This window comes from Notolepis coatsorum (genome assembly GCF_963971535.1).
Source record: "Notolepis coatsorum genome assembly, chromosome: 2".
In the NCBI taxonomy this organism is placed as follows: Eukaryota; Metazoa; Chordata; class Actinopteri; order Aulopiformes; family Paralepididae; genus Notolepis; species Notolepis coatsorum.
This window is the reverse complement of record NC_140166.1, coordinates 52731187-52873148: the sequence shown is the minus strand read 5'-3', so window position 1 is coordinate 52873148 and position 141962 is coordinate 52731187. Positions and strand designations below refer to the sequence as shown.

Here is a 141962-nt window from a genome sequence, read left to right as displayed (position 1 = left end):
GAACCTGCCCTGGGCCAGGACGGCAAAGCCTGCGTCAACAAAGGGGACCGTAGCGACGGGTTGGAGCGGCGACGCTGCCCAGTTCGAACAACACAGGACGGCTGTGTTTTCTACGGGGCCTTGAGACTGCACTCGTTGATCTACGCTCCGGGTAGGACAAGGTTTGGCCAGACCTTATACACGTCTTCTGGCTTTACCTTCTACATGTTTTGTAAATAACGATGTTTTCCAAAAACGTGTGTTGCTGCAATACATTTAGGATACGATGCAAGTTTTGTGTGAATTGTCTTGTCACTGGTAATTAGCTTCTCCGTGCAAATCGGGTTGTTGTTACAGATGTGAAAATGATCTGGTTGTTGTGTGAGAAACATCATGTGTGTTTATATGTACCGTGTACTCACAACTAAGGGGTAACTAACCTATGAAGCTATGCTTAGTGACAAATGAGTAAAGAATATTCTTTTCTCAGCCTGTGATGACAATGAACAGTGTGTTCACATATTAACAGGTTTTCCTGTTTTAACTGGCCGTATTAAGGGTAAAGTAGGAGGATTGTGTTTCCCCCCGGTTTCCTGGGGACTTCTTCATCCTTCTATCAGACATGTTGTTGCACTACATTGTGTCTTTGTGTGGTAGGGATGCGATGTAACCCTTAGCTTGATTGCTGAGGTTGTGCTAAGACTGCTGGAGAAACTTTATTTTCCTAAAAGAAAAGATTGTTTGGTCGCTTTCGTGTGTGCTTAGCAAGGCCTGTGGCCGATACTAATCGAGAATTATGTATTCTCATTATGAAAAACGGCGTTCCTCTGTAGAGTGTTTTTGCCATTTTTTGTAGGTGATGATGGGTTGTGTAACTGAGGGGTACAATTCCCTGACTGTATTGATAAGTATGGTATCATTAAACCACTACCGATTATGTACTTTAACTACTGGCCACACAGTACATGATATAGATATGATGAACACTTTCCCACCATGAAACCAAGTCCACACAAATGTATAAATCGAATATTTTATATAGCAAAGGGTATATACAACGTTCACTTAATGACATTTATGATTTGAATGCACTTGTAAGGCAAATTAGTATTCGTAGGCAAATCAACATTGAATGTCCAATCTCTGGTTACGCAGGAAGCAAATATACAACCTGGTTCTTTAGGGAACTATAGCGATGGTACTTAAATGATTATAGCTGGATATACTAAAAGGGGGTCCCGCTGGTTGTAAGTCAGTAGGGGGGGGGGGTTAGGAGAGCCGCTGGCGATATCCCATCTGGCCAACGATTTCTTGGGAGAATTCAGAGTGCTGAACACGGTGCCCACAGAACCTTGGTCCACAGATGAATACAGCTGGGCCCTCTTGTAGACGGTAGCTGCCGGTCCACAACGAAGAGACGTGAGGCGACCTCACTCGGGGTAGAGCGCCGTCTCACCTGGACTCGTCTCGGGGGGTAGTTCCAACACTCACCAGTGTTGGCTGTTATCCATGGCATAATCAAAGCACCCAAAGCAAGTAGATAATCCAAGCCGTGTAGGGCTCGCCGTCGTCCGGGTAAGGTAATCCAATGTGCAGGTCCACTCGTCCTGGCCCAGAACTCCTCGGATGAAAGCACCACACGTGGTCTGCCCAGCCTGGTTAAGACTCTAGATAACGCGAGGAAACGATGGGGGTACTACTCACTGTATAACTCTAACCGAACGATGCACCATACATAATAGACTATTATTAACTTAATAGAAATACGTCCCACTCGACGGTATAGTGCCAAACTATGACAATTCAACTATTAATCCACACGATGTCTCAATGCCATTCTGAGGCCAAGTTGACCATACTGCACCACACGTGTATCGTGGGTGAGGCTTAACGTCTTGCCACTAGGTTGGAGGGTAAAGAACTAAGGGCTAAGGGACTAAAAGAAAGTTCTACTTTACTTGCGCCATATATATATGCGCTGTGAACAAATAGTACCATTTGTATTTCGCCAGACGTATTCCTACGCGGAACCGGGCTAGTAACGACATGTTCGTCGGCACGATTGAACTTGAACCAAGGGGCTTGGCTGCTGGCGCCAGGTTCTTGTCCAATGAGAGAATGAAACTATTATGGGCTGTTAGTAGACTAAAGGGATATTCAGTGTATATGTACAAGGAATATACAAGGGATATCAAACGATATACAAATACTATTAAATATATATCCATAAATAAATATATATATTCGGTTTAATCTGATCCTTCACAACAGCCGCCCCCTAATTAGTCCCACCTAATTAGCTAAACAGAGACAGATTAACCGCACTGTCTACCACTCAAGGTCCGCTGTAAGGGTCAGTCAACTCACAAAGTCATGGGGTCATGGTCGTCATCGATAGTGTCTGGGAGTCTGGGCAGTTCTATTAGCCTCGCCACGGGTCGTGTGTAAGTTCGCCCTTGGACGAGCACCTCAGCTGCTCGGACCTTGCCATCGGCACCGGTGATCACTTTGCTTACGCGGCCAGCCGGCCACATAGCTCTGGGTAGTGACTGGTCGATAATCATGACGACTGTTCCTTCTGTCAAATTGTCTCTCTCTTTTACCCACTTCTGGCGGGTCTGTAGAGACGGTAGGTAGTGGAGTAGAAAGCTGTTCCAAAACTTGTCAGCTAGTACTTGACTGTACCTCCACATTCTTCGGCCGTTCGCTTCTTCAGGCCTGTACATTGTCTGGGGTAGCGCGGGGTCCAGCCGCCCCATCAAGAGTGTGTTGGGGGTGACTGGGTCGACATCTGCTACATCACTGGAGACGTAGCCGAGGGGCTTGGAGTTCAATACTCCCTCGATCTCCGTGAGGACTGTCATTAGGACTTCTTCCGCTACAGTCTGGGCCCCAAGCACGGCGTACAGGGCTGTCTTTATAGAACGTACTTCTCGTTCCCAGGTTCCACCGAAGTGGGGTGCGTTCGGGGGATTAAACTGGAAGTCAATCTGGGATGGAGCGAGGTGGGTCTTAAGTTCTGGGCCCATAGCTTGGAAGCTCTCTCTCAGCTCTCTTTCTCCGCCTTTGAAGTTTGTCCCGTGATCAGACAACAATGTAGACGGTTTTCCTTTCCGTGATGTGAATCTTCGGAAGGCCATAAGGAATGAGTCTGTGCTCATGGTCGGAAGGAGTTCGATATGTATCGCTCTGGTGGTCATGCATTTGAATACAATACCCCACCGCTTCTCGGTTCCTCTTCCTTTCTTTATATACAACGGGCCAAAACAGTCCATGCCTGTGGAGTGGAATGGCTTGTCGCCGAGTCGGAGGCGACAGGGAGGTAGGTCAGCCATCCGGGGTATGCTGGGCTGCGCGCGCCACTTTCGGCAGTCTAGACAGGTTCGCTGGAAGCGTCGCACTGCTTCTCTTCCTTGAAGTATCCAATAGCGACGTCTGATCTCCGCGAAGACTCTCTCTGCTCCTGCGTGGTGTACATCCTCGTCGTATTTCTTTATGATCAGCTCGGTGACCTTGTGTCGGCTGTTCAAGACTATCGGGTACTTAACGTCATCCGGTAGATCGGGGGCTCTCCGCAGACGACCACCCACTCTGATGAGATTATGGGCGTCGCTCTCGGGTGCCAGGTGGAGCAATCTGCTGTCTGATGGGACGGGCTTTCCTCCCTGTAGACAGTGTAGCTCGTCGGGGAACGAGTCTCTCTGGGCTCGTTGTAGTAGAAGAAGTTCTGCTTCTTCGTAGTCAGCTGCTGAAATGTCGGCAGTGGGCTGAATCTCTGGGTGGTGCCACAGGAATGTCTTTAGCTGCGCACTCTGTAGGGTAATGCAATCATCTATGTTGGGGTCTGTGGAGGCGACTGTGCTCAGTCCACAGAACATAGGTTTCTTGTTCTCAGCCTCCTCTTTACTCGCTTCCCGTGGGGTGGGCGTAGGCCACTCTTCTTCCGGGAGCTTGAGGAACTCTGGTCCGTCACTGTAGATGTTGCGACGGGTGAGGTCATCTAGGGACATTCCCCGGGTGATGACGTCAGCTGGGTTGTGTTTGGTGTCCACATACCGCCAGCTCGCTGTTTCTGTTAACTCTTGAATCTCGGTGACTCTGACTCCCACGAAGACTTTGTATCTGCATGAATCAGACTTGATCCATGTGAGTACTGTCGTGGAATCTGACCACAAGATTGTTCTGTGCACCGGAATGGTGAGTTCACGTTGGATTAACGTGGCTAGATGCGCTCCTGCTAGGGCTGCGCAGAGCTCTAGACGCGGGATAGATTGTTGCTTTCGTGGGGCTATTCTTGAGCGAGCCAGGATGAAAGCGGTGTGTATCTCTCCTCCCTTCTCTTGGGCACGCAAGTAGGCCACTGATCCATAGGCTACTTCGGAGGCGTCGCTGAAGACGTGTAGATCCATCTTGCATGTCTCTGGCCTCACTGTGGGTGGGAAGTAGCTGCGGCGTATATTGACGCCTGGGAGTGAGCGGAGTTCCGTCTCCCACTCTCTCCATGTGGAGGCAAGGGGTGCGGGTATTGGGTCTTCCCAGCCCTGGTCCTTGTCCCATAGTGCTCGTACAATCATCTTTGCCCTGGTGGTGTAAGGTAGAATACATCCCAACGGGTCATATTGTCTGGCGAGTGTTCTGTACACACTCCGTCTGGTGGTCGGTATCGCCGTCGACCTTCCCTGCTCCGTGGTCAGGGGTTTGTGTCTATAGTGGAGCGAGTCTGTTTTGAAGCGCCAGACTAATCCTAGTGTCATTTCTTGGGCTTCTCCTGGGATGGTCGCCATCCAGGTCTCGCTGCTGGCAGCCTTGTCCGCGGGGGAGAGGCTGCGCAATACGTGCGGGTCGCTGCTGGCCCACTGCCTGAGATCAAAGCCGCCTTTGATCAGGGAGGCGCGGAGCAGCGCACGGCGTCGCCAGTCAATCTTCTTTACGTGTCCCGCTGTGATTAGCTTCTCAATCTCAGCGCGGTACACACTCTCTTGAGCGGGGTCTTTGGCTAGGTGCCGCTCTGTGTTCAATAGATACCGCTCCGTAGCTTCTTTCGTGGCGTGAAAGGTGGGCATTCCCTCTCGCCTCAGGAGTGGAGTTGCGTATCTCATCACTCCGCCGACTGTGACTCTCTTTGTCCCTTGCTCGAGGAGGTTTATGGCGTAAATGTCTTCTTTAGAACGAATGTCTTTCTTTTCGTTCTTAAAGGGCATTGTCTCTAGTGTCCATAGCCTCTCGACATGCTGCAGGAGAGTGGTGTCTTCTTCTGTCGCTCTGGAGTGGAGGCAGCTAGTGGCTGCTGTTCGGTTGAGAGATTTAGCGAGGGGGCCTTGTAGTGTCCATCCTAGGCGGGTCTCGACTGCTGCAGGACAGCCTCGGGGTCCTGTATGGACCCGGTCTATCGGGACTATGAGGTCTGCATGGTCGGAGCCTATCAGCAGGGTCGGGGTGGCGCCGTCTATGAGCGGGATAGGTAGTTGACGCAGGTGCACATATTTATCCATCAGCTTGGCGATGGGGTAGGTGTACTGCGATAGTCCTATTTCTTGGCTGGTGAAAGCATTTGTAATCCTATACCGTCGCTCTGGCTGCCCGCTTGCTGCGATAGTGAAGGAGACATTCTCGCCTTTTATCGTCTTTAAATCTCTTCTTATTGTCCGAATCGTCATTTGGTTCTCGCTCCCCCGCAGTCCCAGCTGGGCCGCAGCGGACGCGAGTAGAAGGGTCTTCTCTGACCCGTCATCAAGGACGGCGTAAGTGTCCATGACTTTATCTTGGTAGCTCAATGTTACACGGACTACCTTTAAGAGCACTTGGGCGCCGCTGCTGCTGGCGGGGTCAATGTACATGACACTTGCCTTGGTGCTGCTCGATGGTGCAGGTGCAGGCTTTCTTCTGTTACTGTCGTGTAGGACATCTAGGTGGGCTCCGTCACACCGACTGCACCTCTTCTTTAGGCGGCACTCGGCTGCCATGTGACTGCGCGCACATCGGTAACAGCGCCTGTTGGACTTTATCCATTGACTCACTTCTTCTGCATTCATCTTTGTGAACAGGTCACATTGTGACAGCCAGTGTTCCTTCTCGCAGTACGGGCACACCATCTTCCACTTCTCTTTTCTCGAGGGGGTACTGTGGTTCTTACTGCTCGGTACTGATTCTGATTGGTGCATGACAGTCACCGATCTTCTTCCATCGTTTATTCTCCTGGGTCCCTCTCTGGAGCTTGGTGTGCTCCGCACGAACGTATCCAGTCGTAAGCTGCTGACTTCTCTCGCCAGGAAGTCGGCTAGATCGAGGAGGGATGGTTCGGGACCGTTAGGATCACGGTGGTCTCTCTGCCGCCTAAAGCGCTCTTGTCTGGCGGGTGGCAGCTTCTCTAAAATCCTCTCGACGTTAGAGTTGGCGTATAGCTCGTGCATACCCTTTTCTCGTTGCGCTCCCAGCATCCCTACCAGGGACTGCACTTTTATAGACAGGTTGTCTAATGAGCGATTGTCTGTTGCTGGGGGTAGGCGGTCAATATGCCTTATCTCTTGGATTACGTAATCCCATATACGTCCATATCTCTGGTCCAGCGCTGCTAGAGCCGCGGTGTATGGGGTCGTAGAGGTGGCATAGGCTAGCGCTATATTGTGCGCCCGAGGTACTTTCAGGTGCTTCAGTAATATTGCATACTTGTGGCGTTCATCAGCGACATCCACCATCATTGTCTCTAAGCACATCCGGAGCTCCGTGTACTGTGCTCGATTCTCATAGGTGAAGTCTGGAAACGTCGGTGTGGCAATGTATGACGCCGTGGATGGCTGATACATCGGCGAGCGTTGGGGGGGAGGCCTCCTAGGCGAGTCTCCTCCTGCGCCTCTCTGTGGGCTGGTACCGGCAGGGTACCATGGCCCGCTGGTCCAGGTGCTATTCCTCGGGGCTGGTCGTGCGTCGTGCTCACCCGTGAATAGAGTCGGGGGTCTGTAGCGCAGCGCCGCGGGGGTATAGCCTGGGCTGGACTGGACCTCCTGGTCCGGTGGAGTACTGTGCTGTCGTCGGGCTTGGTTCTCCTCCTCTCCCTCTTCTTCTTCCATCAGGTCCTCTAGATCCTGTAGTCGTTTATTTAGCTTCTCCGCAGTGTATGCCGCTCCTTCCTTGTAGCTGGGTCTCGCTTGGACCGGTCTGGGAAGGGGGTCTGCGGGGGGTATAGGCTTGGTCTGTTGGTCAAGTTCAGGGTCGCTTGCTCGGTTAGGAGACGCTGCCCGTGCAGAGTTCTCTCTCTGTAGGGTTGTCTTCCTCCCGGGGCTGGTCGGGGACTACTTCTTCGGTATTGGCGGGGGGTAAAGGCATGTCAGCTCCCTCCTGGTCCCCACCGTGAGCTTGGTCAGTTACATTAGAACCCACTAGGGCCTCTGTGGTCGGGGTAACCTGGTCGTTAAGGTCAGACATAATTTTACTTTCTACTTTTACCGCGTTTACCGTTTGTCGAAGGCTAGGTAGTTGACTGACAGCGTAATCCTCTAAGTACTGAGGTGTCTGTCGTCTGCCCCGCGGGCGTTCTACGTTAGGAGGACCGTTTCGTGGAGTGTTCATCATAGGCCATTTCAATATTAATAACACTATTAATATTACACTAGTTACCCTCCGGCTCGAAGGACCAATTGTAACTGAGGGGTACAATTCCCTGACTGTATTGATAAGTATGGTATCATTAAACCACTACCGATTATGTACTTTAACTACTGGCCACACAGTACATGATATAGATATGATGAACACTTTCCCACCATGAAACCAAGTCCACACAAATGTATAAATCGAATATTTTATATAGCAAAGGGTATATACAACGTTCACTTAATGACATTTATGATTTGAATGCACTTGTAAGGCAAATTAGTATTCGTAGGCAAATCAACATTGAATGTCCAATCTCTGGTTACGCAGGAAGCAAATATACAACCTGGTTCTTTAGGGAACTATAGCGATGGTACTTAAATGATTATAGCTGGATATACTAAAAGGGGGTCCCGCTGGTTGTAAGTCAGTAGGGGGGGGGGGTTAGGAGAGCCGCTGGCGATATCCCATCTGGCCAACGATTTCTTGGGAGAATTCAGAGTGCTGAACACGGTGCCCACAGAACCTTGGTCCACAGATGAATACAGCTGGGCCCTCTTGTAGACGGTAGCTGCCGGTCCACAACGAAGAGACGTGAGGCGACCTCACTCGGGGTAGAGCGCCGTCTCACCTGGACTCCTCTCGGGGGGTAGTTCCAACACTCACCAGTGTTGGCTGTTATCCATGGCATAATCAAAGCACCCAAAGCAAGTAGATAATCCAAGCCGTGTAGGGCTCGCCGTCGTCCGGGTAAGGTAATCCAATGTGCAGGTCCACTCGTCCTGGCCCAGAACTCCTCGGATGAAAGCACCACACGTGGTCTGCCCAGCCTGGTTAAGACTCTAGATAACGCGAGGAAACGATGGGGGTACTACTCAGGCATGCGTTGTTCATGGGACTGGGTAGCACGGTGTGTAACCTCACGCTCTATTTGCATATCAATAGCGCCGGTCGTCAGGTGTGTTAAATACGTTCTCAGACACATTCACACCTAACTTGTTGTGAAGACGTGTTACATTCCATTCGTAGAGGCGAATTAGGCACTGTCTTTAGTCTGTGCCCAAGCGAGGGGACATTAAATGCGCATTCGCGGGAGCGCGCGCACGCGCCGGGAGCGCACGTGCACGTGGTGCGTGTCACCCCAGATGATTTCAATAACGCACCACTGGTACTACTCACTGTATAACTCTAACCGAACGATGCACCATACATAATAGACTATTATTAACTTAATAGAAATACGTCCCACTCGACGGTATAGTGCCAAACTATGACAATTCAACTATTAATCCACACGATGTCTCAATGCCATTCTGAGGCCAAGTTGACCATACTGCACCACACGTGTATCGTGGGTGAGGCTTAACGTCTTGCCACTAGGTTGGAGGGTAAAGAACTAAGGGCTAAGGGACTAAAAGAAAGTTCTACTTTACTTGCGCCATATATATATGCGCTGTGAACAAATAGTACCATTCGTATTTCGCCAGACGTATTCCTACGCGGAACCGGGCTAGTAACGACATGTTCGTCGGCACGATTGAACTTGAACCAAGGGGCTTGGCTGCTGGTGCCAGGTTCTTGTCCAATGAGAGAATGAAACTATTATGGGCTGTTAGTAGACTAAAGGGATATTCAGTGTATATGTACAAGGAATATACAAGGGATATCAAACGATATACAAATACTATTAAATATATATCCATAAATAAATATATATATTCGGTTTAATCTGATCCTTCACAACAGGTTGTGTGTGTCATGTGACCTACAACTGGGTTGGACTGGCCACAGAAGCACATGTGTAAGTTTGGACCGGGGCTCTTAGAGAGCCCTCTCTATTCTGTGTTTTTTCCTTAGTAAAAATCAGATAGCAGGTTAGTTTCCTGGTCCCACGGCCTGGAATATTGGGCGTGTGCACCGCAGAAATTCCCCCGCCATAGAGTACGTCACCGTGCGCGTCTCTGTTGGTAGGACTTCCGTGTGCTGTTCAGGTCCATGTGATGGATCTGTTTTCGGGGGGTGGTCAGGGCTCCTCCTCACCAAGCGCCTATTCGGGCCTTCTGTGAGTTCGGACTCCTCCTTCCATGTGAGGGAGCCTCCTTCAGAGTACAGAGCCTCCTCCTCAGATTGTCAAGGTGAGTGGACCCTCTAGAAGGTGTCCTATTCTATTGTGTATGTATTCGATTCAATTCGATTATTGAGTGTGTATGGGTTCAGTGCCTCTTCCCCGGAGAGCCCTAAAACCAATTTTTTACATGGCTCAAGGTGCAATATATTCTTTTCAATCTGTACAGCTCGCGTGGGAAGTCTCTCTGGGGATTCCCGTCTCCTTCCTATGGGAGGGTGGTGGGATGTAAAAATGTGAATTTTTTTACCCCCGGCTGTGTAGACTGGGATACATACTGTTGGTGCTTCCTTCTTTTCTATTAAAAAAGAGTTGGAGTTAGGAAGTGTCACACCCCTCTTGTCGTTCCCCTGGGCGCCTTGGGGATTCAATGACAGGTCTAAATAGCCTGTTCATTGATGTGGGTGTGTCCCGACGCACGTATAGTGCTAGCTCGCTGTAAACAGGCGACTGACTGGCACGCCTTGGTTGCTTGAGGTTAAAACGGCGTTTTTATAAAGCAACTGGGATGGAGGTTTTTCCTCTTCCGACGACCACATCCCACGACCTGGGTTGGTTATCGACGGATTCTCGTTCATGTCTGGGGGATGATGACGGAATGGATCTGAACATATGTAGAGGGGTCTCACGCCCTGGGGGTGGGCCACCGGGCGCGGTTCGCCCGAACGTCTGGGTGGCGCCTTCTTTTCATGTTAAGATCAACACGCATATCTGCCCTTTCTCCTGGAGTAGGCATGTCGGCGTGGTTAGGGCACGGGACTGATTCTGGTCACGCTGGTCCGGATCAGTTGAACCCGTTGTCCGCCGGGGATGCAGATCTGCTGTTCTGGTACCCTGAGGGACTTGGGCTTTTTTCAGGGGGAAAAATGCCAGGTTGGTCCGGGTGTCACAGGGTTAAGCACTATGGAGACCCTGGTTGGGTACGTTTTTTACTCAGCACTGTCGTAATGGCTTACGGCCATGCCAACCTGTACACACTCGATCTCGTCAGATCTCGGCCGCTACACAGGTTGGTCCTGGTTACTACTTGGTTGGGAGACCGCCTGGGAATACCAAGTACGGTGTGCTTAGGGGCGGGTTCTCCATTCTTTTTCGCTCCTCTCTCACGCATGGCGAAGAGGGGCCTGTTGGGGTGGTCTTTGACCTCCTCTGGTGACCCTGTGCTTCCCGTATCGCCAGGCCCGGTCCGAAGTAATGTTTCGTCGACCCGTAGGCCTGGGTTAACCCTTTTTTGAAAACTGAAACACTTGTACTGCGGTATAGCCGGTGTATACCCGCAGGTGTGTTTGAGTTTTTTCTTGAGGGGTTATAGGAACAACCACCGCATTGGGTAACACCAAGGTGGTTGATTCCCTGGTGTGTTGGAGCAGTGTCAACTCCCGGGTTCACCGGTTGAGGGTGCCCCTGCACGTTCATGACGTCTGCCAATCGTGTCAGCCTTCTCTGCCTCAACCCCTCTGGGTGGGGGTTTTTAAATGGACGCTTGGTCATGCAACAACGCCAGCATACGCCCCTTCCGCCGGGGCGGCTGTGTTCAGCTGTCCCCTCTGGCGCCTGTCTCGTCCGCAGTCTCCAGGCTAGGGTTAACAGCCTGTTGCCTGGTTTTTCCCCGGTGCGCTGCCTGCTTCCGTTGGTTAACCTTTTGTGTGCTTACGGCCATGCTGACTGCCTGTTCTGCAGGGTCAGTGTGCCAGGCGGTGTACTATTGGGGGGACAGGGCCCGCTCGGCTGAGGGGCCTTTGTCCGAATACACTGGCGATGTGGGGGGCGGGGTCACTAAGTGCCCACCTGGTGGGGTCTTGATGCTGGCATCATGGACTTCTCCGGGCCCCCGTTCCAGGGGGTCCAGTCCCTTTGGTGGGTCTGGGTCTTCCTTCGCGCTCCGCTTCTACGGCCTTGCCACGGGGTTGGGTTTGCCCTTGACCCCGTGATTCTGGGGGCAGTAACGAGGTTGTTTCCTCCGTTCGTTCCCGGGTGGCATGCGGGTTGTGCGTGTGTGTAGTCGTGGGGTCAAGCCACGCTCTGCTCACCCTGTGCGTTGAGTTGCTTGAGTGCCTCTTCGCACGGTCGGGTCCGTCGCCCTCCTGTGAAGCCACCAATAGGGGGGGTGCCCTCCATTAGGGTGGGTCGGGGGGGCTCGGCCCTCCCTGATCTGATGGCTGTGGGGGGCCTCAGCGGGGTGTATTTGTCGAGCTTCTAGCTCCCGCTCAGCTCCTATTATGCAATGAGACGCAGAGCGGGAGCTAGTGTGATACAGAACGTTAGGTTATGACTATAACCAAGTTCTGTTAACACTAGTGGACGCTCTGCGTCTAGACGCCGCTGCGGCCCTTGATTTTTCATTGTGGTGAAATTTGTTGGGAAGGAGGTGAGTGTGTGGCACCACCCCTGCTTATATAGGTAAGCGGATGGGGGTGTGGCCAGATGAATGCTGGCATTTAAAGGTACATTTTGAAATTTATTCAGTGTACAGTATATATGCTGAAGCGAGATATATGCAATGAGACGCAGAGCGTCCACTAGTGTTAACAGAACTTGGTTATAGTCATAACCTAACGTTTTGTACATAGCAACCATTGTGTTGCACATGGCAACGGAACAATGGATGATGACTGGCTAATATGACGATGGAATTCCCAAGAGCCATTCTCTGTCTGGCTGTGGTTGGGTTCATGACAACCGGTATGCCCTCAACTCCGCCATGTCGGTTTTCTTGATGGCATAATTAACCTGACAAGTCGGTACATTAGGTTTCCTAACAGGTTAACTAACATCAAAAGACAATGTGCAGCAAAGACCGGTTTCCCAAAAGTAATCGGTGCAATTGTGGTGTATATTTCATATTGTGCCATATGATTTGATATAGCCAGGTAACACATTGATGTTTAATATATGTTCTAAATTAAACAAGATAAACCTGATTTAGTTTGTTACACGTTTCCTTATAATCATTAAAAATCTGCATGCATGGAAATACTGTAATTCCTGAAATGAAAGTGCGTTTTTATCCGTGCGTAATGACTTATTTAGCGCTGTTGGAGACATTATGCCTACTGTACTTTGATGAAGATGTGGGGTTGAGAACATAACACTTTTCTGCTTATTGTTTCAAGTTTCAAGTTTCAAGTTTCTTTAATAGTTGTCATACAGAAGTACAGAATACTTTCATACAAAATGCTTCTTACTGTTACGCTCCAGAGACTGTGCTAGACAAGATAGTATCAAATAACATAGTATAGCATGTAAATTAGAAGTAGAAAATGAGGTCCCAGTGTTCAGTATAGACATTATGTACAATGTTCGATGCAGAATAGACGTAACTGAGTTACCATATAATATACAATACTATGCAGTGTACTAATGTACAATACTATATAGTGCAAAGCAGAAATGGGATGAGGTACAATTTAGGTACAATTTACAGTAAGGTGTACGAGTTGTAGTGCAATCCTTCATCAATAAATATAAAGTGTGGGGAGTGGGTGCTACAGTGTGTTTGTTTAAAGTGAGTGTGTGCTATGTGCGTTTGATGGTTGTTGTTGTGTAGTGTTCATTGTTCGTTGAGCAGCCTGATGGCCTGGGGATAGAAGCTTCTTCTGAGTCTTTCTGTGCTCGCCTTGAGACTCCGGTATCGCTTGCCTGACCGCAGCAGTTCAAAGAGGCAGTTGTTCGGGTGACTGGAGTCTTTAATGATTCTCTTAGCCTTGCCCCTGCACCGCTTGTTGTAAATGTTCTGGAGGGTGGGGAGCCCCCCTCCAATTGTGCGTTCGGCTGAACGTGTCACTCTTTGTAGTCTGCTTCGGTCTTGTGCAGTGCTATTCCCAAACCAGGAGGTGATGTTGCCAGTCAGGATGCTCTCTATTGTACATGAGTAGAAGTTCTTAAGGATCTTCTGACTGACTTGGAACTTCCTTAGGCGCCTGAGGAAGTAGAGGCGTTGTCGTGCCTTCTTCACAACACTGTCAATGTGTGTGGTCCATGTCAAGTCCTCGGATATGTAGGCTCCGAGGTACTTAAAGCTGTTGACTCTCTCAACCGGTGCCCCGTCGATGCTGAGGGGGCTGTAGTCCTTGACCCCCGACCTCCTGAAGTCCACAATCATCTCCTTTGTTTTGCTGACGTTCAGGGAGAGGCTGTTTTCCTGGCACCATCCCGCCAGGACCTTGACCTCTTCCAGGTAGGCCCTCTCGTCGTTGGCAGAGATCAGGCCCACCACCACTGTGTCGTCAGCAAATTTGATGATTGTGTTGCTACTCCGCTGAGCCACACAGTCGTATTGATGATGTGTTGTAACAATTAAGGTGTCATCAGAAACCGTAAATAATTAATGCAATAATTTACGTATTGTATCAAAAGGTAACAAAAAACTAAAAATAAATGAACGTCGCAACTAGGATTTGAACCAACAATCATTGCAGTCGCGGGGAAGTATTGATTGATTGATTGAAAACTTTATTAACAGATTGCAGAATGGGTACAATACAGTACGGCTCAATACAAACAATTGTTAAGGAGATGCAGACCAGAAAAATACTTTCGTATTGTTTACATCAGGGTCCCCCATTTTTAATTCATCATGACTTTTATGACATACATGACATACAGATATACAGTACTGTTTCATGACATTTATGACATACAAGATATACAAATATAGTACAGTACTGAGAGATCGTAAAAAAAATATATATACATTCGAGGGGGAATAAACTGTACATTGGAGGGGGTGGGGGTGGGGGGGGGGGGTTGGGCATTTAAACTGGGCCAGTTTCGAATTGCAGCCACCCGTAGGTGCTCTTTTGAGGGCGGTTTTTAAGGAGGGTGGGATTCACATTATTTTACGGCTGTGGGTAGGGCGTTCCACCTTGTTGTGGCATAATTGCGAAATGTGTTTAGTCCCTTATTTGAGCCGAATCTGGGTTGAACATGATTTGTGGAACTCCCTCTGGTGTTGTGGTCGTGGTATTCACTGACCTTTGGAAAGTTTTTCATCATGTACATGGGTATCTTAGTGGTGTAGTGTATCTTGTAGACCAGGCCCATTGCAAGTTGCTGTACTCTGTCGTCTACTCTAAGCCATCCTAGGTTGTCAAAATGGGCAGGAGTGAGGTGGGTTTTAGGAGTAAGGTCAAGCAGTAGTCTGACCAGTTTGTTTTGTGATGTTTGTAGTCTTGTTTTTAGTGCCTTTGAGGTGTTTTGGTGCAAGCATAGTCGTAGTACCCTTGAATGAGTGCTCCTGTTAGAGTCTTCAAGGTAAGAATCTTGTTCGTTGGTTGACTTTTTTTTATTACATTGGATGCCATTTAGTCACAGGAAAGATTTGCCTCTAGGATGGAACCCAGGTAGGTAATTTCCTTGTGACAATATTGTCACCCACTGTAACAGTAAAGCCGTTGGCCTTGCTGACTTTATTTGATCCAAAGAGAATGTAGCCAGTCTAATACTATGATTATGGTTACATGATCCACTAAACGGTTATGGTTAAGATATAAAGTGGAAGGCGGTCAGGTGGCGTAGCGGAGATTGCGTTCGTCACCAACGCTGGAGACGCTGGATTTGCGTGTTCGGATCCAGCTCCCGGCGATGTCACCAGCTTGGCTGGCCGTTCACACTAATACAATTTGGCAGTATTAGGAGGTGGGGAAGCTGGCGGGTGGGAATCTGGCGTTGTGGACAGCGACGCCTACAGGTCAGGTCTCGGCGCTTGCTAAGCGGGGCAGGACTTGGTGGAGATAGCGTGCCCTCCCACGCGTTACACTTCACCAATGAGAGCCCTCGCTGCCAAGTGAAAAGACGTCACTGGCTGTCGGCGCATGTCTCGGGGGAAGCGTGCGATCGACTCGGGACGCCCTTGTACCGACTCGTAGGGGAACATGCATACAGCGCCAGGTAGGGGAGGGGGGGGAATTGGCACAACGACTAATATAATTGGGACGGGGAGAAAATCAGAGAAAAATCACAAAAAAATAAAAATAAAAAAAAGATATAAAGTGGATGATGACATTGATTCAGAAGTTTAGTGCCACTATGGTTTATTGTCAATTCTATTATTAGTAAGTTGATGCCGACAAGCCTTTAAAATGATATCCTATTTAATGCCGACAAGCCTTTAAAATGATATCCTATTTAATAAACGTAACATTTGGCGAAGGAATGTTTACTCGACTAACGTTACTGTTTTGTTTTCATTTGTTATTTTTGTTATCAAGAGTGAGATATCAAATGCAAAACAGGTGGATATGGGGCATTTCAACAGCCATTTATGGTTAATGTGGGAGTTAACAGATTGGGGCTCGAGGCGCATTCATGTGCAGCACAATTTCAAATAGAATGGGATTCATAAAGAGCATTTGCGTATTATGTACGCACGGTTTTATAAATCTGAATATTTCTTGGGGTACCCCACTTCGGTCTTTTGCGCGCTGGCGCAGTTTTATAAATGAGACCCAGAGCTTTGACCAGCAGCAGTGAGCTGTGGTGTTCCACAAGGAAGCATACTAGGACCGCTACTGTTCCTAATTTATGCAAATGACATCGCTGATGGCTCGCTGATAACAAACTATCATTACACATGGGCAAAACATGGGCAAAACAGAGTCCATTCTCTTCGGTTCAAATAACAAACTCAGCAAGACCGACGGCTTCTCAGTTACAGTGGGTGACAATATTGTCACAAGGAAAGATGAAATTACCTACCTGGGCTCCATCCTAGAGGCGAATCTTTCCTGTGACAAAATGGCATCCAATGTAATAAAAAAAGTCAACCAAGGAACTAGATTCTTGTACCGGATCTCCTCTCTGGTAAACAAGAACACCCTGAAGACTCTGGCAGGAGCACTCATACAAGGGTACTACGACTATGCTTGCACCTCATGGTACCAAAGTACCTCAAAGGCGCTAAAAACAAAATTACAAACATCTCAAAACAAACTGGTCAGACTACTGCTTGACCTTACTCCTAGAACCCACCTCACCCCTGCCCACTTTTGGACAGGCTCAGGGAGTGGGTGGGCATCTCTGGGAGCGCCCTAAACTGGTTTGCCTCTTATCTAAAGGAGAGAACGTTCTCGGTGGCTGTGGGTCCTTTTAAATCTGACCCCACCCCCCTCTCATGTGGGGTACCACAGGGATCGGTGCTAGGACCACTCCTTTTTGCCATCTACATGCTTCCCCTAGGCCTCCTCATCAATAAATTCACCGGCATTAAATACCACTGCTACGCAGACGACATACAACTACTCTGCTCTTTTAAACCCGACAACTTGGAGAAACTCAGCCTTCTCCAGGAGTGCCTGCTCGGCATTGAGAGCTGGATGGGGAGTAACTTCCTCCAGTTAAACGCAAAAAAAAGGTGCTGATCGTAGCAGCTGAAAAGACTGCAGCTAGAGTGGCCACTCACTTGGGGTCCCTTAAAGACAACATACGTCCCCACCTGAGAAACCTGGGTGTTGTCTTCGACCAGGCCATGAACCTAGACAAACATGTCAAAACACTCACACGCACCTGCTTCTTTCACCTCAGAAACATTGCAAAACTACGCACCATCATATCTCACTCTGAACTAGAACTGTCCGTGCATGCTTTTATTTCCTCTAGGCTTGACTACTGCAACTCACTTTTCACCTGTCTCACCAAATCATCCACAGATAAATTACAAATGGTCCAAAATGCTGCAGCCAGGCTACTCACAAGGTCAAAAAAATCATGCCACATCACTCCCATTCTGGTATCCCTGCACTGGCTCCCGGTACACTATAGAATTCACTTCAAAGTCCTCACTTTCACTTTCAGAGCACTTCACGGTCAGGCCCCCATCTACATCACTGAACTCATCCATCCCTACATCAACACCCGCTCACTCAGATCTGCCGATCAGCACCTCCTGGTGGTCCCCAGGTCCAGGCTTAAAACAAGGGGTGATCGAGCCTTCCAGGTGACAGCACCAAGGCTCTGGAATGCTCTCCCCCTGGACCTGCGAATTGCCCCCTCTGAGAACTCTTCTAAAAAACAATTAAAAACACATTTGTTCAGACAGGCTTTTGGTCATGCATAGGCACTTTTTTCTTGTCCTCACTGTTCTATAGTTTTTGTTTTAATTAGTGACTCATGATTTTATCCAAATTCTTTTATTCTACTTTTTCTATCTGGTTTCACTGTTTTTAACTGCTGTTTGTTGTTGTTGTCATTTATTTCTGATTTTGTTTTTATTGTGTTTTTATATTAAGCTGTAGTGTAAAGCACCCTGTGCATTCGTGCTGTGAAGGGTTCTATATAAATAAAGGTCATTCATTCACTTTGACAACCTAGGATGGCTTAGAGTAGACGACTGGCAACTTGCAATGGGCCTGGTCTACAAGATACACTACACGACCAAGGTACCCATGTACATGTCAAAATACTTCCCAAAGGTCAGTGAATACCACGATCACAACACCAGAGGGAGCTCCACAAATCATGTAAAACCCAGATTCGGCTCAAACAAGGGACTAAACACGTTTAGCAATTATGCCACATCAATGTGGAACGCCCTACCCAAAGCGGTAAAGGAATGTGAATCCCTACCCACATTCAAAAACACTCTCAAAGAACACCTGCAATTCGAAACTGGTCCCTACAAATGTCCTAACCCAGTTGTACAATAAAGACCAAGCATGGCTTTGTCAGTATTCCAATGTACAGTGCCCCCCCCCCCTACCCAACCCCCCCCCCACCTCCAATGTACAACCCCACCCCACCCCACCCCACCTACCCAACCTCCTCCAATGTACAGTTTCTATGTCAAATGTATGTCAGTATTCCAATGTACAGTGTGTGTCCCCCCTACCCAACCCCCCCCCCCCCCCCCACCTCCAATGTACAGCCCCACCCCACCTACCCAACCTCCTCCAATGTACAGTTTCTATGTCAAATGTATATACACTCTTTTTCTGGATTATTTTAGTATCACAAACAGTACTGTATTTGCAAATCTGGTATGTCATAAATGTATAGATGTAGCAGTACTGTCTATCTGTATGTCGTGTGTGTCGTATGATGAATTGAAAATGGGGGACCCTGATGGAAACAAGACGAAAGTCTTTCTCAGGTCTGCATCCTCTTAACAATTGTATGTATTGAGTTGTACTGTACTGTACCCATTCTGCAATCTGTTAATAAACTTTTCAATCAATCAATCACGTGACGCCGTTGTGTCACGTGAGACAAAAAAATGGACCGACCAATCAGAGGCCACGCTTCAGGACGCGCTCGAGGATACGGACTGGAATATGTTTCAAGGAAGCGCCAGTGACGTCAGCGAGTTCGCGGACAGCGTTGTATGCTTCATAACAACACTCGCTGACAGTATTGTCCCCACAAAGACGGTGCGGGTGTTCCCAAACCAGAAACTGTGGGTGGACAGTACTATCAGAGCAGCTCTGAACTCTCGTACCACTGCCTACAACCTGGGCAGAGAGTCAGGAAACATGGAGGAGTACAAGGCTACAGTCTATACTCTGCTGTAAAACTTGCAAAAAGGACATATGCTGATAAACTGGAGACACAAATGGCACAAAACGACACAAGAGGCTTATGGCAGGGACTGAGGACAATAACTGACTACAAAGTCAGCGCCCCCTCAATGGGGAGCGACGACGCCTCTCTCGCGGACAAACTCAACTCTTTCTACGCTCGGTTTGGTGTAGACAGTGGCGCCGCTAGCTCAACGGCTAGTGACGTCACTGGCGCGCAGGCAGTTGTGGAGGGGCGGGGGGGCGGGGACGCTCTCTCGTTAGTGTGAGAAGAGCATTTATGCAGGTGAACACCAGAAAAGCTGCTGGCCCAGATGGTATAACAGGACGCATACTTAAGTCCTGTGCCAACCAGCTAGCCCCTGTGTTCACCGCCATATTTAATCAATCCCTCGCGGAGTCAGTGGTCCCTGCCTGCTTCAAGATGTCTACCATCATCCCTGTACCAAAGAAACCCTCCCCAACATGTCTCAACGACTACAGACCGGTGGCACTCACCTCTGTGGCCATGAAATGTTTCGAGAGGCTGGTCAAGGATCACATTTGTGCCTCCCTCCCCAGTGATATGGACCCCATGCAATTTGCATACAGGCCAAACAGGTCCACTGACGATGCGGTCTCCCAGATACTGCACAGCACCCTCTCTCACCTTGACCGCCAGAAGGGGGGCTATGTGAGACTGTTGTTCATTGACTACAGCTCAGCGTTCAACACCATAGTCCCCACCAGACTGGTGGACAAGCTGATCGAGCTGGGTCTGAGCTCCGCTCTGAGCGCCTGGATACTGGACTTTGAGCGAAAGGCCCCAGGCGGTCAGGGTGGGGGGTCAGACCTCCAACACCATCACCCTGAGCATCGGGTCCCCCCAGGGCTGTGTTCTGAGCCCCCTGCCATACTCACTATACACACACGACTGTGTGGCCAAGTTCAGCTCCAACTCCATAGTGAAGTTTGCGGACGACACAGTGGTGGTGGGGCTGATCTCGGACAACGACAAGAAGGCCTACCGGGAGGAGGTTGAGGTACTGGAACGCTGGTGCCAGGACAACAGCCTGCTCCTGAACATTGGTAAAACCAAGGAGCTGATCGTGGATTATAGGAGAGGACAGCAGGAGACACACACACCACTGAGGATAAACTGGGCTACCGTGGACAGGGTGAGCAGCTTTAAGTACCTGGGGGTCCACATCTCAGAGGATCTGACATGGTCAACACACATAGACTCAGTCGTAAAAAAAGGCGAAGCAGCGCCTCTACCACCTGAGACAGTTAAGGAAGTTCAGAGTATCTGGGAAGATACTCCAGTCCTTCTACTCCGGAGCTGTAGAGAGCATCTTGACTGGAAACATTACTGCCTGGTATGGAAACAGCACGGCACAGGACAAGAAGGCCCTACAGAGAGTGGTGCGCTCAGCCGAGGTTCTATACAACAAGAGGTGCAAATCCAGAGCCTGCAGAATAATGAAAGACCCACACCACCCCAACAACAGCCTGTTCATGCTGCTGAGGTCAGGCAGACGCCTGCGAACCCCAGCTACTAGGACAGAGAGGCTTCGGCTCAGCTTCTTCCCCCAGGCCATCAGAGCCTTGAACACTGAACTCTCCACACTCAAGCACACATGAGCATACACACGATACACACACTGTACACACTCACACACTAGCAGCCACTTTAACATGAGCAAGCACACACTCATGCTGCACACGCCCACACTTATGGCCACTAAGGAAAGGTCACTTTAAAAATAGTATAGTATAACCTGAGACTGTATAAAATAGCAATGTACAGAAAGACACAGTGCCTCATCCGTAGCTAACAGTGTATGCACTACCACAGGACCTAGCATGTCCTCCATGCTCTGTAAATAACTTATGTACAAATACCGATATGCCCTACTATGTTACTGTTTATTGCACAATGTTGTTTTATTGGATTCTATTATATGTTGTTACTACTGTATTGCACATCGTTGCGGGCAAGACCACCCGCATTTATTTCATTGTATACTTGTATGCCGTGACAAATAAAACTCTTGACTTGACTTGACTGACTGCGGGCAAAAAACTCCTTTTTCTTTTCTTTTTTATATCTGTGCAGGCCAGGCCACCGGGAAAACTCCCGGTGCTCCCAATGGCCAGTCCGGGCCTGTGTACCACTGTATATAATAATAGTGTACGTACATTAGCTTAGCTTAGAATATTTACTCCATAGCTTCCATCATATAACATATATTCACATCCTGTTACACTGTATATTACTTTGCACTTTATTATAAAAATCGTTTTAGTAGAATAGAAAAGACATGAATGATGAATGATTATCTGGCTAAATAAAGGTAAAATAAATGTTAAAATCACAGTTTTTCATATCAATAGCTGACAGGAAATCTACAGTCTACCCCCAACAATAAGAGAATGTCCAACCCATAGTAATTTAAAAGTATATGGCTAGTCTCAAATCAGACCTGTACACATTGATGTAAACTATGTGAGGCTGTATGATGTTCCATGTTTATATTTTCCCAGATGTAAATGTATATTTTCGATGGATATTATCCCAGATGTTGTTTTTATATTTGCCATGTCTAACCTTTGTATCCACTAGGAGCAGCCTTTAACTCCTGGCAGGGGGGGGGGGAGACAGCCTCTGGAAACTAGCCATTAATTAACTAATTCATTAATTAATGAAATAAACTTGGGCCCAAGCTGTTCCCTAGCAAGGCAATTCCATTGGAAATGGAATTAAATACGGTTAAACCTTCTGTAGTGTGGTAGTGAAAGGGTTAAGCGTCTGTAGTGTGGTAGTGAAAGGGTTAAGCGTCTGTAGTGTGGTAGTGAAAGGGTTAACCGTCTGTAGTGAGGTAGTGAAAGGGTTGAATCCGGTTAAGTTCTTCCACAAGCCTCCTCTACATGATGCCGTTCAGGCTTGCTCCAGTGACAGGATCATATCAGATCGAAACCGGACCAGCAGGTTCAAGAACACTTTCTGCTACAGGCTGTGTGGCTACACCGAACACTAACTAACTTGAATTTAGTTAGTTACACAACAACACACCATTATAACCATGGTGATTACTGTACACATCATGCTGTATTTAGTCAACTACACTGTATAGTGTGCTGTATAGATGTTCTCACTGGAATGCTGTTGCGGTGGGGAATAGTTTGGACCAAAGTGTATTTCCCGTCAGCACATCACAACAGGAAATACACTTAATTTAGAATATTTATGTTATTCTATATTAATATTTATTCTTGAAAAGGACAATTGAGGTCACCCTCATTTTCAATGGCGTCGATACTTAGACATTTCAATGCATAAATGTTTTATAATATAATAACAATAAATAATAACAACTCTATCCCTTTATCCAATCTAATAATGAATAATCTACTCCACATGCACACACACATCCGCCTGGCCACACCCACATCCGCTCCTCTACATAAGCGGGGTCGTGGCCACACCATCAGCTCCTTCCCAAGTCTTTCACCACCGAAGGTGAAGACCACGGGGTCCTCAGTGAGTCAGAGCAGAGCGCTCGCTATATTCATATAACTAGGGTTATAGAATAACCTTACTGTTGAAGTGCCACAGTCAACGAGTGACACGTTGTATAATGACATCCTGTTCTCTCTGTCCCTTGTATGATGTAATATATCAAGCATTATAAAGGATTAAATATAGGAGTTCTACAGGAAATTCTTTGATAAACTGGCACCCATTTTAATTGACATGTATGCAGATTCATTTAGGTCACTTAAGTTAAGTTCAAGTTTCAAGTTTCAAGTTTCTTTAATAGTTGTCATACAGAAGTACAGAATACTTTTATACAAAATGCTTCTTACTGTTACGCTCCAGAGATTGTGCAAGACAAGATAAGTATGAAATAAAATAACATAGTATAGTATGTAAATTAGAAGTAAAAAAAATGAGGTCACAGTGTTCAGTATAGACATATGTACAATGTTCGATGCAGAATAGATGTAACTGAGTTACCATATAATATACAATACTATGCAGTGTACTAATATACAATACTATATAGTGCAAGGCAGAAATGGGATGAGGTGCAATTTAGGTACAATTTACAGTAGGTGTACGAGTTGTAGTGCAAATCCTTTATCAATAAATATAAAGTGTGTTTGTGTGATCTAAAGTGTGGAGAGTGGGTGCTGCAGTGTGTTGTTTGTTTAAGTGAGTGCGTGCGTGTGGGTGTGTGTGCTGTGTGCATTTGATGGTTGTTGCATAGTGTTTATTGTTCGTTTAGCAGCCTGATGGCCTGGGGATAGAAGCTTCTTCTGAGTCTTTCTGTGCTCGCCTTAAGACTCCGGTATCGCTTGCCTGACCGCAGCAGTTCAAAGAGGCAGTTGTTCGGGTGGCTCGAGTCCTTAATAATTCTCTTAGCCTTCCCCCTGCACCGCTTGTTGTAAATGTTCTGGAGGGTGGGAAGCCCCCCTCCAATTGTGCGTTCGGCTGAACGTGTCACTCTTTGTAGTCTGCTACGGTCTTGTGCAGTGCTATTCCCAAACCAGGAGGTGATGTTGCCAGTCAGGATGCTCTCTATTGTACATGAGTAGAAGTTCCTAAGGATCTTCTGACTGACTTGGAACTTCCTTAGGCGCCTGAGGAAGTAGAGGCGTTGTCGTGCCTTCTTCACAACACTGTCAATGTGTGTGATCCATGTCAAGTCCTCGGATATGTGGGCTCCGAGGTACTTGAAACTGTTCACTCTCTCAACCGGTGCCCCGTCGATGCTGAGGGGGCTGTAGTCCTTGACCCCCGACCTCCTGAAGTCCACAATCATCTCTTTTGTTTTGCTGACGTTCAGGGAGAGGCAGTTCTCCTGACACCACTGTGACAGATTTTCTACCTCTTCCAGGTAGGCCCTCTCATCGTTGGCAGAGATCAGGCCCACCACTACTGTGTCATCAGCAAATTTGATGATTGTGTTGTTGTTCCGCTGTGCTACGCAGTCATGTGTGTACAGGGAGTAGAGGAGGGGGCTCAGAACACAGCCCTGGGGGGCCCCTATGTTGAGCGTGATGGATGAGGAGGTGCAGTTGCCTGCTCTTACCACCTGGGGTCTGCCCGTCAGGAAGTCCAAGACCCACTGGCAGAGGTCATAGTTCAAGCCCAGGTCCCTGAGCTTGGCTATGAGTTTGGAGGGGACTATGGTATTGAATGCTGAGCTGTAGTTGATGAACAGCATTCTCACATAGTTCCCCTGCCTCTTGTCCAGGTGTGATGCTGCTGTGTGCAGCACATGGGCTATGGCGTCCTCCGTGGACCTGTTGGGGCGATATGCAAATTGCAGGGGGTCCAGGTTGATGGGGAGGGAGGAACAGATGTAGCCCTTCACTAGCTTCTCAAAGCACTTCATGGCTATGGAGGTGAGGGCTACAGGGCGGTAGTCGTTGAGGCAAGCGGGCGTAGATTTTTTGGGTACAGGGATGACAGTGGACTTCTTCAGACAGGTGGGGATGACAGCCTGTTCCAAGGACAGGTTGAAGATGTCAGTGAATACCGGGGCCAGTTGGTCGGCACAGACTTTTAGGACGCGGCCGGGGATGCCGTCCGGTCCTGCTGCCTTCCTGATATTCACTTTTTTAAAGATCCGTCTCACCTCATGCTCTGTTACCCTGAACACTGAGTCTCCATCAGCAGACCTCCCCCCCCCATTGCCGTGGTTTGTAGGCTGGTGTTGTTATTCACAGCCTCAAACCTCGCATAGGAGGAGTTGAGATCATTTGCTAAGGATATGTCACTGTTCAGCTTGAGGGAGGTGCCTTTGTAATCTGTCATTGTTCTGAGGCCCTGCCACATGTCTCTAGAGTCAGCCTGTTCAAACTGAAGTTCAACTTTATCCCTGTAACACCGTTTTGCCTCTATTACTGCTCTCCTGACGTTGTATCTTGCCGTCTTGTGTTCTTCCATGTTGCCTGTCACCAGGCCGGAGTTGTAGGCTGATGTGCGCACTTTCAGAGCCTCACGGATGGATTTATCTACCCAGGGCTTTTGATTTGGGTAGATTCTAATTGTGGTAGAGGGGATTGTTTCTTCTACCAGAGTACAGACAAAGTCAAGCACCGTTTCAGTGTATTCGTTAATATTGGCTGCGTTATCACGGAATACCCTCCAGTCTGTGCATTCAAGTGCAGCTTGGAGTGTCTCCTCTGACGTCACGGTCCAACGCTTAACCTCTCGCGAGACCACCGGCTTTCGCTTGAGACTTTGTTTATACTTTGGCAAAAGAAAAATGGCGGCGTGATCGGACTTACCGAATGGGCTAAGAGCCTGTGACTTGTACCCATTCTTAAATTGCGAGTATACATGGTCTAATATGTTCTCGCCTCTGGTGGGACAGGTCACATGCTGATAGAAATTCGGCAACACCTTTTTAAGACGCGCGCTGTTGAAATCGCCCAGAACCAGAATGGCAGCGTCAACGTTAGCTATCTGTTGTTTGTTTACCTCGTCGTGAAGTTTTGAAAGTGCGGTCCCAGTTTTCGAGTGTGGTGGGATGTACACTCCGATGAGGATGATGGACGTTAACTCTCTCGGAAGAAAGAAGGGTCGACATTTGATCGTGATGAACTCCAGGTCTGCGGAGCAGTGGTTAGACAATTCCTTTGCGTTGCCTATATCGCACCACTCCTTGTTTATCATGAAGGCAATGTCGCCTCCTTTCGTCTTTAGTGACTCTGTCGTCCGGTCCTTGCGGAGGACAAAGAAGTGGTCTGCCGGTTCTATTGCATGATTCGGGACATCTGGAGACAGCCAAGTTTCTGTGAAACAGAGGACATTACAGTCCCGAATGTCCCTCTGGAATTGGATCCGTGCTCTGATGTCGTCCAGTTTATTTCCTATCGATTGCACATTGGCCAACAATATGCTGGGCAATGTGGTTCTGTGTTGTTTGGACCTCAGTCTGTTCCGGACCCCGGCTCTCTTCCCTCGTCGTCGCGGCTTCTCCTGGCTTTGGCCACGGCCACAACAAAGGATCTCCGCTGGCCACTGTTGTTGTTCAGCAATCCGATCCAGAGAGCAATCCAATCGGTAAGTTTTCCTTAATCCAATGTCAATGATTGACTGACGGTCATACACATATAATGCACCAACAGTTGGTGCAAATAAAACTCTTAATACTATGAAAATTAACAAAAGAAAGCACAGTCTCGACGGAGCGATCAGAAAGGCAGCCGTTCGGTGCAGCGCCATAGTATCATTTTGCATTACCCCCATCCCTTACTCAAGCCTCGATTTCTCTGTTGCTAAAAAAAGATAAAGACCCCCTATCCTGTGGAAGTTATCGTCCTGTCAGTCAGTTGACGGTAGATTTAAAGCTTCTATCAAAGCTCTTAGCTATGCGCTTAGAACCTGTCCTTCCCACTATCATATCTCCAGACCAAACAGGTTTTATCCAGAACAGATATTAATTTTCCAATATTAGACGTCTCTTTAATGTTATATATAGTCCTTCCTCCACAACTAGCCCGGAGGCTGTCATCTCACTAGATGCGGCCAAAGCTTTTGACCGTGTGGAGTGGGGATATCTTTTCGACACATTGAAAAAGTTTGGACTGGGGGATAACTTTGTAGCTTGGGTGAAATTACTTTACACCTCTCCCACTGCCTCAGTAAGGACTAACAACACACGTTCAGCACAGTTCCATCTACACCGCTCCACGAGACAGGGTTGCAATTTGAGTCCACTCCTGTTCGATGTTGCCATTGAACCGTTGGCCATCGCACTTCGATCAGACCTTCGTATAAAAGGTATAATCAGAGGGGGTGTTGAACAGAGGACCTCCCTATATGCAGATGACCTGCTTCTATACGTGTCTGACATCTCCACATCTATTCCAGCTGCACTTGACATATTCACCCGATTTGGCCGTATTTCAGGGTATAAACTAAATTTAGACAAAAGTGAACTCCTTCCATTGAATGCAGAAGCTCGAAGTTATCCACTGCATAACTTCCCATTGAAAATTTCCCCCCATGGCTTCAAATATCTCGGTATCCAAATTAGGGATACATTTGGGGACCTATTCAAATTTAATTTTGGCTCTCTACTGACTCGATTTCAGGAAGATTTTGAACGTTGGTCATTATTACCTCTCTCTCTTGCTGCACGTATCAATTGCGTTAAGATGAACTCTCTCCCAAGGTTTTCTTAACTTGTCCAGTGCCTGCCTATCTTTCTTCCCCACTCATTCTTTCAAAAAATGTACAGCCTAGTGTCCAAATTTATTTGGAATAACAAAGTTCCCAGAATTAGTAAAGCTCTATTACAAAGGCGTAGATCTCTGGGTGGCATGGCTCTACCTAACTTCAGAGCCTACTATTGGGCAGCCAATCTCAGAATCATACAGCAATGGCTACAGTCAGACAAACCTCTGGTGTGCCCTATGTGGGTTGACATCGAAGCCTCATCTGTCAAACCTGCTTCACTAACCGGTCTTATACATGCCCCCATTAGTTCTCCATTGGCCCCCTACTTCAAAAATATAATCGTTAAAACTACATTCAGAATTTGGAATCAATTCAGACGCCACTTTGGGTTTAAAACTCTATCCCACTTGGCCCTGATAGCAGCTAACCCTCTATTTCACCCCTCATTGATGGATGGAGCATTCTCCTTATGGGCCTCACTCGGTATTAAAACACTAGGTGACCTGTATATAGATAATGTTTTTGCCTCCTTTCAGCAATTATCAGAGAAATATTCAATCCATAGCCGACATTTCTTTCGGTATCTACAGATTCGTAGCTATGTCTGTAGCATTAACCCTATATTTCCCAACCTTCCAGAGGTAACACCCATCGACTCCTTTTTAACTCCGATGTCTTCCATCAAGGGCATGATATCGACTATGTACAATCTCATTCTCTCCTTATGTCCCACCACAATACACAATATTAAAAGTAAATGGGAGGAGGATTTAGAGGAGGAGATCTCGGATGACATTTGGGTTGACATTCTACGTCTTGTTCATTCTTCTTCTATTTGTGCAAGACACGGGCTGATACAATGCAAAATTGTTCATCGAGTACACCTGACGAAAGTCAGATTAGCCAAAATGTATGAAGATATCGATCCTATATGTGATAGATGTCATTCGGCCCCAGCCACATATACTCACATGTTTTGGACATGCCCCTCCTTGCACAGGTATTGGACAAATATTTTTGAAACCATCTCGGGAAGTATTGAGACAAATCTTGAACCAAATGTATTGACAGCGCTTTTTGGATACTCCCCACCTATGTTATCACTTTCAAAGCACAAAGCACACGTTGTGGCATTTACCACTCTACTGGCCAGGCGGCTGATTCTGTTTAAATGGAAGTCCGCTGCTCCCCCCACTCACCTTCACTGGATTAGAGACATACTATACTTTATCAAACTTGAAAAGATAAGATGCACTCTGAGAGGTTCTTCATCTATGTTCAAGAAAATGTGGGGTTCATTCCTTGTACTTGTGGATGATGTACAGTTCCATACTATTCCAGAATAGCAATTTGTATGCTGCTTGTTGGTATTCATCTGTGTGAACGTTAATTCAACGTGAGTTATTTGATATACCGGATATACATTGGAGAAGCATATTTGGGTACCTAAACATGTGCTATATATTTGATATACTATGTATATACGTTTGAGACGACTGGCGTGCGACCAAGTCAGTGTTTGTTTGTATTATTATTTACTTTTGAACTCTGTTTTATTTTTTCTTGTGTTTTATTTTTTTATTTTATTTTCTTCTGTTTAATGTTGTTATCTGTTCTATGTGGACAATGACAATACAATAATGTATATATGCAGACATATACTTATAATTTCTATGTCCTCAAAAAAGTATAATAAACAAAAAAGTGAAATAAAAAATAAAAAAAAAGGATTAAATATAAAGTATGTATTATAAACTTGATAACAGGACGAGTAGGCCTCTGATATGACGGATGTCTTTTTGTATTCTTATATAACCTGTATAAATATATACACTATAAAACTATACTACAGTTAATGGAATATGCAGTCAGAATGGAAACAGAAACCTTTTGATAATGCAGGGGGCTGCTCAGAGTCCATTCTCTATTAGGGTGAGTCAGAATGAAAGGGGCCTCTGGGCTGTACAGGAAGGTGCAGGAATGTGACCTTGGGAGACAGCCCCGAGCAGAAGAGCACAGTAGCATATGGAGTTCTGGGGGCTTTCCCAGCACAGAGAGACAAAAGGAGGAGTTCATCCTTGCGGAATGTGTTATGTGGTGTACGTTGGTTGGCTAGTGGAATGACATCGCTGTGACATCACTGTTTTTGGACCAATAGTAACGAGGTCTTGATATGATATATAAATGACTGCTCCAGCTTCGGGAGCTCAGATTTTCAGATTTTCAAGCAGATTTTCACTTTTGACTTCAGACACCAGGGCCCTCATTCATCAACGTGGACTTTGACCTTGACCTACTTCCACACGTAAGCACGGAATTTAGAACTAGCGCACGCACAGGGAAGTCGGCATTCATCACACGTGCGTAAGCAGGCTCTACGCACACCTGTCATGATGAATCCCACCTTGGCCCTGCGCCGCAGCTCGTGCACGCTTTCACGTATTTGCATACCAAAACCGCCCCGACCAACCAAATATGGTCAGGCCCTCCCCTTCAAATACCATGAGGGAATCCCTGTGCGTGGAATGTTGGAGGATGGCAAAGCGAACGAAAAAGAGAAACTACACAGACACCGAGGTGGAGGTCCTCGTAACGGAGGTGGATAAATAAAAGGCGGATTTGTAAACGGTGATGTCAGATATCAACGGCTCCCTAAGACCATTGCTGCAATTCTGCCTGGACAGCTCAAAATACTAATAAAGACCGTTCGTTGACCACTGTTTGGCGTTGGTTGTGTTGTGTGTCATTATAACCGTGCTGTACAATATGAATGCCTTTATTAGTTGTGTTCGATTGGCTATATGATTTTTAGAGGCATCTATTTTGTTGTCGGCTAATAAAGACCGCGCTGGAATATGACTGCCTTTTCCCGTGTTGTTTGATTAATACCCACGGATTAAAGTTCTCCTCAATTCTATTCCAAATCGCGATGGATCTCCCGTCAATTTTCTACCTGCTGCATGATTTCTAGAGGCATACTACTACAATCTATTTTGATGTCAGTATTGGGTAGCCTATATAAACAATATAATACGAGAGCATATACAAGAACAATGAATCTCACTGCATGTATGATGTATCCTGCCTTTCAATACATGAACTTGAATTCCATCATATAGTCTGTCCACTATCTGCATGGTGTCATTGCAATGCGTTTTCTATTCTTTCTTGTACAGTAAAAAGGGGGAAGAACACTATATTCATATGACTTATTCTGCTTACAGCTTCGAAATTCCACTTGTTTCGTTTAACGTAAAGCCTTTTAAATATAATCAAAACGTTCCCGTGTTTCGGCGGTCTGTGCGCAAAATAATAACGAGTTGAGCTTTATGATTTATGATGAATTGAAAATGGGGGACCCTGATGTAAACGGGACGAAAGTTGGTCTGCATCCCCAATTAACAATTGTATGTACTGAGCTGTACTGTACTGTACCCATTCTGCAATCTGTTAATAAACTTTTCAATCAATCAATCAATCAAGCTACGCGGAGTAGCCTACACCCCGTATATTCCGATAACGCTATATAAACCATGAATGAATGAATGAATGAGAACTTTATTAACAGATTGCAGAATGGGTACAGTACAGTACAGCTCAATACATACAATTGTTAAGGGGATGCAGACCAGAGAAAGACTTTCGTCTTGTTTACATCAGGGTCCCCCATTTTCAATTCATCGTAACATATATGACATGCTGCATTCATTCTGAGAGAAATATCTATTATTCCAAATGCTATTTATAGGGTTTTGACCATAATTACACTACTGTTGCTATTTTACAATGAACTATAATGAACTACGGTTCATAGAACATCCAGTGTTATTATGCACAGAAGCTCATTTCCTTGTTGTAATAATATATTCTACCACTGGGCGCGAGGTACGCCAGGTCCGAAATGTGCGTAGATGTAAGCACGAAGTCAAGTTCAAGTTGAAGTTGATGAATCCCACTCTTTGCTTAGAAATGATCGTACGCACGGGTTACGCACAGATCTGTGCGTAGAACACGTTGATGCATGAGGGCCCAGGCGTATAGGCTATGCTATTTTAGAGAAGAGATGTTGTTTTGCTTTATAATTCTTTTAACTGAATTGGACATTTCCAATACAGTCTCTTTTGTAAACTTGCTTTTTTTCTAATTAAAATAACTTTGTTTAAATACTTCGTGGACTGCTTTCTGCCAGCAATGGGCCACGATGCTGGCCGCGCCCTGATTTCCTCTGAGGTGACTATGTCCTGAAATACAGATTGAATCAATTACTGGTTAATGCTTTTCAGCTAAAGTTATATATTATATATATATATACTATTGACGGTAGTAATGCTTAGTTTCACTGTTTGTTGTTTGCAAGCCACTGTGTTGGACGGGTCCCATTGGGTTTGTGGGGAACTAAGAATCTAGTCACTGCAGGACTGGACGATTGGTGGCCACAGACTGATGGACCTGTCAAACTGATAAGGGGTTATGGGGCTTGCAAATGATTGTTAGTACGCTAATGTTACATTATTAACAGTAGTAATACTTATTAAAAGAGTAGTAATACAATCAAGCTTTCAAATGAGCAGTATTACAGACCATTCCTCACAAATGAGGACGGTGATGGTGATGACGGTGATGTAAGATCATCAAGCTTTCAAATAAGCAGTATTACAGACCATTCCTCACAAATGAGGACGGTGATGGTGGTGACGGTGACGTAAGATCATCAGGCTTTCAGAGAAGCAGCATTACAGGCATTTCGTAAAATGATGATAATAATGATGGTAATGATGATAATAATATTATTGTTATTATAGGCAATAAGAGTTCTCCCAGACATACATTCGGTTTATTACAAACAGAGAAGAGGTTAACAACTCTTCTATGCTTACATTTCATATCAACTGGATATAACTAACTAGTGACTATGAAGTAAGCTTGATAGAAATAGTAATTGACCCGAGAACTTAGTGAGTTTAGCACCTCACTGGGGGATATCGGGCGGCCAAAGGGTTATATCTCAAGTAAGTGATTCTGATAGATAAGAGACATCCCATCGGCTTTCAACACTTACGTTATAGATCGTATAGCTTACGCTCTGCTCTTAGTGACAGGAGCTGAGCAGAGCGGAAGCTCGACAGATGTACCCGCTGAGGCCCCCCACAACCATCAGAACCGGGGAGGACCCGAGCCCCCTGGACCCCCCTAGAGGAGGACGGGAGGGAATCGGATCTGACTGTGTGAAGAGGGTTTAGCACCTCAAAACGCACAGGGTGAGCAGACCATGGGACTTACCTTCACTCAGAAGGACCCGCGACCACTCAGGCGCACATCCCACATGCCACCAGGGAACGGACGGGAAGCAAAACACTTCCGTCACAGCCCTCAACATCACGGGGTCGAAGGTCAAGAAACCCAACCCTGTGGCAAGGCCGTAGCAGCGGAGCGTGGAGGAGGTCCCAGCCCTAGGACAACCTGAGGGCCAGGACCCCCCGAAAAAAGGGGGCCTGGTGAGGCCAACGATGCTGTAGCATCGGGACCCCACCAGACGGTCACTGGTGACACCACCCCCCACATCACCAGCGTATCGGACAGGGCCCAAATCAAGAGCAGGCCCTTCCCCTCTCGGCACGCCGCTCTGAAGCACTCTACAAGAGGCTACTCCCCCACGACACTGTGGGGCCAGTCGGCGTGCCTGGGAGACAACCCCCAAGGAGGTTGATCCCTCAATTCAGGCAACAGGCCCCAAGAGTATAACTCAACCTGCGCCTGGAGCACTGCGGACTAGACAGGCACCTAAAGGGTCTACTGTGAGAACAGTATCCCGGCGGAAGGGGCGTTCGGTATGCTGTGCACCATGTCGTAACCTCCACAAACCCTCCAGCGGGGTCGAGGTTCAAGAGAAGGCTGACACAATTGGCAGACGTCACGAAAGGTGTGGGGGCACACTCTTGGGCAGACGGGGTCAAGCCCGGCCTCAACCCGAGAGTCGACTCTGCTACCAACACACCGGGGAACCAATCACCCCCCTATGTTTAGTTTAACAGGAGGCGATTGTTCCTTTAACCCACCAATAAAAACATAGAAACATAACTGCGTGTATACACAGGCTATACAGGCAGTACAAGTGTTTCAGTTTTCAAAGGGTTAACCCAGGCCAACAGGTCGACGAGAACGAGTTCGGACCTGGGCCCGGCGGACCGGAACCTACACAGGGATGCCTAGAGGGGTTAACAGAAAAACCTCCTCGACAGCCCCCTCCCATCCCCGCCCAGCAGGGGGAGGGAGGGGTGAAAACAAATGGAGAAGGACCAGGCCCCCTAACACAGCGCAAGGTACAACACAGTATGGACCAAGCATGTCACTGTGAAGGGCAACTCGTAGTGGCATACACATGACACAAACATCCATGACATCAATCCCCGCGACGCCCGGGCCGACCCGGCATTTCCCCCCCAGAAAAGCACAAAGTCCTTCGGGGTACCAGAACAGTAGATCTGCGCCCCGGTGGACAACGGGTTAACTGACCTGGTCCGGCGCGACCAGAACCAGTCCTGCGTCCTAGTCACGCCGCCATCCCCAGTCCTAAGAGGGGGGTAGGTACGCGCGTCGATCCAAAACATCACAGAGGGCGCCACCAAGATGCACTGCTCCTGGTGGCCCACCCCACGGGCGTGAGACCCCTCTGCCAATGTATTGATCTACCCCGTCATCTCCCCCCGGAGATGTACGTGAGCTGTCGAGTCTAACCTAGTACACTGGCGCTTGGTAGAGAAAAAAAAATCTCCTTCCCAGCCGCCCGCATAAAAAACAGCGTTTCTATGAATTGGGCAACCAAGGCATGCCAGCCCATAACGTGGTTTCATATCGAAAGCACCCAGGGCCAGCGCTATGTACACGTCGAGACCCAAAAAACACATCAATGGTGAATTCTAATTAGAAAACCAGACAACGTTCCCTCCATGCTGTCTGGGACGAGCAGCAGGAAGCCGGTCAATAAGACACAGATATGGGTCTCATACGACGCGTCTGAGGGTAAAAACCCTGTCAACATCACTCTTTACACAAGAGGGAAAGACAGAGAATCCCCCAGAGAGACCTCCACGTGAGTAACAATTGAAAAATATATATGCAATTATTGAGCCAAGTGACCAAAAGGCCCAATACACATTTCAATAGAGAGCAGAGCAGAAAACAAACAGTTCTCAATACATCGCATCACCCAACCTTGACAATGACAGTGGTCCGTAGTACGGAGCCTGAAAAAACTCACGGAAGTCTCATGGCCAATAGAAAACGCGCCCAGTGACGTATTCCATGGCCGGGGGAAATCCTGTGACCCTTGACTTACTTGACTTAAGCCATTGCACTCGCTGCGGAGCATAGGCCACTGACGATTTCTTTCCGTGTTGCGCGTTTTTGGCCTCCCGAACAATGTTGTGCCATCCCAGTCCAGCCTCTTTCATTTCCCCTTCCCAAGAACGGCGCCAGGTGTTTCGAGGCCTGCCGAGTTTCCTCTTTCCAGGTGGGTTCCATCGTAGGGCTTGCCGGGTGATGTTTGTGTCTTCCTTTCTCAGGGTATGGCCTATCCACATCCACTTTCTCTTCTTTATTTCTTCTGGCGGGGGTAGTTGTTTTGTGCGCTCCCACAGGTCCAGATTTGTAATGACATTTGGCCATCTCACTCTTAGAATGCGGCGGAGGCAGGAATTTATGAAGGACTGTACTTTCTGCTTCAGCCCTACAGTTGTCTTCCAAGTCTCCGAGCCATACAGGAGGACTGATTTAACATGAGAGTTAAAGATCCTCAGCTTTGTGTTTGTTTTTATTTCGCGAGACCTCCATACTCGACCAAGTAGGTTGTATGCCGTTCTTGCTTTTCCGATTAGCACTCCGATGTCTTCTTCTGTGCCACCCGCTGTATCTACTACGCTCCCAAGGTAGGTGAAGGAGTTAGTTTCTTCGATGGCCTCTCCCTCTAGTTCAATGTTTTGCTGGCACATTGTGTTGATCTTCATAATCTTCGTTTTACCCTATTGATCTTCATTCCTAGAGTTGAGGCTGTTTCCTTTAGTTTGTTGGTCTTTTGTTGCATTTGCTGGTGACTGTGTGATAAGAGAGCTAGGTCATCTGCAAAATCGAGGTCTTCAAGCTGGTGCATCAGTGTCCATTGGATGCCATTTCTGGCTCCTTCGGTTGTCTTCTTCATGGTCCAATCAATGGCCAGCAGGAACAAGAAGGGGGACAGCAGACAGCCTTGTCTCACTCCGGTCTTTATCTCGAACGGGTTTGAGGGCTCCCCTCTGTGCAGTACCCTACTTGTCATTCCGTCATATGATCCTCTGATGATGTTGATGTACTTCGGTGGGATTCCATAGTGCTCCATCAGGTGCCACAGACTGTTCCTATCTACAGTAGACTATCAAAGGCCTGTTCGAAATCGATGAAGTTGATGTATAAGGAGCTGTTCCATTCCAGGGACTGTTCGATGATCATCCTCAGTGTGGCGATCTGGTCTATGCAAGACCTTTCTTTCCGGAATCCTGCTTGATGGTCTCTGAGGAGCATGTCACGGCAGTCTTCATCCTATCTAGAATTATCCGGTTGAAGACTTTGCTGGCGGTCGGAAGTAGCGTGATCCCCCGGTATTTCTTGCATAGTGCAAGGTCCCCTTTCTTTGGTATCTTCACTATGTAGCCTTCTTTCCAATCTTTGGGTATCCTTTCTTCTTGCCAAATTTTCCTCATGAGGGGATGGAGTGCTTTGATGCTTGTAGTGATGTCGGTCTTGAATGCTTCACTCGGAATGGTGTCTGGTCCTGCTGCTTTACAATCTCTCAATTGTGATATTGCTTTCTTAGTTTCTTCTTTTGTTGGGGGGGTCATTTTCAGTGGGAGTGTGTCTGTTGCTGCTTGTATATCTGCTGGGATGCTCGCTGGTGCTCTGTTGAGCAGCTCTGTGAAATGTTCTACCCATATCCTTGTTTGTTCTTCCTTTGTGGATAGTGTGTTTCCTGCCTTGTCTTTTATGGGCTTCTCTGATCTCATCCTTCTCCCCGAGCGCTTCCTGGTGATGTTGTATACCTCTCTCATGTTTCTCTGTCCTGCTGCTTCTTCTGCTTTTATAGCAAGCTCTTCATAGTAGCATCTCTTGTCCGCCCTGACCTTTTTCTTTATTTCTTTATTTACATTTACATTTAGTCATTTAGCTGACGCTTTTATCCAAAGCGACTTACAAGTTCTGTACGACAAGCCATCAGGAAGGGCACAACTCTATCAGCTGAGCAACAATGTTCATCAAAGTGTTGAGTGCTACAGTGTAGGTTAGTTTATTAGGACAAGTGCATGACAGTACGGTTAGATATATATATTAGGGCTGTCAGTTTATCGCGTTAATTAGATTAATTAATTACACTACACAATTATCGCGTTATGAAAATTAACTCAAAATTAATTACAAAAAAAAAGTTTTTATTTTTTTTATTTTTTTTTTTATAATATTTTTTTTGTATCTCATTCATTCCATACGAATGTAGAATACACATTTACAGACTTTTTTATTTTTTAATATGGTCCATTTGCATGTTCTTGGTATCTGATTCTAGGGACATCTATGAATCTCAGGGAATGTATTCCCAGTGTCAGAAATACTGTGGGCTAGATCCACAAAGAATGGATTGCACAGTGCAAGTTGCACCCTGGTCTGCATCCCCTTAACAATTGTGTGCCGTACTGTATTGTACCCATTCTGCAATCTGTTAATAACATTTTCATTCAATCAATCAATCTGCGCGGTGATTGATTGAATGAAAATTTTATTTTGAGTAAATTGTAATGAACCAAATGAGAATATCAATACATTTTTTTGTATCTTTGACTGTGAATAACACCATGCTCAAATTGACCAGACCTGAAAAATCTAAGCAAATTAATAGATGGAAGATGATTAAACAGAAGGTTTTGTATAGATACAGTACTGAATTCTGCCATCCGGACACATGCAAGTTGAAATATGATTATATAATATAGAATATCAGGCATAAAATGGTTATGCGATTAAAATGCGATTAATTAGATTAATTAATTACAAATCCTGTAATTAATTAGATTAATTTTTTTAATCGCCTGACAGCACTAATATATATATATATATTTTTTTTTAAATTCAGATAATGGTTGAAGAAGTGCGTCTTTAGTCGACGGCGAAAGATTGGACGTGTTTCGGCTGTCCTAACTGGGGTGGGTAGTTCATTGTGGGGCAAGGACTGAGAATAGGCGACTTCTCTTTGATGACCCTCCCGGAGCTTGGATAGGAGTAGGTCTGAGGCGGCCAGAAGATGCAGAGCGTAGGGGTCTTGAGGGTGTGTAGTTAGAGACCATTGACCGGAGGTAGGCGGGAGCGGTTCCCTTTGCCGCACGGTATGCTAGGTCGAGGGCCTTGAAGCGGATTCGTGCAGCAATGGGGAGCCAGTGCAGGTCCCTAAGAAGTGGGGTGACATGGGCCGACTTCGGTAGGTTTGAGATCAGGCGGGCCGCTGCGTTCTGAATGAGTTGAAGAGGCTTAGTGGCAGTGGCCGGGAGGCCAGCGAGCAGTGCGTTGCAGTAGTCGAGGCGGGAGATGACTGTTGATTGGACGAGGAGTTGGGTGGCTTCTTTTGTCAGGAAGAGGCGGGTCCTTCTGACGTTGCTCAGGAGGAATCGGCAGGTTCTGGTTGTCGCTGCGATGTGAGCAGAGAAGTTCAACTGGTCGTCGAGGACAGCACCAAGGTTCTTGGCGGTCGGGGACACGGTCACAGCTGCATTCTCGACTGTGATGGAAAGGTCTGTCAGGGGAGAGGATTTGGCCGGCAGGTGGAGCAATTCTGTTTTGCTTAGGTTCAGTTTGAGGTGGTTGGTCGTCATCCAGGCGGAGATGTCGGACAGACAGGCCGAGATCCGCTCAGAGACGTGGATATCTGAGGGAGGGAAGGAGAGGAAGAGTTGAGTATCGTCGGCATAACAATGGTAGGAGAAGCCATGAGACGTGATAATGTTACCCAGTGATTTAGTGTAGAGGGAGAAGAGAAGGGGTCCTAAAACCAAGCCCTGGGGGACTTGTGTCGAAGGCTGAAGATAGATCTAGGAGAATCAGGACAGAGGAGAGGCCTTTCGCTTTTGCTAAGTGAAGTGCCTCTGTGACCGCAATGAGGGCTGTCTCTGTGGAGTGACCAGTCCTGAAGCCTGACTGATTAGGGTCTAGGAGGTCATTCTGTAAGAGATAAACAGTAAGTTGGTTGGATACAGCACGTTCAAGTGTTTTAGAAAGGAAGGAGAGAAGAGAGACAGGACGGTAGGGTTCAGGGTTGGTTTTTTTATGAGGGGCGTGACTCTGGCTTGTTTTAGGGAGGTGGGGACCACCCCCGAGTTGAGGGAGGAGTTGATGGTTGCAGTTAGGAATGGGAGGATGTCTGGTGCTATGGTCTGGAGGAGTGGGGAGGGTAGCCGGTCCAGCTGGCATGTAGTCGGACGGTTCGACGTTACCAGTGTCAGGGTCTCGGCTTCTGTAATGGGAGAGAAAGATGACAGAGTGAAGGATGAGGTTCTCGATTCAGCATTTGGAATGGGTGGGGGTTTGGAGAAGGAGCTGCGGATGTTCTCCACTTTTTCCTCAAAGAAGATCGCAAAGTCTTCGGCAGAGAAATATGAGGGAGGGGGGGTGGGGGGGGAGTGAGGAGGGAGGACATGGTAGCATGCAGTTTGCGAAGATTCTTGGCAGAGGCCTCGATCCTATGGTGAAAGAAAGAAGCTTTGGCATTAGTAATGGTTTTGGAGAATGTTAACAAGAGGTTGTGATATGTGTTGATGTCAGCAGTGAGGCGTGACTTTATGGATCCTGTTGTATTCCTTTGTGTGCTTCTCCTTGGCTGCTCTCGTCCTGGCATTGTTGAGGTGGTCCTTTGCCTTTTTCCTCTCCTCCATGCTGTCCAATGTTCTTTGGGTGATCCACATTTTGTTTTCTTTCTTTCTTCTTCCCAGACTTTGCTCGCAGGTTGTTTGCCACACGTTTTTGATCTTCTCCCAGCTTTCGTCGATTTCTTCTTCCCCACTGCCCATTTCAGCTAGGGCCTGTAACTTGTTCCTCAGTGTGATCTGGAAGTGCTCCTGTAACTTGTTCCTCAGTGTGATCTGGAAGTGCTTCTGGTGTAGTTTTTCTTCCAGTTTCTTGGTGTCATACTTTGTTATTCTGTTTCCGGGGGTCCCCCTTTTCAGCTTCAGTTGTACCTTTGCTATGACTAAGTGGTGGTCTGATCCCACATCTGAACCTCTCTTTGTTCGCACATCAAGCAGAGATCGTCTGAACTGCTTCCTGATGCATATGTGATCGATTTGGTTGCATGTTTTCTGATCAGGGGACACCCATGTGGTCTTGTGGGTTTCTTTATGTGGGAAAAAGGTTCCGCCAATTACCAGGCTGTTGTCTGCACAAAAGTCCAAAAACATCTGCCCATTTTCATTTCTGCAGCCCACTCCTTGCTGTCCCATGACTGGTACGTATTCGTTGTTTCATGTCGCCCATCAGTATAACCACCTCCCTTTCCGTTGCTTTGAGTAGTGTGTTCTGTAGTTTTCCATAGAACTCTTCCTTTGACTCTTCTGTGGCATCGTTGGTTGGTGCGTATGCCACAATGATCCTGAGTGTGATTCTTGGATGAGACGTTCTGAACTTTGCTGTGATGAGTCTAGAGGAGACTGGTTCCCATCCAATGACAGCCTTCTCCGCCTGTGTTGAGAGCATGATGCCTACCCCCTGCGTGTGTGGGGCGCCTTCTTCTTCATGTCCGGAGTACAGTATCTGTTTCCCGGATGCTAATCTGCTCTCTCCTGAACCTATCCATCTTGTTTAATTTAAACCTAGGATGTGTAAGCCATAGCTTTGCATCTCCTTTGCGATGTTGGCAGCTTTCCCTGCTTCGTACATGGTGCGCATGTTCCATGTTCCAATCTTTGTAGGTTTCCTGGTTGGGAGGACATTCGATCTCCTAGCTTCCCAGAGGCTTTGGCTAGCAGACGTCATAATTTCCATTTCGGATCCACCACCCGGAGACCTTGCGCTCAAGTTATCTGTCAGGGTTTTCGTAATCAAAAGTTTACCTCTGAGTGGGGGATTGGCCTACCCAGAGGTGCTTTTTTTGTCAGGGTAGTGCTCCCTTAGCCCTTTGCCCTCTCAGGCCCACCGGGCAGTGGTTGAACCATTCTCTGTCTGTTCCCTAACCTGAGATCAGTTTGCCATGGGTGACCCTACCAGGAGCACTAGGCTCCAGACAACATAGCTCTCAGGATCCTAAGGACACGCAAACCTCTCCACCGCGATAAGGTGATGGTTCCAGGAGAATATGGCGTGGGACCAGGGAACTGCACCCTCCCCCTTCCCCTCCCTGTGATGCGCTGACCCCACAGCTCGACAGGGAGACCGACGTACAGGAGGTCCAACCCCCTGGCCAATCAGTAAAAGGGGGGAGGGGTTTATCAGTTCACCCCATATGACCCCACACCCTGGATCCAATGCAATAACAAGCAGCGCATGACACCAGTTGTCCAGCATGCTACATGAAAAGCGCATATACCTGCTAGGGTAAAAGCTTTATAGTTTGCACGCCAGCCACAGACGATAAACTTGTTTGTGTAAAAAACTGGCTTTTATACAAGGCTTAGGCTCATGTGCGAAAAGTTGCCACCCGCATTTTTACACCTTTACCAAGTAAAGAAAAAACAACAGACGTTAAAGAGAGGGTCCAAAGACCTCGGTACAATAGCTACATATGTGACCACTTCTGAATACACACAACCCCCTCAGATAATAAAAAAGGTAAAGTTCACTCTTACTACTGCAAGAAGAACGCCGTCTTTTATGATGAGAGAAGACAAAGTCACAGTGAATACGGTCTCAGATCATTTCAAGAGCTCAAACAAATCTATAATGTCCCTAGTACATCCTTCTTTTTTTATTTACAGTTACGCACTGCAATGCGCACTTATGGTGTCCCATGGAATCAGCCTTTACCAGGTCACCCTTTAATGAATATAGTGAATGGCATAAATGTTAAAAATGGTTTTGTTTCTGGGTTATATAATAAAATACAAGGAAAACTAAACAGAACTACAGGTAATACCACTGTCTGGAACATAGATTTAAAGAATTACAACGCCTGCATAAATTGGCAGAATGTATGGGATAATATTCCACTAACCTCTCGTAATTATAATAACCAATTAACTCATTACAAAATGATAAAGATTTTATCTGTCACCCAGGAAACTCTGTCAAATACAAATATTACAAAGTCCTCTATGTGCTTTATGTCCGCAAAAAGTTATAGGAACATACATACATATGATGTGGGAATGTCCAGGAGTACTCGCTTTTTGGGCCAAGGTTGCATTATTTCTCACTAATATAACGGAGATAAACATACCTTGTTTGCCACACATTTTATTATTAAATGATGATTCATCTCTAAAATTAACACCTCACAAAAAGAGAGTGTTTCTGGCCGGTTTAACGGCAGCAAAGAAAATGCTCGTAATGAGATGGAAACCACCCCATAGTCTCAATATTTACCGTTGGAAACTGTCCTTCTACGAAGTATTGAGATTAGAGGCATCCAGTGCTAGAGCACAGGGAGCAAGGACAGAATCGATCCAAATATTACTTACTGCGGCCCAGAAGGTAAAATCAGTACTCCACTAGGTTGAACACTTGTACCTTGACACCAGAGAATGAACAAAAATCATGTTGCTGTTGTTTCCATTTATCTTTTCCATTTATCTTTTCCTTTTCTGTTTACTGTTATAATTAGTTGTGGTTGTTTCTAAATTGTATTGTATTTTTCCCTATTACTTGGTTATCTAACAAACATAATTATGATTTATTTTCTAATTAAGAGTATCCTATACATGTATGCATCAAGGTTTCCCCCTCTCCTAAAATGTCTATGCAAACCCGGGGGGCTGGGAGTGGGGTTAAGAAGCGACCTGGGCTGTTTCGCAGCCACAGGACCGCCAGAACGGAGGAAAAGACTGTCACAACTGCAACAGGCAGGCTACACAGTATATGAATATACTGACGGACAATCTATACTGAAAAGACACTTTTTATGCCACTGTGTGAATTAATATGAAATGCTGATGTGAATGTCTTTCCTCTGAACTTGTTTTAAAAAAAGACAAAATAAAAAGTTGGTCACAAAAAAAAAGAAGACAAAGTCTTTCGACCGAGTGCTAGCCACAGGCCTTGCTAAGCACACATATAATAGCGACCAAAAAAACTGCTCCACTCCCTAAGCAAGAACACAACCCCAACAGTAGTTGAGGGTTTTACATCGTATCCCCAATATATAGTGAATAAAAACATGTTTTGTAACAAAAAATAGTCCCTCACCAGGAGGAACCTTTTATTTAATAACAAAATTATATGTTGGGGGGGGGGGGGGGCAGGGGCAAACAGGGGAGTCACTAGCGCCGCCTGCCGCGTGCAGAGCGCCGTTTGCCCCCACGGGGAGCCGGCCCAGAGGGACGGTGCTGGGGAGTCTCCTGGTCACGTCGATCCCTACCGTTCCCTCCGGGCGTGGGACGACTGGCTGCAGTGGTCACGGCACTCCCTCCCCTCCTGGCCTTCTTGGCGGAAGGCCCAGCAGCGGCGGCGGTGATGGTGGCAACGACCGCAGGCCTCTGCCGGCGTTTCTTCCATCCGGACATCACCAGTGGCATCGGGTCGGGGGAAATGGGGCTGGAGCACGGAGCGCTCCTCCTCCATCTCCATGCAGGCTGCCGTCATCTGCTGCATGGCCGACCCGAAGAGTCCAGCATCGGAGAGGGGGGCCGTGAGCAGCGGAATCCTCCTCTGGTCCGGCACCCGCGCCTGCTCCAGCCAAAGGTGGCGCTGGATGAGAGTGGCCAGGGCGCGCTCCTTCCCGGCGGCTATCGCCTGCAGCTGGGTTAGGTGCAGGATCGCTCCAGCCGCCTGGGCGTGAAGGTACCGTTGATGGTCATCTAGTACCGTCCCGCCCGCCATCAGCCCCGACATGTAGCGCGCCAGCTGCGCGATGTTGGAGGTCGCAGCCAGGCTCTGTGTCGAGGCGATGTACACCTGGTCACTCCACGATGCCAACTGCCTAGCCGACTTCGCCTGGGGAACCGGCTTTCTTAACGGCTCCCACACTATCTCGGGGCAAAGGATGGCTGCCATCAGGCTATCAAGCCGAGGCACCCCGTCCTTTAGCCCCTGGACCAAACCCACCACCCGCGTGACTGGCACGTAGGCGGGGGTAAGGCCAACGATGCGGGAGATTACCTGTCCCTGTGCCACGTAAGCCTCCATTGCTGGGAAGCATGGGCAGACAACGCCCGTCTCTCTCACAGGACGACGTTGCCAGAGATGACCTATCATGTCATCAGGAACAGGTGCCGGCAGTGGCTGCGGCAACGCCATGAGCTCGGGGAACAAGGCAAGCAACTCCCCTTGCATACCTTCTTCCACGTCACTCGCGTCCCTCGCATACGGGAGGCTGCACCGGGCGCCATCGTCCGACACGGCAGATAGCTGGGCATCTTGTCTCGGGGGTGGAGGTTTTAACCCAGTCCCAGAGTACAAGGAACCCCAGGGAGACGTAGCACTCCCTGCCACTCCCCGAGGGGGAGAGTGACACATCTCCGCCGGGCCTTCGAACAAGAGAGCTCCCGCCATGTAATCCTCAGTTTCCATCGGATATGGAGAAGAGGCGAGAGAACTCTCGCTCGGCTCCAGCACAACACTAAAACCAGGCCGTTCACCCCCGCTGCTCGCCGTCTTACGACGAGAGCGAGCCGAGGCGAAGAGTCTGCGACGCAAATCCTCGGCCACCAGAGGAACTGTCGGCCTATCGGCCGACTGTCCCCTGGCGGGGGAACCAGGGCCGGAACCCGGCCACCTCACAGGAGATGGGGGCTCAACGGCCCCTCGGTGAAGCACACTCTCCTCCGGGCACCGCCCAGGCGCACCTGCCTGCCACGACCATGGAACCAGAGACGCCCCACGACGCACGGAGTCAAGTCAAGTCAAGTCAAGAGATTTATTTGTCACGGCATACAAGTATACAATGAAATGCGGGTGGACGCCACAATAGTGAATCGCTGGTGGAGGGTAGCGTTGTAATCGTCTAGACCCTCCGACGGTGAAGACATTATCTCTTTGCTTTTTCCGAAATTTGCGAGGGAGAAAAAACAAAGATACAATGTCAACGTAGCTCTTTTCCAACAACTATTTTGGCACTAAACTTAAAGTGGTGTATACAGACACTGTCAGTGGTGAAAGTAGGGAAGGAGCTGATGGTGTGGCCACGACCCCGCTTATGTAGAGGTTTATCAAAGTAACTTAGTTACTTTGAAAGTAACTAGGTTACGAAGTCGTCGTCGTCCCCCCTGCTGCTGCCACAACATAAGAATGACAAGTTTATTTTTTTTAGATAATGCTTTATTGAAAGTGCATAATGTCATGATTGGCTGCTCAGACAGGTCATCATGAGACGTCATCAGCCATCAGGCAATATAAGGTCACAGCTGTCCACTGCTCAGGGACTCTATGACAGTGGTTCCCAAACTAAATAAAATGTATATAATATAATTTTATTATTATTTTTTTTTAAATCTTTTTCCCCCTCCTTTTTTCCGATTTTTCTCCCATCCCACTGTTTAGTCGTTATGCCAATTCCCAACCCCCTTCCTGGTTGTTGCGCACTCCCCCCTACTGTTGGTCCGGGAGGCCGGAGACTGTCACATGCTTTCCTCCGACGCATGTGCAGCCAGCCGGCAGCCAACCTGGCAGCGCAGATTCTCACCGGGAGAGTGTAACGTGTGGAAGGTCACACTACCTCCCTCCAGATCCTACCCTCGCTGTGCAGGCGTCCCGACCGAACTGTAGGGGTCGCTGTCCACTAGTGTACATATCGATACTGAATATTTAAAACGGCTTCGATACTCATTTCCCGAAATACTGATACTTTCTGCAGTATCGGTACCAGCTGGCGAGTGTTCTACAGCAAGTTGTTGACACGCTGTTCAGAGCGTGCTTGCCCCTCCGCCTGCTCCAGCCCTCCCCCTCACAGAGTCACAGAGCCGTCTTCAGTTTGTAAATAAACATTTTAGCAGTGCCAGCGCGGATCTCCATAAAGAAATGAAAGAGGTTCGTGACAGCTGCTCTTTCAACGTCACTGTGACTGAAGCATTAAACCATTAACTCTAGTTTAATACATGATACGTTGTCTACTGATGGCGCATAATATCAACAGCTGATTCGTTGTAACGTTACAGCTACCAGCTAACGTTAGCTACTGCTAGCAGTTAGCTCCGTTAGCTTAGCTGGCCACCGTTATAATTACTGCATGGAAACGGAGTAACGTTAACGTTTAAACGTTTTGTCGAGGTCATACAATACTACAGTCGACATAAGGTTAACGTTACCCCGTTTCCATCAAGTGTTTAAATAGCAGCAATCTTGTTGAAAATGTAACGTTACTAAAATGCTCCGAGCATAGCCTCTCTCTCTCTCTCTCTCTCTCTCTCTCTCTCTCTCGTTATCTTTAAATAAAAATCGAAACTGTTACTAACTGTAATACAAACAGTTCAGTTTGTTAGGTACATGCAACACAGATTACAGTGTTTACATCTGTCTGCTTGAGAAAATACCATGTTCTGCATTTGCAATAAAAATGATTGAAGTGAGATGAACAGTTATTTTTAAATGTGTGATCTAAAGATAAACAAAGGGTTTTAAAAGTGTTATATTTATCTTCTCTTATAGTACCAGAGAGAAGCTGAGGAGAATCAACCAGCAACAAAAGCTAAATTTGTTTAAAAAAAAATATATATATATTTTTTTGGTATCGAAATGGTATCGAAGTATCGATACTTTTCAAGGTATCGTATCGAAGTCGAAATTCCAGTATCGTGACAACACTACTGTCCACAACGCCCAGGACCCACCCATCAGCTTTCCCACCCCTAACACTGCCAATTGTGTTAGTATGAACGACCAGCCAAGCTGATAGCAATGCAGAGAGCTGGATTCGAACCCAGCGTCTCCAGCGGTGATGGTATATAATATAATTTTAATTAAAAATGTTATATAAAACATGGTATTATAGTTTGTTGTTCTCTCAAATTAGGCATTATGGGTAAATAGTGGCACTTGTGCGTGATGACAGTTTTACTGACGCACCTGCTCCTCTGCTCTGCACTTACCAGCGTAAAAGCAGTGGCTCAGCAAGCAAAATATATTCACTGCTGCATCCACAGGGAAGCCCTAGCTGCATCCACAGGGAGGCCCTAGCTGCATCCACAGGGAGGCCCTAGCTGCATCCACAGGAAGGCCCTAGCTGCATTCACAGGAAGGCCCTAGCTGCATCCACAGGAAGGCCCTAGCTGCATCCACAGGAAGGCCCTAGCTGCATCCACAGGAAGGCCTTAGTTGCATCCACAGGGAGGCCCTAGCTGCATCCACAGGGAGGCCCTAGCTGCATCCACAGGGAGGCCCTAGCTGCATCCACAGGGAGGCCCTAGCTGCATCCACAGGGAGGCCCTAGCTGCATCCACAGGGAGGCCCTAGTTGCATCCACAGGGAGGCCCTAGCTGCATCCACAGGAAGGCCCTAGCTGCATCCACAGGAAGGCCGTAGTTGCATCCACAGGGAGGCCCTAGCTGCATCCACAGGGAGGCCCTAGCTGCATCCACAGGAAGGCCCTAGCTGCATCCACAGGAAGGCCCTAGCTGCATCCACAGGAAGGCCTTAGTTGCATCCACAGGGAGGCCCTAGCTGCATCCACAGGGAGGCCCTAGCTGCATCCCGGAGGCCCTAGCTGCATCCACAGGAAGGCCCTAGCTGCATCCACAGGGAGGCCCTAGCTGCATCCACAGGGAGGCCCTAGCTGCATCCACAGGGAGGCCCTAGCTGCATCCACAGGGAGGCCCTAGCTGCCAAAAAAATGCCTGCTGATCTCAAAAAAGGTTTTGGATGAAGCGGTAAGAACTGTCAATTTTATCAAGGCCCGTCCATTGAATTCACGGTTGTTTGCAGCTTTATGCGATGAGATGGGCAGTGATCACCAGCAATTACTTCTTACTTCTTTTTGAGCATTTGAATGGACTCAATCGGAGTCTTCAGGGGACTTTTTTGCTTCTGCGAAGCAACATCACCCGTCTCATTAGGTAAGTGATAACGTTATCCAGTCTCTCTCTCTCTCTACCTCTACCTCTCTCTCTCTACCAAATACATTCTGAGACAACGGACTCAGTGCTAGGGATGTCCCGTGCCGATCACGTGATTTTCCGAAGATCGGGATCTGCAAAAAATAAAAAAAATAATCTGGGATTTTTTTACTTTTTTTTAACAAACATGACCATGTTCACGTCTTAAACTCATACTGAGGCCTTAGTTTTGGTTTTAAATTGCATATCATCACATTTATTTATTGTCACACAGAGCAGAAGAATTTTGCCAAAACAAACCAATAGTATCCAGCTGCAGAACGGCAACCAGCCACAATCTCAGACCCAAATAATTACATTTTTTATCCCAATTTCTCACATTACATTCACCCTGAATGTTGACGTTATCCAGGTGAAAAGTTAACTTCATTCAAGCGAGGCATTGCAATCCTTGACATAAATCATTTGATGTATAATTAAATCAAAGGATTGGTTTGTTTTGGCAAAATTCTTCTGCTCTGTGTGACAATAAATAAATGAATGATGATATGCAATTTAAAACCAAAACCAAAACTAAGGCCTCAGTATGAGTTTAAGACGTGAACATGGTCACGTTTGTTGAATAAAAAAAAGTTAAACAAAAAAGTTAAAAATAAAAATTTACTTTTTTTTAATCGGATCGGGAAAGATCGGTATCGGTAGATACTCAAAATCACATGATCGGGATCGGATCGGGAGCAAAAAAACGTGATCGGGACATCCCTACTCAGTGCGTACTCCGCAAGTCGCGCGTAACATGCGAGCGAACGTCCCATCTCTGGTCTAGCTGACTGTACCCCTGGCTCTCTTATCATCAGCATTATGAGATAGTAACTAAATAGTAATGCACAGCCACTTGGAAAAGTAACTGTAATCAGATTACTGGCTTGTAAAAAGTAACAAGTTAGATTACTATTTAGTGAAAAAAGTTATCAGATTAGAGTAACTAGTTACTGGCATCACTGCTCATACAGAACCAAGCATTTCACTCTAAAGTACCTAATACGTGACAAATAAAAACAAACTAGAAACTGACCAAATAGGCATTTTCTCAGATACCTGCTAATCAGACACTTTCTTCACTCTCTCAGACCTAGCTTCCCTGAAGCACCTGATATGAACAATGCTGATGATGTTTGCATCCAATGTGCAAAGGGCTGATATCCGACTACCAGGTATAAGACATGCTCCTACTGACAACATTAAGAATGCAGGGGAACAAGATCTAAATCTTTCACGCTCAGATGACTCATCGGATTCAATTGTCTGTTACAGTTTAAAGTCATGCATGGAGCCCATACAATACGTCTAAATATATTAAGATTTAATAAAAATATGCCAAATTATCTCATATTTTCCCAGATGTGAATCCCTAGAAATGAAATATAGAAATGGTGAGGCCTCAGGGGCGGCTAGGTGGCGCAGTGGGCAAGGCGCTCGCCACCAACGCAGGAGACGCTGGGTTCGAGCCCAGCTCTCGCCGTTGCTACCAGCTTGGCTGGTCGTTCATACTAATACAATTGGCAGTATTAGGGGGTGGGAAGCTGGTGGGTGGGGATTGGACGTTGTGGACAGCGACTCCTACAGGTCGGTTGGTGCGCCTGCGCAGTAGAATCAGGAAGCAACGAGGGCGGCGTGTCCCTCCCACGCAGACCCTCGCCGCTGAGAGATCGCGCTGTGCAGGTGAAAAGATGCGACGGCTGCCTCCTCGAGTACCGGAGGGGACACGTGATGCAAGGCTTCGTCCACATTGCAGCCGGCTTGTGGGAGGCATGGCCAACAGCGTTCGAGACAGGGGAGGGTAGAATTGGACAATACGAAATTGGGGAAGGGAGAAAAATAGAAAATAGGGAGAAAAAGTAGATCAAACAAAATAAATGGTGAGGCCTCGTCTATATGTTTTGGATGTGTCCTAGTCTGGAAAGATACTGGAAAGAAGTCTTTCAAACCCTATCTCTAATCCTGAATTTTTTACTAGAACCCAACACTCTGGTTGCCATTTTTGGCACCACTGGAGGAACGATGTGCGCCTGACTTTAATCACACATTGTCCTTCGCCTCTCTTCTGGCCAGAGTTGCAATATCTCCAAACACTGTCAGGCTTTAAAACTGTGTAGGACCCAGGCCTAGAACTGCACCCTGAGAGAGGGAGTTTAGCCCTGAGAGGGAGGTTTGCCCTGAGTGGGAGGTTCGAAGGGTCAAAGTGGGTATCATACAGGAGGGAAGACTGTCAGGTTTTAAACCATGGCTACCAAACAGAGAAGGTAAAGACGACTTTAAACTGTTAAAACAGTCATCCAGAAATGTTTTATTGTACTGTAAAAAACTGATTTTATATGTCTGCACTTTATGTGCACTATTTTACTCTGTCTATTCTATCTTACTCTTTTTATTATTGTCTATTTAAAACTGAATCAAACCATAAACAAGGTGGCCTATTGGGATGTTAGATCCTAATGTGAAAAATTGTGATTTTATGTCTGCACTTTGTCTTTTTTCTGTTGTGAAGCACTTTGAGCTGCAGTTTCTGTATGAAAGGTGCTAAAGTGTATTATTATTATTAATATTACATAAGTGGAGCAATGCTGCTCCACCCACACAGGGTCAGTGGCCGAAGGACATTATGTCGTGCCTAAATCTTGAAAAGATAAGATACTCAGTATCCACCCATCAGCACCGGTCAACCCAGACAGTTTGGTTTGGTAAACATTGCGCTATGAATAGACTATCAGTGTACTGTATGTGTGTAGGGGCAGGTACAATAAGGTCCATCATCAGTGTACTGTATGTGTGTAGGGGCAGGTACAATAAGGTCTATCAGTGTACTGTACTGTATGTGTGTAGGGGCAGGTACAATAAGGTCTATCATCAGTGTACTGTATGTGTGTAGGGGCTAGGGCTGAACGATTAATCGATTTTAAATCGAAATCGCGATTTGAAATGATGCAATTAGCAAAAAAAAAAAAAAACGCAAATATATATATTTTTTAATTTATTTAACCAGGAAGTCCCATTGAGATACAAGATCTCCTTTGCAAGTTGTTGTTATTGTTGTGTTGTGAAGTTTAGACTTCAGAGAGGGAGAGTAAAGTACAGAAAAAAAGTACCGTTGGGTACCGGTATCAATTCCCAGGTAAAAAGAAACATTTTCAGGCTCGGTGTCCCGAACGCGTGTAGCATAATGCCAGCGGAAGAGTGCAAGAGCGCCTCCGCATTTTTCGCCGCGCATGCGCATGAGGTCCTCGCTTAGTTCAGACGCCCCATTCAACACGGTGAATCCCAAACTCGAAACTCCGTTAAGCTCCAGAGAGAGAGGCTGAAAACCGCCAGTTCTTGCCCGACGGATGGGAGCCGAATCGCGGATCCGAGTTTTCTGATGAATAGCCCCAAAACATGGAGGTCGCGAACGGCGCCGGCTTCGCTGACCAGAGCTCTCTCAGATTCAAAATTTTAATCGCAGCCTGGAACATACATGTTTCGGAACCAATGTGTAACTAGACAGTTACAATATAACATTTATATTAATTAACCCAGTTAATGCCATAAGAGAGTCTGGTGGTCAATTACTACGGAAATGTTGTGTCTTACTAATAATAACTAATTCCGCGGTCAATAGAAGTCTCTGTGATACTTTCTGAATATGATTTGGGAATGGGCAGGGTTATAATAGAAGAAAGACAGTGTAAACAATATAATTAACTCTGAATATAATAATGATGAAAAATAAACAGGATACACAACAAGGTGCATGCGATGAGGTTATATGTAGTGCACCTTGTTGTGTATCCTGTTTATTTTTCGTCATTATTATATTCAGAGTTAATTATATTGTTTACACTGTCTTTCTTATATTATAACCCTGCCCATTCCCAAATCATATTCAGAAAGTATCACAGAGACTTCTATTGACCGCGGAATTAGTTATTATTAGTAAGACACAACATTTCCGTAGTAATTGACCACCAGACTCTCTCTTAAGGCATTAACTGGGTTAATTAATATAAATGTTATATTGTAACAGTCTAGTTACACATTGGTTTCCGAAACATGTATGTTCCAGGCTGCGATTAAAATTTTGAATCTGAGAGAGCTCTGGTCAGCGAAGCCGGCGCCGTTCGCAACCTCCATGTTTTGGGGCTATTCATCAGAAAACTCGGATCCGCGATTCGGCTCCCATCCGTCGGGCAAGAACTGGCGGTTTTCAGGCTCTCTCTCTGGAGCTTAACGGAGTTTCGAGTTTGGGATTCACCGTGTTGAATGGGGCGTCTGAACTAAGCGAGGACCTCATGCGCATGCGCGGCGAAGAATGCGGAAGCGCTCTTGCACTCTCCCGCTGGCATTATGCTACACGCGTCCCGAACAGACCCACAGCGTAGGCCAGATGCAAGCCTCATTTTACAATAAACCTCTGTGGGGCTGCTTAAAAAAAATATTATAATCGCAATCGCAATATCGGTCAGAAAAATCGCACTTAGATTATTTCCCAAAATCGTGCAGCCCTAGTAGGGGCAGGTACAATAACATAAGGTCTATCAGTGTACTGTATGTGTGTAGGGGCAGGTACAATAAGGTCTATCAGTGTACTGTATGTGTGTAGGGGCAGGTACAATAAGGTCTATCAGTGTACTGTATGTGTGTAGGGGCAGGTACAATAAGGTCTATCAGTGTACTGTATGTGTGTAGGGGCAGGTACATTAAGGTCTATCAGTGTACTGTATGTGTGTAGGGGCAGGTACAATAAGGTCTATCAGTGTACTGTATGTGTGTAGGGGCAGGTACAATAAGGTCCATCAGTGTACTGTATGTGTAGGGGCAGGTACAATAAGAGTTTTCTTCTTCCTGTTCCTTTCGGCCATGGAATTTAGTGGATCATATTAAGTGAAACTATATGTATTGAAGACACTGTTGGACTGTAACAATTCCATGTACAAAAAAATTAATTATAATAATGAATGAAATTAAATTAAAAGAAGATAGATACCAAAGATCATACCATTTCCTTTCTGTGCATTCAGTAGAAAGCTATCCGGCTGTAAACTAGCCTAGTTTAGCACAAATATATTCTATGCATTATTACAATTATGTATTACAAATAAGTACAAATTAGATTCACTAAAGGAAATCTTGTGATTCTTGGCTTCTTAATGAAATGCAAAAATAATAAAAAAAAAAACGTGAGTTTCAATTAAATACTCTTCTAATGTCCTATCAAGAGGGAGCCTTATAGATAACAGATACAGCTGTAATTGGTATAACTGTGTACCGTAGCGAAATAACACCCATTCCATTTCTAAATAAATCCATTTATTTACAGGCTTCTTGTACTACTAACACAATTCAAATATGACTAAAACACACTGAAAGTCATCCCAACTCCATATGAAAATATATTTGGACAACAATGCAAGAGACTACATGTTTTATATAAAAACAAGAAAAAAGTAATGGATTTCATAAGAGTTGGCCACTGGATTACACAGTCAGAGCTGAAAGATAATTTCAAGACGAACATAAAAGAAAACAGTGAACAAAATTATACTGTAGAATGTTCAGTTTTTTTTTTTTAAGTTTCACGAGCCAATCACAAGGCTATATTTACAATCAGTCAAGTTATCAGACCAGTGGTCTTCTGTCCATTACTGCTGCTGCCTCTGTGGCAGGGGTGGAGGCTGGGGTGGGGACTGTGACAGGGTGGAGCCAGAGAGGAGGGGCAGGGGTGGAGGCTGGGGTGGGGACTGTGACAGGGTGGAGCCAGAGAGGAGGGGCAGGGGTGGAGGCTGGGGTGGGGACTGTGACAGGGTGGAGTCAGAGAGGAGGGGCAGGGTGGAGGCTAGGGTGGGGACTGTGACAGGGTGGAGCCAGAGAGGAGGGGCAGGGGTGGAGGCTGTGACAGGGTGGAGTCAGAGAGGAGGGGCAGGGGTGGAGGCTGTGACAGGGTGGAGTCAGAGAGGAGGGGCAGGGTGGAGGCTGGGGTGGGGACCGTGACAGGGTGGAGTCAGAGAGGAGGGGCAGGGGTGGAGGCTGTGACAGGGTGGAGTCAGAGAGGAGGGGCAGGGTGGAGGCTGGGGTGGGGACTGTGACAGGGTGGAGCCAGAGAGGAGGGGCAGGGGTGGAGGCTGGGGTGGGGACTGTGACAGGGTGGAGTCAGAGAGGAGGGGCAGGGGTGGAGGCTGGGGTGGGGACCGTGACAGGGTGGAGTCAGAGAGGAGTGGCAGGGGTGGAGGCTGTGACAGGGTGGAGTCAGAGAGGAGGGGCAGGGGTGGAGGCTGGGGTGGGGACTGTGACAGGGTGGAGTCAGAGAGGAGGGGCAGGGTGGAGGCTGGGGTGGGGACCGTGACAGGGTGGAGCCAGAGAGGAGGGGCAGGGGTGGAGGCTGTGACAGGGTGGAGTCAGAGAGGAGGGGCAGGGTGGAGGCTGGGGTGGGGACCATGACAGGGTGGAGTCAGAGAGGAGGGGCAGGGGTGGAGGCTGGGGTGGGGACTGTGACAGGGTGGAGCCAGAGAGGAGGGGCAGGGGTGGAGGCTGGGGTGGAGACTGTGACAGGGTGGAGTCAGAGAGGAGGGGCAGGGGTGGGGACCGTGACAGGGTGGAGCCAGAGAGGAGGGGCAGGGTGGAGGCTGGGGTGGGGACTGTGACAGGGTGGAGTCAGAGAGGAGGGGCAGGGGTGGGGACCGTGACAGGGTGGAGCCAGAGAGGAGGGGCAGGGTGGAGGCTGGGGTGGGGACTGTGACAGGGTGGAGTCAGAGAGGAGGGGCAGGGTGGAGGCTGGGGTGGGGACCATGACAGGGTGGAGTCAGAGAGGAGGGGCAGGGTGGAGGCTGGGGTGGGGACCGTGACAGGGTGGAGTCAGAGAGGCGTGGCAGGGGTGGAGGCTGGGGTGGGGACTGTGACAGGGTGGAGGCCCAGGTCCAGGGGCGGAGGTTCGTCTGGCTGGGGAGGACTCTTCTTCTGGGCCTCCAGCTTCTCCGTCAGCTGGGTGTACAGCTCCCTCACCGGCTCACTGCTCTGTGGTCGAGCACAGGGAGAAACGGCCGTCGGTACGTCGTACATCATGACACATGACATCAGTTGCACATTAATCACATGCCTCAGTGACCTCACCGTCACCCATCCCCCGAACGGTGAATCACTGAAGACACTTTTATAACCACTGCCGTGACTCATCGTCACCCCCATATTTATATTGTAAGCACTCTGGATCCTGCCTTGTATACCTTATACCTTTATTTATAAAATATATCTTATATATCTATTTCTTAGCATTAACATTTTATTTTGTTAAGTATTGTGAGATTTTGTGTGAAGGGCGGACTAGCAAAGTAAGATGTTCACTGTTTAACTGTGCACTGTCACATGACAATAAACAATCTTGAATCTTGAGGAAAGGCCTCTGTGAGTAGTGAGTACCAATTCAAGTGCTTCTCAACTTAAAACTCATTCATGCTGACTAGTACGGAGTACGTCCATCAATACAACCCTTGCATTGAAGAACCATATAAGTCCGTTTTGAAATCTTTTGGACAGCCCATGTATTTGCAGTTGTGAAGTTAATCTAAATCACTTGTAGTGTTGAATGTGATATATCGTAAATGGTGCATTTATATGGTGTTTTTCTCCAAAGCGCTTTACAATTTCCCCCCTCACATCCACCCATTCACACACCGATGGCGCAGCCAACCATGCAAAGTGCCAACCTGCACATTGGGAGCAATTAGGGGTTAGGTATCTTGCTCAAGGACACTTTGACGCGCTGCCCGGGAATCGAACCGGGAACCTTCAGACTGCCTGACGACCGCTCTACCTCCTGAGCCGCTGTCGCCCCAAGAAAGTACTCAAGCTCTACTGTCTTTAACTATGAATGAACACAACACACTAACTTACCATCTTTAGATAATAAAGTACTCAACCTCTACTGTCTTTAACTATGAATGAACACAGCACTCTAACTTACCATCTTTAGATAATAAAGTACTCAACCTCTACTGTCTTTAACTATGAGTGATTATACAACGGCATGCAAATTTCTCGATTCTGATTGGCTGAAACAGTCCATTTACACGTCTTTATTGGCAACAATCCACGGTCCTGGGCTCAGGACCCGCCCACAACCGAATCACATATCACTCCGCCGGCTCACTCCGGGAGAAAACAAGATCGCGGACAACAAATGGATATGTTGATAGCGCCATAACGACTAAATATGAAGCGATTCTGTCACTGCGAATGTGTTAGTCCTTTAAACAATGTTGGATGATGTAATTGATGGGTCTTGAGTCATTCTAGAACAAAAGAAAAATCGCGATTTGATTGATTGATCAATTTGCATTTTTTTTTTCAATTTCTTTTTCCTTCTCTCTGACTGTCAGCGCTAGCTCTAGTCTCCACCCACCCCCACACACACACACACACACACACCTGTCTGCAACACGGGTCAGACTGAGAGAGAGCTGGGTGCTGCGCTGTTCTAAGTGAGCATGGCCTATTGAGTTGATTGATTGCTAATTTTATTACTGTACGCTTGGTTTCCAACTGGTTAAGTTTAGGCCCTCTACAGTAGGTTTAAAAAAATAAATAAAAAAATAGGGCGAAGAAAACGTTTTTTTCCTATAGGGCAAAGAAAACTTTTTAATTTGTTTTACCTACTTTCTATAGAAGCATCTAAGAATGAAGTTCTATGGAAAGTAGGTCTGCATTCCCTTAACAATTGTGTGTATTGAGCCGTACTGTATTGTACCCATTCTGCATCTGGTAATAAAATGTTCAATCAATCATTCCAATAATACACAGTTGGATGTGTTAGTTGGTTGGATGCACTTCAAGCTGCTTCCACATGAGGCAACTTCTCTCAATCATTCCAATAATACACAGTTGGATGTGTTAGTTGGATGGATGCACTTCCGATCTGCTTCCACATGGAGGCAAATTGTCTTTTTTGTAGTTGTGGGAACTACTTTTTCTGGCGGATGGTTTTTTCAATAAATCTTCGATTAATGTGTGTTTATTGTATAGAAATAAGGTTGGATGAATGTGGCAGTTGTATAAAAGCTTTACACCACTTGCAGTCGTGATTTGTGAACAATAAACCATGCCTAGGGGGGTCTAACGACCACCCCTAGGCATGGTTTATTGTTCACAAACCACTCCTGCGCGTGATGTAATGCTTAAACACAACACACTAACTTACCATCTTTAGATAATAAAGTACTCAACCTCTACTGTCTTTAACTATGAATGAACACAACACACTAACTTACCATCTTTAGATAATAAAGCACTCAACCTTTACATGTCTTTCTCATGCAGAAAATAACAGTTTACTTTTCTAATAAATCACTGCATACCTTCAAAATTTTCAGACAAGCTTAATTTCTGGTTATTTGTGATAACTCTGTACACCCAATTCAAAGTAATTTTCTTTCTAACTAATTTGGTTGCGGATGTCCGGATTTTGTACCGGCATAGCGACAGCTGCTCTGCGTAGGAGTGTGTAGGAGATGTTGGCGCTCATTGGAAAGTAGCTCAGCCAATCACAATGCCAGATCTGAACTAACTGTGATATACAATTTGGGTATATTATATTTGGGGACTGTGGTGGGTAACGTTGAGAAAGGCAGCAAACCTGTTTTGGAGGCTCGAGGGTTTTCATCAGAGTCTCCATGTAAGAGGGCGCCACCTTGTGGTGGAGGTGCAGCAGCACACGCAGGCTGTGCCTGTGCACGTTCTCTTTACTGGAACACAGACAAGCACAGGAGCGTCAGAGCAGGGCTCCCACAGATATTCAAGGACTTTCAAGTAATTTTCCAAGCACTATTTTTCATTTTAAAAAGGGAATTTAAAAAGGATACAATTCACTTTTAAATGTAGTTTTATTAAAAAATCTGATCCAATATTTATGGCTTGTTTAAACCAATTTCCCACAATTAGTTACACTTTATAAATTAAAAAAATAAAATGTCTTGATTCAGAACAATTTTATCATGGATGAACAAAACTTTGAATGTGAATGGTTGATTTGAATTTCAAGGACTTTTTAAGCACCTTGTTAAAATAAAATCAGCTGTTTTCAAGGAATTCCAGGCCTCGACTTTTTTTTGGTAAAAAAGCAAGCACTTTAAGGACCTTGTGAGAACCCTGATGACAACAGTAGTAACTTTGATATAACAACTTTATATAACAAACCCTGATATAACATGAGACACTATCTGAACAAGGACCCATGAGTGTCTTAGGGTGCTTTCACACTAGGCATCCGGGGCCGTTTCCGAGCCAGATTACCCCAAAAGTAGTGTAGTGAGAACGCTGCGTTCCGTACCCGGGGACGGATAACCGTTCCATGTCCGGGACCACTTGAAAAGGTGGTCTGGGGAACGAATCAGCGTCCGCCGGGCACGGAACGGTATCGGGGTGTTGCTCCCTCAAGTGTGCTCGGGAAACTATACGAGATTGGTAGTGTGAAACCTGGCCGGCAGGGGAGTGGGGACTATCGTTCTCGCGAACGGAACGGAGGCAACCTAATGTGAAAACACCCCCATGCTGCCATGGTCGAGCGGACCGTACTCTGACCAATTTCCTACAGTTTACACAATTTTTCCTACAGTTTACACAATTTTTCCCACACTGTTCAACTTCTGTCATGTCGTCGTCATCCGATGTCAAAATAAAGAGTCTATGTTATCTCCATTTTCCAATATTTAGAAATAAAACTGCCAGTTTTACACACTTCATTTAGAAAAGCCATTCAAACATCTCAAGTTTCTTCAGATGATGAAACAAGACATCATGGTCCAAATGTATATGAATTGGAATGGGTGACGATTAGCGATAGTAAAACTAAATTTAGCGTCATCTACCTGCCAACGTTTCACCGGACCAATCGTACCCATTTAATCATGATCCTGCCCTATACTCTCACTTGGCACGGAGCGAGTGTTCAGCGTAAAATGCAGATCGGTGTCACATTAAATGCAGGTCGATGTCAACCAAAACGCAGAGCAGCGTTTTGTGCGACACCAAGTGAGCGGTGTGGACGTCCGCACATTCGAAAATTGGAGCTTCGCACTTCGAGTCCGCTTTGAGTCCGCACGGACCTCCGCAGAGTCCACTCCGAGTACGGTCCGCTCGACTACGGGAGCACCTTTAGAGATGCAAAGCTATCGGGTCTCCAAGCGCATTACCTGTGAACCGCCAGTAGAGGCAGAGTGGCTACATTGCCGGTCGGGGGGGGTAGTGCGTGCTTCGCATCTAAAAAGATGTAATTTCGACCGGCGCTATAGATTACGTCGAGGACATTGCATGCGCCAACAACAACCGACCTGGAGAAGGAGGTGAGCAGGAAGCCGTCGAAGACGACGGCGCAGAACTCCTCCGCTGCGAACTCGTCGGAGAGCAAGGTGAGGTGTCCGGTCAGGAGGTGGAGGAAGATGTCCCCGAAGGCCATGTCGTTGTGCGTCTCCACTGCCGGGTGAGAGAGAAACACGCAGACGTTACTTTCAAGGGGAACCGGTTCAACCCACAACCTTATCGATGGAACATTCAAGGTGTCGGTTGCAGTGTTGTGGCGCTTGTGTCCCCTTTCACTGCCACACGACAGAAGGTTAGCCCTTTACTATCACACAACCGACGGCGATGCTCCATCATTAGCATCATTAGCTCCGCATGATGCTAATGATGGAGCATCGCCGTCGGTTGTGTGATAGTAAAGGGCTAACCTTCTGTCGTGTGGCAGTGAAAGGGTTAATAGATGAATACAGTTAGTACAAATTCTTTTGTAATAGGCCCTAATCATTTGGCATATTGATGGCTTGAGTGCATTTGTTTGGCCATTGTGTCACAAAGTAAATAAACTCCCTTTGAAACGGTTACACGCTGTCATTTATGTTTAACCCTTTCACTGCCACACCGCAGAAGGTTAACCCTTTACTATCACACTACCAACGCTTACCGTGAAAGGGTTAACCTGCTGTTGTGTGGCAGTGAAAGGGTTAACCTTCTGTGTATTTTCACAGTGAAAGGGTTAACCGTTTGGTAGTGTGGCAGTGAAAGGGTTAATGTAGACCTTTTTTTTATTTGTATGTCAGCTCTGCCAGAGTGGCGTGGACTCAACCTTGATGACTTGGACTCGGACTAGGGTAATGGGGACTCGAGATTTAGTGACTCGACTACAACACTCATTGGTTGATACTGAACACTAGGGGTGTAACAATGCATCGATCCTGAGGTGACGATTCAACTGCATCGATTTGAAAATTTAAGAATCGATTATTATTATTATTTTCTTTTTTATTATTTTTTTTTATGTCGATTTTTTATTTACCTATAGTCCATTCATGCTAGGGATGGGTACCGAATTCGGTACTTTTGAGGTACCGAACCGAAACACGTCGGTACTACAGAGTATCGAATCAAGTGAGAAACCGAAAAAAAAATTCACACGCACAATATATGCTTACCTAGGATTTGACTTGATTCAACAACAAAGCAGTCGGAGCAATGACGAGCCGAAAACTGTCGAAATTGTTATTTGAAGTTTGGATTTTTTTTTTACGACTGAGGTAGGTAAATTACATTTCTTGAGACTAAAGTACCGAAAAAAGGTACAGTTGGGTACCGGTATCGATTCACAGGTACCGGTACCGGTATCGGTTCAAATGTGAAAGGTACCCATCCCTAATTCATGCTGAGTGAATCAGTTCCCCCAGCCACATTTGTGTATACTTTTTTGGGGGGGGGGGGAATTAACTGATAGAAAATTTATCTAATTGCATCGAATCGTGGTCAAATGAAGATATTTCATGGTGCATTGAATCATTGCCTGAAGAATCGTAATCGAATCGAATCGTTGTGAGGTTGCATCGTTACACCCCTACTGAACACTGATCCATTCCACTGCTTTCACTGAGCAGTAGAGACTCAAACCGTCTGTCCTATAGTAAAGAGACTTAGACCGTCCCATTTGGGGTAACTGGACAAAAGAATTGTTGAACTAAAATCATTTTCCACCATAAGAAATGCAACGCTCACCCAGTGCAGGCAGCAACCTTTGTAAGGCGTTCTTGTTCCTCTGCTTGGCGATGTGAAGGACGTAGTACAGGCCCATCTCACAGGCCACCCTGTTGTCCTGCAGGTACCTGGGGTAGAGGAAGAATCAATCAATCAATAGGGGTACCTGGTGAAGTTATCAGGCAGGGAGGTGGGGTAGGACAGGGAGGGTACCTGGTGAAGTTATCAGGCAGGGAGGTGGGGTATCACAGGGAGGGAGGGTACCTGGTGAAGTTATCAGGCAGGGAGGTGGGGTAGGACAGGCAGGGTACCTGGTGAAGTTATCAGGCAGGGAGGTGGGGTAGCACAGGGAGGGAGGTAGGGCTGGGCGATATGGCCTAAATATGATATCACGATATTTTCTGACCTTTCGGCGATACACATCACGATGTTTTTCTTTTTTACCCCAAACAATTCATTATGAGGCTTACCAAGACAGTATTTGAGTTTGCAAGCTAACATTAAAGACAAAATAAAATACCCATGCATTTAGCATTTTTATATTAGATTTAGATTATTAGATTATATATTGCATATGAGATATTATATGATTTAGATATGAAATATGATGAATTGAAAATGGGGGACCCTGATGTAAACAAGACTAAAGTCTTTCTCTGGTCTGCATCCCCTTAACAATTGTATGTATTGAGCTGTACTGTACCCATTCTGCAATATGTTAAAGTTTTAAATCAATCAATCAATAAATAGCATTTTAGCATTTTTATGAAACTACTGTATATATGTATGTCTCTAAATGTTTTGATGAATTGAAAATGGAGGACCCTTATGTAAAAAAGCCGAAAGTCTTTTTCTGGTCTTCATCCTCCTGTACTGTATTGTACCCATTCTGCAACCTTTTAATACAGTTTTCATTCATTCATTCTGACGGAAACATAATCATTTTGATTGACAGTCGAGTCTGCCAATGACGTCACACCGCTTGCACCCGCCCTGCTGTTCTTAGCACCAATCGGCAAGCGTGATTAGTTTTTGACTTCCTGAATGTCCCGTGTGCTGAACATTAACAAAGCTACTAACGTTAGCTCCCCGCGGCCGTCGAGTAGGAGACCAGTGCTTCACAGGATGACTAAATGAGGCATAATGATTTTACTACAACGAATGTTATAATAAAAGCCTTTCCATACATCTGTCTGATTGAAAACTTTATTAACAGACCGCGGAATGGGCATATCTCAGCACAGGCTGAGATATGAACGAGTAACGTGTGGACAGATTGACGCGACACAATCCTCTTGGGCAAAACATCACGATATCCACGATACGTTGAAAAAGTGTATCGTTAATGAACTGTACCCGATATTTATATAATATCGTCATATCGCCCAGCCCTAGAGGGAGGGTACCTGGTGAAGTTATCAGGCAGGGAGGTGGGGTAGCATAGGGAGGGAGGGGTACCTGGTGAAGTTATCAGGCAGGGAGGTGGGGTAGCATAGGGAGGGAGGGGTACCTGGTGAAGTTATCAGGCAGGGAGGTGGGGTAGCACAGGGAGGGAGGGGTACCTGGTGAAGTTATCAGGCAGGGAGGTGGGGTAGGACAGGGAGGGTACCTGGTGAAGTTATCAGGCAGGGAGGTGGGGTAGGACAGGGAGGGAGGGTACCTGGTGAAGTTATCAGGCAGGGAGGTGGGGTAGGACAGGGAGGGAGGGTACCTGGTGAAGTTATCAGGCAGGGAGGTGGGGTAGGACAGGGAGGGAGGGTACCTGGTGAAGTTATCAGGCAGGGAGGTGGGGTAGCACAGGCAGGGTACCTGGTGAAGTTATCAGGCAGGGAGGTGGGGTAGGACAGGCAGGGAGGGTACCTGGTGAAGTTATCAGGCAGGGAGGTGGGGTAGCACAGGGAGGGTACCTGGTGAAGTTATCAGGCAGGGAGGTGGGGTAGGACAGGCAGGGAGGGTACCTGGTGAAGTTATCAGGCAGGGAGGTGGGGTAGGACAGGGAGGGAGGGTGCCTGGTGAAGTTATCAGGCAGGGAGGTGGGGTAGGACAGGGAGGGTGCCTGGTGAAGTTATCAGGCAGGGAGGTGGGGTAGGACAGGGAGGGTACCTGGTGAAGTTATCAGGCAGGGAGGTGGGGTAGGGCAGGGAGGGTACCTGGTGAAGTTATCAGGCAGGGAGGTGGGGTAGGACAGGGAGGGTACCTGGTGAAGTTATCAGGCAGGGAGGTGGGGTAGGAGGACTGGGAGCTCTTCTCCTCACTGGGCAGCTTCTGCTCGATGGTGTAGGTGTAGTCGTCCACAACCACGGACATCATGGCAGGCAGGAAACGGGTCACGACCTCCACATCCTAGAACAGGAGGACAAAGGTAGACAAGCTGTAGCATGGAGGTGTGCTCCTTCCCCTTTATTTATTTATACATTTCATCTTTAAAAAAATAAATTCTTTGTACATAGTCTTCAAACCAGTAGTGCAGTTGTCAACAAAGTATTTTCCCCCAGAGAAAAGGTTTCTCTTAACACGTCCGGCGCCAACAGCAGAGGGCGCTGTGGCCCTTTAGCGCCAGTGCTTTATCCAATGTAGGATAGGACTTATTTGCGAGTGCTTAAAATATATAAAATATAATAGCAATAGATCTAAATAACACAGTGATCGTCAATGAGTTGCTTCCAGTCAACATGCACGAAACAGATCATTTTTTCATACATACATTTCCGTTTTATACCATGATGAATATCAATATATTTCGAGAGCGTTCTGTCTCATCTCAATAAACGCCAGCAAATCGAGCTTCAATGTATTTCGTTAGAAATCGGGCCATTTGTCGCTTGATTTATGAATCGTTTTCAAATAAACGTTAGATTATCGATATTATATGCGTCCTCATGCACGATACAGAAGCGGGCTGAAAAATCGCTTATCCGTGCCTTGGTCGGCGTCAACGGCACGCACACACACACACACGTTGTGATCGCTGTGAAAGAAACATTAACCCAAGACTGGTAACATAGAGTCCTTACCTCACATCTGATGTCCTGCAAAAAGATTAATCCAATTCCTGATCGCCATTCCAAATATTGATCGCGTTTATTGATCCAACGTTATATATCCAAAACATATAATCCACGCTGCTCAGAGTGTCCCCAGTCAATGTGTTATAACGATACTGCATGCCCGAGAATGAAAACCTGGACCGGACTTCTTAGATTGATGCACAGCCCCAGCCAGAGGGATTCCAATGATGTGCAATACCATCCGGGAGACGATAGTATTGCCCTTTGCGAGCTCAGACCCATTCCCAATCATAACGTCAGGCTAGATGGATGAAAAATGAATGGATATAGCGAATAAAAGAAATATCGATTAAAACCCGAGATTTCTCGGGTTTGGCGCCCAGAGCATGGCAAGTTAACCCGACTTATCTCGGGTTTGGCCTCCAAAGGGTTAAAAAGGTGCTATAGATAACATTCAGCCACTAGATGGTGCACTAGATTAATTCATAAATAAATAAATGGCTGCATTTACATAGATCTTTTATCCAAAGCGCTTTACAATTTGTTCCTCACATTTTACCCGTTCACTCACACATTCACACACGGAGGTGAACATGCAAGGTGCCAACCTGCTCATCTGGAGCAGTTAGGGGTTAAGTGTCTTGCTCAAGGACACTTCGACATGCTGGCCGGGAAGAGCGGGAATCGAACCGGGAACCTCCAGATTACCAGACGACTGCTCTACCTCCCGAGCCACTGTCGCACCTGATTGTTATCCAATCAGGTGCATTCCACATGGGGAAACGGAAAGTAGGGAGGGGATACATGTAAACAACAACATTCATTTTGGACCCGCAAAAACATTTAACACTTTAATCGCCATGGGTTAAATTCATAATTTACCATCCCTCGCCAGCTCTATTTGTCTATGGAGAAGTTCCCCTTCTTTGCAGGGCTATAACTTTTTAAATTCTATTGCTACATTTCCATTATTATGGCCCATTCAATGTCCTATATGTATTGTTCAGGGTGTAGCAACGTTAAACTTTTTCATTCACATATTCATACTAAAATATGGTCTAAAGTATAAGTATGTTTTTATCGTTTTCTGCAGCTTTCTTCAGAATGTGATTTATAGCTCCAAATGCATTATATTGATGATGAAATACAGTTTGATAGCAATCGGCGCAAGATGAAAAATTTCAACTGGACGTACTTCTAGAATGATCTATGTATGATCTGATGATGACCGGATGGGCGGGGGATCGTTTATAATTCCGTGGGCAGTGTTAGATGATTCATCCAGAGTGGGTCATATGTAGGGATGGGTACCGAATTCGTTACTTTTGAGGTACCGAACCGAAACACGTCGGTACTACCGAGTATCGAATCAAGTGAGAAACCAAAAAAAAAAATAAAAAAAAAAAAGAAAAACATTTTATTAATTTTTTTTCCCTTTTTTCTTTTCATGTCAACGTTCACACGCACAATATATGCTTACCTAGGATTTGACTCGATTCAACAACAAAGCAGTCGGAGCAATGAGGTAGGTACGACTGAGGTAGGTAAATTAAATTTCTTGAGACTAAAGTACAGAAAAAAGGTACCGTTGGGTACCGGTATCGATTCACAGGTACCGGTACCGGTATCGGTTCAAATGTGAAAGGTACCCATCCCTAGTCATATGTTCATCATAGCAGTTTATATGGAATACGTTAGAAAATAACGCTGAATCTTACCGTATGTTCCTCGCGCCGTTGGATGATCAGCGTGGAGTAGACCGTTTTCGATTATGGGATGTTGATCCTGATGAACCATTTCCAGGTTGTATAATACTATATACGTCCAAATAACGTTGTTTATTGAGTTAGGGCGAGCGATTGATCATCCAGTGTGTTGAGATGGAGTCCGGCTACCGATCGCGAGTGCCCGGAGCACATATGGATGAGCACTTCCTGTTTGGCGCGCCCCTCCCTCTTGGCCGATCTGCCGATCGGCCACCAGATGGCGCTCTCGAACCGTTAGACAGTTGAGTGGAGCTCACCAGTACATCTCAGGGCTCCGGAAAGGAAATATGATTTCGATGACAGATTTTTGAAATATTGACATCAAAGACGAGTTACGGCGTCTTCGGCAGAATGAGCATGGCTAGGAATGACGTCTTAACTCGTCCCCGGCGATCATAGTGTTAAGATGATAAATTCATTAATCAATATTTTTTGGGGGGGGGGGGGGAAAGCAATACTTTTATTCCACACCTTACTAAAAGCTATGTGGATGTAATCTTTTTTTTCTTCAGTTTTCTTTTTTGAATGATTACTCTATAATAACATACAAATGTTATTTATAGCGCCTTTAAATCTGCACTATGGGAGATTGGCACCCTGTGGCCATGAGAGGTAACTGCAGTATGTTTAAACATGGAGTATAAGAGAAAACTCTTGCTGGAAAACCACAGAAAGCGACATCCATAAATGATCCACTTTCCACACCTCATGCCTGCGCAAGATCCTGCGTATATTCTGGCCCAAGATCATCTCCAACAATAACCTCCTCAACATTACCCAACAAGATGACAAGATGGCACTGTATAATTAATTAATAAACGAAGGTGGACCTGGATTGGCCATGTCCTCAGAATGGACATCAACGCGATACCAAGAGTCACATTACACTGGACCCCAGAAGGCAAAAGAAAGAAAGGGAGGCCTAAAACGACATAGCGTAGGACTAGAGAAGGAGCTCCAGCAACACCACCAGAGCTGGGGGACCATAGAGAAGATGGCCAAAGACAGATGCAAGTGGAGACACTTTGTTGCTGCCCTATGCGCCAGCCGGCGTAATGGGGACAAGTGGAGATGAAAATAAATAAGAGAAAACGGCAACAAAAATGTCTTCTCTAGAAATGCCACCGTAGCCCTTTACGGTCATGTCATGGCGCTAATCAGGCCTGTTCAGAGGAGCTTGTATGGGTCATTTCCCTCGGCTTCATGCATCATTATTGGGAGGGTTTTTTCTTGTTCAGTCAATAATAATAATAATAATAATAATAATAATAATAATAATAATAATAACTAGACAATTCCGCGTGGGGGAAATTGTGAAAGTGTGGGTGACGCCTGTGCACCGCCGGCCAACGGGAGAAGGTCTCTCGCGAGTCTCTATGACAAACGGTTCAAAGGATACAAAAAGTGGGCGCGGCCTAAGGATCGGGGGAGTGGTCAACATAGACCAATGAAAGAGGATATCCCTACTGCGCGCAAGTCGCATAGCACACTATTACACTATTACACACTATTACACTATTACACACTATTACACTATTACACACTATTACACACTATTACACACTATTACACACTATTACACTATTACACACTATTACACACTATTACACTATTACACTATTACACTAGTACACACTATTACACTATTATACACTATTACACTATTACACACTATTACACTAGTACACACTATTACACTATTACACTATTACACACTATTACACTATTACACACTATTACACTATTACACTATTACACTATTACACTATTACACACTATTACACTATTACACACTATTACACTATTACACACTATTACACTATTACACACTAGTACACTATTACACTATTACACACTATTACACTATTACACACTATTACACACTATTACACTATTACACACTGTTGTGAAGGGCCAGATTAAACTGAATATATATATGTATCGTTTGATATACTTTGTATATTATTTATATATATACACGGAATATCCCTTTACCTGCGTACAGACCAGAGTAATATTCGCTCTCCTATTGGACAGCGCTCCCAGGCGCCAACGCGCAAGCCCCCAACGGCAAGTTCAAAGACAACTCCGGGCATGTCAGAACATGCCCAGAGTCTGCGTAGTAATACGAGACAAGGACTGAGGTTGGGACTAGATATTCACTTAAGTATAAATACGGCGCAGGTGTAAACAGCAGTAATTCAGTTCAGTACCTTACCACCTTCACCACGAGTCAACGTGCAGTGAAGTGAGCAACCTTGCATCTAAATAGAGCATTGAGAACCGCGTGCGAATAGAATGTTAAAGTGTCAGAGTTTAATGCAGTAACGTTGAGTTCGACTTAATCTAATGTGAAGTAATAGTCGATCATTTATTGTATATCGTGCGGCCACAGTTCTTCCGTGTGTAGCATTACCCATCGGTTCGTCGTGTCTTTAGCTAGTGCACTTATCCAGGCTGTGTGGCCTAAATACGTGCCCACACCCGAGGAGTCCTAGGCGAGAACCGTTGGACATGTACACAGGAGAATCGGCACCGGCGATTGCAGAACCATTCCTGGTTGGATAAGGATTATATTGCTTTGGGACCGTGACCACCGGAGAAGAGCACCGTTGATTTCCACTGTCGTTTGGGATTCAACCTTGTGAGGATTACCACTCGGGCCTGCCTCGTAGAAGGGGCTGGCTAGCTGTCGTCAATGCTGTCGAGCATCTTGGATTACAACTATTGCTTTTGTCTGCTGATCAAGGGAGTACAAGCACCGACTCCTGTACCTGGAGCCTCTTTATTCCTCGTTGACTCAGACGGAGTACCCGAACATTCCTCTACCCATTGTCTCCAGTTGGTACCGGTGTTGCCCTATATAATTGCTACTATACAACAGGTGGCGTCAGCTTAGACCCATCATAGTATTCCTGCTATTCTTAGTGACTTATGCTCTTGACTGACTTTACGTATATTCTTCGCCATACAAGCGCGACCCTAATTCTCAATCTGTAACCTAACGTTGCCTAATAATAATAAATTACCCTCCAATAGTATTTCTGTGTCAATGCCGTGTTCTTGTGGGTGTTCACCATCAATATTTGATGTACTGTTTGGCCAGTAATTAAAGTACATAACTAGCAGTGGTTTAATATATCACAATCTTTAATACAGTCAGGGTTTTGTAACCCCTCAGTTACACACACTATTATACTATTACACACTATTACACTATTACACACTATTACACTATTACACTATTACACACTATTACACTATTATACTATTACACTATTACACAGAGTACAATGGCACAATCCGCAAGTCTCTACGACAAACGGTTCAAGAGATACACTGAGGGGGTGTGGCCTAAGGGGGCGTGGTCTAAGGATCGGGGGAGTGGTCAACATCGACCAATGAAAGGTGGTCAACATCGACCAATGAAAAATGAAAGAGGATATCCCTACTGAGTACAATTACACAACCCGCAAGACAGAGGGCGCTGTCCAGCAATTCAGTACTGCAACACAGTGATGGGCAATGATGGGTTAAAGTGGATGAGGTCATTGGCAGCTCAGCCACGAGCCACACAGCTGTTAGGCTGAACCAATCATGAGTGAGCCACGAGCCACACAGGTGACGCAATCACTATGACTTGCATTTTCTATCCAATGCATTTCTATGGAGGCAGATGCATGACTGCATTGTCACGTTGATTAAAAGAAAACTATAAGAGATGAAGCGTTGTGACGCGCACATGAGCACTACAACGAGTAGGCGAAGGGTTGTGTGCGATATTGTGGCATTCGTGCGATATTGTGGCACTCCTTCGGCGATCGGAACAGAAGGGTAAAAAAGAGTGTGAAAAAAGAGATTCCTAGAGTGCGATTGCATGGCGGTCAATGGAGAGGAGAACCTTCAAACAAATGGTCGTCAGTTGAGATAGAAATGTCCAATTCCATTTATTTTTCTTTTGTGAGTGGGCTGACAGCCGTGTCATCGTTTTGATGTGTTTGTTTTATTTCTACGTCCAAAATTGAGATCACACTCGCAATTCACCCAAGGTAGGGGAAAAAAGATTATTTCAGCTGCTACACTCTAAATTGCAATGCATTTCCAATGGGACCGAAATTTTACCGTTTAAAGTCGATTCGTAGCCAGACGGTGCGGTGAAACTTTACGAGTTTGAAGACCGCTGTTGCCATAGGCAGGCCGGTCGTTTTGATACCTTTCACGTGTATGGGGCGCGAACGCTCTGGCACGAGTGGTGTTTGGAAAATCGGTGGAATAAAGAAAGAAAGAAAGAATGAATAAAAAGACGTACAATAACTACAGTGTGGGTGGCAACCTGGCTTCGCCAGGTCACCCACACTAATAATAATAACAATAATAGTAATAATATTTTTCCATGAAGAAATTATTGTGTACATTGTGTTAATCTCTCATGTCGACACCACAAGCAAGATAACTATGCTTTACCAATCGTGGCTCTTTGAAGACCTGGCTGTCAATCATATCCCAGGCGCCTTGTCCCAGGGACAGCATCCTCAGGAGGAGCAGCAGGTCTGGGCTGTCCTGTTGACGACAGAGACAAGTGGACATGGACAGGGATGAAACACTGAGCTCACCTGCTGACATTAAAAGGGGCATATTTGAGTTGAGATTATGTCTTTGAGGTCCCCTAAACATGTCTTTGAGGTCCCCTAAGCATGTCTTTGAGGTCCCCTAAACATGTCTTTGAGGTCCCCTAAACATGTCTTTGAGGTCCCCTAAACATGTCTTTCAAACATTTCAAGAGGGATGGTTCTTGTCACAGCTGAACTGCAGAATAGGCACAATAGAATAGAATAGAAATACTTTATTCATCCAGAGGGAAATTTGGCACTACAATACAAATCGCTCACAGTAAACAGTAAACATTTAGGTAGACAAACACAAAGTCACGAATACGAATAAAAATAAGCCTAAGAATAAAGAATAAAATAAGCCTAAGAATAAAATACGGTCCCGGATATACATTTCCTATGTTATGTATATACATTCTAATATAAAATATACAGTACTAAAAATATACAGAGATATACAGTAAGTGTACACAGTAAGTGTAATATTGAACAATGTTGGTTTAAAAGTAAAAGTCCAGGAAGATGGTAACTGTCACCCCGGTAAATGTCAAAATCCCCGCCCACCCTACCCACCCACCCAACCCCCTCCAATGTGCAGTTTCTTCCCCTTCGGATGTATATTTTTTTATGATCTCTTTTTCTTACACAGTAGTGTATATTTGTATGTCATAAATGTCTTGATGAATTGAAAATGGAGGACCCTGATGTAAACTAGACGAAAGTATTTTTCTGGTCTGCATCCTTTTAGCAGTTGTTTTGTATTGAGCCATACTGTATTGTACCAATTCTGCAATCTGTTAATAAAGTTTTCAATCAATCAATCAAACCCTGTGCTCAGTGATGCAGTGAGGCACAGTGATGCATTGTAAAGTCTGATGGCTGTCGGAATGAAGGACTTCCTGTGCCGTTCAGTGCTACATCTAGGGAGTCTTAGTCTAGCACTGAACGTGCTCCTTCTGTCAGCATGTCACAATGCACATATTTAACATTTTCTGGACAACCCCTCATTCTGTAAAAATGCAAAACGCAGGAAAAAGGCCAGGTTCCCTCACCCTGGGCAGAGCGTCTTGACTCAGCAGTTCTTGTAGGTTTCTCACGGTACTCAGCACCAGCGTGTTACAGGCGAACGGGTCACACAGGATCATGGACAGGTCCCTGGAGAGCAAACAGATCCCCCAAATAATAACTATGGCTTCATGCCTGACAGCAGTCATATAGTGACCACACTGACCCCCTCCACCTCTCTTACAGCAGTCATATAGTGACCACACTGACCCCCTCCACCTCTCTTACAGCAGTCATATAGTGACCACACTGACCTCCTCCACCTCTCTTACAGCAGTCATATAGTGACCACACTGACCTCCTCTCTTACAGCAGTCATATAGTGACCACACTGACCTCCTCCACCTCTCTTACAGCAGTCATATAGTGACCACACTGACCCCCTCCACCTCTCTTACAGCAGTCATATAGTGACCACACTGACCCCCTCCACCTCTCTTACAGCAGTCATATAGTGACCACACTGACCTCCTCTCTTACAGCAGTCATATAGTGACCACACTGACCTCCTCCACCTCTCTTACAGCAGTCATATAGTGACCACACTGACCTCCTCCACCTCTCTTACAGAAGTCATATAGTGACCACACTGACCTCCACTCTTACAGCAGTCATATAGTGACCACACTGACCTCCTCTCTTACAGCAGTCATATAGTGACCACACTGACCTCCTCTCTTACAGCAGTCATATAGTGACCACACTGACCCCCTCCACCTCTCTTACAGCAGTCATATAGTGACCACACTGACCTCCTCTCTTACAGCAGTCATATAGCACACACCCACTTTAAACAAACACACTGTAGCACCCACTCCCCACACTTTATATTTATGGATGAAGGATTGCACTACAACTCGTACACCTTACTGTAAATTGTACCTAAAATTGTACCTCATCCCATTTCTGCTTTGCACTAGATAGTACTGTACATTAGTACACTGCATAGTATTGTGTATTGTATATTATATGGTAACTCAGAACATTGTACATATGTCTATACCGAACACTGTGACCTCATTTTCTTCTTCTAAATTCATGCTATATTATGTTATATGTTATTTGATACTATCTTGTCTAGCACAGTCTCTGGAGCGTAACAGTAAGAAGCATTTTGTATGAAAGTATTCTGTACTTCTGTATGACAACTATTAAAGAACTTGAACTATAGTGACCACACTGACCTCCTCTCTTACAGCAGTCATATAGTGACCACACTGACCTCCTCTCTTACAGCAGTCATATAGTGACCACACTGACCTCCTCTCTTACAGCAGTCATATAGTGACCACACTGACCTCCTCTCTTACAGCAGTCATATAGTGAACACACTGACCTCCTCCTCTCTTACAGCAGTCATATAGTGAACACACTGACCTCCTCTCTTACAGCAGTCATATAGTGACCACACTGACCTCCTCTCTTACAGCAGTCATATAGTGACCACACTGACCCCCTCTCTTACAGCAGTCATATAGTGACCACACTGACCTCCTCTCTTACAGCAGTCATATAGTGACCACACTGACCCCCTCTCTTACAGCAGTCATATAGTGACCACACTGACCCCCTCTCTTACAGCAGTCATATAGTGACCACACTGACCTCCTCTCTTACAGCAGTCATATAGTGAACACACTGACCTCCTCTCTTACAGCAGTCATATAGTGACCACACTGACCTCCTCCACCTCTCTTACAGCAGTCATATAGTGACCACACTGACCTCCTCCACCTCTCTTACAGCAGTCATATCCTCCACCTCTCTTACAGCAGTCATATAGTGACCACACTGACCTCCTCCACCTCTCTTACAGCAGTCATATAGTGACCACACTGACCTCCTCCACCTGTCTTACAGCAGTCATATAGTGACCACACTGACCTCCTCTCTTACAGCAGTCATATAGTGACCACACTGACCTCCTCTCTTACAGCAGTCATATAGTGACCACACTGACCTCCTCTCTTACAGCAGTCATATAGTGACCACACTGACCCCCTCTCTTACAGCAGTCATATAGTGACCACACTGACCTCCTCTCTTACAGCAGTCATATAGTGACCACACTGACCTCCTCTCTTACAGCAGTCATATAGTGACCACACTGACCTCCTCTCTTACAGCAGTCATATAGTGACCACACTGACCTCCTCTCTTACAGCAGTCATATAGTGACCACACTGACCTCCTCTCTTACAGCAGTCATATAGTGACCACACTGACCTCCTCTCTTACAGCAGTCATATAGTGACCACACTGACCCCCTCCACCTCTCTTACAGCAGTCATATAGTGACCACACTGACCTCCTCTCTTACAGCAGTCATATAGTGACCACACTGACCTCCTCTCTTACAGCAGTCATATAGTGACCACACTGACCCCCTCCACCTCTCTTACAGCAGTCATATAGTGACCACACTGACCTCCTCTCTTACAGCAGTCATATAGTGACCACACTGACCTCTCTTACAGCAGTCATATAGTGACCACACTGACCTCCTCCACCTCTCTTACAGAAGTCATATAGTGACCGCACTGACCTCCTCTCTTACAGCAGTCATATAGTGACCACACTGACCTCCTCTCTTACAGCAGTCATATAGTGACCACACTGACCTCCTCTCTTACAGCAGTCATATAGTGACCACACTGACCTCCTCTCTTACAGCAGTCATATAGTGACCACACTGACCTCTCTTACAGCAGTCATATAGTGACCACACTGACCTCCTCCTCTCTTACAGCAGTCATATAGTGACCACACTGACCTCCTCTCTTACAGCAGTCATATAGTGACCACACTGACCTCCTCTCTTACAGCAGTCATATAGTGACCACACTGACCCCCTCTCTTACAGCAGTCATATAGTGACCACACTGACCTCTCTTACAGCAGTCATATAGTGACCACACTGACCTCCTCTCTTACAGCAGTCATATAGTGACCACACTGACCACCTCTCTTACAGCAGTCATATAGTGACCACACTGACCTCCTCCTCTCTTACAGCAGTCATATAGTGACCACACTGACCTCCTCTCTTACAGCAGTCATATAGTGACCACACTGACCTCCTCTCTTACAGCAGTCATATAGTGACCACACTGACCTCTCTTACAGCAGTCATATAGTGACCACACTGACCTCCTCTCTTACAGCAGTCATATAGTGACCACACTGACCTCCTCTCTTACAGCAGTCATATAGTGACCACACTGACCCCCTCTCTTACAGCAGTCATATAGTGACCACACTGACCTCCTCCACCTCTCTTACAGCAGTCATATAGTGACCACACTGACCTGCTCCTCTCTTACAGCAGTCATATAGTGACCACACTGACCTCCTCTCTTACAGCAGTCATATAGTGACCACACTGACCCCCTCTCTTACAGCAGTCATATAGTGACCACACTGACCTCCCCTCTTACAGCAGTCATATAGTGACCACACTGACCTCCCTTACAGCAGTCATATAGTGACCACACTGACCTCCTCTCTTACAGCAGTCATATAGTGACCACACTGACCTCCTCTCTTACAGCAGTCATATAGTGACCACACTGACCTCCTCCACCTCTCTTACAGCAGTCATATAGTGACCACACTGACCTCCTCCACCTCTCTTACAGCAGTCATATAGTGACCACACTGACCTCCTCTTACAGCAGTCATATAGTGACCACACTGACCTACTCTCTTACAGCAGTCATATAGTGACCACACTGACCTCCTCTCTTACAGCAGTCATATAGTGACCACACTGACGTCCTCTCTTACAGCAGTCATATAATGACCACACTGACCCCCTCTCTTACAGCAGTCATATAGTGACCACACTGACCTCCTCTCTTACAGCAGTCATATAGTGACCACACTGACGTCCTCTCTTACAGCAGTCATATAGTGACCACACTGACCTCCTCTCTTACAGCAGTCATATAGTGAACATACTGACCCCCTCTCTTACAGCAGTCATATAGTGACCACACTGACCTTCTCTCTTACAGCAGTCATATAGTGACCACACTGACCTCTCTTACAGCAGTCATGTAGTGACCACACTGACCTCCTCTCTTACAGCAGTCATATAGTGACCACACTGACCTCCTCTCTTACAGCAGTCATATAGTGACCACACTGACCCCCTCCACCTCTCTTACAGCAGTCATATAGTGACCACACTGACCCCCTCCACCTCTCTTACAGCAGTCATATAGTGACCACACTGACCTCCTCCTCTCTTACAGCAGTCATATAGTGACCACACTGACCCCCTCCACCTCTCTTACAGCAGTCATATAGTGACCACACTGACCCCCTCCACCTCTCTTACAGCAGTCATATAGTGACCACACTGACCTCCTCTCTTACAGCAGTCATATAGTGACCACACTGACCTCTCTTACAGCAGTCATATAGTGACCACACTGACCTCCTCTCTTACAGCAGTCATATAGTGACCACACTGACCTCCTCTCTTACAGCAGTCATATAGTGACCACACTGACCTCCTCCTCTCTTACAGCAGTCATATAGTGACCACACTGACCTCCTCTCTTACAGCAGTCATATAGTGACCACACTGACCTCCTCTCTTACAGCAGTCATATAGTGACCACACTGACCTCCTCCACCTCTCTTACAGCAGTCATATAGTGACCACACTGACCTCCTCTCTTACAGCAGTCATATAGTGAACACACTGACCTCTCTTACAGCAGTCATATAGTGACCACACTGACCCCCTCTCTTACAGCAGTCATATAGTGACCACACTGACCTCCTCTCTTACAGCAGTCATATAGTGAACACACTGACCTCCTCTCTTACAGCAGTCATATAGTGACCACACTGACCTCTCTTACAGCAGTCATATAGTGACCACACTGACCTCCTCTCTTACAGCAGTCATATAGTGACCACACTGACCTCCTCTCTTACAGCAGTCATATAGTGACCACACTGACCTCCTCCCTTACAGCAGTCATATAGTGAACACACTGACCTCCTCTCTTACAGCAGTCATATAGTGAACACACTGACCTCCTCTCTTACAGCAGTCATATAGTGAACACACTGACCTCCTCTCTTACAGCAGTCATATAGTGACCACACTGACCTCCTCTCTTACAGCAGTCATATAGTGAACACACTGACCTCCTCTCTTACAGCAGTCATATAGTGACCACACTGACCTCTCTTACAGCAGTCATATAGTGACCACACTGACCTCCTCTCTTACAGCAGTCATATAGTGACCACACTGACCTCTCTTACAGCAGTCATATAGTGACCACACTGACCTCCTCTCTTACAGCAGTCATATAGTGAACACACTGACCTCCTCTCTTACAGCAGTCATATAGTGAACACACTGACCTCCTCTCTTACAGCAGTCATATAGTGAACACACTGACCTCCTCTCTTACAGCAGTCATATAGTGACCACACTGACCCCCTCTCTTACAGCAGTCATATAGTGACCACACTGACCTCCTCTCTTACAGCAGTCATATAGTGAACACACTGACCTCCTCCTCTCTTACAGCAGTCATATAGTGACCACACTGACCTCTCTTACAGCAGTCATATAGTGACCACACTGACCTCCTCTCTTACAGCAGTCATATAGTGACCACACTGACCTCTCTTACAGCAGTCATATAGTGACCACACTGACCTCCTCCCTTACAGCAGTCATATAGTGACCACACTGACCTCCTCTCTTACAGCAGTCATATAGTGACCACACTGACCTCTCTTACAGCAGTCATATAGTGACCACACTGACCTCCTCTCTTACAGCAGTCATATAGTGACCACACTGACCTCTCTTACAGCAGTCATATAGTGACCACACTGACCTCCTCCTCTCTTACAGCAGTCATATAGTGACCACACTGACCTCCTCTCTTACAGCAGTCATATAGTGACCACACTGACCTCCTCTCTTACAGCAGTCATATAGTGACCACACTGACCTCCTCCACCTCTCTTACAGCAGTCATATAGTGACCACACTGACCTCCTCTCTTACAGCAGTCATATAGTGACCACACTGACCTCTCTTACAGCAGTCATATAGTGACCACACTGACCTCCTCCTCTCTTACCGCAGTCATATAGTGACCACACTGACCTCCTCTCTTACAGCAGTCATATAGTGACCACACTGACCTCCTCTCTTACAGCAGTCATATAGTGACCACACTGACCTCCTCCACCTCTCTTACAGCAGTCATATAGTGACCACACTGACCTCCTCTCTTACAGCAGTCATATAGTGAACACACTGACCTCTCTTACAGCAGTCATATAGTGACCACACTGACCCCCTCTCTTACAGCAGTCATATAGTGACCACACTGACCTCCTCTCTTACAGCAGTCATATAGTGAACACACTGACCTCCTCTCTTACAGCAGTCATATAGTGACCACACTGACCTCTCTTACAGCAGTCATATAGTGACCACACTGACCTCCTCTCTTACAGCAGTCATATAGTGACCACACTGACCTCCTCTCTTACAGCAGTCATATAGTGACCACACTGACCTCCTCCCTTACAGCAGTCATATAGTGAACACACTGACCTCCTCTCTTACAGCAGTCATATAGTGAACACACTGACCTCCTCTCTTACAGCAGTCATATAGTGAACACACTGACCTCCTCTCTTACAGCAGTCATATAGTGACCACACTGACCTCCTCTCTTACAGCAGTCATATAGTGAACACACTGACCTCCTCTCTTACAGCAGTCATATAGTGACAACACTGACCTCTCTTACAGCAGTCATATAGTGACCACACTGACCTCCTCTCTTACAGCAGTCATATAGTGACCACACTGACCTCTCTTACAGCAGTCATATAGTGACCACACTGACCTCCTCTCTTACAGCAGTCATATAGTGAACACACTGACCTCCTCTCTTACAGCAGTCATATAGTGAACACACTGACCTCCTCTCTTACAGCAGTCATATAGTGAACACACTGACCTCCTCTCTTACAGCAGTCATATAGTGACCACACTGACCCCCTCTCTTACAGCAGTCATATAGTGACCACACTGACCTCCTCTCTTACAGCAGTCATATAGTGAACACACTGACCTCCTCCTCTCTTACAGCAGTCATATAGTGACCACACTGACCTCTCTTACAGCAGTCATATAGTGACCACACTGACCTCCTCTCTTACAGCAGTCATATAGTGACCACACTGACCTCTCTTACAGCAGTCATATAGTGACCACACTGACCTCCTCCCTTACAGCAGTCATATAGTGACCACACTGACCTCTCTTACAGCAGTCATATAGTGACCACACTGACCCCCTCTCTTACAGCAGTTATATAGTGACCACACTGACCCCCTCTCTTACAGCAGTCATATAGTGACCACACTGACCCCCTCTCTTACAGCAGTCATATAGTGACCACACTGACCTCCTGTCTTACAGCAGTCATATAGTGACCACACTGACCTCCTCTCTTACAGCAGTCATATAGTGACCACACTGACCTCCTCTCTTACAGCAGTCATATAGTGACCACACTGACCTCCTCTCTTACAGCAGTCATATAGTGACCACACTGACCTCCTCTCTTACAGCAGTCATATAGTGACCACACTGACCTCCTCCTCTCTTACAGCAGTCATATAGTGACCACACTGACCTCCTCTCTTACAGCAGTCATATAGTGACCACACTGACCTCCTCTCTTACAGCAGTCATATAGTGACCACACTGACCCCCTCTCTTACAGCAGTCATATAGTGACCACACTGACCTCCTCTCTTACAGCAGTCATATAGTGACCACACTGACCACCTCTCTTACAGCAGTCATATAGTGACCACACTGACCTCCTCCTCTCTTACAGCAGTCATATAGTGACCACACTGACCTCCTCTCTTACAGCAGTCATATAGTGACCACACTGACCTCCTCTCTTACAGCAGTCATATAGTGACCACACTGACCTCCTCCACCTCTCTTACAGAAGTCATATAGTGACCACACTGACCTCCTCTCTTACAGCAGTCATATAGTGACCACACTGACCTCCTCTCTTACAGCAGTCATATAGTGACCACACTGACCTCTCTTACAGCAGTCATATAGTGACCACACTGACCTCCTCTCTTACAGAAGTCATATAGTGACCACACTGACCTCTCTTACAGCAGTCATATAGTGACCACACTGACCTCCTCCTCTCTTACAGCAGTCATATAGTGACCACACTGACCTCCTCTCTTACAGCAGTCATATAGTGACCACACTGACCTCCTCTCTTACAGCAGTCATATAGTGACCACACTGACCCCCTCTCTTACAGCAGTCATATAGTGACCACACTGACCTCCTCTCTTACAGCAGTCATATAGTGACCACACTGACCTCCTCTCTTACAGCAGTCATATAGTGACCACACTGACCACCTCTCTTACAGCAGTCATATAGTGACCACACTGACCTCCTCCTCTCTTACAGCAGTCATATAGTGACCACACTGACCTCCTCTCTTACAGCAGTCATATAGTGACCACACTGACCTCCTCTCTTACAGCAGTCATATAGTGACCACACTGACCTCTCTTACAGCAGTCATATAGTGACCACACTGACCTCCTCTCTTACAGCAGTCATATAGTGACCACACTGACCTCCTCTCTTACAGCAGTCATATAGTGACCACACTGACCCCCTCTCTTACAGCAGTCATATAGTGACCACACTGACCTCCTCCACCTCTCTTACAGCAGTCATATAGTGACCACACTGACCTCCTCTCTTACAGCAGTCATATAGTGACCACACTGACCTCCTCTCTTACAGCAGTCATATAGTGACCACACTGACCTCCTCTCTTACAGCAGTCATATAGTGACCACACTGACCTCCTCTCTTACAGCAGTCATATAGTGACCACACTGACCTCCTCCACCTCTCTTACAGCAGTCATATAGTGACCACACTGACCTCCTCCACCTCTCTTAAAGCAGTCATATAGTGACCACACTGACCTCCTCTCTTACAGCAGTCATATAGTGACCACACTGACCCCCTCTCTTACAGCAGTCATATAGTGACCACACTGACCTCCTCTCTTACAGCAGTCATATAGTGACCACACTGACCGCCTCTCTTACAGCAGTCATATAGTGACCACACTGACCTCCTCTCTTACAGCAGTCATATAGTGACCACACTGACCGCCTCTCTTACAGCAGTCATATAGTGACCACACTGACCTCCTCTCTTACAACAGTCATATAGTGACCACACTGACCCCCTCTCTTACAGCAGTCATATAGTGACCACACTGACCTCCTCCACCTCTCTTACAGCAGTCATATAGTGACCACACTAACCTCCTCTCTTACAGCAGTCATATAGTGACCACACTGACCCCCTCTCTTACAGCAGTCATATAGTGACCACACTGACCTCCTCTCTTACAGCAGTCATATAGTGACCACACTGACATCCTCTCTTACAGCAGTCATATAGTGGCCACACTGACCTCCTCTCTTACAGCAGTCATATAGTGACCACACTGACCTCCTCTCTTACAGCAGTCATATAGTGACCACACTGACCTCCTCCACCTCTCTTACAGCAGTCATATAGTGACCACACTGACCCCCTCTCTTACAGCAGTCATATAGTGAACACACTGACCTCCTCTCTTACAGCAGTCATATAGTGACCACACTGACCTCTCTTACAGCAGTCATATAGTGACCACACTGACCTCCTCTCTTACAGCAGTCATATAGTGACCACACTGACCTCTCTTACAGCAGTCATATAGTGACCACACTGACCCCCTCTCTTACAGCAGTCATATAGTGACCACACTGACCTCCTCTCTTACAGCAGTAATATAGTGACCACACTGACCTCCTCTCATACAGCAGTCATATAGTGACCACACTGACCACCTCTCTTACAGCAGTCATTGAGTGACCACACTGACCTCCTCCTCTCTTACAGCAGTCATATAGTGACCACACTGACCTCCTCTCTTACAGCAGTCATATAGTGACCACACTGACCTCCTCTCTTACAGCAGTCATATAGTGACCACACTGACCTCTCTTACAGCAGTCATAGTGACCACACTGACCTCCTCTCTTACAGCAGTCATATAGTGACCACACTGACCTCCTCTCTTACAGCAGTCATATAGTGACCACACTGACCCCCTCTCTTACAGCAGTCATATAGTGACCACACTGACCTCCTCCACCTCTCTTACAGCAGTCATAACCTCCTCTCTTACAGCAGTCATATAGTGACCACACTGACCTCCTCTCTTAAAGCAGTCATATAGTGACCACACTGACCTCCTCTCTTACAGCAGTCATATAGTGACCACACTGACCTCTCTTACAGCAGTCATATAGTGACCACACTGACCTCCTCCACCTCTCTTACAGCAGTCATATAGTGACCACACTGACCTCCTCCACCTCTCTTACAGCAGTCATATAGTGACCACACTGACCTCCTCTCTTACAGCAGTCATATAGTGACCACACTGACCTCCTCTCTTACAGCAGTCATATAGTGACCACACTGACCTCCTCTCTTACAGCAGTCATATAGTGACCACACTGACCTCCTCTCTTACAGCAGTCATATAGTGACCACACTGACCTCCTCCACCTCTCTTACAGCAGTCATATATTGACCACACTGACCTCCTCCACCTCTCTTACAGCAGTCATATAGTGACCACACTGACCTCCTCTCTTACAGCAGTCATATAGTGACCACACTGACCTCCTCTCTTACAGCAGTCATATAGTGACCACACTGACCTCCTCTCTTACAGCAGTCATATAGTGACCACACTGACCTCCTCTCTTACAGCAGTCATATAGTGACCACACTGACCCCCTCTCTTACAGCAGTCATATAGTGACCACACTGACCTCCTCTCTTACAGCAGTCATATAGTGACCACACTGACCTCCTCTCTTACAGCAGTCATATAGTGACCACACTGACCTCCTCTCTTACAGCAGTCATATAGTGAACACACTGACCCCCTCTCTTACAGCAGTCATATAGTGACCACACTGACCTCCTCTCTTACAGCAGTCATATAGTGACCACACTGACCTCCTCTTACAGCAGTCATATAGTGACCACACTGACCTCCTCTCTTACAGCAGTCATATAGTGACCACACTGACCTCCTCTCTTACAGCAGTCATATAGTGACCACTCTGACCTCCTCCACCTCTCTTACAGCAGTCATATAGTGACCACACTGACCTCCTCTCTTACAGCAGTCATATAGTGACCACACTGACCTCCTCTCTTACAGCAGTCATATAGTGACCACACTGACCTCCTCTTACAGCAGTCATATAGTGACCACACTGACCTCTCTTACAGCAGTCATATAGTGACCACACTGACCTCCTCTCTTACAGCAGTCATATAGTGACCACACTGACCTCCTCCACCTCTCTTACAGCAGTCATATAGTGACCACACTGACCTCCTCCACCTCTCTTACAGCAGTCATATAGTGACCACACTGACCTCCTCTCTTACAGCAGTCATATAGTGACCACACTGACCTCCTCTCTTACAGCAGTCATATAGTGACCACACTGACCTCCTCTCTTACAGCAGTCATATAGTGACCACACTGACCTCCTCTCTTACAGCAGTCATATAGTGACCACACTGACCCCCTCTCTTACAGCAGTCATATAGTGACCACACTGACCTCCTCTCTTACAGCTGTCATATAGTGACCACACTGACCTCCTCTCTTACAGCAGTCATATAGTGACCACACTGACCTCCTCTCTTACAGCAGTCATATAGTGAACACACTGACCCCCTCTCTTACAGCAGTCATATAGTGACCACACTGACCTCCTCTCTTACAGCAGTCATATAGTGACCACACTGACCCCCTCTCTTACAGCAGTCATATAGTGACCACACTGACCTCCTGTCTTACAGCAGTCATATAGTGACCACACTGACCTCCTCTCTTACAGCAGTCATATAGTGACCACACTGACCTCTCTTACAGCAGTCATATAGTGACCACACTGACCTCTCTTACAGCAGTCATATAGTGACCACACTGACCTCCTCTCTTACAGCAGTCATATAGTGACCACGCTGACCGCCTCCTCTCTTACAGCAGTCATATAGTGACCACACTGACCTCTCTTACAGCAGTCATAGTGACCACACTGACCTCCTCTCTTACAGCAGTCATATAGTGACCACACTGACCTCCTCTCTTACAGCAGTCATATAGTGACCACACTGACCCCCTCTCTTACAGCAGTCATATAGTGACCACACTGACCTCCTCCACCTCTCTTACAGCAGTCATAACCTCCTCTCTTACAGCAGTCATATAGTGACCACACTGACCTCCTCTCTTAAAGCAGTCATATAGTGACCACACTGACCTCCTCTCTTACAGCAGTCATATAGTGACCACACTGACCTCTCTTACAGCAGTCATATAGTGACCACACTGACCTCCTCCACCTCTCTTACAGCAGTCATATAGTGACCACACTGACCTCCTCCACCTCTCTTACAGCAGTCATATAGTGACCACACTGACCTCCTCTCTTACAGCAGTCATATAGTGACCACACTGACCCCCTCTCTTACAGCAGTCATATAGTGACCACACTGACCTCCTCTCTTACAGCAGTCATATAGTGACCACACTGACCTCCTATCTTACAGCAGTCATATAGTGACCACACTGACCTCCTCCACCTCTCTTACAGCAGTCATATAGTGACCACACTGACCTCCTCCACCTCTCTTACAGCAGTCATATAGTGACCACACTGACCTCCTCTCTTACAGCAGTCATATAGTGACCACACTGACCTCCTCTCTTACAGCAGTCATATAGTGACCACACTGACCTCCTCTCTTACAGCAGTCATATAGTGACCACACTGACCTCCTCTCTTACAGCAGTCATATAGTGACCACACTGACCTCCTCTCTTACAGCAGTCATATAGTGACCACACTGACCTCCTCCACCTCTCTTACAGCAGTCATATAGTGACCACACTGACCTCCTCCACCTCTCTTACAGCAGTCATATAGTGACCACACTGACCTCCTCTCTTACAGCAGTCATATAGTGACCACACTGACCTCCTCTCTTACAGCAGTCATATAGTGACCACACTGACCTCCTCTCTTACAGCAGTCATATAGTGACCACACTGACCTCCTCTCTTACAGCAGTCATATAGTGACCACACTGACCCCCTCTCTTACAGCAGTCATATAGTGACCACACTGACCTCCTCTCTTACAGCAGTCATATAGTGACCACACTGACCTCCTCTCTTACAGCAGTCATATAGTGACCACACTGACCTCCTCTCTTACAGCAGTCATATAGTGAACACACTGACCCCCTCTCTTACAGCAGTCATATAGTGACCACACTGACCTCCTCTCTTACAGCAGTCATATAGTGACCACACTGACCTCCTCTTACAGCAGTCATATAGTGACCACACTGACCTCCTCTCTTACAGCAGTCATATAGTGACCACACTGACCTCCTCTCTTACAGCAGTCATATAGTGACCACACTGACCTCCTCCACCTCTCTTACAGCAGTCATATAGTGACCACACTGACCTCCTCTCTTACAGCAGTCATATAGTGACCACACTGACCTCCTCTCTTACAGCAGTCATATAGTGACCACACTGACCTCCTCTTACAGCAGTCATATAGTGACCACACTGACCTCTCTTACAGCAGTCATATAGTGACCACACTGACCTCCTCTCTTACAGCAGTCATATAGTGACCACACTGACCTCCTCCACCTCTCTTACAGCAGTCATATAGTGACCACACTGACCTCCTCCACCTCTCTTACAGCAGTCATATAGTGACCACACTGACCTCCTCTCTTACAGCAGTCATATAGTGACCACACTGACCTCCTCTCTTACAGCAGTCATATAGTGACCACACTGACCTCCTCTCTTACAGCAGTCATATAGTGACCACACTGACCTCCTCTCTTACAGCAGTCATATAGTGACCACACTGACCCCCTCTCTTACAGCAGTCATATAGTGACCACACTGACCTCCTCTCTTACAGCAGTCATATAGTGACCACACTGACCTCCTCTCTTACAGCAGTCATAGTGACCACACTGACCTCCTCTCTTACAGCAGTCATATAGTGAACACACTGACCCCCTCTCTTACAGCAGTCATATAGTGACCACACTGACCTCCTCTCTTACAGCAGTCATATAGTGACCACACTGACCCCCTCTCTTACAGCAGTCATATAGTGACCACACTGACCTCCTGTCTTACAGCAGTCATATAGTGACCACACTGACCTCCTCTCTTACAGCAGTCATATAGTGACCACACTGACCTCTCTTACAGCAGTCATATAGTGACCACACTGACCTCTCTTACAGCAGTCATATAGTGACCACACTGACCTCCTCTCTTACAGCAGTCATATAGTGACCACACTGACCTCCTCCTCTCTTACAGCAGCCATATAGTGACCACACTGACCTCCTCTCTTACAGCAGTCATATAGTGACCACACTGACCTCTCTTACAGCAGTCATATAGTGACCACACTGACCCCCTCTCTTACAGCAGTCATATAGTGACCACACTGACCTCTCTTACAGCAGTCATATAGTGACCACACTGACCTTCTCTCTTACAGCAGTCATATAGTGACCACACTGACCACCTGTCTTACAGCAGTCATATAGTGACCACACTGACCTCCTCCTCTCTTACAGCAGTCATATAGTGACCACACTGACCTCCTCTCTTACAGCAGTCATATAGTGACCACACTGACCTCCTCTCTTACAGCAGTCATATAGTGACCACACTGACCTCCTCCACCTCTCTTACAGAAGTCATATAGTGACCACACTGACCTCTCTTACAGCAGTCATATAGTGACCACACTGACCTCCTCTCTTACAGCAGTCATATAGTGACCACACTGACCTCTCTTACAGCAGTCATATAGTGACCACACTGACCTCCTCTCTTACAGCAGTCATATAGTGACCACACTGACCTCCTCTCTTACAGCAGTCATATAGTGACCACACTGACCTCCTCCTCTCTTACAGCAGTCATATAGTGACCACACTGACCTCTCTTACAGCAGTCATATAGTGACCACACTGACCTCTCTTACAGCAGTCATATAGTGACCACACTGACCCCCTCTCTTACAGCAGTCATATAGTGACCACACTGACCTCCTCTCTTACAGCAGTCATATAGTGACCACACTGACCTCCTCTCTTACAGCAGTCATATAGTGACCACACTGACCACCTCTCTTACAGCAGTCATATAGTGACCACACTGACCTCCTCCTCTCTTACAGCAGTCATATAGTGACCACACTGACCTCCTCTCTTACAGCAGTCATATAGTGACCACACTGACCTCCTCTCTTACAGCAGTCATATAGTGACCACACTGACCTCCTCCACCTCTCTTACAGAAGTCATATAGTGACCACACTGACCTCTCTTACAGCAGTCATATAGTGACCACACTGACCTCCTCTCTTACAGCAGTCATATAGTGACCACACTGACCTCTCTTACAGCAGTCATATAGTGACCACACTGACCTCTCTTACAGCAGTCATATAGTGACCACACTGACCTCCTCTCTTACAGCAGTCATAGTGACCACACTGACCTCCTCCTCTCTTACAGCAGTCATATAGTGACCACACTGACCTCTCTTACAGCAGTCATATAGTGACCACACTGACCTCCTCTCTTACAGCAGTCATATAGTGACCACACTGACCCCCTCTCTTACAGCAGTCATATAGTGACCACACTGACCTCCTCTCTTACAGCAGTCATATAGTGACCACACTGACCTCCTCTCTTACAGCAGTCATATAGTGACCACACTGACCACCTCTCTTACAGCAGTCATATAGTGACCACACTGACCTCTCTTACAGCAGTCATATAGTGACCACACTGACCTCCTCTCTTTCAGCAGTCATATAGTGACCACACTGACCCCCTCTCTTACAGCAGTCATATAGTGACCACACTGACCTCCCCCACCTCTCTTACAGCAGTCATAGTGACCACACTGACCTCCTCTCTTACAGCAGTCATATAGTGACCACACTGACCTCCTCTCTTACAGCAGTCATATAGTGACCACACTGACCTCTTCTCTTACAGCAGTCATATAGTGACCACACTGACCTCCTCTCTTACAGCAGTCATATAGTGACCACACTGACCTCCTCCACCTCTCTTACAGCAGTCATATAGTGACCACACTGACCTCCTCCACCTCTCTTACAGCAGTCATATAGTGACCACACTGACCTCTCTTACAGCAGTCATATAGTGACCACACTGACCCCCTCTCTTACAGCAGTCATATAGTGACCACACTGACCTCCTCTCTTACAGCAGTCATATAGTGACCACACTGACCTCCTCTCTTACAGCAGTCATATAATGACCACACTGACCTCCTCTCTTACAGCAGTCATATAGTGACCACACTGACCTCCTCTCTTACAGCAGTCATATAGTGACCACACTGACCTCCTCTCTTACAGCAGTCATATAGTGACCACACTGACCCCCTCTCTTACAGCAGTCATATAGTGACCACACTGACCTCCTCCACCTCTCTTACAGCAGTCATATAGTGACCACACTGACCTCCTCTCTTACAGCAGTCATATAGTGACCACACTGACCTCCTCTCTTACAGCAGTCATATAGTGACCACACTGACCTCCTCTCTTACAGCAGTCATATAGTGACCACACTGACCTCCTCTCTTACAGCAGTCATATAGTGACCACACTGACCTGCTCCACCTCTCTTACAGCAGTCATATAGTGACCACACGGACCTCCTCCACCTCTCTTACAGCAGTCATATAGTGACCACACTGACCTCCTCCACCTCTCTTACAGCAGTCATATAGTGACCACACTGACCCCCTCTCTTACAGCAGTCATATAGTGACCACACTGACCTCCTCTCTTACAGCAGTCATATAGTGACCACACTGACCTCCTTTCTTACAGCAGTCATATAGTGACCACACTGACCTCCTCTCTTACAGCAGTCATATAGTGACCACACTGACCTCCTCTCTTACAGCAGTCATATAGTGACCACACTGACGTCCTCCACCTCTCTTACAGCAGTCATATAGTGACCACACTGACCTCCTCCACCTCTCTTACAGCAGTCATATAGTGACCACACTGACCTCCTCTCTTACAGCAGTCATATAGTGACCACACTGACCTCTCTTACAGCAGTCATATAGTGACCACACTGACCTCCTCTCTTACAGCAGTCATATAGTGACCACACTGACCTCCTCTCTTACAGCAGTCATATAGTGACCACACTGACCCCCTCTCTTACAGCAGTCATATAGTGACCACACTGACCTCCTCTCTTACAGCAGTCATATAGTGACCACACTGACCTCCTCTCTTACAGCAGTCATATAGTGACCACACTGACCTCCTCTCTTACAGCAGTCATATAGTGAACACACTGACCCCCTCTCTTACAGCAGTCATATAGTGACCACACTGACCTCCTCTCTTACAGCAGTCATATAGTGACCACACTGACCTCCTCTCTTACAGCAGTCATATAGTGACCACACTGACCTCCTCTCTTACAGCAGTCATATAGTGACCACACAGACCTCCTCTCTTACAGCAGTCATATAGTGACCACACTGACCCCCTCCACCTCTCTTACAGCAGTCATATAGTGACCACACTGACCCCCTCCACCTCTCTTACAGCAGTCATATAGTGACCACACTGACCTCCTCCTCTCTTACAGCAGTCATATAGTGACCACACTGACCCCCTCCACCTCTCTTACAGCAGTCATATAGTGACCACACTGACCCCCTCCACCTCTCTTACAGCAGTCATATAGTGACCACACTGACCTCTCTTACAGCAGTCATATAGTGACCACACTGACCTCTCTTACAGCAGTCATATAGTGACCACACTGACCTCCTCTCTTACTGCAGTCATATAGTGACCACACTGACCTCTCTTACAGCAGTCATATAGTGACCACACTGACCTCCTCTCTTACAGCAGTCATATAGTGACCACACTGACCTCCTCTCTTACAGCAGTCATATAGTGACCACACTGACCTCCTCTCTTACAGCAGTCATATAGTGACCACACTGACCTCCTCCACCTCTCTTACAGCAGTAATATAGTGACCACACTGACCTCCTCTCTTACAGCAGTCATATAGTGAACACACTGACCTCTCTTACACCAGTCATATAGTGACCACACTGACCCTCTCTTACAGCAGTCATATAGTGACCACACTGACCTCCTCTCTTACAGCAGTCATATAGTGAACACACTGACCTCCTCTCTTACAGCAGTCATATAGTGACCACACTGACCTCTCTCACAGCAGTCATATAGTGACCACACTGACCTCCTCTTACAGCAGTCATATAGTGACCACACTGACCTCTCTTACAGCAGTCATATAGTGACCACACTGACCTCCTCTCTTACAGCAGTCATATAGTGAACACACTGACCTCCTCTCTTACAGCAGTCATATAGTGAACACACTGACCTCCTCTCTTACAGCAGTCATATAGTGAACACACTGACCTCCTCTCTTACAGCAGTCATATAGTGACCACACTGACCTCCTCTCTTACAGCAGTCATATAGTGAACACACTGACCTCCTCTCTTACAGCAGTCATATAGTGACCACACTGACCTCCTCTCTTACAGCAGTCATATAGTGACCACACTGACCTCCTCTCTTACAGCAGTCATATAGTGACCACACTGACCTCCTCTCTTACAGCAGTCATATAGTGACCACTCTGACCTCCTCTCTTACAGCAGTCATATAGTGAACACACTGACCTCCTCTCTTACAGCAGTCATATAGTGACCACACTGACCTCCTCTCTTACAGCAGTCATATAGTGACCACACTGACCTCTCTTACAGCAGTCATAGTGACCACACTGACCTCCTCTCTTACAGCAGTCATATAGTGACCACACTGACCTCCTCTCTTACAGCAGTCATATAGTGACCACACTGACCTCCTCTCTTTCAGCAGTCATATAGTGACCACACTGACCCCCTCTCTTACAGCAGTCATATAGTGACCACACTGACCTCCCCCACCTCTCTTACAGCAGTCATAGTGACCACACTGACCTCCTCTCTTACAGCAGTCATATAGTGACCACACTGACCTCCTCTCTTACAGCAGTCATATAGTGACCACACTGACCTCCTCTCTTACAGCAGTCATATAGTGACCACACTGACCTCCTCTCTTACAGCAGTCATATAGTGACCACACTGACCTCCTCCACCTCTCTTACAGCAGTCATATAGTGACCACACTGACCTCCTCCACCTCTCTTACAGCAGTCATATAGTGACCACACTGACCTCTCTTACAGCAGTCATATAGTGACCACACTGACCCCCTCTCTTACAGCAGTCATATAGTGACCACACTGACCTCCTCTCTTACAGCAGTCATATAGTGACCACACTGACCTCCTCTCTTACAGCAGTCATATAATGACCACACTGACCTCCTCTCTTACAGCAGTCATATAGTGACCACACTGACCTCCTCTCTTACAGCAGTCATATAGTGACCACACTGACCTCCTCTCTTACAGCAGTCATATAGTGACCACACTGACCCCCTCTCTTACAGCAGTCATATAGTGACCACACTGACCTCCTCCACCTCTCTTACAGCAGTCATATAGTGACCACACTGACCTCCTCTCTTACAGCAGTCATATAGTGACCACACTGACCTCCTCTCTTACAGCAGTCATATAGTGACCACACTGACCTCCTCTCTTACAGCAGTCATATAGTGACCACACTGACCTCTCTTACAGCAGTCATATAGTGACCACACTGACCTGCTCCACCTCTCTTACAGCAGTCATATAGTGACCACACGGACCTCCTCCACCTCTCTTACAGCAGTCATATAGTGACCACACTGACCTCCTCCACCTCTCTTACAGCAGTCATATAGTGACCACACTGACCCCCTCTCTTACAGCAGTCATATAGTGACCACACTGACCTCCTCTCTTACAGCAGTCATATAGTGACCACACTGACCTCCTTTCTTACAGCAGTCATATAGTGACCACACTGACCTCCTCTCTTACAGCAGTCATATAGTGACCACACTGACCTCCTCTCTTACAGCAGTCATATAGTGACCACACTGACGTCCTCCACCTCTCTTACAGCAGTCATATAGTGACCACACTGACCTCCTCCACCTCACTTACAGCAGTCATATAGTGACCACACTGACCTCCTCTCTTACAGCAGTCATATAGTGACCACACTGACCTCTCTTACAGCAGTCATATAGTGACCACACTGACCTCCTCTCTTACAGCAGTCATATAGTGACCACACTGACCTCCTCTCTTACAGCAGTCATATAGTGACCACACTGACCCCCTCTCTTACAGCAGTCATATAGTGACCACACTGACCTCCTCTCTTACAGCAGTCATATAGTGACCACACTGACCTCCTCTCTTACAGCAGTCATATAGTGACCACACTGACCTCCTCTCTTACAGCAGTCATATAGTGAACACACTGACCCCCTCTCTTACAGCAGTCATATAGTGACCACACTGACCTCCTCTCTTACAGCAGTCATATAGTGACCACACTGACCTCCTCTCTTACAGCAGTCATATAGTGACCACACTGACCCCCTCCACCTCTCTTACAGCAGTCATATAGTGACCACACTGACCCCCTCCACCTCTCTTACAGCAGTCATATAGTGACCACACTGACCTCCTCTCTTACAGCAGTCATATAGTGACCACACTGACCCCCTCCACCTCTCTTACAGCAGTCATATAGTGACCACACTGACCCCCTCCACCTCTCTTACAGCAGTCATATAGTGACCACACTGACCTCTCTTACAGCAGTCATATAGTGACCACACTGACCTCTCTTACAGCAGTCATATAGTGACCACACTGACCTCCTCTCTTACTGCAGTCATATAGTGACCACACTGACCTCTCTTACAGCAGTCATATAGTGACCACACTGACCTCCTCTCTTACAGCAGTCATATAGTGACCACACTGACCTCCTCTCTTACAGCAGTCATATAGTGACCACACTGACCTCCTCTCTTACAGCAGTCATATAGTGACCACACTGACCTCCTCCACCTCTCTTACAGCAGTAATATAGTGACCACACTGACCTCCTCTCTTACAGCAGTCATATAGTGAACACACTGACCTCTCTTACACCAGTCATATAGTGACCACACTGACCCCCTCTCTTACAGCAGTCATATAGTGACCACACTGACCTCCTCTCTTACAGCAGTCATATAGTGAACACACTGACCTCCTCTCTTACAGCAGTCATATAGTGACCACACTGACCTCTCTCACAGCAGTCATATAGTGACCACACTGACCTCTTACAGCAGTCATATAGTGACCACACTGACCTCTCTTACAGCAGTCATATAGTGACCACACTGACCTCCTCTCTTACAGCAGTCATATAGTGAACACACTGACCTCCTCTCTTACAGCAGTCATATAGTGAACACACTGACCTCCTCTCTTACAGCAGTCATATAGTGAACACACTGACCTCCTCTCTTACAGCAGTCATATAGTGACCACACTGACCTCTCTTACAGCAGTCATATAGTGAACACACTGACCTCCTCTCTTACAGCAGTCATATAGTGACCACACTGACCTCCTCTCTTACAGCAGTCATATAGTGACCACACTGACCTCCTCTCTTACAGCAGTCATATAGTGACCACACTGACCTCCTCTCTTACACCAGTCATATAGTGACCACACTGACCTCCTCTCTTACAGCAGTCATATAGTGAACACACTGACCTCCTCTCTTACAGCAGTCATATAGTGACCACACTGACCTCCTCTCTTACAGCAGTCATATAGTGACCACACTGACCTCCTCTCTTAGAGCAGTCATATAGTGACCACACTGACCTCCTCTCTTACAGCAGTCATATAGTGACCACACTGACCTCCTCCCTTACAGCAGTCATATAGTGACCACACTGACCTCCTCTCTTACAGCAGTCATATAGTGACCACACTGACCCCCTCTCTTACAGCAGTCATATAGTGACCACACTGACCTCCTGTCTTACAGCAGTCATATAGTGACCACACTGACCTCCTCTCTTACAGCAGTCATATAGTGACCACACTGACCTCCTCTCTTACAGCAGTCATATAGTGACCACACTGACCTCCTCTCTTACAGCAGTCATATAGTGACCACACTGACCTCCTCTCTTACAGCAGTCATATAGTGACCACACTGACCTCCTCTCTTACAGCAGTCATATAGTGACCACACTGACCTCCTCTCTTACAGCAGTCATATAGTGACCACACTGACCCCCTCCACCTCTCTTACAGCAGTCATATAGTGACCACACTGACCTCCTCCTCTCTTACAGCAGTCATATAGTGACCACACTGACCCCCTCCACCTCTCTTACAGCAGTCATATAGTGACCACACTGACCCCCTCCACCTCTCTTACAGCAGTCATATAGTGACCACACTGACCTCCTCTCTTACAGCAGTCATATAGTGACCACACTGACCTCTCTTACAGCAGTCATATAGTGACCACACTGACCTCCTCTCTTACAGCAGTCATATAGTGACCACACTGACCTCTCTTACAGCAGTCATATAGTGACCACACTGACCTCCTCTCTTACAGCAGTCATATAGTGACCACACTGACCTCCTCCTCTCTTACAGCAGTCATATAGTGACCACACTGACCCCCTCCACCTCTCTTACAGCAGTCATATAGTGACCACACTGACCTCCTCTCTTACAGCAGTCATATAGTGACCACACTGACCTCCTCCCTTACAGCAGTCATATAGTGACCACACTGACCTCCTCTCTTACAGCAGTCATATAGTGACCACACTGACCCCCTCTCTTACAGCAGTCATATAGTGACCACACTGACCTCCTGTCTTACAGCAGTCATATAGTGACCACACTGACCTCCTCTCTTACAGCAGTCATATAGTGACCACACTGACCTCCTCTCTTACAGCAGTCATATAGTGACCACACTGACCTCCTCTCTTACAGCAGTCATATAGTGACCACACTGACCTCCTCTCTTACAGCAGTCATATAGTGACCACACTGACCTCCTCTCTTACAGCAGTCATATAGTGACCACACTGACCTCCTCTCTTACAGCAGTCATATAGTGACCACACTGACCCCCTCCACCTCTCTTACAGCAGTCATATAGTGACCACACTGACCTCCTCCTCTCTTACAGCAGTCATATAGTGACCACACTGACCCCCTCCACCTCTCTTACAGCAGTCATATAGTGACCACACTGACCCCCTCCACCTCTCTTACAGCAGTCATATAGTGACCACACTGACCTCCTCTCTTACAGCAGTCATATAGTGACCACACTGACCTCTCTTACAGCAGTCATATAGTGACCACACTGACCTCCTCTCTTACAGCAGTCATATAGTGACCACACTGACCTCTCTTACAGCAGTCATATAGTGACCACACTGACCTCCTCTCTTACAGCAGTCATATAGTGACCACACTGACCTCCTCCTCTCTTACAGCAGTCATATAGTGACCACACTGACCCCCTCCACCTCTCTTACAGCAGTCATATAGTGACCACACTGACCTCCTCTCTTACAGCAGTCATATAGTGACCACACTGACCTCTCTTACAGCAGTCATATAGTGACCACACTGACCTCCTCTCTTACAGCAGTCATATAGTGACCACACTGACCTCTCTTACAGCAGTCATATAGTGACCACACTGACCTCTTACAGCAGTCATATAGTGACCACACTGACCTCCTCTCTTACAGCAGTCATATAGTGACCACACTGACCCCCTCCACCTCTCTTACAGCAGTCATATAGTGACCACACTGACCTCTCTTACAGCAGTCATATAGTGACCACACTGACCTCCTCTCTTACAGCAGTCATATAGTGACCACACTGACCCCCTCTCTTACAGCAGTCATATAGTGACCACACTGACCTCCTCTCTTACAGCAGTCATATAGTGACCACACTGACCTCTCTTACAGCAGTCATATAGTGACCACACTGACCTCCTCTCTTATAGCAGTCATATAGTGACCACACTGACCTCCTCTCTTACAGCAGTCGTATAGTGACCACACTGACCTCCTCTCTTACAGCAGTCATATAGTGACCACACTGACCCCCTCTCTTACAGCAGTCATATAGTGACCACACTGACCCCCTCTCTTACAGCAGTCATATAGTGACCACACTGACCTCTCTTAAAGCAGTCATATAGTGACCACACTGACCTCCTCTCTTACAGCAGTCATATAGTGACCACACTGACCTCCTCTCTTACAGCAGTCATATAGTGACCACACTGACCACCTCTTACAGCAGTCATATTGTGACCACACTAACCTCCTCTCTTACAGCAGTCATATAGTGACCACACTGACCTCCTCTCTTACAGCAGTCATATAGTGAACACACTGACCTCCTCCACCTCTCTTACCCGAGCACTTGCTCTTGACCTTTCTTCACTCCGTCCAGGAACCCCTGCAGCTCTCTGGCACGTTTGGCGTCCACAAACTTCTCACGGATGCAGGCGTCCAAGCACCACGTGAACTGTCGAGACAGAAGCGGGTGTGATAATAATGTGTGTCACTCCAACGTGAGTGTGATACAATGTGTCAGAGTGTCACTCCACAGTAGGTGTGATACAATGTGTCAGTGAGTCACTCGAAAGTAGGTGTGATACAATGTGTGTCAGAGTGTCACTCCAAAGTAGGTGTGATACAATGTGTGTCAGTGTGTCACTCCAAAGTAGGTGTGATACAATGCGTCAGTGAGTCACTCCACAGTAGGTGTGATACAATGTGTGTCAGAGTGTCGCTCCACAGTGAGTGTGATACAATGTGTCAGAGTGTCACTCCACAGTAGGTGTGATACAATGTGTGTCAGAGTGTCGCTCCACAGTGAGTGTGATACAATGTGTCAGAGTGTCACTCCAAAGTGAGTGTGATACAATGTGTCAGAGTGTCACTCCACAGTAGGTGTGATACAATGTGTGTCAGAGTGTCACTCCAAAGTAGGTGTGATACAATATGTCAGTGAGTCACTCCACAGTGAGTGTGATACAATGTGTGTCAGAGTGTCGCTCCACAGTGAGTGTGATACAATGTGTGTCAGTGAGTCACTCCACAGTAGGTGTGATACAATGTGTGTCAGTGAGTCACTCCACAGTGAGTGTGATACAATGTGTCAGTGAGTCACTCCACAGTAGGTGTGATACAATGTGTCAGAGTGTCACTCCACAGTAGGTGTGATACAATGTGTCAGTGAGTCACTCCACAGTAGGTGTGATACAATGTGTCAGAGTGTCACTCCACAGTAGGTGTGATACAATGTGTCAGTGAGTCACTCCACAGTAGGTGTGATACAATGTGTCAGAGTGTCGCTCCACAGTAGGTGTGATACAATGTGCGTCAGAGTGTCACTCCACAGTAGGTGTGATACAATGTGTGTCAGAGTGTCACTCCACAGTAGGTGTGATACAATGTGTCGGAGTGTCACTCCACAGTGAGTGTGATACAATGTGTGTCAGAGTGTCACTCCACAGTGAGTGTGATACAATGTGTGTCAGAGTGTCACTCCAAAGTAGGTGTGATACAATGTGTGTCAGTGTGTCGCTCCAAAGTAGGTGTGATACAATGTGTGTCAGAGTGTCACTCCACAGTGAGTGTGATACAATGTGTCAGAGTGTCGCTCCACAGTAGGTGTGATACAATGTGTCAGAGTGTCACTCCACAGTAGGTGTGATACAATGTGTCAGAGTGTCACTCCAAAGTAGGTGTGATACAATGTGTGTCAGAGTGTCACTCCAAAGTAGGTGTGATACAATGTGTGTCAGTGTGTCGCTCCAAAGTAGGTGTGATACAATGTGTGTCAGAGTGTCACTCCACAGTGAGTGTGATACAATGTGTCAGAGTGTCACTCCACAGTGAGTGTGATACAATGTGTGTCAGTGTGTCACTCCACAGTGAGTGTGATACAATGTGTCAGAGTGTCGCTCCACAGTAGGTGTGATACAATGTGTCAGAGTGTCACTCCACAGTGAGTGTGATACAATGTGTCAGAGTGTCACTCCACAGTAGGTGTGATACAATGTGTGTCAGAGTGTCACTCCAAAGTAGGTGTGATACAATGTGTCAGTGAGTCACTCCACAGTGAGTGTGATACAATGTGTGTCAGAGTGTCGCTCCACAGTGAGTGTGATACAATGTGTGTCAGTGAGTCACTCCACAGTAGGTGTGATACAATGTGTGTCAGTGAGTCACTCCACAGTGAGTGTGATACAATGTGTGTCAGTGAGTCACTCCACAGTAGGTGTGATACAATGTGTCAGAGTGTCACTCCACAGTAGGTGTGATACAATGTGTCAGAGTGTCACTCCACAGTAGGTGTGATACAATGTGTCAGTGAGTCACTCCACAGTAGGTGTGATACAATGTGTCAGAGTGTCACTCCACAGTAGGTGTGATACAATGTGCGTCAGAGTGTCACTCCACAGTAGGTGTGATACAATGTGTGTCAGTGAGTCACTCCACAGTGAGTGTGATACAATGTGTGTCAGTGAGTCACTCCAAAGTAGGTGTGATACAATGTGTCAGTGAGTCACTCCACAGTAGGTGTGATACAATGTGTCAGAGTGTCGCTCCACAGTAGGTGTGATACAATGTGTCAGTGAGTCACTCCACAGTAGGTGTGATACAATGTGTCAGAGTGTCACTCCACAGTAGGTGTGATACAATGTGCGTCAGAGTGTCACTCCACAGTAGGTGTGATACAATGTGTGTCAGAGTGTCACTCCACAGTGAGTGTGATACAATGTGTCGGAGTGTCACTCCACAGTGAGTGTGATACAATGTGTCAGAGTGTCACTCCACAGTAGGTGTGATACAATGTGTCAGTGAGTCACTCCACAGTAGGTGTGATACAATGTGTCAGAGTGTCACTCCACAGTAGGTGTGATACAATGTGCGTCAGAGTGTCACTCCACAGTAGGTGTGATACAATGTGTCGGAGTGTCACTCCACAGTAGGTGTGATACAATGTGTCAGAGTGTCACTCCACAGTGAGTGTGATACAATGTGTGTCAGAGTGTCACTCCACAGTGAGTGTGATACAATGTGTGTCGGAGTGTCACTCCACAGTGAGTGTGATACAATGTGTGTCAGAGTGTCACTCCAAAGTAGGTGTGATACAATGTGTGTCAGTGTGTCGCTCCACAGTAGGTGTGATACAATGCGTCAGAGTGTCACTCCACAGTAGGTGTGATACAATGCGTCAGAGTGTCACTCCACAGTGAGTGTGATACAATGTGTGTCAGTGTGTCACTCCACAGTAGGTGTGATACAATGTGTGTCAGTGTGTCACTCCACAGTAGGTGTGATACAATGTGTGTCAGAGTGTCACTCCACAGTAGGTGTGATACAATGTGTGTCAGAGTGTCACTCCACAGTAGGTGTGATACAATGTGTGTCAGAGTGTCACTCCAAAGTGAGTGTGATACAATGTGTGTCAGAGTGTCACTCCAAAGTGAGTGATACAATGCATCAGTGTGTCACTCCACAGTAGGTGTGATACAATGTGTGTCAGAGTGTCACTCCAAAGTGAGTGATACAATGCGTCAGAGTGTCACTCCACAGTAGGTGTGATACAATGTGTGTCAGAGTGTCACTCCAAAGTGAGTGTGATACAATGTGTGTCAGAGTGTCACTCCAAAGTGAGTGTGATACAATGTGTGTCAGAGTGTCACTCCAAAGTGAGTGATACAATGCGTCAGAGTGTCACTCCACAGTAGGTGTGATACAATGTGTGTCAGAGTGTCACTCCAAAGTGAGTGATACAATGCGTCAGAGTGTCACTCCACAGTAGGTGTGATACAATGTGTGTCAGAGTGTCACTCCAAAGTGAGTGATACAATGCGTCAGAGTGTTATCACACTCCCTTTGGAGTGACACGCCCCATGTGGAAACAGCTGGCCACTCACAAGACACTGAAAAACAGTGAATTGCACAGAATGCAATGGGTATGAATGTGAAACAAGTTGTGAAATAAATGATGGTTTGGACCCATTTGTACCCCCCCCCCCGATATGTCATCGCTTCACCTCGAGAAGTTCGGATTCCCCCCCGACTTTCCAGAAATTGGGAAACCCCGTATAGGAAGGAGTGTGTGGCCGTACCTTGTGGCAGGGGTCCACGGAGCAGATCTCGCTGATGTCCAGGTCGTGGAGGGACATGAGCAGCTCGGCCCGCAGCGTGCAGTAGTGGACGTTCCGCGTGCGCAGGAAGAGAGTCCGCAGGAACTGCAGCACCATGTCGTACAGCTTGACGTTCTTCCCGATCATCTGGGTCAGCTTCAGCACCACCTGCGGCGCGTAGGGTTAACGGGTACCGTTCACATCTGAACCGATACCCGTGTGAATCGATACCGGTACCCAGCGGTACCTTTTTCGGTACTTTAGTCTCTAAAAATGTAATCTACCTACCTCAGTTGTAATAAAAAAAAAAAAAAAAAAAAATCCAAACTTCTAATTATTTATTTAGAACAATTTGTTTATATATATATATATATATATAATATCGCAGCGAGCGTTGTAAAGTGTAACCACACCTGCGACCGTGTTCGGCTCGCCATCGCCCCGACTGCTTTGTTGTTGTTGAATCAAGTCAAATCCTAGGTGTATTGTGCGCATGGACGTTGACGTGAACGATACACGCTACACAGGAGAGTGCTTAGACCTCTGCACTACCCAGCCGCCCAGATTTAGTCTTCAAAACCCACCTAAAAACACACCTGTTCACACTTGCCTTCACGCAACACGGCCCTGCTCCCAAGTCCCCTGACGCTTTTCTTTTAAGCCACAGATCCCGTTGTTTTTGTTTTTGTTAATTTTCTTGTTACCGTTTCGTCCAATTGGACAGCACCTTGCCTCCTTTTTTAATCTTATTTTTCCTGTAGTTACTAGTATACATATTCATATTTTTTTTACCCTCTCTTTTATATAGCTTCTCTCTCTTTGTACAGTGTCCTTGAGTCTGAGAAAGTGCTGCTTCTCTCTTTAAATCCAATTTATTATTATTATTATTATTAAGTCCATCTACGGAGATTCCTGTAGTGTTGGTGACCGGCTGCTACTCACCTCCCCTTGGCGCCTTGCTTTGGGGGAAGGGCTGAAGAAGTTGTGCAGGATGGAGAGATCAGTGCTGAACAGAGCCGTCTCCTTCTCCACGATGTACTGCTTGAGCAGCGGCGACACCTCGTCTCCAAACAGAGCCTGGTTGTCCTGCCAGATCTGCCTCTTCACCTCCACGGCGCAGACCTTGTACAGCTCCTTGTCGGCCATCACCATCTTCAGCTTCTTCTCTGGCACCTGTGTGAGTGGCATTATGAGCATGTTAACCCTTTCACTACCACACCACAGAAGGTTAACCCTTTCAGTTAACAGTCTGTAGTGTGGTAGTGAACGGGTTAACCTTCTGTAGTGTGGTGGTTGTGAAAGGGTTAACCCGTCCCTTTGTTGTGTGGCAGGCCGTGAAATGGTTAACCTGCTGTATTGTCGCTGTGGTAGGGAAAGGGTTAAAAAAAAACATCATCTGGGAAATCCTGCATCAATATGCTAGATCAATAGAAATATCAATGAATTGGGCTCAAAGCCTAAGATGATATAAGATCAAATAAATGTCATTATTGGGAGCATTTATACCAACATGGGTTTCAGTTATTTTTCTAGATGTTGAAGCACAACCAGTGAAAACTAGCTGAGATCCAAGTAGGAATGCCAGTAAATGTCTCGTCTCCTTAACCCTTTCACTGCCACACGACAGAAGGTTAACCCTTTACTATCAAGCAACCGACGGTCACCGTCGGTTGTGTGATAGTAAAGGGTTAACCTTCTGTCGTGTGGCAGTGAAAGGGCTAACCTGCTGTCGCGTGGCAGTGAAAGGGTTAACCATCTGTGTATTGTCACAGTGAAAGGGTTAACCGTTTTGGTAGCACGGCAGTGAAAGGGTTAAGCGTTTGTCAGCCATTGTTACTTTTAAAGCCCATGTGGCCGTCAGAAACAAAGTGAGTCCTGGGTACTTGTTACTTTTAAAGCCCATGTGGCCGTCAGAAACAAAGTAAGTCCTGGGTACTTGTTACTTTTAAAGCCCATGTGGCCATCAGAAACAAAGTGAGTCCTGGGTACTTGTTACTTTTAAAGCCCATGTGGCCATCAGAAACAAAGTAAGTCCTGGGTACTTGTTACTTTTAAAGCCCATGTGGCCGTCAGAAACAAAGTGAGTCCTGGGTACTTGTTACTTTTAAAGCCCATGTGGCCGTCAGAAACACAGTAAGTCCTGGGTACTTGTTACTTTTAAAGCCCATGTGGCCGTCAGAAACAAAGTAAGTCCTGGGTACTTGTTACTTTTAAAGCCCATGTGGCCGTCAGAAACACAGTAAGTCCTGGGTACTTGTTACTTTTAAAGCCCATGTGGCCGTCAGAAACACAGTAAGTCCTGGGTACTTGTTACTTTTAAAGCCCATGTGGCCGTCAGAAACAAAGTGAGTCCTGGGTACTTGTTACTTTTAAAGCCCATGTGGCTGTCAGAAACAAAGTAAGTCCTGGGTACTTGTTACTTTTAAAGCCCATGTGGCTGTCAGAAACAAAGTAAGTCCTGGGTACTTGTTACTTTTAAAGCCCATGTGGCCGTCAGAAACAAAGTGAGTCCTGGGTACTTGTTACTTTTAAAGCCCATGTGGCCATCAGAAACAAAGTGAGTCCTGGGTACTTGTTACTTTTAAAGCCCATGTGGCCGTCAGAAACAAAGTAAGTCCTGGGTACTTGTTACTTTTAAAGCCCATGTGGCTGTCAGAAACACAGTAAGTCCTGGGTACTTGTTACTTTTAAAGCCCATGTGGCTGTCAGAAACAAAGTGAGTCCTGGGTACTTGTTACTTTTAAAGCCCATGTGGCCGTCAGAAACAAAGTGAGTCCTGGGTACTTGTTACTTTTAAAGCCCATGTGGCCGTCAGAAACACAGTAAGTCCTGGGTACGTGTTACTTTTAAAGCCCATGTGGCTGTCAGAAACAAAGTGAGTCCTGGGTACTTGTTACTTCTAAAGCCCATGTGGCTGTCAGAAACAAAGTAAGTCCTGGGTACTTGTTACTTTTAAAGCCCATGTGGCCGTCAGAAACAAAGTAAGTCCTGGGTACTTGTTACTTTTAAAGCCCATGTGGCCGTCAGAAACAAAGTAAGTCCTGGGTACTTGTTACTTTTAAAGCCCATGTGGCCGTCAGAAACACAGTAAGTCCTGGGTACTTGTTACTTTTAAAGCCCATGTGACAAAGTGAGTCCTGGGTACTTGTTACTTTTTTTTTTTTTTTTTTTTGGTCTTTTTCCCCCTCCATTTTTCCTCCGATTTTCTCCCATCCCAATGTTAGTCGTATGCCAATTCCCAGTCCCTTCCTGGTCGCTGCGCTTTACCCCCCACAGTCAGATCATTTGGGAGAGTGGAGGCTACCACGTGCTTCCTCCGACACACGTCCAGCCAATCACCGCTTCTTTTCACCTGGCAGCGCGGATTCTCATTGAGAGGGCGTAGCGTGTGGGAGGACCACACTATCCCCCTCACGTCCAATCCGCGCTTAGCAGGCGCCCCGACCGAACTGTAGGAGTCGCTGTTTACAACGACCCGGACCCACCCCGCCAGCTTCTCCCACCCTCTGATACAGCCAATTGTATCAGTGCAGACGGCCAGCCAAGCTGGTGACAACCCCGGAGCTGTGAGCTGGATTCGAACAGGCGAACCAAGCTCACAGCTCCGGGGCTGGTGACGAGCGCAATCTCCGCTCGACCACCTAACCGCCGGTACTTGTTACTTTTAAAGCCCATGTGGCCGTCAGAAACAAAGTAAGTCCTGGGTACTTGTTACTTTTAAAGCCCATGTGGCCGTCAGAAACAAAGTGAGTCCTGGGTACTTGTTACTTTTAAAGCCCATGTGGCCATCAGAAACAAAGTGAGTCCTGGGTACTTGTTACTTTTAAAGCCCATGTGGCCGTCAGAAACAAAGTAAGTCCTGGGTACTTGTTACTTTTAAAGCCCATGTGGCCGTCAGAAACACAGTAAGTCCTGGGTACTTGTTACTTTTAAAGCCCATGTGGCTGTCAGAAACAAAGTGAGTCCTGGGTACTTGTTACTTTTAAAGCCCATGTGGCCGTCAGAAACAAAGTAAGTCCTGGGTACTTGTTACTTTTAAAGCCCATGTGGCTGTCAGAAACAAAGTAAGTCCTGGGTACTTGTTACTTTTAAAGCCCATGTGGCCGTCAGAAACAAAGTAAGTCCTGGGTACTTGTTACTTTTAAAGCCCATGTGGCCGTCAGAAACAAAGTGAGTCCTGGGTACTTGTTACTTTTAAAGCCCATGTGGCTGTCAGAAACACAGTAAGTCCTGGGTACTTGTTACTTTTAAAGCCCATGTGGCCGTCAGAAACACAGTAAGTCCTGGGTATTTGTTACTTTTAAAGCCCATGTGGCCGTCAGAAACATAGTGAGTCCTGGGTACTTGTTACTTTTAAAGCCCATGTGGCCGTCAGAAACAAAGTAAGTCCTGGGTACTTGTTACTTTTAAAGCCCATGTGGCCGTCAGAAACAAAGTGAGTCCTGGGTACTTGTTACTTTTAAAGCCCATGTGGCCGTCAGAAACACAGTAAGTCCTGGGTACTTGTTACTTTTAAAGCCCATGTGGCTGTCAGAAACAAAGTGAGTCCTGGGTACTTGTTACTTTTAAAGCCCATGTGGCTGTCAGAAACAAAGTAAGTCCTGGGTACTTGTTACTTTTAAAGCCCATGTGGCCGTCAGAAACAAAGTAAGTCCTGGGTACTTGTTACTTTTAAAGCCCATGTGGCCGTCAGAAACAAAGTAAGTCCTGGGTACTTGTTACTTTTAAAGCCCATGTGGCCGTCAGAAACACAGTAAGTCCTGGGTACTTGTTACTTTTAAAGCCCATGTGGCCGTCAGAAACAAAGTGAGTCCTGGGTACTTGTTACTTTTAAAGCCCATGTGGCCGTCAGAAACAAAGTAAGTCCTGGGTACTTGTTACTTTTAAAGCCCATGTGGCCGTCAGAAACAAAGTGAGTCCTGGGTACTTGTTACTTTTAAAGCCCATGTGGCCGTCAGAAACAAAGTAAGTCCTGGGTACTTGTTACTTTTAAAGCCCATGTGGCCGTCAGAAACAAAGTGAGTCCTGGGTACTTGTTACTTTTAAAGCCCATGTGGCCGTCAGAAACACAGTAAGTCCTGGGTACTTGTTACTTTTAAAGCCCATGTGGCCGTCAGAAACAAAGTGAGTCCTGGGTACTTGTTACTTTTAAAGCCGATGTGGCCGTCAGAAACAAAGTGAGTCCTGGGTACTTGTTACTTTTTTTTTTTTTTTAAACTTTGACCAGTCACCTGGTTCTTTTAGCGTTTATCGCTTTTTCTTCTCATTCATACTTGGTCAAGTTCGACCGACAGAAGCAGGCTGAAAGGGTTCAGATGGGGGGGTAGACACTCTGGGAAAGGCACGGCTGCCGTCCGGGATTCGAACGCGCTCAGCCCCAGATCCGCGCGAGCACGGTTGTCCACGGCGCTGAAATAGCACTCGCGGTACGTGGTGAGCTACTGGAGCTCCCTGGTACTTGTTACTTTTAAAGCCCATGTGGCCGTCAGAAACACAGTAAGTCCTGGGTACTTGTTACTTTTAAAGCCCATGTGGCCGTCAGAAACAAAGTGAGTCCTGGGTACTTGTTACTTTTAAAGCCCATGTGGCCGTCAGAAACAAAGTGAGTCCTGGGTACTTGTTACTTTTAAAGCCCATGTGGCCGTCAGAAACAAAGTGAGTCCTGGGTACTTGTTACTTTTAAAGCCCATGTGGCCATCAGAAACAAAGTGAGTCCTGGGTACTTGTTACTTTTAAAGCCCATGTGGCCGTCAGAAACAAAGTGAGTCCTGGGTACTTGTTACTTTTAAAGCCCATGTGGCCGTCAGAAACAAAGTAAGTCCTGGGTACTTGTTACTTTTAAAGCCCATGTGGCCGTCAGAAACAAAGTGAGTCCTGGGTACTTGTTACTTTTAAAGCCCATGTGGCCGTCAGAAACAAAGTAAGTCCTGGGTACTTGTTACTTTTAAAGCCCATGTGACCGTCAGAAACAAAGTAAGTCCTGGGTACTTGTTACTTTTAAAGCCCATGTGGCCGTCAGAAACAAAGTGAGTCCTGGGTACTTGTTACTTTTAAAGCCCATGTGGCCGTCAGAAACAAAGTAAGTCCTGGGTACTTGTTACTTTTAAAGCCCATGTGGCCGTCAGAAACAAAGTGAGTCCTGGGTACTTGTTACTTTTAAAGCCCATGTGGCCGTCAGAAACAAAGTGAGTCCTGGGTACTTGTTACTTTTAAAGCCCATGTGGCCGTCAGAAACAAAGTGAGTCCTGGGTACTTGTTACTTTTAAAGCCCATGTGGCCGTCAGAAACACAGTAAGTCCTGGGTACTTGTTACTTTTAAAGCCCATGTGGCCGTCAGAAACAAAGTAAGTCCTGGGTACTTGTTACTTTTAAAGCCCATGTGGCCGTCAGAAACACAGTAAGTCCTGGGTACTTGTTACTTTTAAAGCCCATGTGGCCGTCAGAAACAAAGTAAGTCCTGGGTACTTGTTACTTTTAAAGCCCATGTGGCCGTCAGAAACAAAGTGAGTCCTGGGTACTTGTTACTTTTAAAGCCCATGTGGCTGTCAGAAACAAAGTAAGTCCTGGGTAATTGTTACTTTTAAAGCCCATGTGGCCGTCAGAAACAAAGTGAGTCCTGGGTACTTGTTACTTTTAAAGCCCATGTGGCCGTCAGAAACACAGTAAGTCCTGGGTACTTGTTACTTTTAAAGCCCATGTGGCTGTCAGAAACAAAGTGAGTCCTGGGTACTTGTTACTTTTAAAGCCCATGTGGCTGTCAGAAACAAAGTAAGTCCTGGGTACTTGTTACTTTTAAAGCCCATGTGGCCATCAGAAACAAAGTGAGTCCTGGGTACTTGTTACTTTTAAAGCCCATGTGGCCGTCAGAAACAAAGTAAGTCCTGGGTACTTGTTACTTTTAAAGCCCATGTGGCCGTCAGAAACAAAGTGAGTCCTGGGTACTTGTTACTTTTAAAGCCCATGTGGCCGTCAGAAACAAAGTGAGTCCTGGGTACTTGTTACTTTTAAAGCCCATGTGGCCGTCAGAAACAAAGTGAGTCCTGGGTACTTGTTACTTTTAAAGCCCATGTGGCCGTCAGAAACACAGTAAGTCCTGGGTACTTGTTACTTTTAAAGCCCATGTGGCCGTCAGAAACACAGTAAGTCCTGGGTACTTGTTACTTTTAAAGCCCATGTGGCCGTCAGAAACAAAGTGAGTCCTGGGTACTTGTTACTTTTAAAGCCCATGTGGCCGTCAGAAACACAGTAAGTCCTGGGTACTTGTTACTTTTAAAGCCCATGTGGCCGTCAGAAACAAAGTAAGTCCTGGGTACTTGTTACTTTTAAAGCCCATGTGGCCGTCAGAAACACAGTAAGTCCTGGGTACTTGTTACTTTTAAAGCCCATGTGGCCGTCAGAAACAAAGTAAGTCCTGGGTACTTGTTACTTTTAAAGCCCATGTGGCCGTCAGAAACACAGTAAGTCCTGGGTACTTGTTACTTTTAAAGCCCATGTGGCCGTCAGAAACACAGTAAGTCCTGGGTACTTGTTACTTTTAAAGCCCATGTGGCCGTCAGAAACAAAGTGAGTCCTGGGTACTTGTTACTTTTAAAGCCCATGTGGCCGTCAGAAACAAAGTGAGTCCTGGGTACTTGTTACTTTTAAAGCCCATGTGGCCGTCAGAAACAAAGTGAGTCCTGGGTACTTGTTACTTTTAAAGCCCATGTGGCCGTCAGAAACAAAGTGAGTCCTGGGTACTTGTTACTTTTAAAGCCCATGTGGCCGTCAGAAACAAAGTGAGTCCTGGGTACTTGTTACTTTTAAAGCCCATGTGGCCGTCAGAAACAAAGTGAGTCCTGGGTACTTGTTACTTTTAAAGCCCATGTGGCCGTCAGAAACAAAGTGAGTCCTGGGTACTTGTTACTTTTAAAGCCCATGTGGCCGTCAGAAACAAAGTAAGTCCTGGGTACTTGTTACTTTTAAAGCCCATGTGGCCGTCAGAAACAAAGTGAGTCCTGGGTACTTGTTACTTTTAAAGCCCATGTGGCCGTCAGAAACAAAGTGAGTCCTGGGTACTTGTTACTTTTAAAGCCCATGTGGCCGTCAGAAACACAGTAAGTCCTGGGTACTTGTTACTTTTAAAGCCCATGTGGCCGTCAGAAACACAGTAAGTCCTGGGTACTTGTTACTTTTAAAGCCCATGTGGCCGTCAGAAACAAAGTGAGTCCTGGGTACTTGTTACTTTTAAAGCCCATGTGGCCGTCAGAAACACAGTAAGTCCTGGGTACTTGTTACTTTTAAAGCCCATGTGGCCGTCAGAAACAAAGTGAGTCCTGGGTACTTGTTACTTTTAAAGCCCATGTGGCCGTCAGAAACAAAGTGAGTCCTGGGTACTTGTTACTTTTAAAGCCCATGTGGCCGTCAGAAACAAAGTGAGTCCTGGGTACTTGTTACTTTTAAAGCCCATGTGGCTGTCAGAAACAAAGTAAGTCCTGGGTACTTGTTACTTTTAAAGCCCATGTGGCCGTCAGAAACAAAGTAAGTCCTGAGTACTTGTTACTTTTAAAGCCCATGTGGCCGTCAGAAACAAAGTAAGTCCTGGGTACTTGTTACTTTTAAAGCCCATGTGGCCGTCAGAAACACAGTAAGTCCTGGGTACTTGTTACTTTTAAAGCCCATGTGGCCGTCAGAAACACAGTAAGTCCTGGGTACTTGTTACTTTTAAAGCCCATGTGGCCGTCAGAAACAAAGTGAGTCCTGGGTACTTGTTACTTTTAAAGCACATGTGGCTGTCAGAAACAAAGTAAGTCCTGGGTACTTGTTACTTTTAAAGCCCATGTGGCCGTCAGAAACAAAGTGAGTCCTGGGTACTTGTTACTTTTAAAGCCCATGTGGCCATCAGAAACAAAGTGAGTCCTGGGTACTTGTTACTTTTAAAGCCCATGTGGCCGTCAGAAACAAAGTAAGTCCTGGGTACTTGTTACTTTTAAAGCCCATGTGGCTGTCAGAAACACAGTAAGTCCTGGGTACTTGTTACTTTTAAAGCCCATGTGGCTGTCAGAAACAAAGTGAGTCCTGGGTACTTGTTACTTTTAAAGCCCATGTGGCCGTCAGAAACAAAGTAAGTCCTGGGTACTTGTTACTTTTAAAGCCCATGTGGCTGTCAGAAACAAAGTAAGTCCTGGGTACTTGTTACTTTTAAAGCCCATGTGGCCGTCAGAAACAAAGTAAGTCCTGGGTACTTGTTACTTTTAAAGCCCATGTGGCCGTCAGAAACAAATTAAGTCCTGGGTACTTGTTACTTTTAAAGCCCATGTGGCCGTCAGAAACAAAGTGAGTCCTGGGTACTTGTTACTTTTAAAGCCCATGTGGCCGTCAGAAACACAGTAAGTCCTGGGTACTTGTTACTTTTAAAGCCCATGTGGCTGTCAGAAACAAAGTGAGTCCTGGGTACTTGTTACTTTTAAAGCCCATGTGGCTGTCAGAAACAAAGTAAGTCCTGGGTACTTGTTACTTTTAAAGCCCATGTGTAGGGATGGGAATCGAAAACCGGTTCCCGTTGGGAACCGGTTCCTAATTGGCCGATGCCTGGAACCGTGTGGCTCCTGTGACTTTCGATTCCCTTAACGCTGCCAGGTTTTTCCTACAGTTGCGCGCGTTAGCATGTAGCCATGGCAGACTCTATTTGATTCCTTAAGGGCTCGAAATTGCCTGGCTTTTGGTCATATGCTCCCGAAATGCTCCCGCTGTTTGGCTACTTCTATGTGCAGTGAAAACTACTTGAATGCTTTCATTGATTTAGTTTAGGGTGAGCTAAAATTAGCCGCGGAGCTATCGCTAGCTAACGTGAGCTAACGCTATTTAATCAAGCTCACAAAGAGAGATAAACAGCTGACAGCGGATAGTACAGGTACAAATACAATAAAACAGCGGGTGGGGACTGTTCTGTAAACATTGTACTCTTTAGTTCACATATAATAAGAGCCGGATTGTTTATTTACTAAGTCCGTCAGACAGGAAGTACCATGGTGCAACATACAAATGTGTCCGTGTAGCAACACAAGCCAATACCTACAGGACAGGGGCCCGGGGAGGGAGCTCTGTGTGTCTGTGTGTGTGTGTGTGTGTGTGTGTGTGTGAGACAGAAGTCAGAGGAATAACGACTGTTATTCAATAGATTAAATTAGTTTAAGAATAAAAAAATAAATACATTTTAAGAGAATCTCAAATACATTATTTTATTTAAGTGTAGGCTATAGTTAATGTTTTATTTTTTACAGTTTTTGTATTTTTCTGACATGGTAAATGGCTGCTTTTTTATATAGCGCTTTTATCCAAAGCGCTTTACAATTTGTTCCTTACATTTTACCCAATCACTCACACATTCACGGCGCAGGCAACCATGCAAGGTGCCAACCTGCTCATCGGGAGCAGTTAGGGGTTAAGTGTCTTGCTCAAGGACACATCGACACGCTGCCCGGGAGGAGCGGGAATCGAACCGGGAACCTCCGGATTGCCAGACGACTGCTCTACCTCCCGAGCCACTGTCGCCCCTGACATGGGGGCTCAACAATAAATGACAATCAGAAATGTCAAGTTGCATGTTGTTATTCTAACCAGCTTAGTTCTGTTGCATTTCCAATTTATTTATTTAAATTATAAATTGATCAGGTATCGATAAGAGAATCGATAAAGAATCGAATCGATAAGCAGAATCGATAATGGAATCGTATCGATAAAATCCTATCAATTCCCATCCCTACCCATGTGGCCATCAGAAACAAAGTGAGTCCTGGGTACTTGTTACTTTTAAAGCCCATGTGGCCGTCAGAAACAAAGTAAGTCCTGGGTACTTGTTACTTTTAAAGCCCATGTGGCCGTCAGAAACAAAGTGAGTCCTGGGTACTTGTTACTTTTAAAGCCCATGTGGCCGTCAGAAACAAAGTGAGTCCTGGGTACTTGTTACTTTTAAAGCCCATGTGGCCGTCAGAAACACAGTAAGTCCTCGGTACTTGTTACTTTTAAAGCCCATGTGGCCGTCAGAAACACAGTAAGTCCTGGGTACTTGTTACTTTTAAAGCCCATGTGGCCGTCAGAAACAAAGTGAGTCCTGGGTACTTGTTACTTTTAAAGCCCATGTGGCCGTCAGAAACACAGTAAGGGCCCGCGTCCACCTAGCGCATATTTAGGACCGCACGCGTCTGTTTTCAATGTATTACAATGGGGAGGGAGCGCATGCGGCCCCATGCGGCCGCCTCTAGGAAGTGCGCTGCCGTCGGCTTCTTTTTTCAGCGCCTTTTATGCGGTCGCACAAGCCAGAGAGTTGAAACTGGCTGAACTTTTCTAGAGCGGTGCGCCGAGCGCATATTCAAACAACCAATCACAGCCAGTCATCTACCACTCTGCTTGTAACCTGACACCGGAGCTGCCTGCCTGTCTGGCTGTCTCCACACAGACCATTGAGATCCGCGACAAAACTAATAATAATAACTACACGAATACACTACTAAAAAGCTAATAAAAAGCAAAGGGCGAACTGTGGTGTCAGGCAATAACTATATATATAATTAATATACAATAAAGTTATTCAAATATGCTATAATATGTGCAAAACCGCGGCATGGCTGTAGATTTCTTTCTGTCATCTACAAGATGCGCGTCAAGCCAGCTCTGCCGGCGCACTCCCAGCATGTTTCACAGAGAAATATGCGCTAGGTGGACGCGGGCCCTAAGTCCTGGGTACTTGTTACTTTTAAAGCCCATGTGGCCGTCAGAAACAAAGTGAGTCCTGGGTACTTGTTACTTTTAAAGCCCATGTGGCCGTCAGAAACACAGTAAGTCCTGGGTACTTGTTACTTTTAAAGCCCATGTGGCCGTCAGAAACAAAGTGAGTCCTGGGTACTTGTTACTTTTAAAGCCCATGTGGCCGTCAGAAACAAAGTGAGTCCTGGGTACTTGTTACTTTTAAAGCCCATGTGGCCGTCAGAAACAAAGTGAGTCCTGGGTACTTGTTACTTTTAAAGCCCATGTGGCCGTCAGAAACAAAGTGAGTCCTGGGTACTTGTTACTTTTAAAGCCCATGTGGCCGTCAGAAACAAAGTGAGTCCTGGGTACTTGTTACTTTTAAAGCCCATGTGGCCGTCAGAAACAAAGTAAGTCCTGGGTACTTGTTACTTTTAAAGCCCATGTGGCCGTCAGAAACAAAGTGAGTCCTGGGTACTTGTTACTTTTAAAGCCCATGTGGCCGTCAGAAACAAAGTGAGTCCTGGGTACTTGTTACTTTTAAAGCCCATGTGGCCGTCAGAAACACAGTAAGTCCTGGGTACTTGTTACTTTTAAAGCCCATGTGGCCGTCAGAAACACAGTAAGTCCTGGGTACTTGTTACTTTTAAAGCCCATGTGGCCGTCAGAAACAAAGTGAGTCCTGGGTACTTGTTACTTTTAAAGCCCATGTGGCCGTCAGAAACAAAGTGAGTCCTGGGTACTTGTTACTTTTAAAGCCCATGTGGCTGTCAGAAACAAAGTAAGTCCTGGGTACTTGTTACTTTTAAAGCCCATGTGGCCGTCAGAAACAAAGTAAGTCCTGAGTACTTGTTACTTTTAAAGCCCATGTGGCCGTCAGAAACAAAGTAAGTCCTGGGTACTTGTTACTTTTAAAGCCCATGTGGCCGTCAGAAACACAGTAAGTCCTGGGTACTTGTTACTTTTAAAGCCCATGTGGCTGTCAGAAACAAAGTAAGTCCTGGGTACTTGTTACTTTTAAAGCCCATGTGGCCGTCAGAAACAAAGTAAGTCCTGGGTACTTGTTACTTTTAAAGCCCATGTGGCCGTCAGAAACAAAGTGAGTCCTGGGTACTTGTTACTTTTAAAGCCCATGTGGCCGTCAGAAACACAGTAAGTCCTGGGTACTTGTTACTTTTAAAGCCCATGTGGCCGTCAGAAACAAAGTGAGTCCTGGGTACTTGTTACTTTTAAAGCCCATGTGGCCGTCAGAAACAAAGTGAGTCCTGGGTACTTGTTACTTTTAAAGCCCATGTGGCCGTCAGAAACAAAGTGAGTCCTGGGTACTTGTTACTTTTAAAGCCCATGTGGCCGTCAGAAACAAAGTGAGTCCTGGGTACTTGTTACTTTTAAAGCCCATGTGGCCGTCAGAAACAAAGTAAGTCCTGGGTACTTGTTACTTTTAAAGCCCATGTGGCCGTCAGAAACAAAGTGAGTCCTGGGTACTTGTTACTTTTAAAGCCCATGTGGCCGTCAGAAACAAAGTAAGTCCTGGGTACTTGTTACTTTTAAAGCCCATGTGACCGTCAGAAACAAAGTAAGTCCTGGGTACTTGTTACTTTTAAAGCCCATGTGGCCGTCAGAAACAAAGTGAGTCCTGGGTACTTGTTACTTTTAAAGCCCATGTGGCCGTCAGAAACAAAGTAAGTCCTGGGTACTTGTTACTTTTAAAGCCCATGTGGCCGTCAGAAACAAAGTGAGTCCTGGGTACTTGTTACTTTTAAAGCCCATGTGGCCGTCAGAAACAAAGTGAGTCCTGGGTACTTGTTACTTTTAAAGCCCATGTGGCCGTCAGAAACAAAGTGAGTCCTGGGTACTTGTTACTTTTAAAGCCCATGTGGCCGTCAGAAACACAGTAAGTCCTGGGTACTTGTTACTTTTAAAGCCCATGTGGCCGTCAGAAACAAAGTAAGTCCTGGGTACTTGTTACTTTTAAAGCCCATGTGGCCGTCAGAAACACAGTAAGTCCTGGGTACTTGTTACTTTTAAAGCCCATGTGGCCGTCAGAAACAAAGTAAGTCCTGGGTACTTGTTACTTTTAAAGCCCATGTGGCCGTCAGAAACAAAGTGAGTCCTGGGTACTTGTTACTTTTAAAGCCCATGTGGCTGTCAGAAACAAAGTAAGTCCTGGGTACTTGTTACTTTTAAAGCCCATGTGGCCGTCAGAAACAAAGTGAGTCCTGGGTACTTGTTACTTTTAAAGCCCATGTGGCCGTCAGAAACACAGTAAGTCCTGGGTACTTGTTACTTTTAAAGCCCATGTGGCTGTCAGAAACAAAGTGAGTCCTGGGTACTTGTTACTTTTAAAGCCCATGTGGCTGTCAGAAACAAAGTAAGTCCTGGGTACTTGTTACTTTTAAAGCCCATGTGGCCATCAGAAACAAAGTGAGTCCTGGGTACTTGTTACTTTTAAAGCCCATGTGGCCGTCAGAAACAAAGTAAGTCCTGGGTACTTGTTACTTTTAAAGCCCATGTGGCCGTCAGAAACAAAGTGAGTCCTGGGTACTTGTTACTTTTAAAGCCCATGTGGCCGTCAGAAACAAAGTGAGTCCTGGGTACTTGTTACTTTTAAAGCCCATGTGGCCGTCAGAAACAAAGTGAGTCCTGGGTACTTGTTACTTTTAAAGCCCATGTGGCCGTCAGAAACACAGTAAGTCCTGGGTACTTGTTACTTTTAAAGCCCATGTGGCCGTCAGAAACACAGTAAGTCCTGGGTACTTGTTACTTTTAAAGCCCATGTGGCCGTCAGAAACAAAGTGAGTCCTGGGTACTTGTTACTTTTAAAGCCCATGTGGCCGTCAGAAACACAGTAAGTCCTGGGTACTTGTTACTTTTAAAGCCCATGTGGCCGTCAGAAACAAAGTAAGTCCTGGGTACTTGTTACTTTTAAAGCCCATGTGGCCGTCAGAAACACAGTAAATCCTGGGTACTTGTTACTTTTAAAGCCCATGTGGCCGTCAGAAACAAAGTGTGTCCTGGGTACTTGTTACTTTTAAAGCCCATGTGGCCGTCAGAAACAAAGTGAGTCCTGGGTACTTGTTACTTTTAAAGCCCATGTGGCCGTCAGAAACACAGTAAGTCCTGGGTACTTGTTACTTTTAAAGCCCATGTGGCCGTCAGAAACACAGTAAGTCCTGGGTACTTGTTACTTTTAAAGCCCATGTGGCCGTCAGAAACAAAGTGAGTCCTGGGTACTTGTTACTTTTAAAGCCCATGTGGCCGTCAGAAACACAGTAAGTCCTGGGTACTTGTTACTTTTAAAGCCCATGTGGCCGTCAGAAACAAAGTGAGTCCTGGGTACTTGTTACTTTTAAAGCCCATGTGGCCGTCAGAAACAAAGTGAGTCCTGGGTACTTGTTACTTTTAAAGCCCATGTGGCTGTCAGAAACAAAGTAAGTCCTGGGTACTTGTTACTTTTAAAGCCCATGTGGCCGTCAGAAACAAAGTAAGTCCTGGGTACTTGTTACTTTTAAAGCCCATGTGGCCGTCAGAAACAAAGTAAGTCCTGGGTACTTGTTACTTTTAAAGCCCATGTGGCCGTCAGAAACACAGTAAGTCCTGGGTACTTGTTACTTTTAAAGCCCATGTGGCCGTCAGAAACAAAGTGAGTCCTGGGTACTTGTTACTTTTAAAGCCCATGTGGCCGTCAGAAACACAGTAAGTCCTGGGTATTTGTTACTTTTAAAGCCCATGTGGCCGTCAGAAACAAAGTGAGTCCTGGGTACTTGTTACTTTTAAAGCCCATGTGGCCGTCAGAAACAAAGTAAGTCCTGGGTACTTGTTACTTTTAAAGCCCATGTGGCCGTCAGAAACAAAGTGAGTCCTGGGTACTTGTTACTTTTAAAGCCCATGTGGCCGTCAGAAACACAGTAAGTCCTGGGTACTTGTTACTTTTAAAGCCCATGTGGCTGTCAGAAACAAAGTGAGTCCTGGGTACTTGTTACTTTTAAAGCCCATGTGGCTGTCAGAAACAAAGTAAGTCCTGGGTACTTGTTACTTTTAAAGCCCATGTGGCCATCAGAAACAAAGTGAGTCCTGGGTACTTGTTACTTTTAAAGCCCATGTGGCCGTCAGAAACAAAGTAAGTCCTGGGTACTTGTTACTTTTAAAGCCCATGTGGCCGTCAGAAACAAAGTGAGTCCTGGGTACTTGTTACTTTTAAAGCCCATGTGGCCGTCAGAAACAAAGTGAGTCCTGGGTACTTGTTACTTTTAAAGCCCATGTGGCCGTCAGAAACAAAGTGAGTCCTGGGTACTTGTTACTTTTAAAGCCCATGTGGCCGTCAGAAACACAGTAAGTCCTCGGTACTTGTTACTTTTAAAGCCCATGTGGCCGTCAGAAACACAGTAAGTCCTGGGTACTTGTTACTTTTAAAGCCCATGTGGCCGTCAGAAACAAAGTGAGTCCTGGGTACTTGTTACTTTTAAAGCCCATGTGGCCGTCAGAAACAAAGTGAGTCCTGGGTACTTGTTACTTTTAAAGCCCATGTGGCCGTCAGAAACAAAGTAAGTCCTGGGTACTTGTTACTTTTAAAGCCCATGTGGCCGTCAGAAACAAAGTGAGTCCTGGGTACTTGTTACTTTTAAAGCCCATGTGGCCGTCAGAAACAAAGTGAGTCCTGGGTACTTGTTACTTTTAAAGCCCATGTGGCCGTCAGAAACACAGTAAATCCTGGGTACTTGTTACTTTTAAAGCCCATGTGGCCGTCAGAAACACAGTAAGTCCTGGGTACTTGTTACTTTTAAAGCCCATGTGGCCGTCAGAAACAAAGTGAGTCCTGGGTACTTGTTACTTTTAAAGCCCATGTGGCCGTCAGAAACAAAGTGAGTCCTGGGTACTTGTTACTTTTAAAGCCCATGTGGCTGTCAGAAACAAAGTAAGTCCTGGGTACTTGTTACTTTTAAAGCCCATGTGGCCGTCAGAAACAAAGTAAGTCCTGGGTACTTGTTACTTTTAAAGCCCATGTGGCCGTCAGAAACAAAGTAAGTCCTGGGTACTTGTTACTTTTAAAGCCCATGTGGCCGTCAGAAACACAGTAAGTCCTGGGTACTTGTTACTTTTAAAGCCCATGTGGCCGTCAGAAACAAAGTGAGTCCTGGGTACTTGTTACTTTTAAAGCCCATGTGGCCGTCAGAAACACAGTAAGTCCTGGGTACTTGTTACTTTTAAAGCCCATGTGGCCGTCAGAAACAAAGTGAGTCCTGGGTACTTGTTACTTTTAAAGCCCATGTGGCTGTCAGAAACAAAGTAAGTCCTGGGTACTTGTTACTTTTAAAGCCCATGTGGCCGTCAGAAACAAAGTAAGTCCTGGGTACTTGTTACTTTTAAAGCCCATGTGGCCGTCAGAAACAAAGTAAGTCCTGGGTACTTGTTACTTTTAAAGCCCATGTGGCCGTCAGAAACACAGTAAGTCCTGGGTACTTGTTACTTTTAAAGCCCATGTGGCCGTCAGAAACACAGTAAGTCCTGGGTACTTGTTACTTTTAAAGCCCATGTGGCCGTCAGAAAAAAAGTGAGTCCTGGGTACTTGTTACTTTTAAAGCCCATGTGGCCGTCAGAAACAAAGTAAGTCCTGGGTACTTGTTACTTTTAAAGCCCATGTGGCCGTCAGAAACAAAGTAAGTCCTGGGTACTTGTTACTTTTAAAGCCCATGTGGCCGTCAGAAACAAAGTGAGTCCTGGGTACTTGTTACTTTTAAAGCCCATGTGGCCGTCAGAAACAAAGTAAGTCCTGGGTACTTGTTACTTTTAAAGCCCATGTGGCCGTCAGAAACAAAGTGAGTCCTGGGTACTTGTTACATTTAAAGCCCATGTGGCCGTCAGAAACACAGTAAGTCCTGGGTACTTGTTACTTTTAAAGCCCATGTGGCCGTCAGAAACAAAGTGAGTCCTGGGTACTTGTTACCTTTAAAGCCCATGTGGCCGTCAGAAACAAAGTGAGTCCTGGGTACTTGTTACTTTTAAAGCCCATGTGGCCGTCAGAAACAAAGTGAGTCCTGGGTACTTGTTACTTTTAAAGCCCATGTGGCCGTCAGAAACAAAGTAAGTCCTGGGTACTTGTTACTTTTAAAGCCCATGTGGCCGTCAGAAACAAAGTGAGTCCTGGGTACTTGTTACTTTTAAAGCCCATGTGGCTGTCAGAAACACAGTAAGTCCTGGGTACTTGTTACTTTTAAAGCCCATGTGGCCGTCAGAAACACAGTAAGTCCTGGGTACTTGTTACTTTTAAAGCCCATGTGGCCGTCAGAAACAAAGTGAGTCCTGGGTACTTGTTACTTTTAAAGCCCATGTGGCCGTCAGAAACAAAGTAAGTCCTGGGTACTTGTTACTTTTAAAGCCCATGTGGCCGTCAGAAACAAAGTGAGTCCTGGGTACTTGTTACTTTTAAAGCCCATGTGGCCGTCAGAAACAAAGTGAGTCCTGGGTACTTGTTACTTTTAAAGCCCATGTGGCCGTCAGAAACAAAGTGAGTCCTGGGTACTTGTTACTTTTAAAGCCCATGTGGCCGTCAGAAACAAAGTAAGTCCTGGGTACTTGTTACTTTTAAAGCCCATGTGACCGTCAGAAACAAAGTAAGTCCTGGGTACTTGTTACTTTTAAAGCCCATGTGGCCGTCAGAAACAAAGTGAGTCCTGGGTACTTGTTACTTTTAAAGCCCATGTGGCCGTCAGAAACAAAGTAAGTCCTGGGTACTTGTTACTTTTAAAGCCCATGTGGCCGTCAGAAACAAAGTGAGTCCTGGGTACTTGTTACTTTTAAAGCCCATGTGGCCGTCAGAAACAAAGTGAGTCCTGGGTACTTGTTACTTTTAAAGCCCATGTGGCCGTCAGAAACAAAGTGAGTCCTGGGTACAGGGGAGGAAATTAGGCCACTTTACCCGCCAAATGCGGGTATTTTTTACGTTTGGCTGGTAAAAAAAAATCAGATACTAGCCAGTTGGCTGGTAAGCCAAAAAGTTAGTTTCCTCCCCTGCTGGCGAGTATACAAAAAAATAAAACATTCTGCAATCACTGCACTGGCAAACGGTGCGCGTCTTCTGAGTGTTCGCTTTAGTTGACAGTGCCACGAGAGCACTGCACAAGACCACCCGCGGACATATAATGTTTAATAAACGTTTGCGCAGTACTGGCCAACCCGCGGACATATAATAATAAAAGTCCTGCGGTACTAGGCTAGCCATCAGGAGCACTCGCAAACGGATAACGTTAAACACAGCAGAAGATGGAAAACAGACAGACTGACCAACGGGGAACTGCATCCAACCCTAGTACAACCCTCGAGTATAAGTTACTAAGGACACATTTAAATCACAGAGGTGTAATGTTAGTCTACTGGAACTGTATACAGTGGTTAGCTTCTAGTTAGCGTTTTAGCTATAGCTGCTTGCTAGCTAACGTTAGCCCTGTGTGCTCAAAGCAGCCAGCTAGGTGTATCTGTTATGACTATAATGTTTCCAAAAAAGCACCGGACTACGACGTAAGGTTAGACATTTTATTTCATGCTCAAAAGCCCCTGGCTTGCACATCGCAGTCACGAAAGGGGCTAGCTCAACCAGTGCACTGTGCACAACAGCACACCAACCCAACTGACGTTACCACAACACTTGACGGTACTTCACAGCACTGTCGTAAGACCACCGTGCTGTCTTAAAGGCACAGTGTGCCTACCCAGATGCATACACAACATTGACGCGGCTTGACATACAAAGAAGTCATTATCACAATTAGCGATTTTTTTTGTCTGGTAAAAAATCTGTTTGGCTGGTAAAAAAAATCAGATACTCGCCAGTTGGCTGGTAAGCCAAAAAGTTAGTTTCCTCCCCTGCCTGGGTACTTGTTACTTTTAAAGCCCATGTGGCCGTCAGAAACAAAGTGAGTCCTGGGTACTTGTTACTTTTAAAGCCCATGTGGCCGTCAGAAACAAAGTGAGTCCTGGGTACTTGTTACTTTTAAAGCCCATGTGGCCGTCAGAAACAAAGTAAGTCCTGGGTACTTGTTACTTTTAAAGCCCATGTGACCGTCAGAAACAAAGTAAGTCCTGGGTACTTGTTACTTTTAAAGCCCATGTGGCCGTCAGAAACACAGTAAGTCCTGGGTACTTGTTACTTTTAAAGCCCATGTGGCCGTCAGAAACAAAGTGAGTCCTGGGTACTTGTTACTTTTAAAGCCCATGTGGCCGTCAGAAACACAGTAAGTCCTGGGTACTTGTTACTTTTAAAGCCCATGTGGCCGTCAGAAACAAAGTGAGTCCTGGGTACTTGTTACTTTTAAAGCCCATGTGGCCGTCAGAAACAAAGTGAGTCCTGGGTAGGGATGGGTACCGAATTCGGTACTTTTGAGGTACCGAACCGAAACACGTCGGTACTACCGAGTATCGAATCAAGTGAGAAACCAAAAAATAAAAAAATAAAAAATATTTTTTTTATTAATTTTTTTTTTTTAACTTTTTTCTTTTCATGTCAACGTCCACACGCACAATATATGCTTACCTAGGATTTGACTTGATTCAACAACAAAGCAGTCGGAGCAATGACAAGCCGAAAACTGTCGAAATTGTAGTTATTTGAAGTTTGGATTTTTTTTTACTTGTTACTTTTAAAGCCCATGTGGCTGTCAGAAACACAGTAAGTCCTGGGTACTTGTTACTTTTAAAGCCCATGTGGCTGTCAGAAACAAAGTGAGTCCTGGGTACTTGCCTTCGGTAGGTGCTTCAGCACCTGCATAACCACTGGCTGAATGGACGGCATCTTGACCAGTGGAAAGCTTTTCTCCAGAAGCTCTTCAAGCTTTCCATATCTACAGTTGGATGTGAAGAACACAAAATACATGTTTTTCTTTTTTTTAACAAATGAATATACATTGTCTGATAGTTAATAATAACTTTATTTGTATAGCACTTTTCATACAGAAGCTAGCATAAAAAAGATAGAGAGGTAGCAAGTAGGGGTGGGAATCACCAGTTTCATCACGATACGATATAGATTATTTGGATAACGATACGATATTTGCCGATATCACAAAGTCTGCCACGATACGATACGATTCGATTCAGGTGCCTGCGATCGATGAGACGATATTATATGCCCATTTAACACAATCCGTAACATTTAGATCAACTAAAAAAAGGCAACGGAGTGCGGCTAAGTGGCGCAGTGGGCAAGGCGCTCGCCACTAACACAGGAGATGCTGGGTTCGAGCCCAGCTCTCGGCATTGCTACCAGCTTGGCTGGTCGTTCATACTAACACAATTGGCAGTGTTAGGGGTGGGAAAGCCGGTGGGTGGGGATTGGACGTTGTGGACAGCGACTCCTACAGGTCGGTTGGTGCGCCTGTACAGCAGAATCGGGAAGTATCGGGGGCAGCGTGAGCCTCCCACGGCGCGCGTTACTCCTCGCCACTGAGAGATCGCGCTGTTCAGGTGAAAAGATGCAACAGCTGCCTCCTCATGTACCGGAGGGGACACGTGATGCAAGGCTTGGTCCTCAATGCAGCCGACCAGTGGGAGGCATAGTCTAGCAACGTTCGAGACAGGGGAGGGGAGAATTGGCGAGGCGAAATTGGGATGGGAGAAAAATAGAATAATGAGAAAAAGTGGATAATTTTTTTTTAAAGGCAACGGAAATATGATTTGACATTTTTATTTTTGAGCTCTTCCAGACATTTAAATGAAAAACAATCTATTGTTTTTAATACAAATAGACCTCCTGTTCACTGTAAAGTGACACGTTTTGATATATTGAGCTTTAAACTTAATTTTTTTTCTTTTGGAACTCACAATACGCAACGTAAAACCCCTTCCTCTCCGAAACCGTTCCTGCAATTGTTTTATGTTGCATGATGATCATGAATACATTTACTATGTATTGTATTTTTATGTTTAAATATCAACATTATCTGTCCATCCTAAGTACATTTACTATAAATATACTATATACTATCCTTCATCTGGTCTTTCCAAACGCACACGCACATAGAAAGGGAGAATGCCTGCCCCCCCCCCCCCCCCTTTTCCCAGTCCCCACTCTGCTGTCTCTCTGTCTATGGCTCTGATCAAGGTTAGCTTGTTGTTAGCTTACGCTAACGTAATGTTAATTTTGGTCTTTAATGCGACGTGGGCATAAAGGAATGGCGAGGATTGCAAAGCATGTTAGATGCATTTGACCCGTTGCGGAATAAAACAGCAGGGACTTGTTTTGGGTCGTAAAATAGGCACACTAGCCTTGCTCTGTTGCAATGTCCGCATTCCAGACGCTACTGCTGTGTGCTGTTGATCCGAGCGGATACGACTCTCCACGGAGTCCATGATTTTTCAAAATAAGAGTATCGCAATATGAATCGATCTTTTTACGCTGCATCGATCCTATTGGATCATTGATAATAGATTGATATATCGATCTGGATCGATGTATCGTCCCACCCCTAGTAGCAAGGTAAGGTAAATCACAGTGTTTCACATTAGGATCTAGCATCCCAATAGGCCTCTCTGTTTCCAGTTTCATTCAGTAATACAAATAATAAAAATAGAATAGACATAGTAAAAAAAAAAGCGGTTTGATTCAGTTTAAAAATAGGCTAAAAAGAATCAAATAGAACAGACATAAAATAGTACATACAACAGGGTATCTAACATACAACAGAGCAGTGCATCAGTTTTGAATTACAACAGAGCAGCGCTCTTAAAATTACAGTACATAGGAGGTAGTGGCATAAAATGTGCATAGAACCGACACATGAATTTGATAGGAAGTGTATAAAAGTAGGCAGGGTAGGGGAGCTCCCGTAGCTCACCGCGTATCTCGGCGCTATTTCGGCGTCAGGGACAACCGTGCTCGTCACGGATCTGGGGTACACGAGTTCGACTCGCGGACTCGCCGTATTTTCTCAGAGTGTCTTCCCCTACTCTACATCCTATTCAACCTGTTTCTGTCAGTCATGCTTGACCGTTTCTGTCGGTCATGCGTGACCAGAAAAGCGATAAACGCTAAAAAATGAAGTTAAAAAAAAAAAAAAAAAGTAGGCAGGGTAAGAAAGTGCAGGTAAAGTATAATTTGTGTCAGGATGTCCCTGATGATAGTTATTACATTATAGGGGTGGGGGAAAAAATCTATACGTAGTAGTATTGCGATACTTTGCGTGGCGAACTGGCGATACTGTATCGATACAGGGACGCCAAGTATCGATATTTAATTATTCATAAAAAAATTAAAAATTTTAAGATTTTTTGTATAAGGAAGTTGCATTGTTCATTTCAATACCTGTAATAGTACAGTAGTCCACACACACACATGTGTGCATTCAGTTAAGTTGGAATATGACTGTAATACAAACAGTTCAGTTTGTCAGGTACATGCAACACAGATTACAGTGTTTACATCTGTCTGCTTGAGAAAATACCATGTTCTGCAATAAAAATTATTGAAGAGAGATGAACAGACTGAACTTTATTTTATTAGATAAAACATGTTGACAGTTTTACTTTGCAGTTGAAAAAAGGTAATACATTAAATGTGATCAACATATTTTTTTTTAAATACAGCGTATCGCGATATATTTAGTATCGCGATACTATCGTATCGTGACGCAAGTATCGCGAATCGCGATAGTATCGTATCGTGAGGTCTCTGCCGATTCCCACCCCTATTACATTATATACAATTATGTTCTTGTGAATAAGTGCATATGTAGCAGAGGGTGTGTCTGGGTACATGGATGTGTGGTGTGATAGTGAGTATGGGCACAACATGGATGTGTTGTGTGGTAGAGTGTGTATGTAATAGGGCTGACCCCCATTAGTCGACTAATCGGTCGAAAGGAGCCGTAGTCGACTGCCAACCTCTTAGTCGAATAATTTTTTTTTTTAAATATAAAAAAGATATTATCATTCTTTCCAAAAGAAAAGAGGCCTAGAAGCGTGGCTAACGCTAATGGCACGCATACCAGAGGCTAACTGCCTACGAAAACGGGCACAGAGGCACTGAAAGAGGATTTCACCCATCTAATGAACACACTAGACTAGACAAATATCAAGATGTATCCATCAGTGGACCAATTGCATGCTTTTGCAGAGGACAAGAAGCCTTCAGTCGACTCCTTCAGACATTAAGCACCCCCCACAGCCCAATATATACTTTTTTTTTTTTTTTATTTATGGTCGACTAATAGTCGACTAACGGCAAATTTCGTCCAATCGTAGTCGACTATCCAAATCCTTAGTCGGGGACAGCCCTAGTATGTAGGTAGAGTGTGTATGTAGCCGGTAGAGTGTGTATGTAGGTTATGTAGGTAGAGTGTGTATGTAGGTAGAGTGTGTATGTAGGTAGAGTGTGTATGTAGGTAGAGTGTGTATGTGGGTATCATTCTTTTAGGTGCTGCAGCTGCACAAACTAATTTCGTTGTACTGTATTGTGCAATGACAATAAAGCTTTCTACTTCTACGTGTTATATATGTTCACCCTCTTAATGCTTTGTACCCTTTAAGCAATATTTCTTGTACTGTTCCTTTACTCCATTTACGAGAAATCAGCTTACTACGAATAAACGCTCTAGCGTACAGAGAGCATGTTTTGTCGTAAACCACTCCTAACAACCCTCTTTCTCATAACATTAACCAAGGACCCCGGGTCCTGTTATTGCAGGTGCAGCTACATTAGTTTCTTCTACATGAAAATCTTGTTTCTATAAAGCTCAGGGTAAACATACTCTGGGCTCACTACTCAGATTGCCATCCGCTCACTGTATTAACCTTAACCGTCGGTAGTGTGATAGTAAAGGGTTAACCTTCTGTCGTGTGGTAGCGAAAGGGTTAACCTGCTGTCGTGTCGCAGTGAAAGGGTTAAACAGATCCTTCTGTGCACAGAATTTAAATAATTTTATTTCTATCCCTTGACTCTATCTCAATTTCTCTTAAGCTTTTCATAACATAGTGATGAATAAAACAGCAACTGTGTGTGTGAATAGTGCACCATGAGGGATATGCGAGTGTTAATATCTTTAGCACTTCTTCAATCATTATCTGAAATGAAAAAATAAATAACTCTCTAACCCTAACTAACCTTACTGTCATCATGCACTTGTCCTAATAAACTAACCTACACTGTAGCACTCAACACTTTGATCAACATTGTTACTCAGCTGCTAGAGTTGTACCCTTCCTGATGACTTGTCGTACAGAACTTGTAAGTCGCTTTGGATAAAAGCGTCAGCTAAATGACTAAATGTAAATGTAAATATTAGCGCTATGGGCAAGTTGGCATCAGCCCGGTTCGATTACCAGTGCAAAGACAGCTTCGGGGAGGGAGGCAAGAGCATCATACACTGAACAACCCTTCCAATCCATACAGGGCAAAATCCATAACCAATGCCTTAGGCTCAGGCTACATTAATCCGTTGTGTCTGTCCATCTACGTCTGTCTGTAATTAATTTGAAATGACAAGTATCCATTTGTTGGACAGGGTAGACGCTGTGTCCATCACTGCCAGACTTGTGTCCGTTTTGATGGACAGAAAAGTTTGGAGGGGGTGAACTTTTGGAAATGACAGATACGTTACCATCCGCAAAGCTGCTGTTTCTGCAGGCACGATTATGTTAGGTTCTAATTAAACCAATGGAATGTTTAATTTATTAACAAATTAAATTTGTATCTGTTCAGTGACGGATCAATGTAGCCACAGCCTTAAGGTTGTCGTTTAGAGTGAACTACGGTATATGCAGCCCAATGCAGTAGTGTAACTAACTATGGTTTGTTGTGTTAATGCACAATGTCGAGCCACAACATTCATATTTCATCTCAGTCACTTCAGAAACAAGGTAATTCCCAATCTTGAGCAGACACAAGCTATAACTGTCACTGTCAATTATCCAACATGCCCACTTCTACAAACACTACTAGTCCATACACAGAGGAAAGTTATCTGTCTTCTACTTCTACTACACCAGAGTGAGATACACAGAAAAAGGAAAGTACTGCAGACACGCCCCCTTATAAGAGCCACTTAGAATTAAGTAAGAGATAATGTATAGCTACGAGGTCATTGTCGCAAAATAATTGACCGACACAGAGTTTAGAACACCGAGGCGCCTCGCGTAGTGAGGTACCAATATACCTCATGGTACCAAAGCACCTCAAAGGCGCTTAAAACAAAATTACAAACATCACAAAACAAACTGGTCAGACTACTACTTGACCTGAACCCCAGAACCCACCTCACCCCTGCCCACTTTGACAACCTAGGATGGCTTAGAGTAGACGACAGAGTACAGCAACTTGCAATGGGCCTGGTCTACAAGATACACTATACGACCGGGGTGCCCATGTACATGTCAAAATACTTCCCAAAGGTCAGTGAATACCACAACCACTACACCAGAGGAAGCTCAACAAATCATGTTAAACCCAGATTCGGCTCAAACAAGGGACTAAACACGTTTCGCAATTATGCCACAACAATGTGGAACGCCCTACCCAAAGCTGTAAAGGAATGTGAATCCCTGCCCACATTCAAAACCGCTCTTAAAGAGCACCTACGGGAGGCTGCAATTCGAAACTGGCCACCGTAAATGCCCAAAACCCCCACCACCTCCTAATAGACAGCCTCCTCCCCACCGCATGTATATATTCCCTCCCCGCCGTATGTATATTTCCCTCCCACCCACCCACCCCCTCCTAATGTACAGTCCCCTCCCCATCATATGTATATACTCTGTCTAGGATCTAGGGGTAACAGTACTGTATATTTGAATACCGCTTATGTCACAAATGTATCAGTACTAAATACCTATATGTCCCTATGCCATAAATGTCATGTATGTTGTGTATGTCATAAATGTCTATATGAATTGAAATGGGGGACCCTGATGGAAACAAGACAAACGTCTTTCTCAGGTCTGCATCCCCTTAACAATTGTATGTATTGAGCCGTACTGTATTGTACCCATTCTGCAATCTGTTAAATAAAGTTCTCATTCATTCATTCATTCATTCATTCATTCAATTATTTTGCGACAATGACCGAGTATAGCTATACATTATCCCGCTTATTACATGGCTAACTTACTAACAATATACCCAATTCATTTTACACCATCGACAAGACGAGATCAAATGCAGTTCTGTTCTGTCGCTCCGCTGTCATCGCTGGCAGCTTCGCCAGCGGCAGGTGTGTGGACTGATTGCACTGATGTCAGTGGGCTTGATTTCTACAGCTGCGCACAGCGGTCATTATTGCTCGGCAGAGGTCCGTTATCGAGTAATAACGGACCTCTGACGAGCGCTGTTGACCAATCACAATCAAGCATTTTGGCGAATGTGAAAACGCCATGTAATAACAAGGAATATAGTATGTATGTAATATAAGTATGTGTTACTTACTGACTGTATGTTCTCAGGTAACATGTCGAACCGAAGGCAATTAAAAAGTATTATCATTTTAAAACAAATACCGTACCGAACCGAAACCTGTGATATGAACGAAACCGTTCCACTTTTTAAATGTGCTTCGAGGAACATAGTGCCAACTCATAAGCAACAAGACATGTAGCTAACCAAACGTTACCTGTCCTCGTCCTTGCCCTCTGCGATGGTGGCGACCCGCTCCCTCAACTTGTCCCGTAGCTCATCAAAGACAGACTGATGGAACTCCAGCCGAGGAGTTCCGTGCAGGTCCAGGAAAGGCAGAGCAGACTGGAGAGTTGGCAAAAGAATGCCATTTTCTGTCTGCAGTCAAGACAAAAACACAAACGGCACCGTGTTGGGGGGGGGTGAACTGGTTTACAACTAGTTGTATGGCAAGCCAATTACAACATTTAGGGCAATGAAAAACTATGGCTAAAGTTAGCTGGTTGGCACAACATGTCCTCGATTAACCCTTTCACTGCCGCACTACCAAACTGTTAACCCTTTCACTGCGACAATACACAGAAGGTTAACCCTTTCACTGCCGCACAACAGCAGGTTGACCCTTTCACTGCCACACTACAGAAGGTTTTAAATGATGTGATGGTAAAGGGTTAACCTTCTGTATTGTGGCAGTGAAAGGGTTCAAACACCCCTGTCTTGTTCAACAGACGTGAATGAATGAATGAAAACTTTATTAACAGATTGCAGAATTGGTACAGTACAGTACAGCTCAATACACACAATTGTTAAGGGGATGCAGACCAGAGAAAGAATTTCGTCTTGTTTACATCAGGGGCCATTTTCAATTCACAATGAGAGACGTTAGGCAGCGAGGCAAATGTTAACCTTAAAATTACAGCAAAAACAAACTAACCGAGCTAGCTAGACAGCATGCTTGGGCCAACCTGTTAATACAATTTTCAATGAATGAATGAATGAATGAATGAAAACTTTATTAACAGATTGCAGAATGGGTACAGTACAGTACGGCTCAATACATACAATTGTTAAGGGGATGCAGACCAGAGAAAGACTTTCGTCTTGTTTACATCAGGGTCCCCCATTTTCAATCACATGATAACTTAGGTCGCCGGTTCCAACAGTTAGTTAGTTAGTTAGTTAGTTAGTTAGTTAGTTAGTTAGTTAGTTAGTTAGTTAGTTAGTTAGTTAGTTAGTTAGTTAGTTAGCTTGTTACCTGGAACTGGTCGATAGCCTTCAGGGGCTCTGTGCAGTTGGTGAGAGTTTCCTTCAGATCCTCGCCGTGGGAGATTCCCAACTCGGGCAGTCCAGCAAACATGTTTTCGTTTCAGTAATGTCATCAATTAGTCGGGATGCAGATTAAATACTTTGCTGAATAAAATCAACAACAGCAACCATAAGATGTGTTCGCTGTCAAAGCACACTTCCTGTGTCGGCGGTACAACTCTGTCAACAGTTCGATCAACACAAAAGCAAGATGGCACAAAGGTTCCGGGGCTTTTTCTTCATTTTGCAGGAATCTAGAGTGCATGTAAAATCTAAATTTAATAATAAATAAATAAAATCCCTTCCATGCGAACTATCTGAAAGCTGATTATTTATAATAGAATACGATATACCTGGCTGTGCGCGATGCCCTAATGATACAGATAAAGCGCTCAATGAAGAAACCCAATCCCATTGCATTGTCAAAATAAAGTCCAACATTATTACACACTACAAATGTACATAACGACATACCTTACAATCAGTGGTGGGAAATAAAATTATTTTATGTACTGCACCTATGGAGAATATAATTTATGCAAAAGAAATCATACAATTGATGGCACATGTTGCTGAAGATTAAGCACTTAAAAGTGTAAACCAACAATCCCAAAGAGGACATAATCAAAGCAGCATAACTGGACCACTTTAACATTACCTTTGTTGAAGTCAGAGGTTCGGTGTAGGATTGTTAGTAACTGTCTAACTGCATATATAACTGTTTACACTAGTAACTGTCTAACTGCATATATAACTGTTTCCACTAGAGGGCGCTCTAGGCGGAGCCACTCAGGAACATCACCAGGTGGCGAGTATAAATAGAGATGTCTCCTCCCATTCTTTCTCTTTCCCCCCAGCCTCTCAGCGAGAGGAGAACTGTAGAACTGCTGCTCTGCCATGTGAATAAATAAACCACACTAAAGATAGAAACCATGCCTCTTGACCACATTATTGTCACCCTATAGTCGGATTCTGTCAACAGGTTATGGGCCCAGATAACGCCGGGGCGAAATAATAAGGGTAGCAAGCTTAGCTGAAGTATAGGCTATAGGTTAGCGCCGGGAGCACCGCGTGGCTAGACGCTAGGCCAACAAGAGCTAAAGCTACACCTACCACCAAGGGAAGGGGCAAATGGCCCTCATTCAATGGAAAAGCAGAGGACTACGAGCTCTGGGAAGAGCGCATGCTATGCTGCATGCACGGTGCGGGAATGAAGGAGACTATCCTGGCAGCCCCCACGGGAGACCTGACGGCGGAAGAGCAAGCCCTGGACAACCAGCGTAACGCAGACGCGTACTGTGAGTTAGCGCCGCTGCTCGACGACACCAGCTTGGGGCTGATATTCCGCGACACTAAAGACAAAGGCCGAGAAAGCCTGGAGGTGTTGAGAGAGCATTACATCGGGCGAGGAAGACCCCGAGTCGTGGCCCTCTACATAGCACTAACGGCCCTGAGGAAGGGGCACACAGAGACTGTGACCAAATACGTCAACAGAGCGGAGCAGATCACGACGCCATTGAGGAGTGCCGGAGAAGCACCAAGCGATGGGCTAATGATGGCGATGATGATGAGAGGACTACCGGAGCTGTACAAACCGTTCACACTCCTGGTAACACACGGTTCAACGGACATGACGCTGGGACAGTTCAAGGCCAAGCTAAGAAACTTCGAGGCCTCAGAAGATACCCACCCAGCCGCCGCGGAGAGAGGGTGCTAAAGGCCCGAGCGACACCAAGGGAGAGAACCAGGACCATGGCGGAACTGGCGTGTTGGCGATGTGGAGAGAGGCCATCGGAGAAGCGACTGCACAAAGACTGTCTGGTGTAGCGACCAGAGCGTGCGATACGCGCATGGACAAGATGACGGCCATGGACGAGACGGCGGCCATGGAAGAGACGGCGGCCACGGACAAAATGGCGGCTACGGACAAGATGACGGCTACAGACAAGATGACGGCTGTGGACAGGGTGACGACAGCGGACACGATGGCGGCGACGGTCGACGTGAGACGGATCGAGACGACGCCCGGAGAATAACGGTACAAGAAGACTGCGCTTTCGGGGCGCGGGCGGCGTGCAACGCCGGACCGGCCCAGCTGCAGCGGGCCCAGAGGAGGGGGCTGATCGTGGACACAGGTGCGTCGTCCCATGTCATCAACGACAGGAGTCGGTTCAAGAACTTTGACGACACTTTCCACCCGGGGAGGCACAGCATGGAGCTGGCAGACGGGAGACGCACCTACGGATTGGCGCAAGAGAGAGGAGACGCACAGGTATGCCTCACGGACTGTAGGGGGCGCCGGCGTACGGTGACGCTAAAGAACGCTCTCTACGTACCATCGTTCCCACAAGGACTATTCTCTGTAATAGCTGCTACTGCAAGCGGTGCCAAGGTATTCTTCGATAAAGGTAAAAATGTTCTTGTAGAACCTGACGGTACACGGTTTGACATAAAGATGTACCAGAGAATATATTATCTGCAAACGGAGTGTAATGACAATGACAAATGTAATGATAATAATGATATGTGTAGTGTGACGGCCAGTCACGATATTCAGACATGGCACGAGATTATGGGTCATTGTAATTACGAGGATTTACTGAAACTGCAAGCAGTGACAGAAGGCATGCATGCACATTGAAGGTGAAAAGCTTAGACCTGACAAAAATTGTGCAGCGTGACAAAACGGGGAAGTTTACTCAACCGAGATACAGAAATCCCACAGAAAAAGTATGGGTACCACTCAGGCCACGTGAGCGGATCGGCGCGGCCGAGAAATCCGCTCTTCGCTCTTTAAAGCTTGGTCCGCTCCGCTAATCGATCATGTTGACCCCGCCCCCAAGTCGCTCTCCGCTCGCTCCCCGCTCACCTTGAATCGAGCCCCGCGCCAGATCGCTCGGCAGATTTTTTTATTTTTTTGGAGCATGGTGTAAATTAGCTCAAACTACAACAGTCTACACCCCCTGGGCCCCTTAACAATTGTTTGTATTGAGCCGCATTGTAATTGTACCCATTCTGCAATGTTAAATAACGTTGTTTATCCATTCACTAGCTATATTAAGCGATGATAGGCTAGCCGAGCCACAATGCTATGGTCGCTGCCATTAACGTTAGCATGTAAGCTAACGTCAACAACAATGGCGTCGATACGTTTTCTAACAGGAGTGAGTGTGGGCGTCTCTACAGTGACAAAGCCTGAACCGGATATCACAGGTTCACCCTTCTCATTGGTTGAAAATGGCCTTCATGTTTGTACATCGCCATCTGTTGCTTTGGCATTGTACTGCATGTATATTACATCAACAGTGTTAAACCACTGTGAGCGACCTGGAGTGGATTGGAGCGGAGGAGAACTCTCGCTCCGGACGTCGCGCCGACCCATTTTAAAACCCACTCCTCGCTCACGTCAAAACCGCCCGCTCCGCGCCCCGCGCCGCTCACGCTCCGATCCGCTCACATGGCCTGGTACCACTTGCATTAGTTGACACGGACCTAGCCGGCCCAGTAAGCAACGAGTCCATAGGAGGCTTTAGATATGTACAGTCTTTTACAGATGTGTGCACAGGGGCAGTGTTTGTTTACTTTCTCAAAGCAAAGAGTGACACACTCCAGGCCACGGAAAAATTCCTGACAGACGTAGCCCCTTATGGTAACGTAGGATGCTTGAGGTCCGACAACGAAACCGAGTGACTAATTGCTTAAATGCTGAAGGAGGGTACTCCATGTTTAAATACTGAAGGAGGGTGGCTACACTGCTTAAAGGCAGGAGGATGATACTCTAGGTTTAAATACGGGAGGAGTAGAATCCAGGTTTAAATACCTGATTAGAGTCCATGTCTAAATACTGAAATGAATCCTATGTTTAATTCCATGTTTAAGTACAGAGGTGGATGATTTACCATGTTTAAATACAAAAATGGATCCCATGGTTAAATACAAAGGTGGATGACTTACCATGTTCTCAATGATGTAACTATGTGGGAAAGACCCTGAAATGTTTAGACATGTAAGAATGTAGATCAAGGGAAACACCATGTGATCAAAGACTAGACTATCAGGAGGATGCTCAGAAACTGACAAATGTAAAAAATGTACAGAGAAGCTGTGGGTAGCCTCATTTATTTAACAATGTGTACCCGCCCTGACCAATGGTTTGTAGTGAGTAGATTGTCACAGCATTTTGTTGACCCCACAGAGGAGCATTTGGATTACAGCCAAACATGTTTTTTTTGTTATCTTAAAGGTACAGGATATTGTGTGAGTTTGAATACAGACAGCTCACTGGTTTCGTGGAAAACAAAGAAGCAGCCCGCAGTGGCACTATCAACTTGTGAAGCCGAATATACGGCTCTAGCTATGACCATAGTTGAGTGTATTTATCCAGAACAACTGCTAGAAGTGATGGAGATAAGATTATAGAATAGAATAGAATAGAATAGAATAGAATAGAATAGAATAGAATAGAATAGAATAGAAATACTTTTATTATCCCGTGGGAAATTAGACACTGCAAATCGCTCAACATTTAAACATTTAGACAGGACAGGTCACAAATTAGAATAATAACACAAATCAAATCAAGTTGCCTAGGATAAGAGTAGAGTAAAATAAAATAGGATACAATTAAATTAAATAAAATACAGAAATAAATACAGTAAGAATATACTGAGCATACTGAGCATGGGGTAAACAATTTGGTCAATATAATTATAATTTAAATCTAACTAAATGAAATATGAAATATATATTCCAGTATTCAGTGTAACTAGGTGCAGTATGCTTTAGGTAGTGTATTGTCCTCCTTGGGTTCCAATAAGACTTAGATCAATGTCTGGCAGCCGTCGCTGCCCCCTGTTGTGGAGCCTGGAGGCCGCTAGTCGCGTCCTCCTGCCACTATTGAGCTGCCGCTCTGTGCTCAGTGATGCAGTGAGGCACAGTGATGCATTATATAGTCTGATGGCTGTTGGAATGAAGGACTTCCTGTGCCGTTCAGTGCTGCATTTGGGTAGTGTGAGCCTAGCACTGAACATGCTCCTCCTGTCAGCCAAGTCTGTGTATAGTGGATGGGTGGGGTTTTCCCTGATGGCCTGGAGCTTAGCGAGGCTCCTCCTCTCCGCCACCCTCGCTAGAGAGTCCAGCTCAACCCCAACCACGCTGCTGGCCTTCCTGACCAGCTTATCCAGCCTGGTTGTGTCCACTGCTCTCAGTCCGCTGCCCCAGCAGGTCACAGCGTACAAGAAGGCGCCCGCCACCACCGACTCATAGAACATCCTCAACATCCTTGTACAGACATTGAAGGATCTCAGCCTTCTGAGGAAGTAGAGTCGGCTCTGGCCCTTCTTGTATAGTGCTTCTGCATGTTTTGACCCGTTCAGTTTGTTGTCGATGTGCACACCGAGGTATTTGTACACCTCAACCATGTCCACATCAACTCCCCTGATGATGAGTATATTGCTTAATATGTACTAGGTAATTGGAATGTATCCTCTATACCAAATAAGGTGGTTCTTGAACATCAACATCATTTAAAACTGATGGACACGGTGTACATATGAAGGCTGTTGTTTATGAGGGCAACCAGGGAACCATTGTGATTGCTAGGAACCCAGTGTGTCAACATAGATGTAAACATGTCAATATAGAAAATATCATCTCATCAGATCTGTCATCAGAGAAGAAAGAATGACACTGGTTTACTGTCCAACGGACGACAGGGTAGCAGACACTATGAGGAAACCTGTTCCAAATTAAAATTGAAGGGATTTACAAGGGTCATGTTTAATGTGTAAATATTGACTGTCATATCTTGTTGATGTTTTGGATTATATTATTTCATTTGTAAAATGTTTTTCAAAGAAGTTATCCAGTGTGCTAATACAAACCCTAAGTGGGAGTGTTGAAGTCAGAGGTTCGGTGTAGGATTGTTAGTAACTGTCTAACTGCATATATAACTGTTTACACTAGTAACTGTCTAACTGCATAATATAACTGTTTCCACTAGAGGGCGCTCTAGGCGGAGCCACTCAGGAACACCACCAGGTGGCGAGTATAAATAGAGATGTCTCCTCCCATTCTTTCTCTTTCCCCCCAGCCTCTCAGCGAGAGGAGAACTGTAGAACTGCTGCTCTGCCATGTGAATAAATAAACCACACCAAAGATAGAAACCATGCCTCTTGACCACATTATTGTCGCCCTATAGCCGGATTCTTAAAATTATTTTATGTACTGCACCTATGGAGAATATATGCTAAAAAAATTCATACAATTGATGGCACATGTTGCTGAAGATTAAGCACTTAAAAGTGTAAACCAACAATCCCAAAGAGGACATAATCAAAGCAGCATAACTGGACCACTTTAACATTATCTTGTTCAGAGGTCAATTGATGGAGGTTTGAACACTCCCAAGTACTGAAATGCAAGAATGTGATATAGAATATCAGTGTCAAATACTTCTCTAATTTTACTTAAGTATAATTTAAAATGACTTTAGCTCCAGCACCCTAAAACCACCCCTCTTCCCTCCATGCTAGCTCACTGTCCATGATACCCACATGCAGAACCTCCTTGTGTTATCCTATCCTTGTGTTGAAAATGAACAGCGATCCTATTTTGTCTTACAGACTTATAAGAGGTATACAGTACACACCTTTACCGTGACCACTGCTGTTGGAGGACACATCACACAAAATATGTGGTTTTTATTCCTATTTTTATTTTATTTATTTTTGCCATTTTTTGTTTTTCCCTTGGCAATGGTTTGACAGACATGTGGGTTGTTAGCTACTGCATCAACAGATAGGAATCAGGGATATTGCCCTGCCTTGGTATTTCCTGAAAAACATGTGGCTTGTTACAGTAATAACAGATAGGAGCCAGGAATATTGTATGCGGTACTAAATAAATGTATTAAAAATAAAAATAATTAAGAAAGAAATATGATTTATGTACTCATCAAAACAGTACACAAATCCACATACAGTAGAAGTACCTAAATACCAGCAGCAATTACATTTATGGCTACACACACACACACACACACACACGCACACAAAATAACACTAAAGAAATGATCAAACCTATCATGATGTACATGTCAAAATACTTCCCAAAGGTCAGTGAATACCACGACCACAACACCAGAGGGAGTTCCACAAATCATATTCAACCCAGATTCGGCACAAACAAGGGACTAAACACGTTGTTTGGTGCTAGCTATCAAGGATGACACTGATTGTATTCAGGTGTGTACTTTATTGAGCACTCGCATCAAGTCCAGCTCTGAGCATACAATGCATATACATCAGTCTACTTCTACAGTCTTAACCTATGCCTAGCCTCTCTCAGGTGGAGAGCGCCCTCTCCTGACCAGGGCCCCGTTCCTTGTACCTGGATAACTGAGTTAGCCGGATAACTTTAACTGGATAACTGAGTTAGCCGGACTTTCCGGTTCCCCGTACGTGGATTTTCCAAATCACCATGACAACAGATCCAAAAGTTTGAGCCTGGTCGAAAGCAGAGTTCAAGTTCAAGTTAGCCTGAACCATCGCCACGCCCCCGCAAAGAAGTGACAGCCCGTTTCCTGAAACTATTCCCACAGTCTACGATCTGCATTATACCATTCTGAATTACGTTTTTGTGCTCCATTCTTCCAGAGGGGGCTTTTGAAATGTAAAATAGACCCAAAATGCTGATACTAAATTCACTTTGTCCTAAATAATGCACGTTATATATACCGTGGCGCTCGCTCGTGCGATGTACACATTATGTGGTTATTTTAATTGTAACTGGGATTAAGATGTCTGATGAGATGCGCTGTTTGACGGATTTGAGAAATTGAATGAGCCGTTGACGTCACATTAATGAATGAGGATAAAGAGATAAACTTCATTCAAAACAAAGGATATTCTAAACACGGGTCTCTCGTTCATTAATGTATAAACAATGAATTTATCCCATCTGGCACAGTGGTGCAGCGGTAGTGCTCAAGCCTGCCAACCCAGCGACCGGGGTTCAAAACCCGGTGTTTCCAATATGATTTTTTTGAATATAATATTAATGATTATACGCCAAAGTAGCCTGGTTTTAAGTTAAAATATTATAAATCTACATGCATTGAGGATGTCATTCTTTATATAGCTCTCAACGTGCACCAAATTGAATTATTCCTATATTGCAAAAAGAAGGAAAAGACTAGGGTCTCGAACCCCGGTCGTCTGCGTGATAGTCAAAACAACAACCCGTTAGACCACATTGGAGATAAGTTAAAGATCGACTATACATCAATCAATGGGTAAGAGAGCCGTATCGTAATTCTGTATAAGTTTAACTAATTATTTTCGCTAGCAAGATCTCATTTGATTATTCAATCCAGCAGGCAAGTTTAAAGAAATATAATCTGATTGATTGAGGTAATGAGGGACTTAAAATTAGCCTATAGATAACGCATTTAACTTGTCGGCGAGGCGATTGAGCCGTATTGCAATCTGTCAATAAAGTTTTAAATCAATTAATCAATCAATGCCGTTAGAGAATCAGGATCTCTGCCATCGATACGTGCTGGCTTTTCGCCTGAAGCGGCCGCGCGCATTTAGCCTGAGTCGCAAGTCTGGCTTGAGTTAACGAGACTGAATCCACCTTCGAGGAACAGGAAAATCCCGGCTTCGAACATCGGGTTAACTGAAGCTGGATAATGACATCTTGATCGACTTAGTTGAACCAGGTACAAGAAACAGGGCCCTGGTGGAGGTATCGTAACATCTCTCTTTACATAACAAACTGAAAACATAAATGTGTCTTTTAGACTACCCACAACTGTGTCACTTAGATTAACTCAACAAGTGTACTACTGGGTTATGATAACTTCCCATACCCTTAACCTCAACCTTATACATCAATAACATTTTGATGAAAACTCTTAACATTGTAATAACATTGTTCAACGCTCTCGCCCCTTGTCTTTGTTCTCTCTTTATGTTACATAGTCTTTCGAGTATCTCACAGGTCTCTGAATGTTGGATCTGGTTCTAGTGTGTTTTGGGGTTTGGGTGTCTTGGTGATATATTCTGACTCCCCCCTTGGTTCCCTATTCTCTGGTGTGTCTGTATCAGTCTCTGTATCCCCGTCGATTAGTTCTTCCACAGGGGATATAGGGATCTTTTCTGTCACTGGACGGATGTCCTTTCGGTTCCGGCGGTATTTCCTTCCCTTTACCAGAACGATGTAAGAGCTGTCACTGTGTTGATCGATGCATGTTCCGAGTGACCATCTACTGTCTGGGTCTTTGGGGTGAAGCAGGACTCTCACAGTTTGTCCTTGGATGATCACAGGCATGTCCCGTGCTTGTGTGTCATATTGGCGTTTCATTGTCACTGTTTTGGCTTGCTTCCGTTCAATGACATTCCTCACCACGGTGGGCTTCATCTGCGTGTCCCTGGTGGGCAGGAGTGTCCGTGTCCTCCTGGACATGAGTCTCTGCACTGGAGAGCTCCCTAGACCCTCTGTTGGCTTTCCATGGGTCTTCTCCATCCAGGATGGTCTTCTTCAGCAGAGTCTTTGCTATTTTCACTGCCGCCTCTGCTTTGCCGTTGCTCTGACTGTGGTAGGGTGATGATGTCTTGTGGCTGAAATCCCATTCCTGCGCAAAACACTGAAAGTCTATTCCTGAAAACGGAGGTCCATTGTCCGTGAACACAATGTGAGGGATTCCATGTCTGCTGAAGTGCTTTTTGCAGCATTCCATAACGGTAGATGTGTAGTCTGCCAGCTCGTCTAGTTCCCAGTAATCTGAATAGTAATCCACCATGATGAGGTATGTGGACTTGTTGACTGTGAGCAAGTCCATTCCCACCTTTGACCATGGGATGTGAGGGATTGGTTGGGGAATCAGTGTTTCCCGTTGTTGTCTTCGTTGGACTGCGTTGCATGTAGAACAGTCATTGACAAAGTTCTTTACGTCGTTCGTTATGCCTGGCCAGAAGACGGTCTCTCTGGCTTTCCTGAGGCTGGCTTCTACGCCTGAGTGGCCTGTGTGAATCTTTGATAAGAACATGGGGTGTAACACTGTAGGAATGAGTACTCTGTCCCCTTTAAAAATAAGTCCATTTTCGACTGGGTTCCTCTTTGTAGGTCCAGAATGGATGTAGTAAGTGGCCTACGTCCTGTTTGTACTCTGGCCATCCCTTGCTGACTCTCGCGTGTAGTGTTTGAAACACTGGGTCTTGTGCTGACTGAGTTCTGATGGTTTTCAGCGTCTGTGTGGAGATGTTGATGTTACTTGCGTGCTCTACGTGTTCTATTTCCTTCGTAGTGAGGCCCATGGCGTAGATCGTGGTTGGTGTCTGCATCTCTGTGTGCACTGTGTTGGGTAGTGGCGTCCTGGATAGGAAGTTGGCCACATGTAGGTCTTTGCCTTGTTTGTATATCACCTGTAGTTGGTATCTCTGTAGTCTGAGCAGCATCCTCTGTAGCCTCTTGGGTGCTGAAAGTAAAGACTTTTTAAAGATAATTTACAGTGGTTTGTGATCAGTGTGTATTGTGATACAGTCTCTGCCATGTATGTACTGGTCGAACTTGTCGCATGCGAACACAATGGCTAGGCATTCCTTCTCTATCTGTGCATACCTTTGTTCTGTGGGCGTCAGCGTCCTGGAGGTAAATGCTACAGGTTGTCCATGTTGTAGGAGGACTGCCCCTAGGCCTGTCTCGCTGGCGTCACACTGGAGGGTGACCTCTTCCTTGAGATCGTAGTATTTGAGTACACGGTGGGCGTGTGACCAAGTGTTTTATGTTCTCTAGTGCTGCGTCATGTTTCGGTAACCATGTCCATTCTATGTCTTTATCGGTCAGTCGTCGCAGTGGGTCGCATACGTCTGATAGACTAGGTAGGAACCTTGACAGATAGTTAACAAACCCCAACAGCCGTTGGAGTGACTTGACGTCTGTCGGCGTCTGCATGTTCTGGATGGCAGTGATTTTCTCTGGATCTGGACACAAGCCTTCTGCTGTGAGACGATGACCCATGTATGTCACGCTGGGAAGCTTCAGCCTGAGTTTCTTCTTGTTGAGTTTTAAGTTGGACTCTCTGGCTCTCTGCAGCAGGGCTCTGAGATTTCCATCGTGGTCAGCCATCGCTTCTTCATTGGTGTTTCCACATCCGTACACCAAAATGTCATCTGCTATCACACTCACCCCCTTTAGGCCCACCAATATTTCATGCTGCCTCCTTTGATATTCTTCTGCTGCTGGTTTTATACCAAAAGGCATCCTCCGCCATCTGTATCGTCCTTCGGGAGTCCAGAATGTGGTTAGATGACTGCTCGTTTCATCTAACTTCACCTGCCAGTATCCATCTTTGGCGTCTAGCACCGAAAATATTTTTGCATTTGCTATGTCTGGTAACACTTCTTCTACCGTGGGCATCTGGTAATGTGACCTAAACAAAGCCTTGTTTAGTGCACCTGGGTCAAGGCATATGCGCAGTTTGTCCTTCTTCTCTGTGACCACCATGTTGCTGATCCATGGCGTCGGCTCTGTGACCTTGGTTATGATGGCTCCCTGTTCCATTGCTCTTATGGCTTTGATTACCCTCTCTCTTATTGGAATAGGCGTCCGTCGTGGCAGTTGTTGTACTGGCTGCACCTTGGGGTCTATTTCCAGGTGTAACTCTCCTGGTAGACAGCCAAGCCCCTCAAAGACATCTTCATATTTAGAAATAATCTCTTCTGCTGTCTGGGGATTATCTGTGTTCGGCTGGCTCTGGATGTCAACACTGTGAATTACATGTTTATGATTCACATTGATCAGGTTCAGTCTCATGTAGGTTTCCGCTGAGAGCAGTGGGGTCTGCTCTGTATCCATTATCTGAAATCTGAGGTTGTATATCGACCCGTCATGATCCGCTTTGAGTTCATATTCTCCTCTGGGCTTTATCAGTGTGCCATCATATAGCTTCAGTGTGGCTTCGCTGTGTAGTAGGTTCGGGTTCCTGTCCTGTAGGATGCGTTGTAGGTCAGTGAAGCCCATTACATTGACTGTAGATCCTGTGTCCAGCTGACATTTCAGAGTCTCGCTGGGATCATAACTTAATGGTTTATCAGTCTCTGCCGTTAATTTGAGATTAATGAACCATTTGTTTGTAGCGTTTTCAAGTGAGTTCACTTGAGAGATATACCATATTTCCTCTGATTGTTCATCCGAGTCTCCCTCTTTGTCCATCATGTGTAGTTGAGGTTTGTGTTGGTCCTTCTTACACACTCGGGCAAAGTGATTCCGTTTGCCACATGCTTTACAGGTGACCCCATATGCTGGGCATTTGGCCTTCTCATGCATTGATCCACAGTAGTGACAGAGAGAGTCTTTTTGTAGTCTGTGTTTGGTGTCACTGTAAGTATTGGGTTGCCTATACGTCTTCTGGGTACGTGGTTCTGACTGACGTCCTCGTGAGGTATAGCTTGATTCAAAGCTGCGTCCCCGGGAAGCGTAATGTACAGCCTCCTGTTCTCCTCCTATTTTCTTAATTTGGATTTGTGTCTGTTCACTGGATCGACACGTGTCTATTGCTTTCATTAGTGTGAGTTTTGGTTCTCTCAGCATTCGTGCTTGTGCACTGGAGTCTTTGGTGCCCATGACTATCCTGTCTCGAATGAGCTCTTATTTTAGTGCATTAAATTCACATGTGTCTGCTAGTGTCGTAAATTAATTGAATCAAAATGCACGGTCCAGTACTACAGAATTAATTTAAGATCAGTTTCTCCAAGAAAGTAAGTCACAGCTGTTAAGCAGTATACCCTCGCTCGGCAAAATAGGTTTTACAAGTAAGGGCAGGGGTCAGCCTGTAGAGAATAGACCCTTTGATGGTTAGCTGACAATCTCCCCTCACCCAACAAAGTAGATTGAATTAAGGTCATAAACTGACTCCTCCAGACTATATTGAGGTAATCAGGAAGGAGTTTTTTGTTTATTTTAGGGTAAGAGACCAACCGACCACTGTGAGAAAACCCCCCCCCTGTCAAAACCTTCTGCCAGGAAGAGATAGGATCTTTGAAGAAACAGGAACTAACAGGGTTTAGAGCCAGGCATCATAAACTGAAAATACAGTTGAGGTCAGAGTGCTGTTGACTTAGCCGGACCAACTGGGCCCTTCAGGAAGTGCTAGTGAAAAGACAGCTGGCAAGAGGGATTATGCGTTACCAAACTATGCAAAAGCTAAATCCAAAAGTAACATAATCATCAACTAAAAGATAGTATAGGAGCAAGCAGCAAGTAGAAGCAAACATTTTGATACCATGAATGACACAAATTGGCCACTGAGAAAGCTAAATGTACCATTGTGAACTTATATAAGGAACTAGGTTAATCAAGATTCATAAAATGGTGTTAAAAACAACTGGTAAAAAGCTAAGTTAGATTAAACCATATTATCTATGCAGGAAAACAAGTAAACAAAGTAAACTCAACAAACTACTGAAGTAGATTCCCAAGCTAAAACGGTTCTGCTCTGTACCAGAACCGGGCGCTGATCTGCTCTGCGTTGTGATTCAATAACTCTAAGGCTCTGGGAAATACTTATGAACTTCTCAGCGGTGCAGGCAGGAGAAATCAGGAAGCAAGAGGGTTATTTCAAACGGGGTGGTTTATTAAACCCACAAAGTTATACAAAAAATGATCTGTTTCAATTAAAAGTAAAGAATGCTATAATATTGAGGTACCGAAAGCCCTATGCCGCTTGCCCTCAATATTAGACTAAGCAAGTAGATTAAAGTAGATTAAATAATGATAGTTGTTGATGTGTCTTTGTTCTCTGCTGATAACAAAGAGGATTCTGTTTTTCCCTCCAAAAGTTCTTTGTTGTCCTGCTGCCGCTCCTCTGTGTGGATGGTAGGTGTGTTTCCTCCTGGTCAGTGGGGTTCAGAGTGTCCCTCTCGTCACCACACCCAGATCTTTTAACCAAGGTCTAG

At 45.9% G+C, this 141962-nt stretch overlaps 1 protein-coding gene across 1 annotated transcript; it reads right to left on the bottom strand.

The window, feature by feature from the left end:
* Positions 1-52922: 52922 nt before the first annotated feature.
* Positions 52923-128170, bottom strand: nelfb (negative elongation factor complex member B). The gene is made up of 13 exons (XM_084307919.1): positions 127955-128170; positions 126917-127077; positions 120061-120160; positions 100548-100778; positions 99588-99773; positions 95853-95965; positions 71058-71160; positions 69860-69955; positions 62819-62964; positions 60643-60749; positions 58935-59076; positions 57242-57350; positions 52923-54627 (listed from the first exon to the last, which is right to left on the bottom strand). Exons 1-13 carry the CDS (start codon positions 128054-128056, stop codon positions 54469-54471), a joined length of 1755 nt encoding a protein of 584 aa, XP_084164045.1. The 5' UTR covers positions 128057-128170; the 3' UTR covers positions 52923-54468.
* Positions 128171-141962: the final 13792 nt, after the last annotated feature.

Bases quoted from the DNA above. Each gene is read 5' to 3' on its own strand.
- nelfb (XM_084307919.1), bottom strand. From the start codon at position 128,056: ATGTTTGCTGGACTGCCCGAGTTGGGAATCTCCCACGGCGAGGATCTG. The intron at 99,774-100,547 runs GTGAGTAGCAGC...TACGCGCCGCAG, and splicing joins AAGCAAGGCGCCAAGGGGAG to GTGGTGCTGAAGCTGACCCA. The intron at 60,750-62,818 runs GTACCCTCCCTG...CCTCTACCCCAG, and splicing joins CTGCCTGATAACTTCACCAG to GTACCTGCAGGACAACAGGG.